Source organism: Odocoileus virginianus, chromosome 8 (genome assembly GCF_023699985.2).
Source record: "Odocoileus virginianus isolate 20LAN1187 ecotype Illinois chromosome 8, Ovbor_1.2, whole genome shotgun sequence".
In the NCBI taxonomy this organism is placed as follows: Eukaryota; Metazoa; Chordata; class Mammalia; order Artiodactyla; family Cervidae; genus Odocoileus; species Odocoileus virginianus.
In genome coordinates, this window is record NC_069681.1 from 19,172,111 (window position 1) to 19,312,459 (window position 140,349).

Below are 140,349 nucleotides of genomic sequence, written 5' to 3' on the forward strand. Positions count from 1 at the left end.
TGCCAGGTGTGCGCGCGTCCGCCAGCCTTCTGGGGCGGCGAGCGTCAAGCCTCCGGGCGCCCCACGGCCTAGGGACCCGGCCTCGCTCCGATCCCCCCGGGGCCGCGCCCCCGCCGCGCGCGCGGAAGGCCGCAGGGAGCGCGGACCCGGAGCCCCGGGGCCCAGGCGACCCCGCCCCCGGGCCGCGTCACGGGGCGCCGCGGGTGAGCAGCTACCATTGGCCGAGCCGCGGAGGGGGGAGAGGCCGCGACCCTTCCCCGCCGGCGGGCGACGAGCCAGGGGGCCGGCAGCCTGGGCCCGGCGCTCAATTTAAACTCTGAAATCCGGGCCGCTGGCGGACTCCGGAAACGAAACGACGTTCGCCCGGCCGGCCGCGCGCCCCGGGCCCCGCCGCATTCCGGAATCGACGCTTCTCCCGCCATTTGCCACCCGCCTCTCGCCGAGCCCGCGCTCCGAGATCTGAGGCCCGCGGCCGCCGGGAGCGGACGAGAGGCATGGCGCGCGGCGCGGACGGCGGGGACGGCGCTCGCGTCTGGCAGCACGTGTTCCTGCTCCCAGGTAACCACGCCGGCTCCGGGGCGGCGGCGGCGGCGGCGCGCGCGCGGCCCGACCTCCCTCCCTGGGCGGCCCGGCCCGAGAGCGCGCTGGGCGGGTTCTCGGCGACGGGGCGCGTCCCCTCTGGCCCGCGGTCCCCCGCGCGCGCACCCTGACTGTTCCCAGTCAGCGCCGAGCCTAGGGGCCGTCGACCCCGGCCCTGCGCGCCTCGCGGCCGCGCGTGGCGACCCGAGTGTGACCCGGAACACGTGGCTTCTCATCTTGGTCACAGTGCCCCCCCTCCCTTTTTTTTTTAAACCTGAGCCGGAAGCGCAGGAGCAGACCGAGTGGATTTTCCCGGTTCGGGTTCTTTGTGGATCGGGTGGCCTGGCGGCGCAGGCTTGGGGAGGGCGGCGCGGGTTCAGGACCTGGGGGCCAGCGGCGAGGCCTGGGGGTGTCTGCTCTTGGGGTGTAATTTGGTATCTTCTAGTCGACAGTTGACTTAGCGTCTGAGCCCTACTGGATCGGAACCTAGAATCCATTAGGTCCGCATTGACCTGAAGGCTCTGCTGCCTTAACACTTTCCCTGCGCTGGGACATGCCTTAATTTGTGAGGCTGCATGGTGGCGGGGGTTAGGACAAGGGTGATTCGAAGAGATTCAGGCAGGTAGCTAAGGGGTGGAGCCAGCCTGTCAGCTTCCCCAGGATGGTGACCACATCCAGGCCTGCAGGGGCTAGGGATGATGGACATCAGTTGCCACCTATGATGGCATGAAGGAGCAGAATAAATGGAGTTTAGGACCAGGGAGTCCTGGCTAGAAAGTTTTGGCCTTTTGATAGAAGGATACATTGATTTGATGGCATAATTGAATATAGGAAAACCCATTGTTCTCTGTATCTAATTTTGAGATGTAGCTCAGCAAATGCAGTGTTTTTGCAGTAAATGATACTCTGAGGTCAGATGTAGTTGCCCAGTAATTTAGATTTTTATGTGTGCTTAGTTGCTCAGTCGTGTCTGACTCTCTGATCCCTTGGACTATAGGCCGCTAGGCTCCTCTGTCCATGGGGTTTTTCAGGCAAGAATACTAGAGTGGTAGTCATTTCCTTCTCCAGGGGATCTTCTGGGATCATCATCTCCAGGGATGAAACCTGACTCTCTTATGTCTCCTACATTGGAGGCTGATTCTTTACCCTCTGAGCCGTCAGGGAAGATTTTTATGATGGATATTGAAAATTATTACAGGATAATCTGTCAAGGATATTTTGTATGTGTTTAACTTTTCTTCTCTTTGTAAAGAAGTATAACATACATATTGTTGTCCCTTTATAAAGAAATATAACATAAATATTGTTGTTACTTAATCACTTAGTCATGGCCGATCCGACTCTTTGTGACCCAATGAGCTGTAGCCAGGCTCCTCTATCCATGGGATTTCCCAGGCGAGAATACTGGAGTGGGTTGCCATTTCTTCCTCCAGGGGATCTTCCGGATCCAGACCCAGATCGTACCTGCCTCTCCTGCACTGGCAGGCAGATTCTTTACTGCTGAGCCACCTGAGAAGCCCATATATGTATAGTAAAGTGTAGAAGTTTTAAGTGTGCAAGTGAATGACCTTTTCATATGTATACACCACTGTCACCGTTCCACACGTCAAGACCTTGAACTTATCCTGTAGCTCCTCTTGCTTGTTCTAGATCGCCTCAGTAACCTCTATGCTGAACTCTGTCACCAGATATTTGTTCTGCCTGTTAGGTCAAGCATGTGATTCTTTATCACTTGCATCTTTCACTCAGCGTTACATCTGGGAGGCTCATCTGTAGTCTGTAGCTGTGGTCAGGTTTGTTGGTTCATTTGTGTTTTCCTTGCTGTGTCTATTTTATTGTATGCATAGTCATATTGTTTTTTTCCACTACTGAGGATGGATATTTGGATTATTTTTTTCTGGTTGTAACTATTACGAGTTACACTTCTAAAAACACTTTAATGAGGCTTTAAGTAGCTGGACGTGGTCATTTCTCTGTGGTGCAAACCCAGGAGTGGAATTGCTGGCCCTGGATATTGTGTGTTTAGCTTTGGTAGACACTGCTCAACAGTTTTCCAAAGTGGTTGTACCGATTTATTCCCCCAGCTGTGTGAGAGTTCCCGTTGCTCCACATCCTCACTGGAGATGTTTGTAGTTTGTGTAAGGCAAATTAATGAAGGGCTACCTGATACATGTTTTACAGTAGAAAATTTCTCTTCTCACTGTTACTATGTTATCTCAATGAGATTTTAATGGTGGGAACTCTAATCATTAAGAGTGCATAAAAATAATTCAGATACACATAATGGCTGAGAATAATTTGAGTTACTTGTTCTATTTAATCAGTATTGAAATTTCATTCTTAAAGTATGTTTGTATCCTCATAGTATTAAACACAAAATCTTTAAGGTAATTAAATATTGATTGCATCCCTGAAATTCGTAGGTTCAATATGTCTTCTTTTGGACCACAAGAAGAATTTCAGTCCAGTTCCTGTTCAAAGCTGGGAACGGTGACCTTCAAACTCATTGGAGGAGGCTGAGCCCCCTGTTAAACTGTTGAACAGTGTAGTCAGGCAGGCTGGCTCTGTAACACTTGGAACTTGAGCTTCTAGTGCCTGTAATTCTTCTAACTGGCCTTTACTGCCACCTGCAGGCTCTGGGAGTTACAGATGCCGGTGGTTTGATAGGTCTGTGCAACTGTACTTCTCAAACTTAGGGGCCTCAGTCACCTGGGGAACTGAGCCCCGGAGAGTCTTTAACTCAGTAGGTCTGGGGACAGAACGCGAATTTCTAACAAGTTACCCAGTGATGCCAATGCTGCTGGTCAGAGGTTCCACTAAGAACCACTGCAGTAGGCCAGCCCTAGGGAGCTGGATTGGGAGATAGAAACAGCCAGCCTCAGGTTTAGCTGTCTTTATCTTTATGGTGGGTCAGAATTTCCACAGTCACGGGAGTATATGTAAGTACAGCATATGAGGCCCATCTTCACAGACTTGTTGTTTTTTCCAGTAGATGGGAAGTCCTCCCCAGTAAGTTATGCGTTTGAGCGGAGGAGAACCATACCCTACCTCTGTTGGTTGTTTGGTCGCTAAGTCATGTTCGACTCTTTGTGACTCCACGGACTGTAGCCTGCCAGGCTCCTCTGTCCATAGGGTTTTCCAGGCAAGAATACTGCAGCATGTTGCCTTTCCCTTCTCCAGGGGATTTTCCTGACCCAGGGATCAAACCCATGGCTCCTACCGCATCTCCTGCATTGCAGGTGGATTCTTTACCGCCGAGTCAGCGGGGAAGCCCATACCCTGCCATCAGGCTGTATTATATCTTAAAGGATACAGTAAAAGACATATTAAAAAGTACTAGTTAGGTCTCTCTGCTGCTAGTTTTCAATTTGTCTGAAAAGTCCAATATCCCAGAAAAACAAGAGCTGAAACTTGGAAGGGATACTTGCGAGGTAGTCAGATGTGGGGCCTTGATTTTTTATAGGCCAGTGGAGACAGAACGGCCTCCCGTTTCAGCAAGGTAAGCATTTCTTGCAGTTTGGGTTGGTCTTCAACATTTCTCCCACACGGCCTGGAACACTGGCTGGTTTGCACTTTTAGTTGCTGTAAGAGACTGTGAACATCTCTAGTTTTTGGAATAAGGTAGAAGTTTCCATCTCTCTTTGCTGCCCTAAAAGTAAATGTTTTAAGTTATATTTTTAATATTTTTCTCTACTCCAAGTTTTGTACACTTGTCGGTCCTAATAAGTTGGAGTGGATGCTAGCAGGAACGGATTCACTGAATGCAGGAGGGAGGACTGGGTGGACTGCTCCTATGGCTGAACTCTGTTATTTAGCCATCCCCAAGGAAACATGAAAGGGTTGGGAAACCCTAACGTTACATGAGGGAAAAAGAAAGGACAGAAATGATCTCAAGGTCCACTTACGCTGAAATCATGCCTTAGTCAACCGCTGCCTGATTGGAGAATCTCCAGGTCAAACTAGGGCTTCCCTGGTAGTTCAGATGGTGAAGAATCTGCCTATAATGCTGGAGACCTGGGTTTGATCTTTGGGCCAGGAAGATCCCCTGGAGAAGGGAATGGCAACCCACTCCAGTATTCTTCCCTGGAAAACCCTGTGGACAGAGGAGCCTAGCAGGCTACAGTCCATGAGGTTATAAAGAGTCGGACATGACTGAGCGACTAACACTTTCACTTTCAGGTCGAACTGGACTTTAGATCACATCTTCAGCTGGAGACAAATTTTGCAATAAAGTTATTTCCCTTTACTTTATGAAAATACACATTTTAAAGTATTTTAGGTATTTGGTATTTCCCCCCCCACAGATCGCATTAGCAGTGCCAGCTTTTGGAGGGTAGAGGAGGGGAGGGTGGAGGACGGAGTGCTGTCTGGGAGATTATTCCAAGACATTCCAAGTACAGAAATGACCCTTACGTGAGAGGCGTCATGTTAATCACACATAGTAATATCAGATTTGTCTCTCCAGAAGAAACACAGAAATAGATTTGTATGACTGCAAGTTTTAGAGCTATATTCTAATTAAAGGATTAAAAAAATTAAATTTAAAAGGAAAAACAAATTTCCTATTTAATAATGGAGAAAATTTATATTAATATTATGTTTTATTGGGACTCATAGCTTTTTTTAAATAGGCCCACAAGAAACACCTCTTGTTTGAAAAGTAGAAGTTTAATGTGGCAAAGAAAGAATTACTACAGACCCAAATGACTTTTCAATGACCCTAAAAAAAATAAAACTTTTTTCCTCTTTTTACCTAAAGGCATATGGTTAGCCTCAGAAGAATGTAAGCAGGTTATTTTGTCCTTTGTCAACACCGTTTGCTTGTATGTATGTCTGTGCTTAGAATTACACCTTGTGGGCTGAGAGCTTCTCTACTTCCAGAAGAGCTTGATCACCTGCATTAAGTTGGCCAGAGACAGGGAGCCTGGCTGGTTCACGTGCTGACTTTTGACAACTCCGAATCATTCAGCTCAGCTTCCTGGAAGATGTGTCATTTACTGAATAGTAAGGCTGACGGCCATGAGGGAGCCTCTGAGTTTTCCAGCAGAGTGTGTTTAACATTTTCCACACAAATCCTCAATCTGGCTTTGTCTTTATGAAACGTTTTTGGAGGGAACCCGGCTGACCTTTCTCAGATGACCGCTCACTGGACACGCTTCCCTTGCTCTCTGAGCACGTTCTGGAGTGAATGGACTCAATCAGTTGCCAGTCAGTATAATCCGGCGGTTTCCAGAGCTTGATCTGGTCCTGCTAGCAATTGTTCCAAAAGGCCTGGGATGTTTGTAAGTCAGGACTCAAGACTCCCACATATTTATCCTCCAGGGTAGAAAAGAATTCATAAAAGGAAAGTAAGACATGCTCATGATTTTTTTTTTTTACTTGAATAGCAGAATAGGGACTGCTTGGTTTCCCCCCATGCACTGAGCGTTAACCATGATGTTTTACGAAACAAACAGCTCATCAATGTTCTTGAAAGCCTGGCTATAATAAAAACACACCTAAAAGTAGACGTATACTATTTATGAGCTCTGTGTCCTTGGAAAAACTGCTCGTTGTAAAGCCTCCATTTCCTGATCTCTGCAGTGGGGAGAGTAGTACTGGTTTCACGGGTTGTTGTCTGTTGGTTTGAATTAAATGTCAGCTCCCTCTTGCACCCCAAGCTTTTAGTCCCCAGACCGGGGATAGAGGAGGCATGCAGTCAGTGAACGTTTGCGGAAAGAACAAATGTCTTTCATTCTGTTTCTCCCCACGACCTTTGTCTTTGCTCATACTGTCCTTTTTCTTCCCTTTCCACTTCCATCCAAATTCTACCCCTTCTTCAAGGCTTGGTTCACCTGTGTTTTCCCTGAAGCTAAGCCATCTGTATGTATCACAGAATGAATTCCAGTGTTCTTTTTTCTATCTATGTCTTGATTTCACTATTTATTCTTACTATCTCTTTACTGGATTCCTCAGTGAAATACTTAGCACTGTTTTGGAGTTACACAGCTTCTGTTTCTTTGAGTGCCCATGATTTGTGCCTGCCTGGACCCCTGCACACTCTTTTTCACTTTCGTTGCTTGGCAAAGAAATGTTTAAAAAATCTTCTCTCTTTAACCCAATGCAAGTGTCACCTCCTCCAGGAAGCCTTCTTGGGCCTCTCCCACTGTTAGTGTGCAACTTAATAGTACTTCTCCCACCACCTATGCATTTCATCATGGTTATGCAGTTCATTATCATTTATATATGAGTACGTGTTGGATGGCCAGTGAGTGCCTGTAGCTGGGGAGGATCCAGGCACTTTCTCCCCAGTGGCCCTGTTAGTTTCTCAGCAATAGGCTCGCCTCTGAAGGCACACGGGCCACCAGACCCTTCCAGTCTTTTTGTTCTGAGGTCCTTTATATGTACTTTTAAAATACCTTTTAAAAGGAAGGGCCTTTCCGTTCTAGGTGTGACTGTTTGCTGAAGTGGAGTGAGCCCTCTGGTGACAGGTTCTGACCTGCTCTGAACCCGTTTTCTACCTCCTGAGCCTGCGAGGATCCGGGCCCCTGAAGGCTCGGATCCAGAGGCGATCCCCCTGTGAGCGCTGAGGTCCCCGCAGCTTTTGACAGGGCTCTCTGCCTTCTCCAGCTGCTCACCTAACCTTGGTTTTGACCATTTAACTCTTCAGTTAACACATTGTTCTCCAGTGTTTTTTTTTTTTCAATAACATTTTTTAAGTTAGGACAGTACATAGCCAGTGTAGAAATTTTAGTAATGTAGAAAAATATACAGAAAAAAGGAATGTGTCCATCATCTAGCCACTCAAAAATAACAATTTTAAGAATATTTTTTCAAACCTTTTTGTGTTGTTGGTGTCATAGAATAAACCCCAGTAGTAGTAATTTTTTTTTCTCATTTTTCTATTCCTGCTTTTATTTCACTGTTTACTCTTATTTGCTAGAACAGTGACCGAAACACTCAGGGACATTGAGGTTACACAGGAGTACTGTGTGGCTCTGTGGACTATACTTCTACATAGAATTAGAGAAAGCTGGTTAGACTGATTTAACACAGAGCTGTGTGTGTGTGTGCCACATCACTTCAGTTGGATCCGACTCTTTGCGACCCCATGGACTGTGGTCCACCAGCCTCCTCTGTCCATGGGATTCTCCAGGAAAGAACACTGGAGTGGGTTGCCATTTCCTTCTCCACAACATCTTCTAGGGGGCCAAAATTTTTTCCTCCTTGTTTTGAGAAAGGTGGAGACTCAGTGACATGAATAACCTGAGAAAGAGAGTCTGTAGGTCCTGCTTTGAGCATTGAAGAGGCTTATGACCAGTTTATTTATACTGTAAGAAAGCAACCAAAGAACTGTCGCTTTGCTGGGTAGGCAATACATATTAGGTATGGATTATCTTTATGAGTGGACAAAGACAGAAAATTCAGTCAGATGCCAGAAAGGTGAAGATAAATTCATAGACCCATAGTGAACGTAAGGCCAGGCTCGGATGTCTTGGAAGCCATTTGAGCTTGAATTTTTGAAGACAAGTGTGGTTTCCTGCAAACGACCGTGGTGTGTTTGCCACAGTAGGATGCTTGTTTGAATGGACCGTGGGTCTACCTTAGTCTGGAAATTACTCTTTGTTTAGTGTGGGACCAACGCATCCTGATGATGTGTTAGAAAACCTGACTACGCTTCTTCAGGACTTCCTTAGCAGGGCCACGTGTGCTTGGCAAGGGCCGGCTGTGTGGGGCAGGGTGGTGGGGTGGTGGAGAGCTCCGAGACCTCGGGAATAGGGTGTCCTAGCACCAGGAGGTCCAGGGTGTCTGCCTCTCTCAGCATTCACTTCATCTTCTTAAACCAACTTCCTCCAGTCCGTATAAAGCAGGCTGCACACACCCTGCACCCAAACCTCAAACCTCCCGGTGTCCGCTGGGAGAAGCTGCCCCCTCCTCTTGGTTGTCTGTCTTCAAGACGACCTCTGAGCGGTTCCCTGTGACTGCTTGTAACCCAGCCTCCACTCCCCATGAGTTCTAACTGAGGAGCTGTGAGCTCCACGAGCAGCACAGGTGGGAGAGGAGGACCACAGAAGGTGCTGAGGATGTTCCCCTTTGTCCAGAAAAAGGAAAAAGTGCAGGGCGGATGGCCCAAGAGCCAGCCCCTGCCTTCACTCAGCAGCGGGACCCAGCTCCAGCCCGGAGCCTCAGCCGCATGTGCCCGGCCTGCCCTGGTCATCGACGGTCTTTGAATGGCGTAGAGATGCGGCAGTGCCCACGTGCTCGGTCGCTTTCATCGTGTCCGACTCTCCTTGCTTTCCCAAGGTTTATATCATTTTTAGGAAACCCATCTCCTCGGCCCGTATCTTCCATCTCTTACACTGTTGTAATACACACTGGTGTATGTTATTGTATTTGACCCTCACAGCAACCATGGGAAGTAGTCCACAGGGGTTTTCCCTATTTTAAAAACTTGAAGAAGTCAAATAATCCGCCCAACACTCAACAGGAGTTAAGGGGCAGAGACCGCCAGCTCTCCCAAGTCCTCCAGGCCCCCCGCCCTCTGCGCACGGCCGCTCTGCCTGCCGCTGATGGGCCTCGCCTCCGCGGGGGCGGTGGGAAGGCCAGGCTGAGTGCCCTCCGTTGTCAGTGTGATGGCCGGGAGCCAGACTCAGCTCCTATCCATGAGCCAGCGCTGTGACTGGACATCACAGTCAGGTCTGTCCTTTCTACCTCTCCAGGATTCTCCTGCGTCCCACATATTTCAAGGCCTCGGCTCTCTCCTCGTGATGCTGACCTCTGTGGCTTTGAGTGGCTCCAAACCTGGAGTTCTGCATCGGTTTCTTGAGTGCACAAGCCTTCCTAGAAATATGGCCACTGATAGGTCAGCCTTAAAAGAAAGGAGGTTTTATCCCCTATGGTCTTGGCACAGGAGGTCTTGGCACTTTTCTTTTTTCTTCAAAACTTCAAAATGAAAAGATATTCTTAGAAGAACCTATTACTGGGAAATTGTTTCCCTAATCCATGCCGCTCCAGCTTTTCTTGGTTTGCCTCCTGTAGTGTTTGAGCAGGCTGAGAGCTTCAAAGCCGGGAAAATGACCCAGATCTCTTTGATAGTAGTGCTGACATCTTGGGAAGGGGAGGCGTATGGTTGTTACTGAAATTAGCATTCCTGGAAGCGGGCAAGTAGCTTGAAAATTGTGCTGATTTGTCTTGCATGCCTTGTACTGGTGTCCTAGCAAAGCCTTCCCGAGGAGATATCTCTGGCTATCAGGCAGAAGGAACCAGCGGCTCTGAGTGTATTCTGATGGCTGGAGTCTAAAGAAAACGAACTGGGACCTATTTTAGAGCGCAGCATTACATGAGCATGAGAGTGGTAATCTTTTTTTTTTCTCCCCCTTCTGGATCTTCTCAAGAAACCTGAATGGCCTTGATATGGTATCTAAAAATAAAACGAGTGGTGCTTTGATGTCTGTTCCTCCCTCTCCGTGTAACAGTGGGAGTGTGTTTCTCAGCACTTATCTGCTATGTGCCAAAAATCAGACAGGGTCAGGAACAAATGCCCATGGCTTCCAAGTCCTGAGAACACTTGGCAAAAAGGGGGCTCTTCTCTTTTCCCCTGTTTCGTGTCTTTGAACAGTATGAAGAAACTTGTCTTAACCAAGGGAGGGATAAGAAAATGCTGCCAGGTTTAAAAACTAGTTGATAAATATCTGCAGATGAAAAATAATGTTCCATTTTGGCCTGTATGATACTTTACAAGTAACCTTTCAGAATTACTGAATGGTTTTATTACAGATTAAATATTTAGAGAGGAACATAGTAATGTAACTGAAAATACCTTGATTTAATACATTGAGTTATTTAATATTTTGTATTTACTGTTATCTACTGAATTTGCCTTCAAATGTCAGTTACCTCTTGTAAATATTGAACTTTGTTTTCTTCCTAATGAACCTGTTTTGTCATGTACTGTTCTTTTCTTACCCTCTAAAATCACTCTCTACACATATTCATTAAAAATTACTGAATGGTTAAATCTGTGCGTTGATTATGAACTGTACACTAATATTTAAAATGTCATAGATGATTGGGGTCAGGGCTGTATACAGCTGTGCATAGGATATTGTAATAGGAAGATCAGTTTCTTTTTTTTGGTCGAACTTCACTTAACTGTTTTTATCACCAGACGTTTCTTGTATCCCACAATAGATTTCTCTCATCCTTCTTTTATATGTTTTTTGATCCTGTCTTTTTCTCTTTCTCCTTTTCCTTAGCTCCCCCTCCTTTCTCTTCCTTTTGCTTCGCCCCTGGCATTGTGGGGTATAGGCTGGCTTGGAGTGAGGGCAGCTGATTTAGCAAGAAGACTCTGAGGAGGATAGGATAGGGATTTGAGGTGTTAGTGTCACAGGAGAGCAGTTATACCAAGATAATTATTGTCCTTCAGAGCTGCCATCTCTTTTCCTGAGTTAAGAAGGATGGGTCTTCAGATTAAGGGTTTCTCTAAAGCATCATAGTTTAAAAATTTTGTTGCCTGATTTAAATATTGGCTCTCTGTATAGCTGAATCGCTCTGTGACCTTGGACAGGTTGCTTAAGTTCTGTCAAATTTTTCATCTAAAAAATTGGAAGTTAAAATGGTACCTACCTCATGGAGGTATTATGGATATGTATATGTGCGTGCTCAGTCGCCTCAGTCGTGTCTAACTCTTTGTGACCCTTTGGATTGTAGTTCTCCAGGCAAGAATACTGGAGTGGGTCGCCATGCCCTCCTCCAGGGGATCTTCCTGACCCAGGGATTGAACCCACATCTCCTGCAGCTCCTGCATTGTGGGCAGATTCTTTACTGCTGAGCCACCAGGAAAGCCCATGTTTATGTGTGTGTGTATATATATATATATATATATAAAGGATGTTGTTTGGCGTGAATTCTGCATACAAATGAGCTATGATTTGTTATTTTACATTCACTGTACACAGTTGTCTCTGTGTCACTGTATGTTTAAAGTTCACATGTCAGGAAAGTAGCAATCAGAGTTCCATTTTTGTTGAGGTGTTTAGATCTGGATGGTAAACAGATGGAAGGTTTGCTGGTAGAGTTAATGGTGACCAGTGAGACATAAAATTGGATCTTTACAGAGAAGGCAGAGACCACTATGTGGAATTGGTTAGACATAAGAAACTCAAGTGGCAGGGCTTGAGATAATGGAGAAGTTTAAGATATTATTGAATCTGAAGTGGCACAAAAGACTCAGTACCTGCTTCTGATTTGTCTGAATTTTTTCTGTTTTTGTGAGAACAGTTTTAGCCAGCATGGCTTATTATGTCATCTATTATGTAAGAGAAAACAGTCAAAAAAAGAAAGAGTAAAGCTTACTCTTTAAAAAATATAATGTGAAGTCTTATTTTACTCAGCATAGTTTTAGAAGGTGTTTCACATGAGTAAATATTCCATATAATTGAAGTTTGGCTCATTAAGTATAAAAAGCTTCTTTTATCATTTCTTACTGAAAAATTTTTCTAAAAATCAAATAACACGTTCAAGTAACATTTATTAAGCACATTGCATGTGCCAGAAACTGCTGGGTATTTAATATATGTTATCCTAATTTTTGCACATAAAATGCTTTGTGTTCTGGTTTCTTAAAAAGAATATGTTTTTGTTGTTTAGTTGCTAAGTTGTGTCCAACTCTTTTGCGACCCTGTGTACTATAGTCCGCCAGGCTGCTCTGTCCGTGGAATTCTCCAGGCAAAAATACTGGAGTGGGTTGCGACTTCCTTCTCTAGGGGATCATCCCTACCCAGGGATTGAACCCGCATCTCCTGTGTCTCCTGCATTTGCAGGCAGATTCTCTACCACTGAGCCAGCAGCGAAGAATATACAGGCATAATTTTATTGTGCTTTCTTTCTGTGTTTTGCAGTTACTGCACTTCTTTTTTTTTTTAATTAACAGTTTGTGGCAGCTCTGCTTTGGGTAAGTCTGTTGGCACCATTTTTCCAGCAGCATTTGTTCAGTTCGTGTCTCTGTGTCACATTTGGTAATTCTTAGAGTATTTCAAATTTTTTCATTATTGTTGTATTTGTTAATGTTGATCAGTGATCTTTGATGTTACTATTGCGAAAAGATTATGACTGAAAGAGCCAACGATAGCTTTTTTAGCAATAAAATATTTTTAAATTATATTTTTAGTCATAATGCTATTATGCACTTAATAGACATAACTTCTATGTGCACTGGGAAACCAAAAAATTTGTGTGACTCACTTAATTGCAATATTCACTTTATTACAGTGGTCTAGAACTGAACCCACAATATCTTTAAGATATGTCTGTACTGGTACTAATTTAGCCTCCTCTTGGAAAGCTAATTGTTAGGCCCTTTGGTCAGTTCTGTGCTTGGCTTCTTGACTTTTATATTTTGACCTGAATATTTCTAGCACACTCTTAATGTTTCCACAGAGTTAAGAGCAAGGAAACTGATTCTTAATTGAGTGCTGATTGCATGTTCTAGGCACTTTCACATTCAGTTAAGCCTAACAAAAACCTATAAAATAATTATTGTGCCCATTTTGTAAATGAAATAAGTGAGGTACAAGAGATTGAATATCTTGCCCAAGGCCGCACTGCTGAGTAAGAAGAGGAGCTGGATCTGTCTGACTTAAGACCTTGTGTTTTCTGTGCTGACATGATTAAAGGAATAGATGTCAATTAAAAATAGTTTATAGAGGAAAACCCTTCTTTACACTCCTACTACTTTTCTGATTCTTTCCGACTATTCTAAAAGCAGATTTTTTTCTTCCTTAATTAATTTAGCTGTCTTTCAGCTGTGCTGAAGGTAAACACAAAAGTTAAAGAAAAAAACGGAGATTTCAAGCTTGATAGGTGAGGGACTAGCCCATGGGATGACCCAGGATTTTCCTAATTTAAATGAAAAATTTTTAACTCTATCTTTGACAGAGCCTTAGTTTATAGTCAAAAGTAACTTTGTGTGCTTAAGGCACACACACAAAATTATCAACTAAGCATTGTAGCAATGTGAGTTGTTTTTTCATATCAAGCCTTCACAACCTGATGGTGGTAGATGCACCCCTCCTTAAAAGCAGTGAAAACATTGGCAGAGCTGGCCAAAATCAGCTATTTCAGAACTCTTGAAATTAGCCAAAGGCTTCCAACAATCTGAGGAGTATTTATTCAAGAAAAACTGCTGAATCTCATTGAGCAGGGTTTGTGGCATTGCAACTTGAACTGCTCCCATCTCTCTTTGCTCAGGTCTGCAGTAACCTTGAAAAGCAGCAGGCTTGCAACCACTGATGGGCAGGGCTTGTTTGGGGCACCTCAAAAACAAACAAACAAAAAAACAAGGCCCATTCCCAAAGCATTGTCCCTATTTGACCTGTTGTCCAGCTCCCTGGAAGAGCCCTGTTTCATTGTTGTCACTTGGCCTGACTGGAGCTCAGAACTTGATCTTCAGGAAAACCCTGGCCTCAGGGCCTTTGTCAAAAACAATCAGTGGCAACTGATACTCAGCTGCTGAGGGGTCAGTAGCAGTTGTGGAAATAAGAACCTGACCAAAAACTTAAAAGGAAGATATGAGAATAAAATCTCCATAAAAGGCTTTGAAAAGCCGTTAGTATAGCCACTTCAACTGTTCTTGCGCATCAGCAGAGACTCTTGAGGGTGGTAAATGTATTAAACATTCCTATTAAAAAGGTGGAGACTAACGAAATGGAGAGGGGAGGAACATGATCCAACTGTGTGCTATCTACAGGTCACACACTTGAGAGTCAAAGACACAAACAGGTTGAAAGTAAATGGATAAAAAAGATATACCATGTAAATGGTAACCAACGGAGAACTGAATGGCTGTACTAATATCAGATGATATAGATTTTAAAGCGTTGTTATTGGACAGAAAGAAGGATGCATTACAGTGATAATTAGGAAACTGTAACAGTTATAAATGTATGACCTAATGACAGAGCCCCAAAATGCATGAACCAAAAACTGACAGAATTGAAGGGTGACATGGAAATTTGAACAGTAATAGTGGGAGATTGCAATCACCCATTTCAATGTGGACAAAACAACTAGGAGGAAGATCATTGAGGAAATAGAAGACTTGGGCAGCTCTATAAACCAGTAAGACCTAAGAGACATCTATAGAATGCTCATTCAACAACATTCTCTGGAACAGACCATATCAGAGAGCATAAAACAGACCTCAATTAATTTCAAAGGACTGAAATTGTACAACATGTGCTCTCTAAAGATAGTGAAGTGACAAAGGCAATTAATAGAAGAAAATTTGGGGAATTCACAAATATGTGGAAATTTTAAGTCTCAGTTCAGTTAGTCGCTCAGTCATGTCCTACTCTTTGTGACCCCATGAATCGCAGCACGCCAGACCTCCCTGTCCATCACCAACTCCCGGAGTTTACCCAAACTCATGTCCATCGAGTCAGTGATGCCATCCAGCCATCTCATCCTCTGTCGTTCCTTTCTCCTCCTGCCCGCAATCCCTCCCACCATCAGGGTCTTTTCCAATGAGTCAACTCTTCGCAACGAGGTGGCCAAAGTATTGGAGTTTCAGCTTCAGCATCAGTCCTTCCAGTGAACACCCAGGACTGATCTCCTTTAGGATGGACTGGTTGGATCTCCTTGCAGTCCAAGGATCTCTCAAGAGACTTCTCCAACACCACTGCTTCTAAATAATCAGTGCATCAAGGGAGAAATTACAAAGGAAACTAGAAAGTACTTGAAATGAAAGAAAATGAAGCACAGTGACATAGGAATGCAAGTAAAGCAGTGTTCAGAGCAAAATACTTAGCTGTACATGCCTATATTAAAAAAGAAGAAAGATCTAAAGTCAGTAACCTAATCTTTCATCCCAAGAAACTAGAAAAAGAAGAAACAAACTGACACCCAAGCAATAGAGGAGAAGAAATAAAGATTAGAGAAAAATAACACAGGGAAAAAAAAAAATCAATGAAAACAAAAGTGGCCCTTTTGAAAAGACCAGCAAAATTTTGCAGATCTTCAGCTAGGCTGACCAAGAAAAAGAAAATTAAAATTATTGTGTATCAGTAAAATCAGGAATGAAAGACAGTGCAACATTACTGATCTTACAGAAATAAAAAAAAAGGAACATAAGGGAATACTGTGAACACCCAACAAAGTAGATAATTTAGATGAAGTAGATAAATTCCTAGAAAAGCATAAACTACAAAAATGGACTCAAGAAGAAATAGACAATTTGAACAGACCTATAGCAGGTAAAGGGCTTCCCAGGCGGCACTAGTGGTAAAGGATCACTGGCCAGTGCAGAAGATGCAAGTGACGTGGGCTCGATCCCTGGGTCGGGAAGATCCTCTGGAATAAGAAATGGCAACCCACTCCACTGTTCTTGCCTGGAGAATCCCACAGACAGAGGAGCCTGGCAGGCTACAGTCCATGGGGTCACCAAGAGTCGGACACGACTGCGCAGCTGAACACACACAGCAGGTAAACGGGCTTCCAGGTGGCGCTAATGGTAGAGAACCCACCCGCCAATGCAGACCTGGCAAAGAGACGTGGACCTAATCCCTGGGTCGGGAAGAGCCGCCGGAGGAGGGCATGGCAGCCCACTCCTGTGTTCTTGCCTGGAGGATCCCACGGACAGAGGAGCCTCGTGGGCTGTGGTCCGTAAGGTCGCCAAAAGTTGGCCATGACTGAAGTGATACTACACACACCCACACAGAGCAGCTAAAGAGATTAGATTAGTAAATTAAAACCACTCCATCGAAAAAACCCCAGTCCCAGAGTGTTTCACTGGTAAAACCTAAACACTGAACAAATTAGCACCAACTCTTTACAAGCTTTTCTCCAAAAAACGTATAGAGACTACTTCTCAATTCACTCTGTGAGGCCAATATTACCCTCATACCAAAACCAGACAAGGACATCATAAGGAAACTACAGACCATCCCTTACGAACATAGATGCAAAAATTCTCAAAAAGTAACAAATCAAATCCAGGAGTGTGTAAAAAGGATTATACATCATGACCAAGTAGGATTTGTCCTAGGAATATAAGGTTGGTTAACATACCAAAATCACTTAATGTAATATACTATTACAGGAAAAAAAAAGGCCCCAAACCACATAATCATCTCAGTAGCCATAGGAAAAATATTCAAGGAAATACTCTTTTCATGATTACACTCAAACAATTAGGAGTAGGAAACTTTCTCGGTCTGTTAAAGGGCATCCATAAAAAATCCCCACAGCTAACATATTTCATATTTTTTATGTATTGAAGTAAAGATATTTTAGATACATTGGGTTAAATATATCACTGAAAATTTATTTTACGTATTTTTAATGTGGCTCCTAGATAATTTTTAATTGCATTTGTGGCTCATGTTTGTGGGATGCATTTTTTTGTGTTTGACAGTGCAGTTCTGGACACGGGGCCTCTCAGACCTGAGTCCTACTCCCTGCCCTGTAGGACTGGATTATGATACCCAGGGCAGAGGATCAAGGGGCTGGGTGAAAAAGCAGCAGATGGGAAGATGAAGGCGTGTCTTAAATGCTGTTTTCTCTGAGCACAGGGGTTTGTTTTGTTCACGGCTCTATCCTCAGTGCCTTGGATAGTCAAATTGGTAATAGAATTGGTTTCAGTAAGAGGATAGTATTTATTACTGAATGGTTATTTATTCAGCATCTAATCTTTGCCCTGCTGCTGCTGCTGCTAAGTGCTTCAGTCGTGTCCGACTCTGTGACCCCATAGACGGCAGCCCACCAGGCTCCCCCGTCCCTGGGATTCTCCAGGCAAGAACACTGGAGTGGGTTGCCATTTCCTTCTCCGATCTTTGCTCTAGGTATCTAAAATCTAGAAAAGAAGAACAGTGCAGTTCAGTGAACACAGACGTGGCATTTGGTAAGCATCCAGCCGTGAGATGAGCATATAGATGCCTTGGAGGACTAAAGGAGGCTGGACAGTGGTGGCTGCTGTTTAACAGAATATTTGTTGCTGCCCGGTGTTTTGATACTACAAGGTAAAACCTTTGCCTAGTAATTTTTTTTTTCATATTTAGGCAGACTATATCTGATGTAAAATTAACTGATTTCCAAATATTGGCACCTAATTCAAATTTTTTTTTAAATGTGTATATCAAACAAAACCTGCCTATACACTGGATTTGGCCTAGAAGCCAACGGAATATCTGACTGGTAAAGTGAATATATATACTTCCTTTGAACTCTTAGGCATCAAAGCAAAAGACTCAACCAGTGCTACACACAGGAAGCCTTCCTTCCCAGACCTCCTTATCTGTGTTATATCCTGTCATAAGATCTCATAGTCCATGTATTTCTTCTCAGCAGTTGTTAGGTTTGCAGTCTACATTTGTGTGATTATTTGATTCAAGATATGTCTCTTCCATAGGACATCGAAACACTCCCCATGGGCAGGACCTGGGTCTGTTTTTACTAACCAGTAATTAACAAATAAATGAATAAATTGAGCAGGAGAGGTGAATTTTGAAATGCATTCTGTATTTTAGTTAAAGAGTATAGCATCTTACTTGTAATTCTGGGTTGAAAGATTATGTCCAATAACAAGTTGGCTTGTTGGCTCTATATGAGAAAAGATGACTTTTTTCCCCATTACATAGACATTTCACTATTATCTACACTAATATATCTTAAAGGATATTTCAGAGAACTCTGGCTTTTGCAGCAGAACACATTAATGTCAGTATTTATTTGTACTTAGTAATTCCAGAGTTCTTATAGTCTGACATGTTAGACTATTGCTAATCCTCTGGATTTACTGCTCTTCCTGGGAAAAATAGAAGCACTGCTTCCCTTGAATGGTTATTAAAAATATCTTTTTTAGATTTGGGATATTTGTAAAGTTTGATTATTTTAGGCTCTGGGAGGGAAAGGTGGAGAACTGGCAGGCATCACTAGAAGCAAAGTTTTCAGTTGAAAAACAGAAAGAAACACGAATCAATAATAATCTGCCAAGTTAAAGTTGAAATATTTACTGTCATACCAAAATAAAATAAAGTCTGTCTTGAAAAAAGAGAGGTCACCTTTTCTCTGCCTTAAGACAGAATGAAGAAACGTGACGCTGGGGAAGTAAGAAACAGCAGGCAGGAGGGGGACGGAGAGAAGATCAGGACCTGCTGTAGTCTCCTGGAAACGTCGTTAGCAGTGCTAACCCTTGTCCTTCACGTTTTTGTAAGCTGCAGAAAGAAAGCCTTAAAAGATTTCCTAACATTGAATCTGTATGGTTGCGTTTACATAGCATTCTCAAAATGACAGCATTTTCGAGATGGAGAACGGATTAGCGGTTGCCCAGGATTAGAGGTAGGGCAAATGGTTCTATCACTTTCTGCTCTGTGTATCTTAAAGCTCTCTGTGTGTGTAACTGTAAACATTTAGGGCATCCTCCTGATCCTTCTATCATTATGAAATGGCCTTCTTTATCCCTGGCCATATCTTTTGTCTGTTATTAACAGAGCCATTGTATCTCTTCTTTAATTAGTTTAGCATGATAACCACACTCATTCTTCCTTTTAATCAACATGTGTCTTTATATATAAAATGTGTTTCTTATAGGGAACATATAATTTTATCTTACTTGTTTATCTAGTCAGACAATTTCTGCCTTTTCAATGGAATGTTCATTCCATTTACCTTGAATGTGATTATCAATGTGGTTAGATTTGAGTCTGTCATTTTGCTATTTGTTTTCATTTGTTTCTTCTGTTCTTTGTACTGCTTTAACTCCCTTTCTGCCTTCTTTTGAATTCAGCGCTTTTTATGATTCTGTTTCATCTCCATTGTTGTCTTTTTAGTGATAGCATTTTTTTGTTTTGTAATTTTTACTGGCGCTTTTGGGTTTACTGTCCACATATTAAATGATTACATCTACCTTCAAGTGATGTAGCACCACCCCACATATTGTACAAGAAACATACAATGGTGTGTTTTCATTTCTCCTTTCCTGGTCTTTATGCTATTATTGTCATTTATTTCATTTATGCATAGATTATAAACCCTGCTGCACTTAATTGTTATTTTTGTTTAGCCAGTGATCTTTAAAGAGATTTAAGTAGTAAAAAAAGTTATTTACCCCTGCAGTCATCATTACCAGTGTTCTTCATTCCTTTGTTTAGATTCATATTTTCCTGGCGTTTCCTAGTCCTTCTTGCAGAACTTCCCTTAGCATTCCTTGTTGTGTGGGTCCGTTGATTATTTTTTCCAGCCTTTGTATGTCTGAAAGAATCTATTGACCACCTCCACTTTTCTAGGATATTTTCTGTGGTTTCATCTTGTGTTCTCTTAGTATTTTAAAGACATGTCTCCATTATTTTCTGCCTTACATTGTTTCCAATAAGAAATTTGCTCATTTTAAACTTTGTGCTTCAGTACATAGTGTCATTGTTTTCTCTCTGCTTTTAAGATGTTTTCTTTATTACTGGTTTTGAACTGTCGATTCTGATGCATAGTTTTATTCATGTTTCTTGTGCTTTGGGTTTATTGAACTTCTTGAATGTTTATGTTTATAGTTTTCATCAAATTCAAAAATATTCTGCCGTACTTTCTCCAGGTTTCTTGTTTCTCCCCTCTTCTCTTTCAGGAGCTCCAATCACACATATATTATTAGGGTGCTTGAACTTGTCCCACAGTTTGCTAATATTTTATTTTTAGTTCTTTTTTTTCCTGTGTTTTCATTTTAGATAGTTTCTATTGCTGTGTCTTCAAGTTCATTAACCTTTTCTTCTGCCATTAATTGCATCTGGTATATTTTTCACCTCAACTTGGGTCTTAAAAAAAATCTTCTATGTCTCTACTTTTTTAGTACATGAGGAATACTGTTTTTAATTCTTTTAACTCTACATTCTAACATCTATATCTAACATCAGTACCCCCTCTCATTAATTGATTTCTTTATTTTTTTTCACATTGTAGGTCATATTTTTTGCTTCTTTGAATGCCTAGTAATATTTGATTAGACACCAGACATTGTGAATTTTACCTTTTTTCCAGATGAATGTATTTGTATTCCTGTAAATAACCAAGAGCTTCATTCTGGGACATAGTGGAGATACTTGAAACAGTTGATTCTCTTAGGTCCTGCTTTTAGAATTCCTTCAGTGGGACTGGCAGCATTTCGTCAAGGGCTGTTGGTCCCTTACCACCGAGGCAAGACCCTTTGGAGCGCTGTACCCAGTGTCTCCTGAACTGGAAGGTTCTCTAGTCTGCCTGGGAACAGGCCCACGGCAGGGCCCCGCGTGGATCTGGGGCGCCGTTCCCTCTGATCTGTCCGGCCGGTTTTTCTCCTGCCCCTGCAGATCCGTGCGTGCCCTGAGCAGTGCTCTGTTGAATGTTCGAGCGGTGTCCCCTTTGCAGGTCACAGGGGTTTTCTCTGCCTGTCGCTCGCTCCTCTCCTGACTTGGGAACTCTGGCCCTGGTGTCCTGAGAGCTCCCCACTCCGTCTCTTCAGCTCAGGAGTCCGCCAGGCTTCAGCCGGGATCTCACATCCTGCACCGTGGCCTGGAAGCTCTCATGGCAGTAAGCTGGGGCGACAGGGCTCCCCTCATTTGTTTCTCATCTCTCAGAGATCACTCTCCTGCATTGCCTCATCCTCAGTGTACTGAAAATAGTTGTTTTGCCTGTTTTTGTCCTTTTCTTTTTTGTTTCTGATTGTTAAATTGGGTTTCTTTTATTCCACTTGATTGCAAGTGAAAGTCTCAAAATTAGGAGTTTTTTGTTGTTGTTGTTGTTTGCATATTTAATGTCACTATTGAGAAAAATGTTGTACTTAGACCATTTATGCGTAAGCCAATTTCTAAACATGTTTGCTGTGTTTAAGTTTATGAAGATCTGAAGTGGAATAAAGAGGGGGCTGTAGAAAGTCAGCGTGATCGCGAGTCCCTCTCCTTCCCACAGCTCTCTGATTTACTCTCTGGCAGGTTATTGCTCCCTTGTTAATCAGGGTCCCTTGGTTCCTTCTAGAGAGAAATTCTTTCAATGGATTTAAAGACACCGCTGAAAATATGTGAGGATGCTCTAAATAAAATTATCATGGTTTTAATCTACGTGATTTAAACTTTGACATTAAAATATTGTAGAGAAAGCAATGAGAGGATTTAGCTCAGCAGATGTTAAAATGTCTTTTAAAGCTACAGTAATTAAGATATTGAACTACTAATGCTAATACAGCCACAGACTCGTGGGTCAAAGTACAGTGTCCACAAACAGACTTATAAATGGCCTTAAACATTTAGCTTAGGTTATTGAGTGGGTGTGGAGGAGGGCATGGCAACCCGCTCCGGTATCCTCGCCTGGAAGAGGAGCCCGGGTGGGCTGCCGTCCATGAGGGTCCCGAAGAGTCGGACACAATGGAAGCGACTGAGCGTGTACGCACTCAGTAGGTGATGTGGAAACAACCGAACAACTCACTGCAAAATTAAAATTGGCTATCTCCTCTTATTTTATAGGGGATGTATTCCAAATAGGTTAAATATAATTTAAAAGTATTAGAAGAAAATAAGGGCAATTCAGCTAGTCTTGAGGAAGAGAAGGACTTTCTAAGTATGACACAAAAGGTATAACCATGAAGGAAAATATTGATGAGATTACACAAAGATTTTTTTTATCTCCTCAGTGGCAAAATAATCATTAGAAACAGGGAGCTTCCTAGTGGCCTGCTGGTTAGGATTGGAGGCGTTTGCTGCTCTGGTCCGGGTCAAATCCCTGGTCAGGAACAGATCCTGCAAGCCGCACCACGCAGCCCCTTCCCCTGCCCCCCCAAAAAGGCACTAAAAACTGAGTTTATATCCTTACTGTATAAAGACTCCTAATAAGATAGTAAAAGAAATATAAATGTCCTACTCAAAAGATGGGCAGAGAACGTGAGTTAGGTAATCGTAATTAGGGGCAAAAAACATAAATGTCTAGGAAATATTTATCTTTTAAATGTTCTATTTCGTAATAGTAACAATAAAGTAATAAAAGCTATCATTTATTATGGGTTTCTGTTTGTCTGAATATGTTAAGAACTTTCAACAGATAAGCTCATTTAATGCCTTGAAAGGCAGGTATGCGTCCATCATCATCCTTTTATAAATGTGGCTCCTGAGACAGGACCTGTGGAGCCGTGCCTGCGGTCAGGTCTGATAGAGCTGTCAGATGGTTGAGCCGAGGTTTCCGCCGGCCATCTGGGTCCTGCTCCTCATCACTTCTCCAAGAAGTAAATTAAAACTACCTTAGACTCCACTGCACTTCACAGAGAAACTGGTAATTTGCACAAGATCACACAGTTTATAAGCAATAGAACTGAGCTGAGATTTTTAGAAAGAAAAATCACATAAAGAGAAGAAGGGAAAAGAGCAAAGTGAGCAACAAAGCAGCTGTCTTCTAATCTTACAACGTGTTTCTTTCCAGAATATTTAAAGGATGCTTCAAAGAAGACGAAAAGCGGGCTTGTGTTTGTAAAACTGGCTAACCCATGTTCAGGCAAGTGCCCCTCTCCTCCCTTCTCCTCTGATAACTTGAACATTTTTAAAACGTTGTGGCTGAAAAGTGTGTACATTTATTTGTCTTCTCATGTTTTTTCTTCCTGTCTAGCCATTAAAGGTAAAACAATATTACATGATGACAAAAGCAAGCTAATGACATAACCAATCTTCTAAGATAATTCACTTGACCTAAACATTTTTTAAAACTTCTTCATAATTTTAATCCATAGAACTGTTTATTCATCAGAAGTGCTGGCAAAACAAAAAAGCATAGAATGTTTGATTTCTCTCTGAAAACAGATGAGTTTTCCTTGGCATTTTAAAGCCAGCTTTTCTTTAAGTAGTTATCCAATATAAGATTCCATTTATACTCATGTTATAAAGTAAAATAAATAACCCGAGTTTAAAAAAGAGGTGGGGGGAGGCTTTTACTGGACATGCCAAGGTTTTGAATACTTTCATTTTTAGCTGTACTTCCCTTATTTTGTTCAGACCAAAAAGTAGTATATATATATTTTCCTGTCACGGGGTGATTTTTTTGGCATTAAAAAGCATTGTATTTTGAGGAAATACACATTTTATCAGGAATAATTTTAACTCTACACTCGGTGTATTTTCCTTTGTCTTATCATTTTTAGGCAAAAGTATTAAAATACACTTAATTATATAGTGATATTGATGACATTATCTTTGTGAAATTGTTTTTCCATCAGTTTATTTTACAAGATTTATAAGGTTAGTCTTAATTTTACAAGGTTTTAAATAGCTATCTGATATTTAGCAGATGAGATCGTCCTCTTGGGGACTGTCATACTGAATAGTGAAAGCAAGAGGCCTCAGCGGGTGGTGCCGTGTTGCTGTTGTTGGAAGGACATGTAAATAGAAGTGGCAAGAGAGGCAGACATCCCAGTTTCCTTTTCCTCAAAACGAAATTGGATGTAATCGGTCAGCTATATTATCTGGAATTCCTTAGTATGCATAAATGTAAGATGAGGTGTGAAGTGTTTTTGCAAGAGAAGTCTTAGATAGCCGGTAAAGCATTTAACAAAGGCAAAATACAAATAAAAGCCAGGCTTCCTGAAAAGTTCTGAATGTCCATGGACAACACTTTACTGACTATGGAAAGATAAAGGCTAACCTTTGCTGAGCACTGACTAATGTGCTGTGCTAGGAGCTTTACGTGTGCATATTCTCTTTTTAATCCTTAAAAAAGCCCTGGGGAGGCCGTTCAGTATTGCTCCCACGTTACAGTTGTGGAAACAGGTACAGAAGGGGTGGGAGCACTTCCCCGAGGGCACACACCCAGATGTAGTTGAGACAGTTTCGAATTCAGGGCCCTGACTGTGCTGTGTTTGGAAGGAAATTCCTGCATTGAAGGGATTCATTCGGATGCATGCAAATGTGTGCAGTCTTCACCCCTTCTAATGGTCCTTTTCTTGGGGAATCTGAGGACAGGGAGATCTGCATCTAGTCGGGCGTGGCCCTCCTCACTCCTCACGGCTGAAAGTGTGGCCCTGGCCTTCCTCCGGGGGGCCTCCCCTCTAGGGTGTGTGGACCCCGTCTCGTCCCTCGGTGTGGGAGGCTGCAACCCCCCCGCAGGCCAACTCAGTTCATCTGGCTGAGCCTTTTGGGTGTGGGTGGCTTAGGAGTGATGGAGGACTCAATGAGAGGCTTTGGAGCAGTTAAGATAAATGATTTGCCCTTTTGTATTTATTGGTCTAAGTTCAGTGAGGATTACAGAGTTGGGAAGCAAGCATTTGTGTATAATAGCTACAAGCTTTCCTTGGAGTAACTTTGTATAGACTGTATATGTATGTTTATGTTCATATTAGGAACAGTCCTCAGAACTATTAGTCTTCTGGGGTGTGTGTGTGTGTGTGTGTGTGTGTGTGTGTGTGTGTGAAACTTACAAATAAAAAGCAGATTTGTCTTAACAGGGGAAGGAGCCATTTACTTGTTCAACATGTGTCTACCACAGCTGTTTGAAATAAAAGTTTTCAAGGAAAAAAACCGTTCTTGGTTTATAAATGAATCAGTTCAATCAGGTAAGTGACTAGTGTATGTATTTCCATTAACTAAACACGTACACTGACTTTGCCGTCCTTCACGCATGGAAGTCTGAGTCAGTCTGCCTGGTTTGGAGTCTAGTCCATAGTTGTTTTTTTTGTTGCTGGCATCAGAGCAGGGTTTAATCAAGGAGAAAGGAAAGATGGTTGGAACAAGTCTAGATCAACAACTTTGTGTCTTAGGTGGCAGGAAATTTTTAGCTATTAATAACAACTCTGATTTTTTTCTCCTAAAACACTGTCACACTCTGAGTCAGAAGTAAGATGAATTTTGTACTATGGAGTACACACTGAGTTGACCGAAACTCTTTGCTCTTCTTTTAGCCACTTTTGAGATTCTTCAAGTTTTTTTAACATCTTATTTCCATCGCAAATGGATACTGGTAGAATAGAATAGAGCAAAGATATTTTGAATGCTTTGTCATATAAATTACCATTGCAACCCGCCCAGCCTCCCTGTCCCCTGAGCTTCCCTTGTGGCTCAGCTGGCAAAGAATCCGCCTGCAGTGCAGGAGACCTGGGTTCAATCCCTGGTTTGGGAAGATCCCTGGAGAAAGGAAAGGCTACCCACTTCAGTATTCTGGCCTGGAGAATTGCATGGACTATACAGTCCATGGGGTCACAAAGAGTTGGACAAGACTGAGTGACTCTCACTTTCACCCTACCGCCCAACACACACATTCAACTCCCAGTTTCTCTCAGTTTTCCTTTGTTTTGGGTCATTGTGGACTCTGAAGGAGACAGGATACCAAATGTAGCCCCGGCAGTTCTGGGGTGCCGGGGTGGGGGGTCCTGGAGTGGTTGAGGCCATCTCAGTTCCCGCTATCTCATTTTTTTTTGTTGCTTGGGCTGGGGGCAGGCAGTGCATCCCGTGGTGGTTGAGGCCATCTCAGTTCCCACTATCTCATTTTTTCTGTTGCTTGGGCTGGGGGCGGGCGGTGCATCCCGGGGTGGTTGAGGCCATCTCAGTTCCCACTATCTCATTTTTTCTGTTGCTTGGGCTGGGGGCGGGCGGTGCATCCCGGGGTGGTTGAGGCCATCTCAGTTCCCACTATCTCATTTTTTCTGTTGCTTGGGTGGGGGGCGGGCAGTGCATCCCGGGATGGTTGAGGCCATCTCAGTTCCCACTATCTCATTTTTTCTGTTGCTTGGGCGGGGGGCGGGCGGTGCATCCCGGGATGGTTGAGGCCATCTCAGTTCCCACTATCTCATTTTTTCTGTTGCTTCGGCGGGGGGCGGGCGGTGCATCCCGGGATGGTTGAGGCCATCTCAGTTCCCACTATCTCATTTTTTCTGTTGCTTGGGCGGGGGGCGGGCGGTGCATCCCGGGATGGTTGAGGCCATCTCAGTTCCCACTATCTCATTTTTTCTGTTGCTTGGGCGGGGGGCAGGCAGTGCATCCCGGGGTGGTTGAGGCCATCTCAGTTCCCACTGTCTCATTTTTTCTGTTGCTTGGGCTGGGGGCAGGCAGTGCATCCCTGGGTGGTTGAGGCCATCTCAGTTCCCACTGTCTCATTTTTTCTGTTGCTTGGGCGGGGGGCAGGCAGTGCATCCCGGGGCGGTTGAGGCCATCTCAGTTCCCACTATCTCATTTTTTCTGTTGCTTCGGCGGGGGGCGGGCGGTGCATCCCGGGATGGTTGAGGCCATCTCAGTTCCCACTATCTCATTTTTTCTGTTGCTTGGGCTGGGGGCAGGCAGTGCATCCCGGGGTGGTTGAGGCCATCTCAGTTCCCACTATCTCATTTTTTCTGTTGCTTGGGCGGGGGGCGGGCGGTGCATCCCGGGGTGGTTGAGGCCATCTCAGTTCCCACTGTCTCATTTTTTCTGTTGCTTGGGCTGGGGGCAGGCAGTGCATCCCGGGGTGGTTGAGGCCATCTCAGTTCCCACTATCTCATTTTTTCTGTTGCTTGGGCTGGGGGCAGGCAGTGCATCCTGGGGTGGTTGAGGCCATCTCAGTTCCCACTATCTCATTTTTTCTGTTGCTTGGGCGGGGGGCAGGCAGTGCATCCCGGGGTGGTTGAGGCCATCTCAGTTCCCACTATCTCATTTTTTCTGTTGCTTGGGCGGGGGGCGGGCGGTGCATCCCGGGATGGTTGAGGCCATCTCAGTTCCCACTATCTCATTTTTTCTGTTGCTTGGGCGGGGGGCGGGCGGTGCATCCCGGGATGGTTGAGGCCATCTCAGTTCCCACTATCTCATTTTTTCTGTTGCTTGGGCGGGGGGCAGGCAGTGCATCCCGGGGTGGTTGAGGCCATCTCAGTTCCCACTGTCTCATTTTTTCTGTTGCTTGGGCTGGGGGCAGGCAGTGCATCCCTGGGTGGTTGAGGCCATCTCAGTTCCCACTGTCTCATTTTTTCTGTTGCTTGGGCGGGGGGCAGGCAGTGCATCCCGGGGCGGTTGAGGCCATCTCAGTTCCCACTATCTCATTTTTTCTGTTGCTTCGGCGGGGGGCGGGCGGTGCATCCCGGGATGGTTGAGGCCATCTCAGTTCCCACTATCTCATTTTTTCTGTTGCTTGGGCTGGGGGCAGGCAGTGCATCCCGGGGTGGTTGAGGCCATCTCAGTTCCCACTATCTCATTTTTTCTGTTGCTTGGGCGGGGGGCGGGCGGTGCATCCCGGGGTGGTTGAGGCCATCTCAGTTCCCACTATCTCATTTTTTCTGTTGCTTGGGCTGGGGGCAGGCAGTGCATCCCGGGGTGGTTGAGGCCATCTCAGTTCCCACTATCTCATTTTTTCTGTTGCTTGGGCTGGGGGCAGGCAGTGCATCCTGGGGTGGTTGAGGCCATCTCAGTTCCCACTGTCTCATTTTTTCTGTTGCTTGGGCGGGGGGCGGGCGGTGCATCCCGGGGTGGTTGAGGCCATCTCAGTTCCCACTGTCTCATTTTTTCTGTTGCTTGGGCGGGGGGCGGGCGGTGCATCCCGGGGTGGTTGAGGCCATCTCAGTCCCCACTATCTCATTTTTTCTGTTGCTTGGGCTGGGGGCAGGCAGTGCATCCCGGGGTGGTTGAGGCCATCTCAGTCCCCACTATCTCAGTTTTTCTGTTGCTTGGGCTGGGGGCAGGCAGTGCATCCCGGGGTGGTTGAGGCCATCTCAGTTCCCACTGTCTCATTTTTTCTGTTGCTTGGGCGGGGGGCAGGCGGTGCATCCCGGGGTGGTTGAGGCCATCTCAGTTCCCACTGTCTCATTTTTTCTGTTGCTTGGGCTGGGGGCGGGCGGTGCATCCCGGGGTGGCTGAGGCCATCTCAGTTTCCCGTGTCCCTCTGTCTTGTGTCTGTTGCTTCCTAAGCCTCTGCTTTCTGGCGAGTGTCTAAGCCGCCGCCTGGAGCTAAGGTTGAAAGGCCTCTTGACCTTTCTTGTAAGGAATCCAGAAGAAGGGTTTATTGCTGGCGGTGAATTTCATATACCTGTGTGCATGAGAACATCTGAAGTGGTTTCAGTTGCCAAAAGGCAATGGTAGACTGTGGTAGGTGCCAAGTATACATTCCTTTTTATTGTTCCCTTTTATTATTTTTCATTTGATAATATATGAGAGTTCCAACTTCTAGTGTAATATAGTTGCCTTTGGGTTTTGCTGCATAGACACAGTAATATCCAGATGAAACTGAAAAATATTCAGAGGCAATAACTGATCAGCTCTTCTGAACTGTCTGAGTTGGTGCCTGCTTTTTTTTTTTTTTAATAGACTTTTTTTTTTTTAGTTTTTGGTTCTCAGTAAAGGTACCTGTTTTTTTTCATAGTCTTCTTTTTAAATGTAACCTTGAAGAAGGAGCTCTTTTTAAGAATGGCCACTAGGATATTGTTTTCAGATTGAGAAACCTGTTTCTAATTTCTGAATATAATAGATGTCTCATATAAACTGGGCTTAGAGCTTCTGATAGATTGTTTTCATAAACTTCCTTCTACTTTAAAAAAAAATCACTAACTAAGGTCATCATATAAAATTATGTCCTTAATTTTTTTTTTAAAACATACTATGAAATGTATTCATGTATATAACTTAGGGTTAGAATTTCTTGGCTGTATAGTTGGGTTGCAGTGTTAGAGAATAAAAATCAGTAGATGTTTCCTGAAACCAAATTGGTAAGTATGGAGATAAATGAACTGTTTATTGCTGTTCTCTGTCACTTCCATGGAAGGGTTCTGGGATGTTTGGAGAGGGTGTGATGGACTAAAGAAAAGTAAGGTCCAGGAGGCCTAGTTGGTTTGATTTGTCTTTTTTCCTTTCAGCCTGGTGAGCATCACTTATCTAACTGCAGAGATCCCAGTTTCCTATGCTCAATCTTGTTAAGATACCTACCCGCCTGCATTTTTTTCTTTGGGGGATGGTCAGGATCTGGGGTGGGTAACAACCTCTGAGCTTTGAGTCATTGATCGTGAGCCCAGAGCACATAGAAGGAGCCATGTACAGAGGGAATAATATCGCTTTCCCATGGCTTCGTCCTCAAAAGCACCAGGAAATTACGTCTTACTGCAGCTTTGTAGATGGACTTACACTGGTTTCCTAATACTTGCCTGGTTCACATTCTGTCTCTCTATCCCCAACCCTGCTATTTTGAGGGGTGGGGGGGCGGTGGAGGAATGGGAGGTGGGGAGAGGAGGGGCTCTGTTAAAAATGATTCCTGAAGAAGAAATGGAAAGTTGAAGGTCCAGTTCAGTGTCTTGGCTCCCCTCTCTACACCAGGGTTTGAAGCTCTTTGGAGTAGAACCTCAAGGACCACATTCTGCCTTTGAGAGATTCTTGGGCCAAAATAGGGGGAGCTTCTGAATTTGGAATTTCACATCTGTTTTTCAGTGGATGGTTTCCACATTAGGATTAAGATGAAATGATTCAGTTGTCTTTCCAGAGCATTGAATTCTCTTTTTAATCTATAGGAGGTCTTCTTCACTTTGCCACACCTATGGACCCTCTGTTTTTGCTTCTCCACTACCTTATAAAGGCCGATAAAGAGGTGAGTTTCCCAGGTTGAGATATTGACAGTGGGGAAATAGAATAGATTGGGTTTTTTTGTTTAACTTCCTCTCTCTCCTTACAATGGTCCAAATGTAGATTCCCCACAGTTGAGATGTAGCTTGGTTGGCGTGGGACGCCTGCATCTTGTGTGCCAGCACAGATTGGAGCACTGGTCGGCAGACCTGAGACCCTGCACCTTGACCTTGGACTGGTTCACCGGAGACTTCTGAGAATCACCTAATCCTCTGTGTTACCTCCCTTCCTTGTTTGACAAAGCCTAACAACGAAAAGCTCATTTGTTTTGAAATACAGTACAGATGTTAAGACCTCAATCTTTAAGAGCAGAAAGTAGATTTATTGTCTTTCATTTTCTTCTTTGTGAGAGACTGAAATAGGTACACTGGAGTGTGTGTCCAGCGAAAAGCTCATTAACTGGGAAGCTATAGCTGAGACTTAAGGAATCCCAGACAGTAAAATTTACCTTTGTAATATAAAGACAGAGTTTATTAATAGTAATAGTTCCAAACAGAGGTTCTGAAATACTTTGGTCCCAGGATAGCTTTACACTTGACAATTATTAAGGATCCCAAAGAGCTTTTTGTTCCTGTGTGTTTTACCTATGAATATTGACTACATTGGGCTTCCCAGGGGGCTCAGATGGTAAAGAATCCGCCTGCAGTGCCTGAGACCCAGGTTCGATCCCTGGGTCAGGAAGACCCCCTGGAGAAGATTAGCAACCCACTACAGTATTCTTGCCTGGAGAATTCCATGGACAGAGGAGACTGGTGGGCTATAGTTCATGGGGTCGCAAAGAGTCAGATACAACTGAGTAACTAACAGTACAGTTTCACTGACTATATCAGAAATTAAAACTGAGAAATTAAAAAATTTCTTATTTATTTATTTTGAAAATAAAAATCATAAGCCCATTTGGAAAATATGTCTCACTGAATTTTCCAGGTCTTCCAGATGTCAACAGAATACATGCATGCATGCACACGCACACACCTTTGTTAATTTAATATTACTGGAGGAACTGAAGAGCCTCTTGATGAAAGTGAAAAAGGAGAGTGAAAAAACTGGCTTAAAACTCAACATTCAGAAAACTAAGATCATGGCAGCTGTTCCCATTGCTTCATGGCAAATAAATGGGGAAATAATGGAAACAGTGACAGACTTTATTTTCTTGGGATCCAAAATCACTGCAGATTGTGACTGCAGCCATGAAGTTAAAAGACATTTGCTCCTTGGAAGAAAAGCTATGACTAACCTAGACAGCGTATTAAAAAGCAGAGACATTACTTTGCCGACAAAGGTCTGTCTAGTCAAAGCTATGATTTTTCCAGTAGTCATGTATGGATGTGAGAGTTGGACTATAAAAAAGCAGAGCACCGAAGAATTGATGCTTTTGAACCGTGGTGTTGGAGAAGACTCTTGAGAGTCCCTTGGATAGCAAGGAGATCCAACCAGTCAATCCTAAATTAAATCAATCCTGAATGTTCATTGGAAGGACTGATGTTGAAGCTGAAGCTCCAATCCTTTGGTCACCTGATGTGAAGAACTGACTCATTGGAAAAGACCCTGATGCTGGAAAGATTGAAGGCAGGAGGAGAAGGGGATGACAGAGGATGAGATGGTTGGATGGCATCACTGACTTGATGGACATGAGTTTGAGTAAACTCCGGGAGTTGGTGATGGACAGGGAAGCCTGGTGTCCTCCAGTCCAGGGGGCCACAAAGAGTCGGGCACGACTGAGAGACTGAACTGAACTGAACTGAGTGATCTCTTTAGAAAATTCTTTGAATGCTGGGAAGCATGTCATAGTGACAGATACAAATTTTCTGCAATTCTAATTTTTGTTTTAAAGTTCAAATTTTTTCATTTGCTACAATACTGTCAGTCTTTCTCTTTAAGTGACAGATTCACTGCATTTATGTTCTGCCAGATATTCAAGTCTGAATAACCATAGTCCATGGTGATGTTTTCAGGTGAAAATCTGAGTAAAGGCCAGCTAGCTCTGCTGACAACTCAGACAGTTACACAGTGCATTTCCTTGAGCCTCAGCGACAGCAGAAGTGCTTTAGCCACACTTCACTTTCATCACACAGAACATTGAACCGACTTACCAGGGTCAAGATTTAAATAAAAGTAATTGTTTTGCTCCTTGGTCCAGGAAATCCTTAAGTAAACTGACATTTTTATAACTGCTTGTCCATGGCAGTGGAGAACACAGTGACTGCTGGACAGTTCGCCGGCACCACCTTGACTGGTGTTAAAAAGCCAGCAGTTGTACCCACCTTTGCACTGGAGTCATCAGTGCAAATGTCAACACAATGAAAATGCAGACAGCATCATAGCATTGTTATGAAAGTAGTTTGAAGTTTGTGGACCCCCTGCAAGGGTACAGGGGACTCCCAGGGGCCACCAACCACAGCTTGAAAACCTTCGAAATAGCATCATCAAGGAATAGTGTTATTTAAACACTTAACCACATCTTATTTTTGCACTCCACATGTTTGCCAATAGTTTAAGAGCTGATGGGTTCTCACTGAGTACTTAGACCCATTTTCCAAAACTCCTGTTTTGGATTTATATCAATTTAATTTGTGATAAATACTGAGTAATAAAACTGACTTAAAATGTGAACTTGTGCTTTCTCCTAATGTACTTTGCTTTCGCTTACTCTCCTCCTCTCCTGAATCTTTACTCTGTTCTTTAGTGTGGTTTAGTGAAGTTTTGTTCCTTAGTTTAATCATGTTTCCCCTTATCTGGAAGCTGCTGTGATAACCAGTATATGAGGGCATGAGAGCAGTGAGGCTTGTAAGCCATGTATATCTGAGGAGCAGAAATGGTTCTAGTCACCACCAGGAAGGCCCTGGAAGTGCTGCGGGAAGAAGATGGCAACTCCCATGGCGTCCACTCCTGGTGTGTCCTAGGGCATACTAGCAGGGAGGAGACACCAGCCAGCCTTGTGCCTGTGCTGATGCACCTTTAAAGGCCTTCCCTCCATCTAGGGGGACTGTTCCCCTGTTTCCCATTAAGAACCTGGCTTGGCTCTGGTGAATTAATCCTCACTCTGGGAGGCTCTGGGGGTGCTGTGACTGGCTCAGGTTGGCAGATGCAGAATGAAGCTCATGGTGGTGGTTGGCTTTCATTCATTGTAAACTATTTTGCTGTCTCTCTCAAATACTTTAAAAGCCCCTTAAAATAGACCATGAGGCACTCAGATATTCCTCCCCTACATTTTAGATGTGATCTTTCTCTATTTAATTAAGAAAAATACTACTGAGCAACCAACACTTTCACTTGGGACTTCCCTTGTGGGTCAGATGGTAAAGAAACTGCCTGCAGTGCAACAGATCCAGGTTCGATCCCTGGGGCAGGAAGATCCACTGGAGAAGGAAATGGCAAGCCACTCCAGTATTCTTGCCTGGAGAATTCTGTGGACAGAGGAGCCCGGTGGGTGGCAGTCATGTGGTCACAATGAGTCAGACACAACTGAGTGACCAGCACTTTCACTTTCATTCACTTTTGAAATGGTTACCTATTTTTTTTAATATACAATTTATTTTAAGATCAGTAAACAACAATTCTCCTGTCTAGCTCTCCCAGCTGTTACTGACTTTATGTTCAAACAAACTTCTTATTTCAGAACCTTTTTGTGTATACATGGTAAAGAAAAGGAGAACGAAACGTTAGTTTATTATGTAATGATTATGTCATGACTGCATAGTTCATTACGTATAAGTAAAACATTGTTTTAAAGTAGTTAAATATTTAACACATCTGTGATCACAGAAAAAAATAGACTAAGCTAGGAATCTAAAGACAGTGAGACTTGGAAAGCCTGTGGATTATTCTTAACTATCTAGGAAAAAGAGAATATTTAAATTGAACCCTTTCTTGCCACTTGTCAATAGATCCCCAGTGCTTTCAAGAGCTTTCTAAAGGGAACTGAGAGTCAGTTCTGGAGCTTGTCCCCATAGAGGGAGTTCTTAGATGGAACAAATGGCTTGGAATTTAGTTTAAAGTTTCAGCTATGAAATTATGTATCTTTTTCTCTTTTATTTATTTATTTTTAATGTATGAGTCTGTTGACTGGAGTGCTTGCCTCCTGACTGACTTACAGTTTTTTCAGGGGAAGTTTCAACCTCTGGATCAAGTTGTGATGGATGACATGTTCCCAGATTGCATCTTGTTACTGAAACTTCCTGAACTTGAGAAGTTACTTCGACACGTGACAGAGGAGAAAGGTATAGCATGTGGCCTTTGAAGTCAGGCTTATGGCAGCTGGGAAAGCTGGCTGGTCTGTCTGAGAACACAGCAGCTGGAGGTCCTATGGAATGTGAAGCTTATTCGTGTGGGTTATAGGAAAAGTTCAGGTTCAGATTCCCTTTCATTTGTCAGTATTCTTCCTCTAACTGCACTGCTTGTTCAGTCTGCAAAATTTGGACCAGTGAAATATGATGGCCTGTCTCCTGCAGGACCAGGGTTCATGAGGCTTGGGCTTTAGTTCAGTTCTTTGAATGAGGCTGTGACTTTGGCTGAGTCCCTCAGCTGCTTTTTGCCTTGGGTTTCCATTTGTAAAACTTGCATAAAATCTGTGCCTTTATTGATTCAGAAAACATTTATTGAGTATCCACTAAGAAGCATGTATTAAGCACTAGATCCAGGCTCTAGGGATAGTCATAAGTAAAATACTGGCCTTTATCTCATTTTGCTTTGACTCTGATGGAGACAAATGACAAGTTAGGGCAACAGCAGTAGAGAGTAAGGGAAGTGAAAACTGGGTTTTGTGGGGATGCACAGTATAAAGGTTGTTGATATATCTGCTTTGAAAATGAAAATACATGGTCAGGTGAAGCAGTTTTTTTAATCGAAAAATTTAAAATACTGGAAAACTCAGAGGAAAAAACTACAAATATTGTTTGTCCCCATCCCCAATAATCAACCACTCTTAATATTTTGATATATTTGCTTTAAATCTCAGGGAAAGAATTTCTTTAGGAACAACTTGGTAATCTGTAGGATCTGATGTCCTACAAGAAAAATTAAAAATGTATTTGCTACATAGTTTTGAGCAAATCATTCAAACTTTTCAGCATCTGTGATGTGCCAGATGAAGGGTTTGAAGGGTTAAGAGTACTTCTCATATTCTGCTATACATTATAATTAGTACCCTGAAAAGTTCTAAGTCATAAAATAAAGCTTTCCTTCTTTTAGCTTTAGAGTGTTGAGATCTCTAAATGACCAGCATATGAACATTATTTAAGTATTGCAATTAAATAGTGTCTACCACAAAGAGATGCTTTAGAAATTAAATGAAATAATACAAGTAAATCAGTGCCCAGAGAGTGCTGGGTGCATGGTAAATGTTAGTATCTTAAGGCTTTTAACTAGAGATTTTTAATTCTTTCCTAATGTTTAAGTACTAGATATACAGTAAGTGGGGCTTCCCAGGTGGTTCAGATGGTAAAGAATCTGTCTGCAATGCAGGACACCTGCGTTCAATCCCTGGGTTGGGCAAATCTGTTAGAGAAGGACATGGCAACCCATTCCAGTATTCTTGCCTGGAGAATTCTGTGTACAGAGGAGCTTGGCAGGCTACTGTCCATGGGATGACAAAGAGTCTGACACAACTGAGCAACTGAGCATGCACGCACACATATAGTAAGTGACCAGTACACACTTGTTTGATGGTCCATTGATTAATATATAGTTAAGTGGTTTAAGTAGGAGAGTGGGGATAATCAAACAATAATAAAAATATCTGAAAATGAAGGTGTTAGTGGCTCAGTTGTGTCTGACTTGCCTGGTAGCTCAAACAGTAAAAAATCTGCCTGCAATGCAGGAAGCCTGGGTTCAGTCCCTGAGTTGGGAAGATCCCCTGGAAGAGAGAATGGCAATCCACTCCAGCATTCTTGTCTGGAGAATTCTGCGGACAGAGGAGCCTGGTGAGCAGCAGTCACGAGTTGCAAAAAGTCAGACATGAACTGAGCAGCTAACACTTAAGCCTGCTAGGTTTACGAGAACCTTCACCCCTTGTCTTTTCCCCACTGGATAAACCCAGCCACAGTTGCTTGTATCCTGAATGGTGATGGTGGTGGCTTTACTGTTCGCTTTATTAGTGAAGGAAACGATGTGTCTCTGCTAGCTTTGGGGCTCAACATGTTTCTTGCCAAAACTCCCATTCAGTGGAGAGTTGACAGGGGAAAGGACTAATAAAGGGTTATGAACTTCGTCTTGAGTGTAATGCTCTGTTTCATATTGCAAGCAAAAGCTGCTCTGCATTGTCAGATATGATTAACAGGAAGAGCCAGGAAAACTTACCTGATTAAAATACCCCAAGCATTGTTGCCAAGTTTCTATCCCCAGGAGGCAAGAGAAAAAAAAGAGACCATATGAGTTTCTCAGTTGTGGAAAACATTCAGAAAGTAGATGTGAAAATGTGCTCCAGGCAGTTTGTTCAACAATACATCAGGGAAATTCAAGTTTGCGAACCAGTTACCCAATTGCTGAACATGTTATTTGACTGTGGACTCCTTTTTATTCCATCTTTATTTTGTAAACCCAGTCTTCCCAGATGTTCAAGACCAGTTTTACAGGCACCAGACACATTAGGGAAAGAAACCTTTCCAGCATAGTACATGTTATCTAACTCACAAACTCTTGCAAGTATTAAGTTTAGGACACAATAGAAAAGAAGCAAAGATAATAAGAAGAGGTGACAAGAATACACAGAACAACTGTACAAAAAACATCATGACCCAGATAACCACGATGGTGTGATCACTCACCTAGAGCCAGACATCCTGGAATGCGAAGTCAAGTGGGCCTTAGGAACCATCACTGTGAATAAAGCTAGTGGAGGTGATAGAATTCCAGTTGAGCTATTTCAAATCCTAAAAGATGTTGCTGTGAAAGTGCTGCACTCAATATGTCAGCAAATTTGGAAAACTCAGCAGTGGCCACAGGACTGGAAAAGGTCAGTTTTCATTACAATCCCAAAGAAAGGCAATGCCAAGAATGTTCAAACTACCACACAATTGCACTCATCTCAAATGCTAGCAAAGTAATGCTCAAAATTCTCCAAGCTAGGCTTCAACAGTACATGAATCGTGAACTTCCAGATGTTCAAGCTTGCTTTAGAAAAGGCAGAGGCACCAGAGATCAAATTGCCAACATCCGTTGGATCATCAAAAAAGCAAGGGAATTCAAGTAAAACATCTACTTCTGCTATATTGACTACACCAAAGCCTTTGACTCTGTGGATCACAATAAACTGGAAAATTCTGAAAGAGATGGGAATACCAGACCACTTGACCTGCCTCCTGAGAAATCTGTATGCAGGTCAGGAAGCAACAGTTAGAACTGGACATGGAACAACAAACTGGTTCCATATTGGGAAAGGAGTACCTCAAGGCTGCATATTGTCACCCTGCTTATTTAACTTATATGCAGAGTAGATCATGCGAAATGCCGGGCTGGATGAAGTACAAGCTGGAATCAAGATTGCTGGGAGAAATATCCATAATCTCAGATAGGCAGAAGACACCACCCTTGTGGCAGAAAGGAAAGTGAAGAGCCTCTTGATGAAGGTGTAAGAAGAGAGTGAAAAAATTGGCTTAAAACTCAACATTCAGAAAACTAAGATCATGGCATCCGGTCCCATCACTTCATGGTAAATAGATGGGGAAACAATGGAAACAGTGGCAGACTTTATTTTTTTGGTCTCCAAAATCACTGCAGATGTTGACTGAAGCCATGAAATTAAAAGACCCTTGCTCCTTGGAAGGCAAGCTATGATCAACCTAGAGAGCATATTAAAAAGCAGAGACATTACTTTGCCAACAAATGTCCATCTAGTCAAAGCTATGGTTTTTCCAGTAGTTATGTATGGATGTGGGAGTTGGACTATAAAGAAATCTGGGCACCGAAGAATTGATGCTTTTGAACTGTGGTGTTGGAGAAGACTCTTGAGAGTCCCTTGGACTGCAAGGATATCCAACCAGTCTATCCTGAAGAGAATCAGTCCTGAATATTCATTGGGAGCACTGGTGCTGAAGCTGAAGCTCCAATACTTTGGTCACCTGATGGGAAGAACTGATTCACTAGAAAAGACACTGATGCTGGGAAGGATAAAAGGCAGGAGGAGAAGGGGGTGACAGAGGATGAGATGGTTGGATGGCATCACTGACTTGATGGACATGAGTTTGAGTAAGCTGCAGGTGTTGGTGATGGACAGGGAGGCCTGGTGTGCTGCAGTCCATAGGGTCCCAAAGAGTCAGACATGACTGAACTGAACTGATAGAACATGTTGTGGTATTTTTCATAATCATGGGTTATCTGTGGCCTTCATGAATATTTTAAGCCACTTTGCTTATCAAAATAGGTAAATTTTAAAATTAAGTGGTAGTTTATGCACTTGGTCCTTGTATAGCATTTTGGGATATTCAAGTTGGATATTTTTTGTGATCATCTTGTCCAGGGAATGTTTAATTCAAAATCAGTTTGCAGTTTAAAAACTACTTAGGAAAAAAACTCTAGGCCCAGCAGGCTTCATTAGTTGAATTCTACGATACTTGAAGGAAAAAATAAGACTCAAAGAAATAATGATACTTAGATTATTTTAGAAATTAAATAAGAAAGACATATTTCCCAACTAATTTTATGAAACCAGAGTAGCAAAAAGAAAACTGTAATTTAATATTCTTTATGATCATAGACTTAAAAATACTTTAAAAATATAGCAAATTAACTATGTAAAAAGGACAGTATGTTATAACCAAGTGAATTTATCATAGGAATGGAATTGGTTGAATGTTAGAAAATCAATCAGTATGATTCACCGTATTTATGCATAACAAAAGAAAAACTGTATGATCATCTCAATAGATGTAGAAAAACCCTTGACAAAATTCAGTCATTATATAAATTCTCAGCATATTAGAGATAGAAGGGAACCTCCTCATGCTTTTAAAGGACATCCATGACAAACCTAAGCTAATATCATACTTCACTGTGAAGGACTGAATGCACTTTTTCTCTAAGATTGGTACAAGATAAGGATGTTGATCTTCTCCACGTCTACTCACCAGTGTAGTATATATCCTAGCAGTTTTGATAAGATAAGAACAAAATTAAAGGTATACAGCTTAGAAAGTAAATAGTGAATTGTCTTTTTACATCAACAATATGGTCACATATATAAAAAGCTCAAAAGAATTTACCAAAAAAAAAAAAAATCACTAGAACTAATAAACAAGTTCTCAGGATATAGGGTCAATATACAAAAATCAATTCTGTTTCTGTATATTAGCAGTGAACAATTGAACAGTGGAATAAAAACATGTGATTTGTAATATTAAAAAATCATGAGGTTGTAGCGATAGAGGTAGCGTAATATATGCAAGACCAGTACCCTGAACATTGTAAAACATTTCAGAGAGAAATTAAAGAATTAAATAAATAGATATACCATGTTCATGAGTTGGAAGACTCAATATTGTTAAGATGTCCATCTCCTCCAAAGTCATCTATAGATTGAATGCAATGCCTCTCAGGCTTTTTTTTTTTTTAATCAATAAGCTGATTCTAGAATTTATAAAACTATGCAGAGAATCTGTAGTAGTCAAAACAATTTTGATAAAGAAGAACAGGTTGGAAAGCTTATACAACCTGATTTCAAGACTTACTGTAAAACTACAACAGATGAGAAAGTATGGCATTGGTACAAAGATAAAGAGATAGTTAAATGGAACCAAATAGAACCGAAGTGGACCAATATTTATGTATCCAATTGTTTTTTCAGTGGTGTCAAGACAATTCAATGGGAGAAAGGATTATCTTTTCAACATATGACCTGGAAAAATTGGATATCCATGTGAAAAACAACATTGACTGTTACTCAGAATTATACAGAAAAATTAACTTGAAATGGATTAATAACTTAAATGCAAAAAATGAAAACTACTGAATTTCTAGGAAAAGCCATAGAAGAAAACCTTTGTGACCTTGAGGATAGGCAGAGATTTCATAGAACACAAAAGCCACTAGCCATTAAAAAAATTATAGATTACACTTTATTAAAATTAATATCTTCTGTTTTCTGAAGAAAAAAAGACAAACCACAGTTGAAATAAAATATTTACATGACATATATCTGAGTGTGTGTATGTGTGTATCCCAAATGTATAAAGAACTCTTAGCACACTAATTAAATGATATCCAGTCTTCCCACATGGTGCTAGTGGTAAAGAACCTGCCTGCCAACGCAGGAGATGTAAGAGACAGGGGTTCGATCCCTGGGTTGGGAAGATCCCCTGGGGGAGGGCATGGCATCCCACTCCAGTATTCTTGCCTGGAGAACCCCATGGATGGAAGAGCCTGGTGGGCTACAGTCCGTAGGGTCACAGTGAACACCAAATCTGTGACTTTGAAGCCAGGTTGAGAAGGAATCCAGTGCTCCTGTTTACCAGCTCAGTGGCTTTGGACAATTTATTTTAACTTCACTCAAACCTAGTTTTTCAAGATGGAGACGAATAGTTTTCACCTGAGATTCGTTCTGAGCATTCAGAGAGAAAACATGTATGAAGAACTTAGCCCAGGCCTGAATATACACTAGATGTGATGTTATTGTCATTAATGAGTTATTTCATTTTTTCGTAAATACTATGAAGTACTAGCTGTGTGCCAGGTGTTGTGTGACAGGTGACTTCCCAAGGTGACATCCCGCGCTGGGGGTGCAGGAGCCCCAGCAGTGCAGCTCCGAGCCTGGTCTCTTCTCCTGAACCACCGTTTCCAGAGGGACGGGGCCTGCAAGGGGCTCAGACCGTGAGCAAGAGGAAGGAAAGCTGTGGCAGGTTGTAGAACATCCTTTTACGAAATTTGGAGGCAACGGCAAGAGACAAGTGAGCGGCAGAGTCAAGGTGGGACTCCTGGATGGGAGCCTCTAGGGAGACTGTCTCCGGCAGCGGGCGGAAGGTCTGAGGCTCGGTCAGCAGCACGCGTGCTCAGAGTGGTGGCCGAGTGCTCTTAGAAGCAGCCCTCCTTTTGTACAGAGAAATACTGCATCAGCTCCAGGGAGGCTGAGTCTAGTCTTACCTGCCTTGGTTCCCCAGCAGGCCGTTTGCAGCCCCTCCTTTTCATTATTCCAGTGACGCGTCCTGAGGACATGGGTGCAGAGGGCCAGCCCCGGCCTGTCCGCCTCCTAGTTAGTGCCCGCAGTGTTGACGACCGCAGGCTGAGATGGGGAGGACACAGCGGGAGCTGGCTCCAGCCAGCCCCTCCTGTGCAGGCCGTCTTACTGAAACTCAGGCAGTTTAACCGTCTGCAGAAAACCACCCCTGAGTAAGCAGTTTCCGTTACCCGCCGTGATTACGGAGGAAAGAGAAAGTGTCATCACAGAGGAAAGAAAAAGGCGGGTTTGCATCTGGCCTTAGGAGTCCCGGGAGGGAGAGAAGAGCTGCCCCTGCTGATCGCACAGAAAGCAAGAAACCCCGTGAATGAGGTGTTACCAAGGAAATAACGGCCTAGTGTCACATACCATATACATGCTGTATGTGACATTAAGCCGTTAGATTACACAAAGCTAGCTGGATTGTGAGAAGAGGAAGTATAATTTATAGGAGATGAAACTTTTATCCCCATAAAGGGCCAAATTGAGCCTATCATAAATCTAAATTCCCCTGAAATAGCTATGGCTATATTGTTAATACATTAAAAGATAAATCTTTTCTTCTTTCTCCACCAGTCCTACCAGAACAGTTCTAAGTAGTTAACACAATTCTTTTCCTGAATGTATGCAATGAACTTCTTAGGCACCTGCATTTAGCTTCAATTTTCTCTCTTGGGATTTCCATTTTTATGTCAGAAAAGAAGTCTTTCTCTGAAAACATTGGGGTGATCTTAAAATTATTCAGAAAAATGAAGATGGCTTGGGGTGTTAATTTGCTGAGTTTTAAAAATGACCTTTTCAGACATTAGATTTACTAGATTTACTATGGTGACCATTTCAGAGTGTGTGTAAATATCAAATCACTATACTTGAAACTAATATGATATTATATGTCAATTATATTCAGTTGAAAAATCACCTTTCCTCCAGATTTATCTGTACAGTTGTTTTCTGTTTTATTGAGAAATAATTGACATATGTCACTGTGTAGGTTTATATTGTACAGAATAATAGTTGAATTTACATATATTTTGAAATGATTATCACAGTAGTTTTAGTTAACATCCACCATCTCATATAAATACAATGAAGAGAAAAAAATTTCTCCTTGTGATGAGAACTATTTGTATAATTTGATAATTTTCTTAAATTCTCACTCATTTAATATTTGGTGAAACCTGAGGTGTCCCAGTTCTGTTTAGGATTTTTTTTTTCCGTGTCTCAAGAATGCTCTCAGGGTTATTAATTGAGTTTTTCAAGAATATAAAATGTTGTTTATTTTTTTGGCTGCACCTTGCAACTTGTGGAATCTTACTTCCCCAACCGGGGATTGAACCAGGGCGCTCACAATGAAAGCACGGAGTCCTCACCACTGGACCTTCAGGGAACTCCTTGAAATTTTTAAACTGTTATCTTGTATATGAAATAGCCTTATGAGTTTATTTTTTGCTTAACCTACTGCACTTTTTTTTTTTATTTAATCCAGAAATAGACAAGAAGAAATATTACAAGTACAGCAAAGAGAAGACATTAAAATGGCTAGAAAAAAAGGTACAGTACCTCGCAGTGCCTTGTGGCAGAAAGAATTTAATGTTCCTTTTTAAAAATGTTTAGAGAGAAGGTAGTAAGCCTGACCCCAAAAACCATCTTGAAAGTCTACCTACAAGAGAGAAGCTATACAAAAATCTCCCAAGTGTGAGAAGAATCTTTGACTTTCCACTTTTCCTAACTCATGTAGCTCTGGACTTAGCTTGATGTGCTTGTTCCTGCATTCCCATTTCCTAGTGATCCTCACCACTGAATAAAGAAGTTCTTGCTAGTTGCCACTATAGACTTGAATCTTCCAAGCCGGGTAATAGCAGGGCCACATGCACTGTCTGTCAGTCCTGCAGGCATCTCAGAAGTTGACATTGCTCACACACGACCTGCAGGGGACCAGGCAGATGGGATTTGGGTTTAGTGTCTAGATGCTGAAGACGGGTCTTACTCCAGGCAAGCCCTGTATCTTGGTGATCCCAAGAATGAAACTTAATATAAGATCTCTTGCAGTGCTTTTCCAATCAATTTAGTGGATCACACCCAGTATTTCTCTTGGAATGGAATGGAATAAAATGGGCTAGGATAGACTAGGATGAATTAAAAGGAAAGTTGGATTGAGAGTTTGGGATTACCAGATGCAAAGAGGTATATATAGAATAGATAAGCAATAAGGTCCCACTGTATAGCGCAGGAAGCTATATTCAATATCCTATGATAAACCATAATGGAAAAGAATTTGCAAAAGAAAAAACTAAAATTGTTCTGTGTAATCAAATATATATCCTTATATTGTTTAAAAAAAAAGCACAAGGTAAGGGCCAGTGTTAAGTATGATACTATAACATATTTATATATGTTTTCGGGTATTTGGTTGCTGAGTATTTCTTACTGTGCATAACGGTGAAGAAACAGAAATGCCACTGGTCTAAGGATATCGCTTACTTTCGCAGTGATAAAGAATCTCACCAGACCAGATCTGTGGATGACAAAGTTTTTGCAAGTTTTGTGGATGTCAGTTCTAGCACTGATTCCTAAGATTCTCTTCTGTCTTGTATATGAAAACACATGTTTGTCACATCATGTTAATGGGCACATTGGGAGCCTGGGAACATGGAAATGAACCTTGCAGTGTTAATCAGGCTCCTTTGTGCGAAGTAGGGGAAAGGTTTAAAAAGTGCATGTGTTTCACTCTTTATTTGCATTACCAGTAGTCTTTGCATTTGTGAGATTCTGTGTAGATGAAGAATGAAAAGTGCTGAGCAGAAACTGGGTGTTTAGTTTTTGTTCTTAGCAAATGATAATGACATGAAATAGCAAAGTGAAGTTTACATTTATTGTGTTTCCTTTCTTAAATTCCTAGAAAGTGAGAAATTTATATTATTTATTCTCCCTAGAAAATCATAAAATATAAGTTTTGTGCCATGTTCTGTCCTAAGGGCTTAACATACATTAACTCATTTAGTCCTCACAGTAGTACTGTGCGATCGGCGCATCTTTATTTCCCTTTCACAGTAGAGGCACGAGAGGTTAAGTAAGCAGTCCGTGGTCACAGAGCAAACCCAAGCAGCCTCCAGAGTCAGTGCTCTCACATGGTGTAGGCCTTAGGAAGTCCAGGTACCGAGCCCATCCTGCAGTGTAGTCACTACCCCTCACCTTTCTCCAAATGTGCAGCCATCTCTCATCTTCTGAAGGTATATCTATCTTGTACTACTTCTTCCTGGACCTGAAATCATGGGTTTAGAAAGTCTGGAAAGTCAGGGTTTCTAAAGTTAGTTGAAAATATACTGATATTCCCCCTTTGGTTATTTCATAGGTTAATCAGACTATGGCAGCATTAAAAACCAATAAGGTAAATGTCAGTGCCCGGGTACAGTCTACTGCATTTTTCTCTGGTGGCCAGGTTTCCAGTGACAAGGAGGGTAAGTGAATCATTTTTTGTTTTGTTTTGTTTGTTTTGCCTGGAGTAAGTCGCCAATGTGTAAATGCCCATCTTAGGATTTAAAAACCTTAATGTCTCAGAAACTTCACATTCTTGCCAATGTGTTCTCTTAGATCTCATGGCAGGTGTGCATTTTATTTCAAAACCAAGAGTACTTCTGCTGTAGATCACTTCTATCACTCATTGATACTTAAGTCATTTAAGTGAACTACTAATGGAGCTCGCCTGGCAGTTAAGCCCACACTCGTAACCTTTTTGTTGTACTGTTCTTGGGGGGCAAGGATTTTCAGAGCTATGTCTGTTTGCATCTTATCCTCCAGAAGTGTAAGTCCTACTGTAGGTCTCAATATTTTGATTTTAGATGAAAATTTATTCACTGGACAATTTATTCTTTAAGATACATTCTTTTGCCTTTCTCATTGTAGTGTCCTCTTGCCTTTATATGTATCATTGAATAACAACAACTATCTGATACAATTTACTTTCTGAAATGGTAGGACAGTAATTATCCTGACTTTAATTCAGTGTTCCCCTGTTCTAAATATACAATTCCAAAACATTGGAGTTTCGTCATTTAAAAAACAGAACAGCCAAGCAGCCTGTTGGTGATTGGCTGTGATTCAGGCAGTCTTTGATGTGCAGATCTCCACCTCACAGTACCTTGCACACACAGATGATGGCTGGCTCCTGCCGTCCTGGGAGTGGTGGACTGCCCTTGACATCTGAATTAACTAGCTGTCAGTGTCTCTGATAGGCTTTAACAGAAGGAGAGAGAGACTGAATCAAATGGCCGGCTGGCCGGATAGATGGATAGATCCATGGATGATGGATGGATGGATAAAACCATAGATTTTCACTAAAGCAGAAGAAGAGGCGTTAGTGGTTATTTAGACAGATGTTCTCATCTTAAAAATGAAAAACTGTGGTCTCCGAGAAGTAGATGACTTACTCAGGGTCACCAATCCTAGCTAGCAGACCAGGTCGTCTACTCTGAGTCTGGTGTTTTTACCAAACCAATATCTAAATCTAAGAGTCTGGGCTTCGCTATATTGCCATTTAATGTTGCAGTCATAAAGTAAGCTTTATACTCCACATTCTTGCCTTTTTTAGACCTTTAGCTTGATATATGCCAAAGGAAGCAAACAGATATGTTGGCTTTCTTATTTGCTGTATGGCTCAGGAAACTCAAACAGGGGCTCTGGATCAACCTGGAGGGGTGGGATGGGGCGGGAGATGGGAGGGCGGGTCAAGAGGGAGGGGATATATGTACACCTAGGGCTGGATCATGTTGAGGTTTGACAGAAAACTGCAAAAGTCTGTAAAGCAATTATCCTTCAATTAAAAAAATTAATAAAAAAAAAAGAAGGGTCCAGCGATAACTTTCAGTTTGCAGTGTTGGCAGTGAAAGTCTCTTACTAAAGACTTTGAGATCAGGTCATCCAGGCAGCAGTCCCTTTCTGACTGTTGGTAATACTGAGGCAGATTGTTATTCTGATGTCAAATGTAGAAAAGGGAAGAAAGATGGAAATGAATATCCTAGCAGCAAGCCTGGGATAGTGCTTTTGGTAGTTTATATCCCCTTGTGATTATCCCATCTATTGAGTTTGGTTATCCCCTAGTATTCTACAAAAAAAAGACTGAATTGAGGAAGAGGGCTTTAAAACAGATTTTCTCTCTTGTAATTGTATTTAATTGATACCAGAGCCTCATTTTAGTATGGAAAATCCTGGTGCTGTAGAAGTCATGATTATACACTCTGCTGAGTTTTGTTTTTTACATTTTTAAGGCGTTTTATTAGTTTGGGATTCCCTGGTGGCTCAGATGGTAAAGCGTCTTCCTGCAATGTGGGAAACCTGGGTTCAATCCCTGGGTCTGGAAGATCCCCTGGAGAAGGAAATGGCAACCCACTCCAGTACTCTTGCCTGGAAAATCCCATGGACAGAAGAGCCTGGTAGGCTATGGTCCATGTAGTTTCAAAGAGACAGACACAACTGAGCAACTTCATCCCATTAGTTTGGGGTTATATGTAACATTCAGCAAGTGCTTAATAGAGACACATTGTATATTATTTCTCTTAAATGAGCAACTCATTACTGTTCAGTAATTAGATTTATTTTATATTGAAACCAACCTAGAAAAGATGACTATTTTATATTGTTACATCTGATGTTTGAACTTTATTTGTATTCAAGGGCCTCAACTAAGAGAAGAACCCTGAATTTTTATCTGTTATTTAGTGGGCATCTATCGTATTATTCTTTATTATCTCATCATATCTTCAGTGTCATCCTATATGATATCTCTTACATCATATCCCCCCCACCACTCCGACAGATAGATATGAGCATCCCCATTTCACACACACACACAAAAAGCTTAAGTGACTCTCCAAAGTTAAATAGTGCCAGAATTTGAACTCCAGTCAATTTGACTGTAAAGCAGCCATAATTATTACTAAATTTTTTCTCCATTCTGTTTCTTTCAGAGGATTATGTTCGTTACGCCCATGGTCTGATATCTGATTACATCCCTAAACAATTAAGTGATGACTTATCTAAGTATTTAAAGTAAGTATGGCCCATCTTTAGTTGTAATTAAGCATAATTGTGCTTGGTTTCCTAGAAATAGGGTTTCATTATGGCTTATATAAGGTTTCCCAGACAACTCAAGTGGTAAAGACTCTGCCTGCTAATGCAGGAGCCACAGGAGACATGGGTTCGATCCCTGGGAAGATCCTCTGGAGGAGGAAATAGCAGCCTACTCCAGTATTGTTGCCTGGAAAATCCCATGGATAGAGGAGCCTGGTGGGCTACAGTCCATGGGATCACAAAGAGTCAGACGCGACTGGGCTCACAAGCAAGTATGGCTTGTCATATCCCTTTTTCTGATAAGAGGTTATTCTTGAGTTGCGTCACAGACTCTATGGTTTGGAGGTGATTTTTAATGGACAGTTTTTTTATTGGAACAAATTAATTTAGTGGATACTGGTTGCAAGAACCCCAGAGTGTTATGATTAGAATTATGAGTTGTTATAATGTTAGAGGATAAATTGTGTTAAAATTTTATCCCTAGCCAGACTTAACTAATTTGGTTCATGGGATGGAAAGAGTAGATGACAGAGTGAAATATTTTTGAAAGTTACATTTAAAGATTGTGTACCATTTTTATTATTTTATTATTATAATCATTAGCTGTTCACTACGTATTTTTATTATGCCCAGCACTTGAAACTCTTAGACTGAAAAAGATGTGTTTCTTTTCTATATTTTAGCAACTATTAAAATTTCAAATATGTGATGATCTAATAGCTTTTCCTGATACTTAGAATAATTTTCTCCTCTGATACATGGAAATAAAATGACTTTTTAATAGCTATAGTTGCATTTTTAGCAAATTGTATTTTTGGTCCTACTTAAAGAACAATTAGTAGAAACTGGTTTCTGTAATATAATATAGTATGTTGAGAGCTTGCTCTGAATTAACAAAGGTACCCTTCTGTTTATTATTTTCCTGAGTTTCTTTGTACCTGCTTGTTAGAGACTTTATATCTTTGTATTCCATTATTTTTTTGGATTCTTTTCTGCTGAAATTTTAAAGTTTCAGTTAAAGACTTGAGAGAAGGATGTGTCAGTTAAACTTTTCTTTAATAGAAAAGTTCCTATGACTTTTTTGTCAACAGAATAATTTTCACTTTTAAATATATGCTAGATTCATCATTCATGGTGAAAAAATACATACCAAAATACATATTTATAGAGACTAAAGGAAAGCAATTCTATTGCAACCAGTGACTTCTAATTTTGTTTTTTAGCTCAGAATTCCAGTACAGAGAATTAAGTACCTAAATGAACATTTTTTCACTTAGAGAAATTTCACTCTTTATATTGAGGTGATCGAACAGTAAGATATATGGAGGTGAAACTATTAGATGAAATAGGACTTACTGTTACTATTAGATGAAATAGGAATTACAACTCAGGACTTACTCAGTCTTAAGTTGGTCCAGTCATTCTGTTTGCTTGTCTATGAAAAACCATGACTCTGATTTTTATTTTTCACGCCTCAGGCTTCCAGAACCTCCAGCTTCAGTGCGAAACCCTCCATCAAAGGTAAGAAACTGTGGCTAAGATATCTTTGGAGCACCTGGAATAATAGTATACTTTTGCCATATGCATTTAGTTTACTCTAGTATATGTTAATGTAGAAGGAAATGACAACCCACTCCAGTACTCTTGCCTGGAAAATCCCATGGATGGAGGAGCCTGGTAGGCTACAGTCCATGGGGTCGCAAAGAGTCGGACACAACTGAGCAACTTCACTTCAGTATATGTTAAAGCATCTTAATCTACCTTATGTGGAGTAAAGATTATACTGCCCTCCATCAGTATTTTTATTTTTGTGAATTTTAGGTGGATCATAAATAAGGTGCTATGAAAATCAGGGATGAGTTGGTTCTAGCTCAATATCTGCATTGACATAGTAGAGAATCATAGTTAAAATTAAGTCTTCTTGCATGAGCTAGATCCTATAATTAACTTTATTAATCATTAGGAAAACTCTATAACTAAAACTCACTTTGCCAAATATAATTGTCACGGGCACAGGAGTGCATAGAGCATGATTTTTTGCAACACAGAATTCTTTGAGCAAGGATGACCACACTTTACTGTCTATACTTGAAATGATCAACACAGTTTGTGTGTAATCTTTGTGAATCAGTGAAAACCCTTTCCTCTGCCAGATGTTCTCAAATTCCACCCACAGTTCCTCCGCACTGTGGACTCTCAGATACAGGGAGTAGAGAAGCCATTCACACACCACGCCCGAGAGCAAAGAGTAGCATCCCTAAGTCCGGCCTGATTGCAGACTAGTAAGTGCTGCTCAGACACAGGGAAATAAACATGCACCAGCTTGTCCGCGAGGCCATCGTTCTCCAGCGGCAAGATAATGAGTATCTTGTGAATGAATGTAACATGGATGCTAAAGAACTTTCCTTCTTCCCTGCCTTCTAGGTGGCCAACAGTCTCAGGATTTTTTTTTTTTTTTCATTTGTATACTGTTTGAAGGTGGTGATGGTTCTAAAAACATTCAATACTTTGACTTTTAGGAAAGGGCATAAAATTTAAAGTGCATCATTGTTAGTTGGGGACCTTTTTTAGCAAATTGTCCAAGGAGGTTCATCTTTTCTTCACTGGAGGAAGCAGGTGGTGTAAGATCTAAAGTTATCTTTAGATCTGGGACAGACCCACAGCAGCACCAGGGGACATAAATATAGCTGTCTTGCTCTAACTAAGGTAACAGGCATATTTGTTTCTTTCTTAATTTTCTCCTTCCAAAAGCAAGGCATATTTCTTTCTCTCAAATATCTGTCTTCCTTAGTAACATAGAGATCTAAACCTGCCCTTGAAGGATTTAGCCTTTGATGTGGTTGCTGGAGGGTAGGGTCTTTTTTTGTTGCACAAAGAATTCACAGATGAGATTCAGAGGTAAAGTTAAGCAGAGGGTTTATTGAGTGACAGTACACTCTCAGGAGGGCGCGTGGGCAGGCTCAGAGGAGGAGCAATGAGGTCCTTTTGGCAAGCTGGTTATGTGGGGTGTGAAGGATTAGGTGGAATAATCATCCAGTGGGGGAGGGTTGAGGGGGTGATTTCCTGGTTTTCATCCCAGCTCCACCTTCCAGAGATGAGGAGGAGTTTCTGTCCTTACGTGGTCTTGCTCGGATCTGTCATGGCACAGGGCCATGGTGGGTGGCGCCCTGGTGCAATGCTAGTTCTGTTGTAATGTGGGCGTATTGAGCAAAAGGTAACATTCAGACCAGAGGTTCTCACATATCTTTGTTTGCTGCTAGTTCCCTTGTCATCGCAAGGCTTATGATCTCCTGTCAGCCCAGAGGTTCCCACTTCTCTGTTTGGCCCTTGGACCCCTGTCATTGTAAGATGTATATCGTCACCTGACCCATGCCTGCTCCTTTGCTCATGTCTGGCTAACGGCCTGCTCTGACATTCTCCTCAAGGGGTCTGCACCCTTCAAATCTTTAAAGGGTCAGAGGGTCCATGATCTGTCTTCTGGAGCTGCCTCAAGCTGAGCAGGGGCCTTGTGCCTGCCTGTAGGGCCCATATCACCTTGCCCTCTGTCAGAGATGAAGTCTCGGGGTCCTTGACAGTGGCAGAGATAGAGAGTGGGGAGTAGACGGAGGCTGCAGCCCTGTCCCACAGATGTTGGTGGTCCCCATTGTCCTGAAAAGAAAAGAAAGTGAAGTCGCTCAGTCATGTCTGACACTTTGTGACCCCATGGACTGTGGCCTCCCAGGTTCCTCCATCCATGGGGTTTTCTAGGCAAGAATACTGGAGTGGGTTGCCATGGGTTGAAATTCCTGGTGTATCATCATCTGTAGGTGACACTGTTGTAACCTGAAGAAACAAACTTAATAAGCAGGTTAAAAGGGATAGGGCCGAAAGTCAGTAAAGGTGTGATTGCGATCAGAGGTCCAAGCAGGGGCAGGAACCATGTTATGTTTGATAACACCCTTCTGACTGCAGGCTAGAAGGGGGTGGCACTGGGGTTACCCTTCCTGAAAGTGTGTAGCTTTGGGGCCTATTCGTATGTGCTTTGGTACCTTCTTCCACCTGGCCAGTGGTGTTGAGGTGGGTGCAGCACAATTTATTGATAACTGCACAGACCCTCCCTGTTCAGCTGGGAGATAGTCCAGGTCCACTCTGTTCTCCATCATTACATCTGCTAGGAAATAAAGGGATCCCCTGTAATCCTGGTCAGAGTAGATAGAATATCTGACAGGTTGCAGAGCATTGCCTCAAGGGAGGCAGAGGCCGCCCCCCGCCATGGGGACACACCAAACCAGCAGCGGCTCCAGGCCTTCCAGCATGTGGCCCGTGTGGACGGTTACACCTGGGTTCCCCTGATTACTTGGTTGGCCGAGTGTGCCACGAGCAAGGCAATATCTATACAAGGAAAGTGGAAGTGAAGTGAAAGTTGCTCAGTCGTGTCTGACTCTTTGCAACCCCATGGACTGTGGAATTCTCCAGGCCAGAATACTGGAGTGGGTAGCCTGTCCCTTCTCCAGGGGATCTTCCCAACCCAGGGATCGAACCCAGGTCTCCCGCATTATGGGCAGGTTCTTTACCAGCTGAGCCCCCAGGGAAGCCCCATACAAGGAAAAGTGACAGCCGCTCCCAGGGAGAGGCAGAGGCGTCAGGGTTGTTCTGAGGAGGGAAGTGGCTTATGTTTCAACCACAGAGGGACCAATATCTGGAGGAAGCGCATGCCTGGCGCACTTCAGAGGAGGTGAGAAACTCCTTAAGTGGTTTGTCCAAGAGGGGTACCCGTGAAGCTTGGAGAGAGAGGCCCACCATTATGAGAGCAGTTACGAGGTGGGAGGCACCACAGGACACAGGTCCCGGGACTCTGAGACTGGCAGGGTTGCCATGTGGCCGCTGCCCCCACATGGGCCAGAGTCGGCAGGACTAGGTGCCCGTAGCCAGTCCTGAGAGGGAACCCCTCCAGGGGCCCCTCATGGTAGTGCTCCTCTCTTTCACAGGAGTCCTCCCCCTCAAGGGTCACTGGAAGCCTCCTCTCCATGCCCGAGGACTCACCCCTGGGTGCATTCTCAGTCACGGGGCAAGTTTTTAAAACAGGAAAAGCTCGTCTCCTTTTGTAATACAGCCGGGCCCCAGAGTAAACTTGAGGACAAGGAAGCCTGGCTGAAAAATGGAAGCCTCAACTATAATACCATCCTACGATTAGGTTTTGCGAAAGGCAGGGATATTAGATAGAGTTTCCTTACGTTCAGGCCCTTATGACCCTAAGAGAGAATCCAGAGCTATGCACGTCCTGTGTTGGGGAAGCTTGTCATTTGGGACCGGTTCAGATTATACAAAAACCGTCTCGGTAGCATCTCTGGAGGAAAATAAGTCTTGGACAGAAGACCCAAGTCCTGATACTCTTTCGCCATCTTCAGCCCCACTGGCTCCATGTAGTCCTCTTTTCTCTTCTGTGCCAGAAGTGCAGCAGAGTGCCCTCACCCCCTCACCCCCACCCCCCGAGAAGCAGTAGGCAGACCTCAGGGGGGTACCGGAGCCCGTGCCTCCTTGCCTTTGTCTGACCTCAGCCAGCGCCACCCTCACTTAGGCTGCTTCTCAGGGGCCCCCTGGCCAGTTCACTGGATTCTGGGGGCTAACTCTTTGTCATGCCTGAGTGCCCTAGCCCATTATTGGGAAGAGACTTTCTGTCAGCCTTGGGGTCAACTTTTGCTCTCCCTGAAAATGGAAACAAGGCCTATTTTTGGCTGAACTATGTGTTATACAAGACTCAAACAGTCCAGCCCATATTTTCCCCAGAAATTGGAAAACTTACAGATTCACAGATCTCTGATCAAAGAATCCCAGGATGAGCAAAATTTGCCACTCTGTTAAAAATCACCATTAAGGAAGCTAGTATCTTCTTGCCATCTATGTGTCAGTTCCCCATAAAACCAGAGGCTCAACAGGGCCTTAAACCCTGATCTCAAAATTCATCAAATGTGGGCATTTGGTATTATGCCAGTCTCCTTGTAATACTCCAGCCCTGCCTGTCCTCACACGAAATGGGGCATATAGAATGGTGTAAGGTCTTCAGCTCATCAGTGGAGTTGTGATTCCTCTCCATCTAATCATCCCAATCTATACTCCATCTTTTCTCAGATCCTGGGGGACACAGCCTGGTTTATAGTCCTTGATTTTAAAGATACCTCCTTCTCTATTCCTTGATTTTAAAGATACCTGCTTCTCTATATCTGTTCAGTCTGATTCCTAGTACCTGTCTCCCTTTGAATGGACCAGTCCAGACACCAATGTGACCCAACAGTATACCTGAACTGTCCTTCCCCAGGGATTCCAGGATAGCTGACACCTACTTGGCAGTGCCCTAGCAAAGAAACTGAAGGCATTTAAATTAGAGATGGGGCCATTATCACAATACATAGGTGGCCTCCTTATTTGCAGTCCCTTGAAGGAAGCCTCAGACCAAACCACTGCACAGGTCCTCAGTTTCCTGGCTCCAGAGGATATCCCCACAGAAGGCCCAGATTTCCTCCCAGAGAGTCACCTTCCTGGGACATGCTCTAAGCCCAGGAGAGCGCGGCTTTAACAGCAGTCCTTCACCTACAACCACCACATTCAAAGAGACCGCTCAGAACCTTTTTAGAAGTGGCTGGGTTTTGAAGGATTTAGGTCCTTGGGTTTTGTCTCACACCATGCAATGCTGGAGACCCCGATTCGATCCTGGGTCAGGAAGATCTGCTGGAGAAGGGATAGGGTACCCACTCCAGGATTCTTGGGCTTCCCTGGGGGCTCAGCTGGTAAAGAATCCGCCTGCAATGTGGGAGACCGAGGTTCAATCCCTGTGTTGGGAAGATCCCCTGGAGAAGGGAAAAACGACCTACTCCAGTATTCTGGCCTGGAGACTTCCATGGACTGTACAGTCCATAGGGTCGCAAAGAGTCAGACGTGACTGAGCAATTTCCACTTTCTTTAGGGGCTTCCCTGGTGGCTCAGATGGTAAAGCGTCTGCCTGCAATGCGGGAGACCTGGGTTCAATCCCTGGGTCAGGAAGATCCTCTGGATAAGGAAATGGCAACCCACTCCAGTACTCTTGCCTGGAAAATTCCATGGACAGAAGGGCCTGGTAGGCTACAGTCCATGGGATCGCAGAGTTGCACACGACTGAGAACTTCACTTAAGCCATTATATGAGGACTTGAAGGGACTAGACACAGAACCTGTAGACTGGATGGTCAGCTTACAGGAGCATTTGATCAGATTAGTTAACCTTAAAAATGCCTTCCAATATACTCTCAGATCAGTCACTCAGTCGTGTCCGACACTGTGACCCCATGGACTTCAGCACGCCAGGCCTCCCTGTCCATCACCAACTCCCGGAGCTTACTCAAACTCATCTCCATTGAGTCAGTAGTGTCATCCAACCATCTCATCCTCTGTCGTCCCCTTCTCCTCCTGCCATCAATCTTTCCCAGCATCAGGGTCTTTTCCAATGAGTCAGTTCTTTGCATCAGGTGACCAAAGTATTAGAGCTTCAGCTTCAGCATCAGTCCTTCCAATGAACATTCAGGACTGCTTTCCTTTAGGATTGACTAGTTGGATCTCCTTGCAATTCAAGGGACTCTCAAGAGTCTTCTCCAGCATCACAGTTCAGAAGCATCAGTTCTGCAGCACTCAGCTTTCTTTATAGTCCAACTTTCACATCCATACATGACTACTGAAAAACCATTGCTTTGACTAGATGGACCTTTGTTGGCAAAGTAATGTCTCTGCTTTTTAATATGCACCAATATACTTTAGGTACAGACAAATGCTGTTTGATTCTATTTACATGAGGTACCTAGAATAGTCGAATTCATAAAGTCAGAAAGTACACTGGTAGATGCCGGCGGGTGGGGTGGGAAAGGGGAATGGTGAGTTGGTGTTTAGTGGAAACCGAGTTTTCCTTTAGAGAGATGAGTCTGGGAGTTGGATAATGGAGATAATGTGAATGTACTTAGTGTCACTGAGCTGTACAGAGATCAAATATGGTTAAAATAGTATGTTCTGTATTATGTGACTTGTACCACACACAAAAAATTTTTTTTAATGTTTTTAATGACCCTGACTAGTGCCCCAGCCCTAGAGATTCCAGATCTAAACAAGCTCTTTACTCTGTTTTCCCCAGAAAAACAGGGATTAGCCCTGGGAATTCTTGCCCCAAAGGTGGGGACCAGTCCCATGGCTGATGGCATATCTCTCCAAGCAGTTGGACCCAGTGGCCTCCAGCTGCCTCATATTTTGTGAGCGGGGCCTCCAGTCAGCCATTGGTGTCCCCTAATTTCTCGCAGATGGGTAGAAGCCTTTACAACTAAGACCGAGGGAGCCCCAGAAGTAATAAAGGCATCACTTACGGAAATAATTCCTCAGTTGAGACTTCCATGGTCTTTACAGAGCAGCCACAGTCCCTTTTTTGTGGCTTGGGTCACCCAACTAGTCTCTCCAGCCCTGGGCATTTGCCCCCACCGCCACACTGCCTGGAGGCCTCAGTCGTCAGGGAAAGTGGAAAAGGTAAATCAAACTTTAAAAAGAACCCTGGCTAACCACTACAATATTGTAAAGTAATTAGCTTCCAACTAATAAAAATAAATGGAAAAAAAAAGAAAAAAAACCCTGGCTAAACTTTGTCAAGAGACACCAGAACCGTGGACAAAGCTTTTACCCACAGCCCTCCTGAGAATCAGGGCAGCATCCAAAACAGGGCTAAGGCTCAGCCCCTTTGAAATGACTGGTGGTAGGTGGGCCCTTTGTTCCTTCAGATATTTCGGTGGACACCAGAACCAGTGAGCTCACTAAGTAACTAAGTAAGTGAGGCCACGCAGTCATATCCGACTCTGCGACCCCATGGACTGCAGCCCACCAGGCTCCGCCGTCCCTGGGATTCTCCAGGCAAGAGTACTGGAGTGGGTTGCCATTTCTTTCTCCAGGGGATCTTCCAACCCAGGGATCAAACACAGGTCTCCCACATTGCAGGCAGAGACTAACCTCTGAGCCACCAGGGAAGCCCATAATTACTAAGTAACTGCTGCTGCTAAGTCACTTCAGTCATGTCCAACTCTATGCGACCCCATAGACGGCAGCCCACCAGGCTCCGCCATCCCTGGGATTCTCTAGGCAAGATCACTGGAGTGGGTTGCCATTTCCTTCTCCATACTAAGTAACTAATCAGGGACAAATCCAACAGGGATTTCATGGGGAGGGGTGTGGTTCCCTACCTTGAGGCAGCACTTTGTAACTTGTCAGATATTCTATCCCTTCTGGCCAGGGTCACAGGGGATCCCTTAATTCCATAGCAGGTGTAGTGATGGGGACAGATAGCCCTGGACTGTCTCCCAGCTGAACAGGGAGGGTCTGTGCAGTTATCAATAAATTGTGCTGCACCTGCCTCAACACCACTGACCAGATGGAAGAAGGCACCCAAAAGACATATGAACAGGCCCAAAGGCTACACACTTTCAGGAAGGGTAATTGCAATGCCAACCCCATGTGACCTGTAGTCAGAGGGGTGTTATAAAATACAACCTGGTTCCTGCCCCTGCTTGGATCTCTGACCACAATAATGGGTTTGCTGATTTTTGGCCCCATCCCTTTTTAACCTGCTTGTTAAGTTCGTTTCTTCAGGTTACAACAGTGTCACCTACAGATGACGATATACCAGGGATTTCAACCCATCCTTCATGACAGTGGGCACCACCAACATCCACGGGACGGGGCTTCAGCCTCCATCTACTCCCTGCTCTCTATCTCTGCCACTGTCAAGGACCCGAGACCTCATCTCTAACAAAGGGCAAGGTGATCTGGGCCTCACAGGCAGGCACAATGCCCCCGCTCAGCTTGAGGCAGCTCCAGAAGACAGATCATGGACCCTCTGACCCTTAAAAATATCTGAAGGGCGCAGATTCCTTGAGAAGGGAAATGTTAGAGCAGACCATTAGCCAGACATGAGCAGAGAAGGAGGCATGGGTCAGGTGACCATAATACATCTTGCAATGACAGGGGTCCTGGAGCAAACACATAAAAGTGGGAACTTCTGGGCTAACAGGAGACCATACATCTTGTGAGAACAAGGGCCCTGAGGCAAAGAAAGAAATGCAGGAACCTCTGATCCGAATGCAACCTTTTTCTCACTATGCCCACATTAAAACAGAATTTAGCATTGCACAGAGCGCTACCCACCATGCACCTGTGCCATGACAGATCCGAGCAAGACTGCATAAGGACAGAAACTCGCCGTCCTTTTGGGAAGGTGGAGCTGGGACAATAACCCAGAAATTACCCCCCAAACCTCTTCCTCCTGGATAAATATTCCACCCAATCCTTCACACCCCATATAACCAGCTTGCCAAAAGGACCTCACTGTGTCCCTTGAGCCTGCCCACACTCCCTCCTGAGAGTGTACTGTCACTCAATACATCTTTGCTTACTTGGCCTCCGAGTCTCATCTCCCAAATTCTTTCTGCAAGAAAACAAGAACCTACCGTCTGGCCACACAAAGACGGCCACAAACAGTTTATAAATGAATCAGTACAGCTGTATTCCAGTAAATCTTCATTTATAAAAACAGACAGATGGCCTGTGGGCAGTACTTTGCTAAGCCCAGATTTCTCCTACATCTCAGCTTCATCTTCTGGATTATTTTAGTGGCTTTCTCAGGTTTCCTGCTCTATTGTGTCTTCCTGGGGCTCTAGCGTGTACATCGCAAACCGCACTGGGATGATGTACAGTAGTTTAACCAAGAGTAGGATAATGTCTATTAACTTTCCCATCTGTGTCCAGGACTTGCTCGATTCTTACAGAAATATAGTTGATCATTTGCAGAAAATAACATTCCAGTGGCCATTAGGTATCTTTGCATCTCTTTTGCCCTAATATGTTTCACATTATTTTATAACTCTTTAAGTTTGCCTATGTTGAGGCCAGCTTCCAAACCTCACCCCCTTCCGTCTTTTGACTTTGCCAGTGTCAGCTCACAGAGCTGGATACAATCAGGGATATGGGGATGCGGCTGAGTTTTCTTTGCAAATTACTTGTAGGAATGATAAGACCAATCTTAGCATTAATTCCTGTATTGTCTACTGTCTGCCCTTCTCTTTCCAAAGCTGTACCCATTTAGTCAGATGCATTGTTACTGTCTTTCTGAACTACTTTTCTATTTCTTCTGAAGCATTCCCCTAAATCTGCAGTGATTCAGTCTTTTAAATAACAAAAATTTAAGTAGATGTTACAGTTAATATGTTTTCCCAGCTCATTCAATAGTATGCTGGTGAAGAATTTCAAGATGTGTCATTTTACCCACTTGTGTTATACATGTGCTGTGGCATCTTTTAGCTCCGACTTTACGGTTCTTTGTTTAATGAAAGCTTGGTGAGAAGACTGAAGCTGGGAACAAACCTGCATTTCCTAGTGTGGGTCCGTGTTGGGTCATGTCAGCGTCTCCACAGAGAGCTTGGAAATCTGTAAAGAGTCCAAGTTGTGATTCCAGTGCAGTCAATTCCCCACGTTAAACATCAAGACTCACCTGCATGCCATGTGCCTTCTATGAAATAAGCATGTCACGATTCCTACTATACCATGAACGTAAAGGCCACAGTCTAGCTCTTGACCTGATTCTCACATTTGTTGATTGCAAACTGCTCATGTGAAACGTGAAAGCAAGAGGTAACAGCTGACTTAGTTGCATTGGGTCCCATGCAAAGAGCACCTGTACAAAAGGTGAGATCTCCCCTCGTCCTCTGCTGGGCGACCTTAAGCCTGTTCACGTAACCTCTGTGCTTCCCTCCACTGCCTGCTTGCTTTGCAAGGTTGTTCTTGTGTGGATAAAATGAGATAAACTGAAAGGACACGAAGATGGTAATAATAAGAACACTGTTCCCATACTCCTAGATGGATATCACACTGGTCCTGCAGGTGAATAAAGGGGGTTCTGGCTGGACCCCTGGCCACCATAAAGGAAATTCTCTTCTTTGATTTATGCGTCTGAATGCTCCCCCTTACACTGTCCTGGAAGTCGCGTTCATCTAGATGCCCCCCGTCCCTGGTACATGTAGTATGTGATCATACTGCTAGACAACCTCAGGACTGGGTCATGGGCTTGCCTGCTCACACCCTCTCACCACCAAAGCTGCTTCTCAGAAGGGACGTCTGGCTTAGAACGTCACTTCCTAGAGAAGTGGCAAAAAGTGAAGGGACTTGTAAAGAATAAGCCCTCCGCAGAGTCTGCAGCTCCATTCGGCTGCCACAGGGTCCAAACGGTTCATGTTTGGTGTTTTTTTTTTTTAATGGAATGATGTGTCAGGGTGACATTTGACAGTTCACTGCTCTAACATTACAGAAAGCAAAGTTATCAGATGAGCCCGTACAGGCAAAAGAAGATTACACTAAGTTTAACTCCAAAGATTTCAAGACTGTGAAGGTACGTGTCCGGGTGTTAGCGGCATACTCCTGAATCCCGTGGCTGATGCTGCTGCATGGGGACTTCAGGAACGATTGCATGCTTGACTGTGATTTTATTGTTTTAACCATTAAGAATTATTAACTTGAGTTTCAGTGACTTTAGAACTATTTCAAAATTGTGAGTGACAGTGAAAGTATCAAGCAAGGAAGACCTTTTTACAGATAAAGAAAGGCAGAGTTATTAGCAAGAGTGTGCCTAAGCTTCGTAGTATAGTATATCCAGAGTGGTAGGATGGAGCAGAGGAAGGGACTTCAAAAGTAATGTTTTGTCAACTCAACTGCCTAGTAGCATCCCAGAAATTATGATAATAACAATTATTAACAACCCCATAATTCAGCAGTCACCTCAGTAAATATTTTCATAACATTCCTTACTAAGCTGTATCCTTCACATCATTATAAATACATATGTAGCTTTCAGAATTGGCATACATATGTATTGGAGTTGTGCCCTTTTCATTTAGCTCTGTATTGTAAAAATATTGATGTCATTAAGCTTTCTTCGAAAAATTAGAAATGGTCTCATGGTATTTAGTCACTGTTATTTTATTTCACCATGTAGAATATAATCTATTTAGTTCCCCTATTTTTGGACACACGTTATTCTGCTTCTTTTGTCTTAATGGAGTGATAAAACATTCTTACTTACAGTCTGCATCTCTATTTCATTAGACACAATTTAAAACTAAGAGCAAAGGCTTAGAAAACATGAGCTCTTTCCATCATTACTGAGACACATACATAGCTAAGAAGCTTTCCAAAAAGGTAGCAGAAATTTATCCCCCCAGCCATTACTGCTGATGAGTGTTCATCTCACAGTCTTGACAGCATTGAGTATTGGTTTTATTCTTGAGAATTTTGCCTGTCTAATTAGGTTACATTTCTTTGGGTAGAAAGGTTGTTTTTCCAAATGCTTATTATCTATCTGCAGTTTTACTGGTTGTCAGTTCATGTCTCTTGCCTGATTTTACATTAGGATAGTGATGTTTTTCTTGTTGATTTGTAAGAGCTCAATCTAAATTAAGGCTATTTACACTTTTCATGACATATAAAATACAAATCATTTTCCAGTTGTTTTAGCCTTTTCATTCAACTTTTGAACTGTTTTTTAAGCTTTTTGGAGGACTAAATATGGAAGTTTTTTTTTTATGATTTTCTCATTATTTTTAATCTTAGGCCTTGCCTGCCCCAAGATAAATTAATTCCACTTAGATTTTAGCAACACTTACTCTCCCTTAGGTTTCATGGTTTCTAGAAATTGTATTCTTTACACGTAATTTATCTAGGCATGGCATATCAGGGAATAATCCAACTTGAGACCTGGCTCAATAGCTGGTTATGTCAGGGCCTTCTGTGAGCAAGGATGTTCTTGAGTTTCTCCGTGAGGAATATTTCCGCCCCACCCTTCTGAGTGCTGCTTCCCAGCGTGTCGCCTTGGGCACAGCACCAGTGAGCTGCGAGGTTGAACCAGGATGTGAGTTAAGTGCAGGGGACAGAGGATCACTTGTCTCAGAGAGACTGTCCCTCTTCCCCATCCAGCCAAAACATAAGTCTAGTAAATGATAAGTGACAGAATGTAAGAAGCAAGTTTCCAGGGATCACATACTGACTGTGCCCTTAAAAGATACTTTGGCAGTGACTTTGTCTCACAGCTCGCCGGGAGACAGACGATTTCTTCTTTGCTGAATCCCGTCACTTATGCGTCTGCTGAACACTAAAGTACCATCAGCTGCTGTTTCCCTTCTGCCAGTACTTTGTTATAGGACATGCATGGCAAAACAAAACCAAACAAAAACAGTGACCAGGATGAGATAGAGTTTTAAAAGACAGAGTTATTTGGAGCCAGCTTTTTGGAAGGTGTTTTTCGTGGTTGGAGGAAAGGGGACAGCCATCCTGCTAGTCCCGGGCGCTGTGCGGCACAGGTTATCCTGTGCATGTGACCGCCCTGTCCTCGGTGTCCCAGAGAGCCTCCGAATGGAGTCAGACGGTAGCAGGCTGTGAATTATTCATCACGTGATGCAAGGCTGTAATTCCTCCCTCTGACAGTTGCTGCCTGTGTCAGTTCCATTGTTTGTTATTGCACTTAATATACCCTCCAGAATTTTCTCCCCGCAAGTAAACCATCAGTTGTAACATTCCACTTCTTAGAAGGCAGCAGTTTTATCTCCTGCCTGTTGACATACTTTGTCTCAAGTATGAATTCTGAGCAGAAATCAGAACTTTTATAAAGAATCACTCATGAGGCATGTTTTTAGCAGCATGCTTACCTCCCTGAATGAACCTTGAGACATGCATGGTCTTGTCTGATTTGCATGTGCGATTTATAAGTGTTACATTTGTAATGATTTTTCTCTCTTATTTTCGTTAACAGAAAAATAGCAAAATGACCGCAGCTCAGAAGGCTTTGGCTAAAGTTGACAAGAGTGGAATGAAAAGTATTGATTCCTTTTTTGGTGCAAAACATGTTAAAAAAAAATAGGAAAGATTTGAACCTTTGAAAGTGAAATTGAGCAAAAATACCTGCCTTCTTCATGTCCCACTTTCATCCTTCCTCCTTGCTACTATGCTTCCAAACCCTTAATTACCACCTTTTGAAAAAAGGTAGGATGAGGGCAGTTTTCAGATTCACTCGAACATTTCTTTGAATTTTGTGTTTCCTAAACAAAATATGGGAAAGTAATTGTGAAACATGGCTTATAGCCTTTGGAGTTTGATTTGACATCATGAAAAGTAATCAAGTGAGTAGAATTAACCTTTAGCATCACAGATTCCTCAATAAACTGACATGTGACAATGTTTGAGTGTGTGCTTGTTATTTTATGCCACTTTGCACATGGTAGCTTTGGCAATATGGTTTTCAGTATACAGACAGAAATCAGATTACACAACTATCAGATTAACTACTAATTTTTAAAAGTCTTTAATTTTTGGTAAGTCTTTTGTTTAATATATTTTTCTGTTTTATTAATATATATTCTTTGTAGAAAACAGATAAAAGTATACAATAGAAATTATAATCTCCTGACTATTACCTGAAGATAATATGATGCATTTTCTTCTATAATAATTTTTAAATGAATTATAGTAGTAATTTTATAACCTTTTTTCTTGATGTCATTTGATGAGCATTTTCCTAGGCTGCTATTCTTCATAAATATACTTTTTATTGACATTAATTTTTAATTATTTGAGTGTTTCATTATTTGATAATCATGGCCCTATTTTTTTAGATGTGGGTTTACTGATTCATAACCAGGTTTTTCAAGTATATACTTGTGGGAATATATTTCACAGAAAGGTTACAGGATCTTGCACTCTAACAAATGATGGTATATATCTTTGAACAGTATCTTTGAAGTTAGTGGGGAAAAAAAGCATATTAGTGTGACTTTAACTTATATTTTCCTGATTAGTAATGTTAATTGAAGAAAAACCCCCACAACCTACAAGTTGAGAGTTATGTTTTATTCGAGGCCCTCCTTACAGTTTACCTTGAATATCCTTGATTAGATTACCTTTTGAGCACCCACAGAAGTAATGCTGTGTCTTTCTTAATGCACTGTGTCAAGTCAAGAGTCACATGACCCAATACTAGAGATGTTAACTTTAATCACTTAATTAAGGTGATGTCCGCCAGGTTCATTCACCATAATGTTATTTTTCTCTTTGCAGTTAATAAATAATTTGTGGGCAAATACTCTGGGACTTAGAAGTACTCTATTCCTCATCCAGCACTCTCCTACATGTTTTAAAATAAACCTACTAACAGTTTTTCCAACTCCATCATTACTTCCGTATTCCATATTTATTCCTTTTACATTTAGTTGGCACTCCATTTATTTATTCATTTATGACTTTATATCAATATGGACTTGCAGGTTATTTTATCCAGTGAGTTAAATTACAATATTCTGTTCCTCATATTTCCCAGAAGGGTCAGCGAGAGTCCCTTCAAGCTGGCCAGTGAATCTTTTTGCTGCGTTTCCCTCATTTTTAAATACTTCCATTATTTCTTTTGCAAGAGGGTATCCCAGGCTCTTGATGTATTTTCCCTATCCAAGCCCTGGAATCAGCCTTTTTCCTAAGGAGTCAGGGTTCCTTTTAGAAAAGAACGGTATTTAGAAACCAAGATCTAGGCAAGAGGTGTGCTCATTGCTACTATTGATCTATGTGTGTTTAATTTTTTTGTAGATTTCCTTTATCATGCTAAAGAAGCTCTCTTTCGTTCACTGAAAACAGAATCATGAACAGGTATTGAATTTTGTCAAATAATTTTTCATCATCTATTGATGATCACACAGTGTTCCTTTAGTAAAGGAATATCTTTCAATAGGGCTACCCAGGTGGAAAAGAACCTGTGTGCCGATGCAGGAGACACAGGAGAATGTGGGTTCCATACCTGGGTCAAGGAAGACCCCCTGGAGGAAGAAATGGCAATCCATTCCAGTATTCTTGCCTGGGAAATCCCAAGAACAGAGGAGCCTGCCCATGGTGAAGAGGAACTAAAGAGCCTCTTGATAATGGTAAAAGAGGAGAGTGAAAAAGCTGGCTTAAAACTCAACATTCAAAAAACTAAGATCCCATTACTTCATGGCAAACAGAAGGGGGGAAAGTGGAAACAGTGACAGACTTTTATTTTCTTGTGCTCCAAAATCACTATGTGTGGTGACTGCAGCCAAGAAATTAAAAGACGCTTGCTCCTTGGAAGAAAAGCTATGACCAACCTAGACAGCCTATTAAAAAGCAGAGACATCACCTTGCCAACAAAGGTCCCCTTAGTCAAAGCTATAGTTTTCCCAGTGGTCATTTATAGATGTGAGAGTTGGATCATGAAGACTTGAGTGCTATAGAATTGATGCTTTCAAATTGTGCTGGAGAAAACTCTTGAGAGTCCCTTGGACAGCAAGGAGATCAAACCAGTCAATCCTAAAGGCAATCAACCCTGGATATTCATTGGATGGACTGACGCTAAAAGCTGAAGTTCCAATACTTTGGCCACCTGATGGGAAGAGCCAACTCATTCGAAAAGACCCTGATACTGGGAAAGATTGAAGGCAGAAGGGGGCCACAGGATGAGATGGTTGGATGGCATCACCAACTCAGTGGACATGTATTTGAGCAAAATCCAGGAGATAGTGAAGGACAGGGAAGTCTCGTGTGCTGCAGTCCAAGGGGTCACAAAGAGTCAGACACGACTGAACAACTGAGCAACATCTTTCAATATGTGAAATATAATGATTGATTTTTGAATGTTGAACTTCACATTCCTGGGATAAACTCTACTTGGTCTTTTCATATTTAGTATTGTGTTTTACTGCCTAATATTTTGTTAAGGGTTTTTGTATCTCTGTTCATGAGGGATATTGATCTAATTTTCCTTATTTGTAATGATTTTGTCTAGTTTTGGTATCAGAGTAACACTGGCTTTATTAAATGAGTTGGGGAATATTATCTCATCACCTGTTTTCTGAAAACGTTGTGAGATTAGTATTGTTTTTATGTTGGACGTAATTCACCAGTAAAGCCATTTGGCCTGTGATTTTTATATTTTCTGAGAAATTTTTTAACTACTAGTTCAGTTTCTATACTAGACGTAGAACTGTTCTGATTTTCTCGTTTTTCATGTGCCAGTTTTAGTTTTTAAAGCAAGGTATCTATTTCATCTAGTGTCAGATTCATTGGCAGAAGTTGCTTTTTATATTTTTATATCTGTGAACCTGTAGTGATAGTCCTTTCATACCTGCTTTGGTTATTTGTGTCTCTGTTTTCTTGATTATTCTCATCACATTGGGAACATTTCTGGCCAGTATTTCTTTAAATACTATTCTGTTCTCCACCTGTCCCCCTTTTTCTCTTCACCCCCTTGGTTTTTGGGACTCCAATCACAGGTATACTAAAACACTTGATATCCCATAGATCCTTTCATTGATTTCTGTTCTTCATGTTCAATTTTACCTTGTCTTTAGTGTTTCATCTTCTATTAACCTCAGTTAGTGAATTTTTATTTCATATATTGGAGTTTCTTCTCTAGATGTTCCATTTTTTTTTAATCTTCCCATTTCTCTCCTCATTGTGTTTTCCTGCAGATAGTTTGTTATAGTTACAATGCATGTGTACTAAGTCACTTCAGTCATGTCCAGCTATTTGTGACCCTGTGGACTATAACTCGCCAGGATCCTCTGTCCATGGAATTCTCTAGGCAAGAATGCTGGAGTGGGTTGCCATGCCCTCCTCCAGGGGATCTTCGCAACCCAGGGATCAAAGCCCTGTCTCTTATATCTCCTACATTGGCAATAGCTGCTTAAATCAATGACATTTCTGTGCTCATTTCTTCTCTTTTGTCTTTATATTTTGAAATAATTCTAGACTTATAGAAAAGTTGCAAAAAAGTAGAGTTTACATATACCCTTTACCCAGCTTCCTCTAACCATCCTGTGTAACCAGTACAGTTAAAACCAGGATCCTTACAGTAATACAGTTCAATTCAGTTCATTTCGGTCAGTTAGTCGTCTCCGACTCTTTGCGACCCCATGAATTGCAGCACGCCAGGCCTCCCTGTCCATCACCAACTCCCGGACTTTATCCAAACTCATGTCCATTGAGTCAGTGATGCCATCCAACCATCTCATCCTCTGTCGTCCCCTTCTCCTCCTGCCTTCAATCTTTCCCGGCATCAGGGTCTTTTCCTATGCATCAACTCTTCACATCAGGTGGCCAAAATATTGGAGCTTCAGCTTCAACATCAGTCCTTCCAATGAACACTCAGGACTGATCTCCTTTAGGATGGACTGCTTGGATCTCCTTGCAGTCCAAGGGATTCTCAAGAGTCTTCTTCAACACCACAGTTCAAAAGCATCAGTTCTTCAACACTCAGCTTTCTTCACAGTCCAACTCTCACATCCATACATGACCACTGGAAAAACCATAGCTTTGATTAGAAGGACCCTTGTTCCAAAGTAATGTCTCTGCTTTTTAATATGCTGTCCAGGTTGGGCATAACTTTCCTTCCAAGGAGTTTTGTTTTAATTTCATGACTGCAATCACCATCTGCAGTGATTTTGGAGCCCCAAGAAATAAAGTCTCTCACTATTTCCACTGTTTCTCCATCTATTTGCCATGAAGTAATGGGACCAGATGCCATGATCTTAGTTTTCTGAATGTTGAGCTTTAAGCCAACATTTTCACTCTCCTGTTTGACTTTCATCAAGAGGCTCTTTAGTTCTTCTTCACTTTCTGCCATAAGGGTGGTGTCATCTGCGTATCTGAGGTTATTGATATTTCTCCTGGCAGTCTTGATTCCGGCTTGTGCTTCATCCAGCCCAGCATTTCACACGATCTACTCTGCATATAAGTTAAATAAGCAGGGTGACAATATACAGCCTTGACACACTCCTTTTTCTACTTGGAACCAGTCTGTTGTTCCATGTCCTGTTCTAACTGTTGCTTTCTGAGCTGCATACAGATTTCTCAAGTGGTAAGTCAGGTGGTCTGATATTCTCATCTCTTGAAGAATTTTCCACAGTTTATTGTGATCCACACAGTCAAAGGCTTTGGTGTAGTCAATGAAGCAGAAATAGATGTTTTTCTGGAACTCTCTTGCTTTTTCAGTGATCCATCGGATGTTGGCAATTTGATCTCTGATTCCTCTGCCTTTTCTAAATCCAGCTTAAACATCTGGAAGTTCACAGTTCACGTGTTGCTGAAGCCTGGCTTGGAGAATTTTGAGCGTTGCTTTACTAGCATGTGAGATGAGTGCAATTGTGCAGTAGTTTGAGCATTCTTTGGCATTGCCTTTCTTTGGGATTGGAATGAAAACTGACCTTTTCCAGTCCTGTGGCCACTGCTGAGTTTTCCAAATTTGCTGACATATTGAGTGCAGCACTTTCACAGCATCACTTTTAGGATTTGAAATAGCTCAACTGGAATTTTATCACCTCCACTAGCTTTGTTCGTAGTGATGCTTCCTAAGGCCCACTAGAATGTGAAATTCCAGGATGTCTGGGTCTAGGTGAGTGATCACACCATCCTGATTATCTGGGTTGTGAAGATCTTTTTTGTACAGTTCTTCTGTATTCTTGCCACCTCTTCTTCTACTTCTGTTAGGTCCCTACCATTTCTATCCTTTATTGAGCCCATCTTTGCATGAAATGTTCCCTTGGTATCTCTAATTTTCTTGAAGAGATCTGTAGTCTTTTCCATAGTATTGTTTTCCTCTATTTCTTTGCACTGATCACTGAGGAAGGCTTTCTTATCTCTCCTTGCTATTCTTTGGAACTCTGTATTCAAATGGGTATATCTTTCCTTTTCTCCTTTGCTTTTTGCTTCTCTTTTCACAGCTATTTGTAAGGCCTCCTCAGACAGCCATTTTGCTTTTTTGCATTTCTTTTTCTTGGGGATGGTCTTGATCCCTGCCTCCTGTACAGTGTCATGAAACTCCGTCCATCATTCATCAGGCACTCTATCAGATCTAGTCCCTTAAATCTATTTGTCACTTCCACTGTATAATCATAAGGGATTTGATTTAGGTCATACCTGAATGGTCTAGTGGTTTTCCCTACTTTCTTCAATTTAAGTCTGAATTTGGCAATAAGGAGTTCATGATCTGAGCCACAGTCAGCTCCTGGTCTTGTTTTTGCTGACTGTATAGAGCTTCTCCATCTTTGACTGCAAAGAAAATAATCAATCTGATTTCGGTGTTGGCCATCTGGTGATGTCCATGTGTAGAGTCTTCTCTTACGTTGTTGGAAGAGGGTGTTTGCTATGGTGAGTACATTCTCTTGGCAAAACTCTATTAGTAATACAGTATTATTAACTAATCTCCTACCTTATTTGAGTTTCACCTATTTTTACACTAATGTTGTTTTGCTATTCCAGAATCCAATCCATCTTTCAACATTGCATTTAGTGAGCATATCCCCTCTTTTTTTTTGTAATGTGTCTCTCAGTCTTTCTTTGTCTTTCAATGACCTTAACACTTTGATAGTACTAGTCTGTTGTTTTCTGACATGCCTCTTAATTTTTGAGATACCTTGAAATTGTCCTGATATCCTATTTCTCATGTGATCATTTGATAACACTGGTAATTAATGATACTAATAACAACAAATACTGTGTAGCTTTTATGTGTTTGATACTGTCCTGAGCACTTTACAAACAATAACATGTAATCCCCACAGCAGCTGTAGTTGTGAGGCAGGGCGCCATAGGGGCCAAAGGGCAAAGGCTGTGGGAGAGGCTGCGTGCACGCCTGGATTTTCAGCCCCGCTGTAGGTAAGCTCCTTACGAGCAGGACCGCGCACTGTTCCCATTTGGGTGTTTCCATAACATTTTATGGAAAAATCCAAACTTTGGGGCCAACCCAATACATGATAGGTGGACAGGTTGAGTGATCTAACCAGTGTCCTCACTAATTGACACTTCACTTTCTTCCCCAAAGGGTCAAAGTCATGATCTTGGTCTGTCTTGGTCTTTTAAAATGTCTAAGCTATTATATGACCTTCTTTTCGGTCCTTGAACATGCCACACTGTTCCCACATCAGTGCCTTTGTGTGACAGTTTATCTTGTATACCCTTCCTCCAGGTCTTCACATGATTGCTTCCATCATGTCATTACTTCTTATCTCAAACATCATTTCTTCAGAGACCCAGTTCCTGACCTTCCTCCCTGCTGCCAACCCTCCTACTTGTCACTCTCCATCCCATCTTCCTCCTCACCCTCCACAGAGCCTTGCCTGACTAGGTCGCAGTTAATGACCAAAGCACCTCATGTGGGGCAGCAGAGAGCAGGCCTTCTATAAAGGCATGACGTATCCGGTTGATCAATTAATCAGTGTGAACTGAACACCTCCAAAAATGACCTACAGTACAACGTTGGGTTCCTTGACATGTTACCGCTGAACTTTGAAATTTAAGTTTGATTCTGATTCATTTTCAGTGGCGCGCTTAAATTTGAAGTCTAAGGACATATTCATAAACTCCTCATGTAGGCTTAATAGAAATGTGTGTGCTTGCTCGGTTGTGTCTACCTCTTTGTGACCCCAAGGACTGTAGCCCCCCAGGCTCCCCTGTCCATGGAATTCTCAGGCAAGAATACTGGAGTGGGTAGCCAGTCCCTGCTCCAGGGTGTAATAGAAATAAATAGGTATAATCTTTATCTCTGGATAAAGGGCTGTGAATTTTCTTCTGTCAGTTGATTAAACTGCTCTTACTGTAATAATTTTATCTGTGTCAGAACAGCCACAATTAGAATACATTGTTTATATCAGTGCTAGTGTTAATAAATTTGCCTTTACCTGACATTTAGAGATTATTCATATAAAGCCCATAACCCAAGTTATTGAAGTTTGAAAATTTATGTGGTCTGTATACTCCTGTCTCAGAAGTTTTTATTTTTTTTCAGCTTTATTGAGGTATAATTGACAAGTTTATATTATATATTTAAAGTGTACAATGTGATATTCTAATACACATGTACATCGTGAAATGATAACCACAACCAAGCTAAGTAACGTATTTATTACATCATACATTTACCTGTGTGATGAGAACCCTAAAGGTCTGTTTTCTCAGCAGATTTCAAGTATATAATACAGTGTTATTAGCTGTAGTCACTATGCTGTGCATTAGATTCCAGGAGCTTTAAATAAACGCTCACATCATGACTTAGCTATAGATTACATGGGAATTTGTGAGATCATCAATTTTGTCTTCCATATTTGAATTTACCTTTGATGTCAGGATGAAGATTCTTACTTGCAGTGTTGACTAGGAGTTGACTAGTAATTGAAAAATGAAATACTAAAGGTGTTACACATGCCAGATGCTCTTTGGGGGAATAATATGAGGAACAAATCAATGTGGGCTTATGTATGCATGCCAGTATACACAAATAGACACACTTATGCACACACCAGACTTATATAAAAGACACATGCACATACACATATATATCCTATACTTCTTTTGAGTGTAAAGAATTTCAAACTAGAGACTTTTTAGACTTTATTACTCAAACATTGAGGTTCCATACCTTCCTCAAGTCCTTTAGCACTTTACTTCTCTTACCTACCTCATTTATCTTTTTTTATGAATGTGCCGAGTTTGGAGAAGGCTTCAAAAAATTTCTGCCAACTGTAAAACCGCTTGTGTACACACACAAGAGCCTCCATCATTTTCATCAACCATATGCATTTCTGAAACTCATCTCAGATTAGCAACATTCTCTCCTTTTTTGTGCCTGATTTATCTTCAGTTTAAATTTTCCTTTTGCTCTGGCTCTCAGGCCCTCTCATCTTCCAGGTTTGTGCTTCTCTGGTTTTGACTCCCAAGGAGATTCCCCTCCATCAGGTTTAACATGGACGTCAAGTGGGACTCTCTTTCGTCGGTTCGGGTCTGTTTTTACTCTGCCGCTGTCCATTCCCAGGATCCAATTTCTCTTTTCGGGGGCCTTAGCTAGACACCAAGGCAATTTGGAAATGAGAAACTAAAATGTACCCATTTACTTACTAAATGCACAGTGTCTATACTGCATGCAAACTTACAACAATAACAGTGAACAGATGGAAGTGAGTGAAGTGAAAAATGACCAGCCATGTTTCAAATTAAGAAGTTTACTTTTAAAAAAGTAAAATAATTGGTCTGAAAAGACCAGTTAATTTAAAGGAACTGGATTTATATTCCTCATCCTGCCTTAACTCTGACCTGTGGACAAGCTCCTAGCAGGCCTGGCCCTCCGTGGTGTCTTCCATGTGAGGTGAGACTAGGTCACTGGGTGGTTTGATGTTCCGCGTTGTGGTCGCCGGCTGCTCCGGAAGCCTCTTCTCCACACTGTGAGGAGGATGCTCTTAGATGAGCATCCCTCTCAGGCTCACCGAGCATCAGGCCCTCCTCTGAGCTCCTTAGCTGGATTATCTCACCTGTTTTGCTGGAAGGAAATACACCAGCATGCTCGTCTGGCTGTTGTGTTCCTGGTATAGATTTGTTTCTTGTCTTCATTTTCCATAGATTACATTACTTTGCAGTGGAAAGAAATAAAGCAAATTCTTGGCAAGTAATAATAAAGATCGACAATGTGTTTTGCCCTTTTTAAGTGCTTTTCACATGCATTTATGTGTTTAAAATCCTTCCAGAAACCATGTGGCACAATTGGTATTATTTCCCCTGTTTTACAGTTGAGAAAGTAAGGTCATCTTATTTGCCCAAGTCGCGTGGCTAATAAATGAGCCAGAAGCTAAACTTAGGACCTCTGGCTCCCAAACTCTCCACACCAAATTAATTCCCTTTCCCCTAACCTCGACTTTTGTTATATCCTGAGAAGTCCCCCCTTCACCAGATTTGAAAGACAACCTCTTCACATAGGTTAAGGTTGACTTTCTTGGTTCTTGCGGCTGGTTGAACTTAACTGGCTGCCTTGTATCACGTTTTTTTGTTTTTTGGTGTTTTGTTCTTTTTCCCCAAACAATCCTTTCTCCAGGACTAACCCAAAATTTGGAGCTCTCCAGATATCACATTATACAGTTGAACCTCTTGGTGAAAAACAAGCAGCTCTGAGTCTAGGAAGGCAGGTGAAAGGCTATTTTCTAGTGTCCTTGGAAGATGTCCCACAGGGTTTGACATCATCTTAATAAGGAAGAAGCAATCAGATTCATACACCTTTTTATACACAGATTTATATACTCCTTGGGGTCATTAGACTGATGAAAAGTACCTTATGTTTAATAGTTTTACAGGTTTTACAGCAATCCTGTATCAGTAGTTAATCTTTACCACAACCTTCTAAGGCAGACCAGAGAGGTGGTGCATCCCTGTTTTATAGATGGTCAAAACGAAGTCACCCAGACTGAGCGGCCACGCCAGACACCGTTCTTCTACCCTCAAGCCCAGCCCTCTCTCTTTTCGGCCTTCCCAAGGTTCTTAGCATTCTGTGCACAGCTTTATGGCTGTTTATCCTTCAGTACCTGAAGTAGGAAATGGCAGCCCACTCCAGTATTCTTGCCTGGAGAATCCCATGGACAGAGGAGCCTGGCGGGCTATAATCTTTGGGGTCACAAAGAGTCGGACATGACTGAGAACAGATCCCTCAGGAGTCTGTTTTAATTGTGACTTTTATCCTAAGGAAGGAAAATCAGATTTAATCCTGCTTCTGTTCATAATGAATTCGGCAGGTCACTCATCTTCAGCAGTGCTGAGCCAGAATGCAAGTAAAGCTTCCACTTAGCCCATGCATTTGCATGTCAAGTCTCTTAATTCAGCTGTCAGCTTTTTAGCAGTTACTGTACTTTGGTTAATAAATGTTTTTGATGGTCTCATACTAATCAAGGCTATTGGAGGCAAGGAGGGGGCGGAGGGAAGCACCAAATTTACAGATAATCGGAGCCTCTTCAAGATGTGAAGAGAACTGTTGCCTTACACATGTGTTTTGATCAGAATGTGTAAAATTAAAGTTAGTCAAGTTCTTAGTTCTTTCAAAAGAAAAAAGGAGCCAAGGAATAGGGCTTAGATTCATTTCTTCTTTTAAGAGCACCCACTTTGTGCCAGTGTTGTCTGGGCACTAGGTGTTGTCTGTCCATGTGGCAGACAAAAATACCTGCCTTCAAGAAGTTCCTGCTCTAAGGAGGTGGACGGAGGGGCCGTCAGATGTTGCTGGGGAGGCTATGGAAGAAGCTGGACAGGGAGGTGGCCAGAGTCCTGGTGAGGTCGGGGGTCAGGAAAGGTCTCACCTCTGCCCCATCCTATCCGCATTATGGCATAGAAACCTGGCTTCCATCAACATCTTTTTTGATAACATAGCTCCACAATAATTATGTTTGACTTTTAGTTCTCAGAAACCAGCTTTCAATAGTCACACTTGTTCTGTGGCATTCTTCAGGGGGATATTAAGGACTATTACTTCTACCAGCAAGTCTGTATTCATTCTTTTATACATTGGATCTGCATGAGGAAAAGAGAAAAAATATTTAAGAATTATCCGTCTTAGAACCTTTTTGCATGTGTTTCTTGCATTTTTTTCCCTAAAATGAGGGTGTCCATTCCCTGACTATGGGCACCCTGAACTCTATTTTGTACTTTGTTCCCTTTGAACACTAGAAGGAAACTGGGTCTAACCCACCTCCTGCCGTCTAACATTGACCCTAGAATGAGGTTGCTAGATGGAAACCCCTTCCTTTGTCTGAAGTCTTCTCTCTTTTTATTTACTGTCTGAGCGGGCCAGGGTAGCCCATTTATAGTGTGTGTGTGTGTGTGTGTGTGTAGGAAATGGCAACCCACTCCCGTATGCGGGCCAGGGTAGCCCATTTATAGTGTGTGTGTGTGTGTGTGTGTGTGTGTGTAGGAAATGGCAACCCACTCCCGTATTCTTGCCTGGAGAATTCCATGAACAGAGGAGCCTGGTGGGCTACAGTCCATGAGGTCGCAAAGGGTCGGACACAGCTGAGCAGCTATCACTCCCTCATATTTCACCTGTTTTTGGCTGTGCTGGGTCTTAGTTGCTGCCCGGCTTTCTCCAGTTGCAGCGAGTGGCGGCTGCTCTTCCTGCGGTGCGCTGGCTTCTCAGTGCAGTGGCGTCTCTTGCGAGGCGCACAGGCTCAGTAGCTGGGGCTCCCGGGCTCTAGAGCACAGGCCCAGTGGTTGGGGCGCACGGGCTTAGTTGCCCCGCAGCGTGTGGGATCTTACCAGGTCAGGGGATGAACCCACCTCTCCTTCATTGGCAGGCAGATTCTTTACCACTGAGCCACCGGGAAGCCCAAGTGCGCAGCTGCTGGTCTCAGCACTAAACCCGCCAGCCTTGCTTTCCTGTTGTGAAGGTGCTGACGGTCCTCGGGGTGGCAGGTGGCTGCGTCTCCTCACCAGGATGCAACGTCTGCTTTCCTTTTCTCCCTAGGTGGCAGCACGAAGACAGAAAAGGGACAAGTGACAGCAGATCACGCAAGGCTCTTCTGCTTCTCCTGTGATTTAAGACACTCCCAAAGGGCTACATACAACTTCTTCTGCACTTTCTGGAAAATCACCAAATGCCAAAAGAAGCGTTTTCAAGGACTAATCAGGAATGCTTTATTTCTATGAGCAATACCACTAGTCCCTTCGAGCAGTGGCAACTCCCTGTGGAGGCAACTGTCATGGAACTAGAAAGCCCCCCGATTGTGAACCTGCCCTGAGGATTTCAGGCCACATCAGCGCTCTGCTGATCTACCTGCCATAAAGCTGTGGATTTTTACAGCCTAGTGCTTCAGATTGCAATACATCTGGAGGAGACGGTTCATTGTGAGTTTCAGGTCATTTCTTATGCCGACCCCATTGACCTGCACTGCTTTCCTGGGGTTAAGAGAGCACTTTTAGGTCAGCATGTGGTGACTGTAAGTACTAGGTTCCACACCAGAAGCTTTGACAAACCAAGTTTCTAGACTTATTTAGGAAAAGGAAAAAAGGATTTTCCTGGCAGTCCAGGGGTTAGAACTTGGGAGTTTTCATTGCTGTTCCCTGGGCTCAATCACTGGTCAGGAAACTAGGATCCTGCAAGCCCCTCAGTGTGGTTAAAAAAAAAAAAAGTCTGACCTTTCTTTACTCCTTATCAATTTTGGCAGCTTCTAGTTCATAACAATACCTGAACATGTGCATTTTATGATCTGCTGGGGTTGTAAACTTTGCTTCATTTTTAAAAGACTTGTCCAATATGTGCGTTATTATTATTATTTACAATGAGGGCATAAGATATGGGGGAAAGTTAAAGTAGATGCCAAAAAGTAATTTGGCGGAGAATTCTGTGCATAGTGAGTATGGTTAGGGGGCGGTGGGAGGTTTTGTGCAAACAGGTCAGGGAGTTCATGAACCTGGTGAGCTTGCTCTGCAAGAGGTGGAAGCCATGTGGGTGATCTTCGTGCCTCAGGCAGGACCCCAAACCTCTTCTTCAGGAAATAATTTTGCTTCTGATTGTCTTCCTCCATCAGGTAAGTAGGTTCTGGAAAGTACGCTGTAATTTTTTATATACGTCTTTCACACAGGGACCTTCAACACTCCCAGGCTTCTGGTGCTGATGCTTGTTGTATTTGTAGGGAATCCTCGCCTCCAGGGGCTTCCCTCGTAGCTCAGTCGGTAAGGAGTTTGCCTGCAATGTAGGAGGCCCAGGTTCGATTCCTGGGTCAGGAAGATCCCCTGGAGAAGGAAATGGCAACCCACTCCAATATTCTTGCCTGGGGAATCCCATGGACAGAGGAGCCTGGCAGGCTACAGTCTATGGGGTTGCAAGCCTCGGACATGGATGAGCGACTAAGCACCCAACACAGACTCGTCTCTAAAAACCCAGTTCTAGAAGTCCGTTGTGGAATTCAGGATGTGTGTACCACAGGCTTCCAAGAGGGGGCGCTCCATAGAACCCATCTATTTGATAAGCCAGACCACGTGGATAAGTCAAGCGCCTAACATACAGTTTAACACACTGTTGTGGAGTTAAAACCCAGCTTTTCTGCCCTCCTTGCACAATCCGGAACTCTGTTCTTGGAGGTCAGTGGCCATATATTTTGGCCCCAAGTTTCCTCCTGTAGCAGACGGTAACCAAAAGACTCGACTCTCCGGTGGGAACGGAAGTCCCCCGTCCCGCCTCCCCCACACCCACACCGTGCCTCACTTCCGGTCTCTCAGCTACTCCTCGCTTGCGGCGAAGCACCCGCTCCTCCCGGGACCTCAAGGCCTTGCCTGCCGGACCTCCAGCTCTGTGGTGTGTGCGAAGCACCTGCTTTCCTTCCGGGGCTCGGAACTTGGGAACGTGCTGGCCAGGGGGTGCCCACGTGCCCAGCCCCCCGTAAAGACCCGAGCCCAAAGTCTCCGGTGGGCTCCCAAGTGGTCACCGCGCGCCTGTGGCCGCACTTGGCTGTGGGGTGCGCTCTCAGGGGAGAGAGTGACCCCGCTCCGAGGGGGTCAGGCCCGAGGAAGCCTGCACCCGATTCCTCCCACTCCGCCTGTTCTTTTCGCTTGCGACTGGGCTCGGTGTCCTCCTCACGCCACTGCAGTACATCTCGGCTGTGAGGACAACTGCGCAGCTCCTCTGAGTCCCACAGCAAATATGCCAATGTCAGAGTGCTCTTGCTCAACACACCATGGTAACCCAGACCCTGTACAGTACCTGACACCTGATCAATGATGTACGGGCTTTCCCCGTGGCGCAGACAGTGAAGAGTCTGCCCGCAGTGCCGGAGACCCAGGTTCAACCCCTGAGTGGGGAAGAGCCCCTGGAGAAGGAAATGGCAACCCACTGCAGTATTCTTGCCTGGAGAATCCCATGGACAGAGCAGACTGGCGGGCTCCCGGGGGGAAGGCTAAGTCCATGGGGTCTCAGAGAGTCGGACACGACTGAGCAACTAAATACTTTAACTTTTTCAAATGATTTACTATTTTTTGAAACAGAAATGACCTTAGAAGCCAAGGGCTAAGTCTATCCCAAGGAAATTCTCAAAAGAACTAAGAAATATAGGTTATCAACTACATTCTAATGACCCAAATAAAGAATGTACATACTAATGAAAAAGAATAAAAAATGGTTCAGGAAATTTAGCAGCATCAAAATCTCTCAGAATGTCTTTCTCATGAAGATGAATATTCTTTATTTGTGATGGGGGTGGAGGAGCCCTGAGCCCGGACCTGCGTCCCCCGCCCCCCAGGCAGTTTCCAGCTTCCCTGTCCCTTCCCTCACTCACCACGTCTGTACATTGTTAGCCAACTGGATCAGGCAGAGTGAAACTCGGTATTGGGCGCAGTACAACTCTGGAATCATCTGGAAGCTTTAAAAAAGACTGATGCTGGGCCACAGCCCTAGAGATTTGGGTATAATTAGTGGGCAGCCCCTCCTTATACCTCCACTCCCCTTCCTTTCCTCCCTGCCCCCATCTCCACCTTGACAATCGTATTTCCCAAGGTCCAGGCTCACACTCAGGGCCAACTGATTCTTATTTTTGGAAGATTTCTTATAATTTCTGTTTTGTGGTCTTCTAGCTCACAGCCAACAGACAGGCACAGTGATCAGAGGGAGAACTAAGTCCTTTTCTCTCAATAGCACCCGGGGGGAGCCGCTAGGGCAAGCAGGCAAACTCAAAACTAAAAATCAGAGCCACTTCAGAGTGGGTCACAACTAAGAATATCTTGACAGTGCAGAACAAAGTCATTCCTGAGAATGTTGTTTCTAACAGTTCATGGCTGTCTCCTCTCACCCATGCATGGTTCACTGACCTATGAAGTTAATTTTATTTTGAATTTTTGATAAGAGCTCATTGTCTATGATGAGGATGTACATGTCATTTACTGTCTCAGGAAAGTGCTGTCGTCCAGTGAGTGTAAACCCATCCCTTGCTAGTCCTCCACTCTTCACTGTGAAAGACAGCCAACCCTGAGATGCATCAGTGCTAATCGGCAAAGTTGTGACTTCTCTCTTCTTTGTAACATCCAGCAGGGCTGCCTAGGGAACCCAGTGGGGAATAAACTGGGTGAGGAAGGTTGTCCGGGTCTTGAAAGTCAGCTGAAGAGTTTGGCTTGTCAGTGGATGGAAATGTAGGTTCTTGAACAGAAGAGAGGAGCTATGAAAAGATGGAGGGCTCCATGGAGAAGCTGGACCTGGGCGGGAATGATTGGATTTAGGCAGGCATGGTGTAAGGCCAGGCTCATAGGAGCAGAGAGAATGAACAGTGAATGCACCTACTGTGTGGACTTCCAGTAGGTGGCGCTATTGGTAAAGAACCTGCCTGCCAATGCAGGAAACCTGAGACAGGTTCGATCCCTGGGTTAGGAAGATCCCCTGAAAAACGAATGGCAACCCACTCCGGTATTCTTGCCTAGAGAGTCCCCATGGACGGAGGAGCCTGGCGGGCTACAATCCATAGGGTTACACAGAGTTGGACATGACTGAAGCGACTTAGCACACACACACACACACACATACCCCTACTGTGGACCCACCTGCCCTTTGCTCAGAAGGAAAAGTAGAAATCCCTTCAGAATATGATTTCACTTTTCTTCTGCTGGATTCTGTGGCCTAAAGGTGGAAATGCCAAGGTAGGTTGTGGTCGTAACCTCTGCCCTGGAAAAGTTCCCAAAGTCTACGGAGGAGGCCTGGGAGGACATGGCCTGTCCAGGGGCCCTGGGGTCTGGCAGCCCAGGTGGGCCAGAAGCAAAGTCAGGAGACCTCATTTACTCAAGTGCTAAGAAAGGCTTACCTTTCAAAGCCCTCCAGTTGCTTTTACATTTTAACAAGGAGGGCAGAGGTGACAAATCATTGAACAGGCACTAATCATTTTGTGGCTCATTTATCTCCCCAGTGAATACTTTTCAACACAAGCATTTACATTTCCAGAGAATAAAGACTTGTAAAAAGACTGTTGGAGTTTATGGCTGCAGGAAACTGGCTCCTAGTTTGCTCTGCTGACAAGTTTATAAGGCCAAGGAAGTTCATAAGGTAAAATGAATTTCTAAGTAAATGTGTTTTTAGGAAATGAATTTTTTACCTTTAAAAAAAATACCAAAGTTATTTGCATTGATTTCATCAGTGAACAAATGAAAAGTGGTCACAATGCAGTGTCTTATTTCTTTTAACAAGTACAAAAGCACCAGTGGGTTTTTGTCTTCTTTTTAAGAAATGATCTGGGTAAAATATACCTTGGGTCTTCAAAGGTATCTATTTGGTCTCTTTTTTAAACAGATGATTTGTCTAAATAATTTGGTAAAGTGTTTGTATATGAATACCCTGTTTCTTATCTTTTTAACTTTTTATTTGGTGTTGGGACATAGCCGATTAACAGCACTGTGATAGTTTCAGGTGGACAGCGAAGGGACTCAGCCATACACGTACATGTGTCCATTCTTCCCCAAACTGCCCTCCATTCAGGCTGCCACATAACACCAAGCAGAGTTTCATGTGCTACACAGTAGGTCCTTGTTGGTTATCCATTTCAAATACAGCAGTGTGTACATGTCCCTCCCAAACTCCCTAACTGTCCCTTCCCTCCATCCTTCCCCTCTGGCAACCATAAGTTGGTTCTCTAAGCCTATGAGTCTGTATCTATTTTGTAAATAAGTTCATTTCTACCACTTCTTTTTAGAGTCCTCATATTAAGGGATGTCATACGATATTTCTCCTCCTCTGCCTGACTTCACTAGATTACCCTGTTTAGAGCACAGTTTCCAGAGCACCAGCCTGAACAAGCAGAACCCATTCACCTTAACACAGTCTGGATCTGTTCATCAGGGAACCAAGAGCAGAGGGAATCCTCTTATTTTGGTTGCATTTGGGATTAGAAGCTAAGTCAATACATATTAAAAGTATGAAAAGGCGTGGTTTTTAAATAACTGCCATGGAGTTGGGAAGGAAGGTAAGAAGCAAGGGTCCTGGAGGCTGGGAATGTTCCCACAGCCCATGCATGTCTATACAGGACAAGTTTACATACCTGTGAGAGTAGCTCTGGGAAGAACATTTGGCCCCCAAACCAGGAAAGCCAGGACTTCAATCCTGCCTCTGCCATTCTGAATAAGTTCTCTAACCCCTTGAGCCCCTCTTATCATGCCTCTAAAATGGAGCTGGAAAGACTATGTACTCCCAGGAACATATGTAAAACTCCTAGCCCAGAGCCAGGTCCTAGTAAGTTCTCTCCACAAGTTAAGTTCTCTGCTTTCCACTTCAGCGCCCCAAACTGCTCCCCCATCCAAGTAGCCTGCAGCCTAGATTCCATCACTCAAGATTCGTGTCTTGCTATTAAACCTTAGGTTGTCCATCCTGTCTGAAGGCTTTAGAGAGCCCTTCCCCTCATTGGAAAAATGAGGTCCAAAGAGATGCGATAGCTTGCTCAAAGGATAAGTTAAGAAAATACCCTGAATATTTTAACTCTGAAACCGTGTACTCGTCAGTTAATCCATTTCACCTGTAACCCACTTCACGCATCAAGGTGGTTTTAATTGTTGCTACAAGACCTGCATGTCCTCCAAGAAGTGTGGAGCCTAAACAAGGTTTGCCCGAGAGTTGTCTCCCAGAAACTTGGCATCACCTGTGTCTAGTTGGAGCCAAGCCAGCTGGGACCACCAGCCCTCCAAAGGGTACATGCGAGTGTCCTCTAGGTGACCCTTTTGACGTCAGAGGGCCAAGAACCCCACGCTCAGATCAGTCCAAGTGCCTACATTTTTGAACTTGTGGAATGTGTAGCTTAGTTGCAGTTACCCACCTTTTCCCAATCACCTTGTGGCGAGCTCCCCACACCCCAGACCGCCCAGCTTCTTTATTCTTTATCCCATAAGCCTCTGCGCCCTGAGCCTCTGACAGTCAAATTGGAGACCTCTTTGCTCGGCTGCCTCTCTGCTACAGGCCTCGGCATCTCGGCGTTTTGGTTTTCTGGGTGACAGGGAAATGAACCTGGCTCAGCAACAAATCTACCTAAGGCTTCAAGCTGTGTATATACTCTGGACAAATGAATCCTCTATCCTTTTCTTTTTCTTTAAAAGATGTTGTGAATTAGCTGCTTCAAACCTTTAGGTTTTTCATGCCAGAGTTTGCAAGATTAAGGTCTATGTAGTTTTCTGGCTTAAGAGGAAGGTGGGTTGTCTTTCTTCTTTGAAGTTGTAAAAAAGCAAAAGGAAAACAAGAAATGGAGATTAAGTTTCCATTTTCGGGAAAAAGGAGGAGGGAGTTAAAAACAAAGCAGGTGGATGGGCTAGAAAAAGCGGGGAGCAGTTAGGAGGGAGAGGAGAGGCCAGTGCCTGATTGCAGGTATCAGAAGTCGTCAGCTAAAACGGCTTTGTAAAAAGGTAAGGAACAGAATCCAAGCCTCCTGTCTACAGCAGAGGGACAACGTGAAGCAGGGCAGCAAAAACTCTCCGAGACTGTTTAGTTGTGTAAAGTGTAGAGGTGATGGGGTTTTAAAAACCACACATTTGCAGGGAACGCCCTGCTTACATGCAGCAGGGGAAAAGACGGATGCTTTTTGACATAGGGAACAGACTTGTGGGCACAGCAGGTGAAGGAGAGTGGAACAAACAGTAGCATTGCCGTATATACACTGCCATGTGAGAGACGGCAGTGAGAAGCTGCTCTATAGAACAGGGAGTGCAGCCTGGTGCTGTGACCGAGGGCTGGGGGGAGGGAGGTGGAGGAAAATTGGGGTGTGGGGGCATTGGAAGGGAAGGGGGATGTGAGTGGGAGGTTCAAGAGGGAGGGAATATACGTGAACTTATAGCTGGTTCATGTTGTTGTAAACCCACATAACATTGCAAAGCAATTATCCTCCAACTTGAAATACATTCTTTTTTTTTAAAGAAACCAGAAAAGATACTTTTTGAAAAACTCCATAGCTGCTTATCTTCACTGGCTGGGGAGAAGACATTAGTATCTATAGCCAGCATAAGACCTTGATTCATAATGACAATTCCTACTAGGCTAGGATGTGGTCTGCAAATTTCTGGTCCAAGAAAAACTCACCTGCCTCAAAGGTGAGACATCAAAAAGAACAAACCCAGCTTATTTCAAAGAAATAAAACCAGGAAAGATCAGGAAAAGTAAATGGCAGATAAAATATTGCCAGAGAGCAGATGAAGAAACAGTAAAATATTTTACTACAAATGTAAAATTTGTAATGAAGCAGTTACAACTACAAAGGCTGGGCACAAAACAGAGACACGAATCTACTGGCAGTGATAACAAGAAGAGACAGTGTGTGAACTGGCCGGGTCCAGGGTAGAAATGGGAGGAAAAGAAAGAAACAAGGGTGAATTGGAAGGAAAAAGAGACAAAAATAAAAGTAAGGAACTTAGGGAATCAAAATGAGAAAAACCAAGCAAAATGAAATGGATATGAGTATAGAAAAGATTTATTAAACAGGACACAAAAGGTGGGTATAATAGTGATATAAACACCTGGTAATGTGTACAATTGAAAAAAAATACTTACGCAAAAATATGATCAAAACATTACCAAATGTGAGAATTCCCTGGCGGTCCAATGCTTAAGCCCCTGCATTAGGAGCAAGGAATCTTAAGTTCAACCTCTGTTTGGGGAACTAGGATCCCACATGCCTTGGGTGCCCTGCCTGCCAAACGATAAAAAAAAAAATTTTTTTAAGTTACCAAATAGACTCCAGCAACTCAAAAGAATTAACTCAGTGTGACAAAGTGGGGCTTTTTTCAGTGCAAAGGTAGTTCTGTTACCAAAAGTGGGGTCGGGCTGCTCGCCACTCAAAAGCTAAAGAGGCAAGTTTGGTGGAAAGGAAAGTTTGCTTTATTTTGGAGGCTGGTGACTAGCCTCCTGGTCTGGCCAAAGGCCGACTCCCCCACTCCCCACCCCACCCTGACAACCAGCGGGCAAGAGCTTTTATAGACAGAACAAAGGTGGGGGGCTCCATGCAGAAGCAACAGTCAGCTCTGACAGTCATCTTGAAATTGGTCATCAGTGGTCTGACCAGCATCACCTTGATTGTTTTAAGTACAGTTAGTCCTCAGTTGCAGGGTTGGTTTGTTCCCATTCCCTTGAGGCCAGTTCTTAGAATTGTGAAGCTTGCGTCTTGGCTCCAGCCTGGTCATCCGTGTCGTTAACTTCTTCCACCTGGTGGGGGTTTCAGTCTCCACCGAGACAGCTCACAGGATGTGGCTCAGAATATTCTCTCTAGCCCTTCAGAAGGAAGGTCCTTGACTTCTCTTACTGACTAAACTATTATTCTTTTGTCCTGTTTGGCCGCTTCTCCTTATTTCTGCATTTTCTTCTCTGATTAAACTTTATTCTTTGGCTAAAGTTTTTCCACAGACAAAAGGCAGGCTGAGGACATAGCGGAGGTAGCGGGAGGACCACAGGGCCCTGCTCTGTCTCAGTTCAGTATTAGGACGTCTAGTTATATGAATTCACCATATTAATGATCAAAGAAAAATATGTACTAATCTCTTTAGATGCCTAAAAGTAAAATTCAATGTCCATTATTGATGTAAATTCAGCAATTAGGAACAGATGTGTTCTTCCCTAACACAAACCAAATTGAAAGTCTGCGTGTTTAAAGGAGAAATGCCAATAGCATTCCTATTAAAGTCAGGAATAAGATGTAAATGTTATAAACAGCAAAGAGAGAAATCAGACATATAAAAATTTAAAAGTAATCATAATTTTTATACTTGGATAACACAAAGGGATCATCTGAAGAAAATTCTAAAAAGATTTCAGTAGGGTGGCTTAATAGAAAATCAATATACAATTTTCAAAAGCTTTCATGCATTTAAACAACTTGTTAGAAGATGTAACCCAAGGAAAGACTTTTTTATACTTTAACTTTTTTTGGTACTTACTGTAACAGAATAAACCTAAGAAATGTTCCATTGTGTGCTGTCATGTCCAACTCTGTGACCCCATGGACTGTAGCCCACCAGGCTCCTCTGTCCATGGAATTTTCCAGGCAAGAATACTGGCATAGATTGCCAAAACATTCCAGATCTATATGAAACAAGCTTTTTAAATTGATCCTGAAAGATATAAAAGCAGACTTAAACAAATGCAGAGGTACACCATATTCTTGAATAAAAGGAGTGAATTTCATAAAGATGTAAAATCTCCCTAAATTAAATGTCCCTGTGTATAATAGTACCAAGATAATTTTGTAACTAGTAACTACATGTATGCATAAGAACAAATTCCAAGTGGATCAAAGATTAAATACTAAAAGTAACAAATTTGGAAGACAAAATTCTTTATTGCAAAAATCAACATAAGCAAAGTTCAAAGACAAGTGGGAAAAAATACATGCCTCATATCACACAGAAGTGATTTTCTAGAAACTGAGATGTAAAAGAATAAGCTGATAGAAAAATGGGCAAGGAAATGGACACTAAACGAATAGAAATAAAGCAGATTGCAAATGCATTTTCTGACTCAGTTTCAGTTCTGGGAAATTATATACTTGCAACAACATAAAAAGATATACAGGCAACATGATTAACCATTACATCTTTGGTTGAAATAAAAGACTGGCAACAACCTGAATGTTCATCTATGAGGGGTTAATTAAATAAATCACATGTACCTGCATATTAGTGTGTCCAGTTTATCAACTGCTATATGACAAAGGACCTCAAAATATAGAAGTTAGGACAACAATGTCTTCTTTCAGGGTTCCGTGGGTTGATGGGGCTCAGCTGAGAATTCTCACTTAGGAATTCTCATGGAGAACAGCTGGTAGTTGAGCTGGAATCATGAGGTCTGCAGTTTCCCCTGCCCTGTCTGGGGTGTGAGCCAGCATGGCTGAAATGCCTGGGGACCAGCCGAGCATCTCTGTTCAAGGTCCCTCCACATGGCGAGCTTGGGCTGCCTCACAGCATGCAGGTTTCAGAGGCATCAGATTTCTCCCCGGGGACTCCTGACTCAAGTGATGGGAGGCAAGAACAAACAGCTTCTTCACTCCTGACCTACAAACAGCCTCACTTGCACTGTATTCTGTTGGCCAAAGAAGTCACTGAGGCGACCACATATTCAAGAATTCACCTCTCAATGAGAGGAAGAATTGGGGGCCATCTTTAATGTGCCATGATGAAATCATGCATGCATGCTAAGTCACTTCAGTCGTGTCCGACTCTTTGTGACCACAGGACTGTAGCCCTCGGGCTCCTTTGTCCACGGAATTCTGCAGCAAGAACACGAGTGGGTAGCCATGCCCTCCTCCAGGGGATCTTCCAGACCCAGGGATCAAACCCGCATCTTCTGCATCTCCTGTATTGCAAATGGATTCTTTACTCACTGAGCCACCTAAGAAAGCATATGCAGTTATAAATCGTCTATATACCAACATGGAAAAACTCTGGGTTTTGTTGTTGAGTGAAAAAGCTAAGTGGAGAACAGTGTAAATAGTATCTTTCCAGTAACACAGGAAGTGGTGGGGAATGCAAATGCCTCTGTGTGTTTACTTCTGTTTTCTTAAAATAGAAACAAAGCAATAATGAGAACAATAAATGCACAGGTGAGGAGATAGAAGAGAGGCCTCATACGCCCTCTATACTATTTCGAATTTTGAAGTGAATTGGCAAATAAAATACCTGGATCTTAAATCCAAAGCTGCTCAACCTTGCTCCTTAGAGTGCTGGAGCTACATCAGAAAGTAACATCGGGTCCTACTTGTTTTATATTCCTAGATGTTTTCAAAGAATCTTCTCTTTTAGTTACGTCCACAATAATTAAAATCAACTCAGAAAATGGTCCGTCAGTTATGGCTAGTTACAGCTGGTAATATTGCCTACAAACTGTCATACTTGCACTGGCCTGAGGTTATGGCCATTGTCCTTCATCGTCAACCCCAAACTACCCTTTAAAGTGCAATTTAAAATGTTAAAATTGTCAAAGTGGAAGATAGCCAGCAGTGTGCTGGCTTATGAAAGCCATTTGTTAAATATTCACGGTTTCACAAGCCATTTGTTAAAAACAATTGGTAGCTTAACATCAACATGATGGCTGATTCCAGTATATAAAGAAATGAGTTTCGGGTTGCATTGAGTGTTATGAATGAAAAACACAGGGACGTGTATCAGAGAAGGAACTGGAGGGCATGCTCACTCATACCTGGCAATCAGGCAATGTGGCACATGAACAGAATACAGTCCTCATCAGTGAGACAAGATTTCCACTTTTTACCTGTTTTTTAAGAAACCATACAGACATGGGCTGAACAATGATTTTTTTTTTAAGTTAACTTTTATGGCATAGTTAATGTGCATGGCACTGTGTGCTTTGCTAGCATTATCTTGCTGATGATCATAACTTTTTGATGTAGGCAGCGTGATGGTTGCCATTCTTCAGAGAGCAAACTGAGTGTCCAGAGGCGGGAGGTGACAATGAGCAGCAGGACCAGAATCCAAATCTGGTGGCTTGGCTCCATTCTCCCTCACTTCAATATCTCACTTGAAAGCCCATTACATTATAATTTGGAAAACTCAAACACATAAAGGAGAAAAATAAAGTCACCCATAATTCTTGTTCCTAATGATGACCACTATTAACATTTGATCTAAATCAAGAGGCTTCCAACCATTTCTCCACCCTGGTCCATCTGAGAACTGTGACACTTCCATGAGTAACTGTGGCTCGGTCTAAATAGATTTTCTCCAGGTTATGAAGACTGAAATCTGAAAAATCCCACATGTGGTTTTTATATGGTCTGCCCCATCTCATTTTATTTCTTTCAATAAAGAGCATGGTTTTTCAAAGTTCACATTGCCCATGATCATGTGTGAAGAAGTTTGATATGTTTTTATTAGGATGGTTAATGGAAAGTTTTCCTGCACTGTTGCAGGCAAGTACTGATTTATCAGTACTTTCATTGGCCAACAATTTGCTTTACCTCTCCTAAGATGCTAAGGTGGGGACTTCCTGGTGGTCTGGTGGCTAAGACTCCATGCTCCCAAAGCAGGGAGCCTGGGTTCAATCCCTGGTCAGGGAACTAGATCCCACATGCTGCAGTCAAGACCCAGCGCGGTCAAAAAGATGCTATAATAGAGTATGCACATACATACAGAGTCACAATACATACGTTACCTGAGAATTTGGTTAATATATAAATATACACACAGATTTTTTGAAAGAGCTGAGTCAAAACCAATTCTGATTTTGCCAGTCACAATCACTTTGAAATAGTCACAATCACAAGATTATAATATTTTCAAATGTGTTAAAGAGAAGGAAAGGTAAAACCAATTCCTTTTTAATCAGAGGATTTTAAATTGTTTTCTGTCATAAGTTGATAGCCACAAATTTTGAATGGTTTTCTAAATGTGTTTTGATATTTGGGAAGCTAAACTGACTAATGATTTTATGTGTGTGTGTAAATTTCTGGTGCTCATTAATCACAGGCAAATTCATAGACTGTTCAGGTTCAATTAATTATCCCTGGAAATTTGGGCATCTTGACCTTTCAAAATGGCGCTTGTTGAACCTGAGAAAGTGTTAGAGGCTGCTCTGTAAACTGATAGTTCTTTTGCTCAAATGCTTAATTAAAAAAAAAAAACTTCTTGACATCTGAAGAACTTATAATGACAGTTTTCTTTGTGGAAAGATATACTAATAATTAACCACAGACATTAACCAGTTGAATCACATTAGTTATGATGATATATTTTGAGGCAAACTCTCGATTTATTTCTTGATTTAAAATTTTTTAAGTTTCTGATTTTTAATTGGTTTTCCCATTCTCTTTGCTCTGATTTTTTTCCTTTTAGTTTGTTAGTGCTCATCAGGCCTTCCTGTGATGGGGGTGGTTCAGTCTGGCCGGTTCCACCCACAAGATGATATTCTCCTTGCTTTATTGAGCTCCTGAGAGATCCATTTCTTGAATGATTTGTGACTTTGGTCTCCTTTTTGCTTGTCAGTAGTGTTTTCAACCCTTTTAAATTCAGGCCTTGAATTGAAGAAGATACTTTAATGATGTTTTTCATTCTTGCAATGCAAGTTTATAAGAGTATTTCTTAACAAATGTGTTCAATAGAGATGAAGAAAGTCAAACTAGCTTTTCTGTAAGCAGAAATTTTTTCCTGACAAAGCTAATGCTCTAAATGATTTCGGATCTCCTTAAAAGTTTTTCTACCCTTGAATAAGATAAAACAAGTCATGATTGGACTGGTGTTTATTAGTCGCTGGCAAACTAGTGGGCGTTTCTGGACATGCCCTTCTTTGTTTGATTGATATATTCTATCTTGGGACCTCATTAGCATTTGTTGATCTGAGAAAGCATTAGAGATTCCCACATAAACCTATTTTATTTATTTTATCCTATGCTTAGTTTATAAAATGCCTTTTACAGAAGATAAAATGTCTTTCCTTTTTCTCAGTTCCAGTTGGCATCAGCCTAGCCTAGTCTAAGGCCATGACGTAGTGGGGGAACTCACAGGCTGTGAAGTCCAGAGCCCCAGACCAAAGCCTGCTCTGAGTTTTTTCCTCCAGGACACTGAAGAACAATGGCCAGGATTTGGGGACACCTGACTTTTTGGTAATATGGTTCATTCCAATCCAGTTTGGGACACGTTGAGCAGTAAATCTCACAGCATGTTTCAGGCTCCAAACTAACCATTTGTTTAAACAGCTGGATATTTTAGGGGGAAAATTCAACTTCAATTTTTTTTTTTAGGTCTCTCCTGTGTGTGTGTGTGTGTGTGTGTGTGTGTGTCTTAGTCACTCTGTCGTGTCCGACTCTTTGCAACCCCATGGACTATAGTCCGCCAGGCTTATCTGTCCCTAGGATTCTCCGAGAAAGAATACTGGAGTGAGTCACCCCAACTCTATGCATGTGACTTAGGTGCTTTCTAAGGGTGCACGAGCTATTGTGTGTCTGATGTGTTAGGAAGGTACAAACCACTGGCCAAGAGCTAAGACCAGAGTCGGGCAGGGCCAGACCTGAAGCCCAGTTCTTAACTCTGTACCCATTTCCCCACCTGTAAAATGTGGGTAATCGTGGGCCAACCTCACACACACAGGATCGTACTGGTGCCCAGCAAGTAACAATTACTGGCCCAGTAGCCGCCACGATGATATTACCACCATAGTGTCCTGCATAAGTGCCTGTGTTTAACGCTGACCATTGACCGGAAGCTGACACCAGGTAGACACCAGGCCATGGCCAGCCCCTCTTCTCCTTAAGCCCACTACAGCCCTCTGTGCGGGGGAAGCCAAACAAGAGAAAATACTGCGAGGCTTTGCACTTGGAAGCTGGAAAACAGATGTGCAGAGCAGCACCTCTGTTTCAATTGCACATGTGACGGGTGGGCTGATGGCGCCTTTACAAGGATGAGTTAAGTGGTTCGCTGACATATCATTATCACGTTTTGAAGCTAAACCACCATGGGATCCATGAACTCTCATCACACAGTTAATTATTCCTGGATTTCTCTGCGCTCTTGAAACATATTCTGCTTATTTAACCATCCCCTGGGAGCGCAGGCTGCCTTTGTCCCCATGACACAGCCAGTGGTGTAAAACCCCTGCATCTGTCAGATTTCTGTGTGTGCAGCGTAATTGCCTGATTTCCATTTGAAAGTACAGCCCTGACGTTACCACCGCATAGATCCACCAATGATCACAATGATGTCCCGACACCTACAAGGGGACAGGGGTGTGAGGGTGGGGGCCTGATGCCATAACAAATGTGCACCAGATGAATGCTCGCCTTCAGATGGACCAGGTCTGAGTTTACAGCTGCAGATGAAGTGTGCCTTGGGAACAACAACAAGAAAAGAAAAGACTAAAGAAAAAGAAACCAGCAGATTAGCATCAGCGTGAGTCTGGTGGAGCCAGATGGCTCTCTGTGGAAACGGATCTTTCCCGCCTTCTTCCAGTAACCCTGACCAGCAGACAGCGAGCGTGTTAAGAGGAGAGAAAAATGATCTCACGCCTCAGCCAGGCACACGATTCGCCTTCTTTCTCTCACACACAACTCAAGCTGAAGGAAAGTTGGAAAAGAAGAAGGGATGAAAAAAGAAGAGGGTGGGGGTGGAGTGGGGGAGGTGGTTGGGTTGCATTAAAGAATAAGCTGGTCAGAGCCCAGAGGAGGGTGAGGTGCAAGCTCCCTGGCCAGGCCGGGGCATCGGAAAGGCAGGCTCAGATGTCCATGGGAGGGGTCAGCCATGCCGAAGGAGGACCAGGAGGCGGGAGAGACCCCTGGCACGTTGTTAGCCCCTCTGCACACGTCCACCAACTTGTCCACAGGGGCGTGGTGTGTAAGAGGCTGGAGGTGGGTTAAGAAGCAGTGGGATTAAGCTGCATGCTCCCTTGGAAGGACAGTGGATGGTGTTTTCAAATTTTTGCAAAGTCACTTCAGTCATATCTGACTCTGCAACTCTCTGGACTGTAGCCCACTAGCCAGGCTCCTCTGTCCAGGGCAAGAAGATTGGTGTGGGTTGCCATGCCCTCATATCCACCTCTCTCTGAGGGCTGGAGGCCAGGCTTTGTAATAGTCCTTGACCAGCCAGATGAGGTCGAGAGCTGGACCAGAGGTCTGGGATTCCAGTCCATGGCATCCTGGGAAAGGGGCTGGAAAACCAGACAGAGTTACTGGGGGAAAGGAACCTTTCACAGGTTGTGGGTGTGGGAGGGGGTGCCTCCAGAGTCACTCCACCTCCCCGGCTGAGTGGAGCATTTGCTACTCAGACCTTGGACTGCTGGCCACGAGGCGGGCCACCAGATATTGGTGCCCGCACACAGCCCTGGCAGAGGCCAGCGGGTGCAGGCGTGCTGCCAGCTAATCTAATGTGCCCTCTGAGCAAGTGTGCACACACCCCCAGCCTGGTACCAAGGGCTCCAACCCCGAAAAGGTGCCCCCCCCTGGGCAGCCTGGCGAGGTTTCCTGGGCACCCGAAGTTTGTCTCCACCAGTGTTCACTCCAAAGAATAAATAGTGGGCTCCAGGAGAAGGCCAAATGCAGCCTGTAGTCATTCGGTCACAGCTGGAGAAGATTACCTTGATCATAATAAACATGGAACAAAATCCTCCCCATTTTCAAGCAGGGCCGGGACACCTGCTTCGCCATTTCTGGCAGCCTTCGGTGAGGCTGAGCATTAGCTGGCATAGTCTGTCTGGGCCAAGCAGGCAAAGTGAGCTGCCAGCTGGGAACCGGGGCCACAGGCTCCAGCCTTTCTCCTTCCAAAGCAAAACAAAAAACCACTACTCAACCAAGCAGCCGTTTTTCCCTTCATCTCTCGGGCAGTGCTACCACCTAACCACGTTCCGAGTTCTAGGCGGGCTTCTCTCCCTCACAACTGGGCTGAAGGATTTTGAAAAGAAAGCCCAGGGGGAAAGTCACGGGCATCACAAGGTGGACCAGCTCTCCTTGGCCCCACTTGGGCCGGAAGACCACTTAACAGGAGCATTAAAAAAATAACATTTACCAGAGGGATAACTAAATGTCAGTAACTTTGTGGGTATGTCATGGAATCCTCATGACACCCCTACAATGCAGGTCCTCTGATTCCTCCCATTTTACAGATGGAAACTTCAGGCACAGAGATGTTAAGCAACTTTCCCCCAACACACGCAGCTGCCAAATGGTAGAGCAAGGATTCAAACTGGGCTCTGCCTGGCTCCAGGGTCCATATCCCGGCTGTTCTGGCTTTTTGACCTTATAATAACACTGGGATGTGTTCCACTCAATCTATCAGCCAGTGCCAGCACTGTGGGCTACTGAGTCTCCTGGAGATGACTTCCTCATCTGTCAATCAGGAACTGGAAACCCTGGCTTATTATGGGATTGTTGCCAAGACCAGAAGTAACGAGTCACGTATGTGCAAGGCCAGTGCCTAGCATTTGGTCGAAGATCTATACATGTTAATAGTTACTAATCTTGTAAATATCAAGGGCAGCTTTGTGCTCTTGCATTTCAATGTGAGCTTGGTGTAGCAGCTGTCCCTAACCCCATTTTACAGATGGTGAAATTGAGGTATCAAGACATCCAGCAGCAGAGTCTGGACAAGAATCCACATCTCTCAAGGCTGCATTCAGTCTAATCCTGACTCGCTGTGGACTACGGGCCGCACCCCATATTTCTAGAAATAAGACACCGCTGTCATCTAGAAGGACAGCAGAGCAAGGAATTCAGCTCTTGTTGCCTTCTCTTCCCCTCCTGCTCCTGGGATTGGCAGCCACAGAAATCAAGTCTGCCCTCCCAGAAGACAGTTAATGCCTGTGGGGACAAGTAAGGTTCTGGCAAGAATGAATCGCAAAATTCTGGGTGCTCGTCATGTGGGTTAAAAAATACTTGTCTTTTCACCAGAATCAAGTGCAGATGCAGAGACCCCTGGACCACTTCTCAGCTCCCGCACCCCAGGCCTCCGAGAGCGTGTCCAGCACTCACCACCACCCAGGTGTCCCCACGCCGGCAGCTAGAAGCAGTAGAGGAAGCTGAGTCTGAAGACGGACAAGGGACCTGGTGGGCCGGCCGCCGTCTGCCTTATTTCCCCATATCTATCCTGACTCTGCCCTTCCGGTGATTTTCACATTTTCTCCTCCCTTTTACTTTCAGAAAAACCTCTGGGGAAGGCAGCTTTTATTCTGTGGCTTCATGTAATTCCCAGGGCTGGGAATGAAAGTGATTTCCTTTCACAACCCTTGGCTGAGTTGCAGGGTGATTTATCAACAGCAGGGGCCAGGGCTCCTTCCTCATCCTCCCCGCTCCCGCCATCACTTAGAACAAGACCGTGCCCATGACCACCTCCGAGGCCAGGGCGTCCTCTCAAGTCGACTCCAAGGCCAGGACTCGGTGGAACCACTGTGATGAAAGCCGGGAGAACAAACACAGCCTGAAGTCTCCAAGTGTCGGGGTTGGCTTTGAACCGAGACTGTGAAAGCACATTTTTCCAAACTTGTCGGGATCATGTTTCATTTCTAGACCTTTATTCTCTGAGGGACAATGAGAAAGAGACGCAGCTTAAGAAGTCTTGGGCTGAGAAATGAAGTTCCTTTTCTTTGTCGCCATTAAACCAAGCAGGGGAAAAATGAAGCCGAGGGGTTCGTGTTTCGCTGTCACAACAAAGCGCAGAGGCCAGACGGCAGCGGCCCATCAGGAAGGCCACGTGTCTCTGTCTGAGCTGAAGGCCGAGGTCTGTCTGCTGCCTCCCTGGGTTCCCATCCCTCCGCTGGACTCCCTTTGGGTGTTGACCAGTCAGAAGCCGAAACGAGACAGAGCAGTGAGCTGAACAGTTGGCCCCGGACTGATCCCCGGTCAGGGGGGTTCTGTCTGCACCCAGCCCTGGGGTACAGTGTGGGCACCCTGGGGTTACCATACCACCTCCTGGGGCCAAGAACACCTTCCCAGTGAGGCCAGAAATGTCCATTCAGACCTCGGCCTTGTTGCTCAATTTTTTGTCTAACACTGTATCACTTTGTTGGCCACTTATCAAATCCTGACTCGTGCATAGCTCTCATAAGAGCCCCAAGCCTCCAGACCTGCTGCACCATGACTGTCTACCTGAGGCCTGAGCATCACCATGCACGGGGTTCAGAGCCATGGCTGCCACTGCTCATCACTACCCTCTCCCGGCCTCATTCGTCCTCATCTGAAAAGTAGGGAAATGCTGAAGCTGAAGCTCCAATACTTTGGCCACCTGATGCAAAGAGCTGACTCACTGGAAAAGACCCTGATGCTGGGAAAGATTGAGGGCAGGAAGAGAAGGGGACGACAGAGGATGAGATGGTTGGATGGCATCACCAACTCAATGGACATGAGTTTGAGCAAACTGTGGGAGATAATGAAGGACAGGGAAGCCTGGTGTGCTGCAGTCCATGGGGTCGCAAAGAGTCAGACACAACTGAGCAACTGAACAACAGCAATTATACCCTCCTCCCAGAGTTGTCGTGTTAATTCAATCAGATGCCTTCTATAAAGTGAGTGCACCATGCCCCACACAGAGCACAAACTCAGGGATGCCAATTCTTACTTGGAAGTGTGGGAAGGAGCCCATGGAGGAGGTACTGGAAAAGAACCTGGGACTGTGAGCCTCAGCAAGGAGCGGGAGGGAGCGGGATTCAGAAGGAATGGAGACCAGGAGGCTGGGTGGAGACACATCTCCTGCTCGCCCTGCAGTTTCATTTGGAAACATCCGCATTGAAGATTTTAAAGTCATCCATCATTTCCATTTTTCTCTCTCTCTCTTTTTACACTCATCATTGTTCCAGAGACATTCAAGTTCAGAGGGGCCCCTGTATTTGATTTGAGGCTATAATAGTCTAGAAATCAGGAAATGCAGGCGGGGCTTCTGTCTCCAGCCTTTTATCCTCAGATGAATGAATGACTTCCTTCACCACTGGGGCTGTCAGTGTCTCCCTTCCTCCCCAGTCTGGATCGGTGATTACCTCTGATTTTAGATTCTAAAAGCCATGGGCAGTTTTCAGCACAAAGCAATCAGACAGCAAGTTCCATTTGCTAATGGACCAGTCATTAATGAATATAAGTGATGACACACACGTGGAAAAATGTCCCCAGGCTCGCTCAGGCTTAGGATAAGATGAGAATTTGGCAGATCTAGAACCATGTCACTGGGGCAACTCTGAGTGATGACTCATATGGAGTATTTAACTCCTGCAGAAGCCGGGACCTGATAAGGTCCATAAACCCCTCAAACTCGGCATTTGTATAAGATATGGCTTGAGACCAGAGCTGGCTAAGTGATGATGTCATAAACTACAGGTTCATTTGAGCATTGTGGTACAGCCCACTCCACACTCCCCTCCCCGCCCCCCAACACACACACATGCAAAAAGACTGACTCCTGCTCCGCAGTATTTTATGGTCTTTGGAAATAAATTATTCCAATATGGGTGGGATTTTTGCTTTGTTTTTGCTAATTCTCTGCTAGTTTTATTATTCCACATAGCCTTTATCCCTTTCACTTTGAATTACAGAGTTGATTGCTGTATTGTTTTTCTTTGACATGTAAGCCCAAGTATGATTTTAATAGGAGTTGAATTTTTCAAAAAAGGAAACATTCAGGATAAATGTTAAGGACAGTGTGTTTGAAAAAGCTGAGTTCAGTTTTGTTTGGGCATCATCGCAAATAAAGGAAAAAAGGAACTGATTACAGACAGAAATTGTAGTGTCTTTTTTTTTTTTTTTCCTACTAAGGAAAGGGTAGCACGGCCTCCAGATTGCCCATCAGCAACAGGAAAGGCTGAACCCTCCCCATATAGCTCCCCCTGTGCCTCAGCTTCTCGGGATGTAATGGGATCCTAGACCATACATTGTCTCCCACTCCACCCAGGGAAATGTTATGAGAACCTGCGAGAGTAAATCTCCAGGAAACAGTACTGTGATCACAGAAGGTATTTGTCCTGTGTCTTTGTAACTATACTCAAAGTAGGGGTTACCCTGATAAAAGCTGAACAAGAAGGAGTTGGAGTTGTTTGTTTTTAAAAAGGAGGGGCGGGGTGAATACAGCAAAGAAAACTCTTTCCCTGTTAGCAGTCAGGCTGTGTTTCCCAGGTGCTCCAGCACTGAGATGGCACCAAGATTCCTTTTGTAACCAAGATGAATAATAATCTATTTTATGACTTAACCTCTCACAGAAAATCTTGGAAGTAAACTCAATGCTAGGAAATAACATTTACAGACCTCTTAGTCTCCACTTGATGCAACACCTTCCTTCTAATTTCTCTTGTCAAAAAAAAAAAGTACCACTTAGCTTTTCACTTCTGATTTCCTTTTCTTGTATCCATAGCACAGTTTTCTCTCATCGTACTTGGACGTGTCTCATTTTCTCACTTGTGTCTTAACTGTGGTCCTCCTCCTCCTTTTCCATTTCTACTGCCATTTGCCTGCCATGCCTATGAAACCTGTTTTCCCCTCTTCATTTCTCTCCTGGAGGAAAAGTTCCTTGATCATTAGTGAGATGAAAACAACAAACTAGGACTGTGTTGGAGAAAGAGCTGAGACTGCCTATTGCAAGCTGAACAGGCCCAATTCGAATGATGCTGCCTGACAATTTCCAATGAGAATTGGTCAGCACAGCATTGCATCTCTTGGCATCTCTACGCATATGTATTTGACATTTTACCCCAATCCCACAGTCTGGATGGTGGAAGAATTTCCTTGTTTACTTGAGATAAATTCTCACCCATCATCCTTTGTTCCCACGAGACCATTGCTCAGGGTCCTCGAGGACTGCCTGTTGCCACAGCTGAATGCTCATTATTGTGCACAGCTAGGAAATGCAGCATCCTGATTAATTTCGTGTTCTGACTAATTGAGAATTACAGTGTGCATTTTCTAATCTAAATACCAAACCTAAATGAACTAGGTGAGTCCTTGTGTTAGGGGAAGCACACTGACTGAAACCACCCACCCTGGCCAGGCACCACAGTAACCATTTGCATGAATTGTTTTACGACAGGAGGTCCTGATAAGGAACGGGGAACTAATAAGCCTCCACCAACCAGAAGAGTTCGGGAAAGGTCAAAAGGAGAAACCACCTGTCCAACCAACTCCCAGAATCCTTCTCTCTGGCATCCATGTTGGCCGAACAAGGCGTGCACCCCCAGGAAGGACTCTGAGTGAGAATGATTGGCTAAAGACAACCTGGAAACTAATCCCATCACCATAAAACCTGAGACTGCAAGCCATGTGACAGAGCAGTTCTCCTGGGTTCCCTTACCCTCCTGCTCTCCACCCAGGTGCCCTTTCCCCAATAAAGTCTCTTGCTTTGTCAGCAAATGTGTCTCCTCGGACAATTCATTTCCGAGTGTTAGACAAGAGCCCAGTTTGGGGCCCTGGAAGGGGTCCCTCTTCCTGCAGCAACTGGAAAACTCAGAGGCAACTTCAGGACTCACAGAATATCAAGGTCACCTCAGAAGTGCTGCAGATCGGCAGAAGAACAAGATAATTGGGGTTTCCATTGGATATAAAGTAAATGTAGCTTTTGGTGTGTAGCATCAGGGAGCAAAAATAAGTGCACCATTTTGAGCACATTATTTATATATATATATAAAATTCAAAATATTTTGAAATGTTTAAGTGTTCAAAGGAAAGAAATTCATGGCCTGCCAATTTACAAAACAATCTCTGTGTGATAATCCCAGGACTGTAAGAAAAAGTATATATGTACACACATATACACATACCCTCATGCACTCAAGTCTGGGAAAACAGCCACCAAAATTTTAACAATAGTCTCTCTGGGTGATGGAATTAGAGAGGCTTTTGTTTTCTTTTGTTTTAGCTGCACTTTCTAGTTATAAAAGATAATAGTTGAAATATTCCTTCTATAATGTAAATGAATAAACAAATAACCTTAGTTGACCAAACCAACATGGCCTGATAAATAAAGGCAACACAGAAACCCATTTCAATGTAGATTAAGAATGGATTAAATGAAAAGAGTGGTAGCAGAAGAAAGCTTCCTGTTCAGAAAACGACCATCACATGAGCCATGTTGTTAAACGTGGACTTGGCTGGGGAGGGCGGTGCGGAAGTGATAGCAAGGTGGAGTTTGGGGGACTGCCGCTGTCTTGGGGAGTATACACGGGTCATCGCCTGGTTGTTACAGGCAGGGCTCTAAGGTCATAAAGGATATGATTATCTTGGGGTCACAAGAAGGGATTCTTACATTTGCAATGAAAACAATTCCTTGTCTGCATTTCTGCATCTGTTTCTAACTTCCTAGACAGAATCAGATATGGGAAACCACATCTTGGTTTCAGTACCGATTCTCCCCCACTGAGGGGAGGGGGCTTGGCCTTGAGCCTGAAGTTAGATGCCAGCGGGTCTCCCCAGGACCCTGTCCTGGTCCTTCCCAGCACAGGGATGCTTGCTGGCCTTCCTGTCCCACCGGTTCCTCCCACCCTGGCTTTTACCCTCTAGGGTCTCCACCTGTGGGGGGCATGTCATCTCCTCCCCCTTGGTTCCATCAGGGTTAATGTTCCAAGAGACTGACCTGCTCTGAGGAAAAGGCAAGCTGACCACACCATAGTGTTCATAGATGTGAACAGAAAAAGGAGCCATGGGTTCTGGGAATATTTGTGGAGGGAGACACCGTCGGTGAGGGAATTTTATCCCGTTCGTAAAAAGGGCTTGATGGAGCTTCCACGTTTAGAGCAGGCATTACCATTCTAGGATCGCCCACCCCATTGCTTCCTACGTCTGTCCATGAGCAAAAGAGAGCGTGGCCTGGAGGGACGACATCCCCAGCTTCCGGAAGCCCCTGCATTCTCCAGGGGTCAGAGCAGAGGCCCCGTCCTTGCTCTGCCCTTGCCTGCCCTCACCTATGTTGTCGTCGTTGTGACAGTCACTCAGTCGTGTCTGACTCTTTGTAACCCCATGGGCTGTAGCCCGCTGGGCTCCTCTGTCCATGGAGTTCTCCAGGCAAGAATATTGGAGTGGGTCACCATTCCCTTCTCCGGGGATCTTTCTACCCCAGGGATCCAACCTGGGTCTCTTGCATTGCAGGTAGATTCTTTGCCATCTGAGCGACCAGGGAAGCCCTCACCTCCCCAGGAGGCCCTCAGGTCCTCAGTGTGACTCAGCCCTCCTGTACTTGCTGTTGGCCCTGTAACACCTCGCGCTGGGCGGTGGTCCTGACTTCCATGGGGCTCTGCTCTGAGCTAAAGCTCCCTGTGTATGGCAGACCAGTCCTCTTTTTTTGACCCCTGTAGTACTTCTTACAGTTTTGTGCCAAGACTCACCTATTTGTTAAGTGAAAGGATTCTCAACAATAGAGTCCCTAAGTGATGAAGAATTGGCATCCTTGACCTTTTTATTTTTTAGCACTTTACAGCTTTCAGATGATACACAGCATCTCACATGTTCCTCAAAGCAACCTCAACCTCTTAAAGCAAGCATTCTATCACACCTGCTCTCCAGATGAGAAAAATGAAGCAAAAAGGGTGGCCCAAAGCCACCCAGCTAGTTACTGGGAGCAGACCTGGGAATTCTGATTAGGGGCTAATGCTCTTGCCACTATGACAGTGGCTCTGGAGCCCGGCAGCTCATCCGACTGCCCTGGGGAGATAGAGAAACCAGGGTGGGACACACCCTGCTCTGGACCTGCGGAGACACTCGGCGTGAGGCCCTGCCACCTACATTGTCAACCACATGTGACTCTGACGCACCCCACCCCCACAGCCTCCCCCCACCCCCAGCTCTGACGCTGCACCCCGTCTGTGACACCAAAGCTGACACCCAGCGACTTTACAGGCTAGCCCTGACCTGGGAGCCAGTTCATTTACACCTCCCAGGATCTTCCTTCTTTAGAGCATTGCTGGGTTAACAGCTCAACTTCCAGAAAGCCTGAGGTTAAAAATTACCATGCCTGTTCATCAGTCCCCAGCAGAAGGGGTCAGAAGGTGACAGCCATGCTTATGAAGGCCTCAGAAAAGCTGCTGAAAAGCTTTGGAGCCAAGAATAAGGGCCCAGGTTCATCAGCATGGCTACAAACCAGTTGGACCTCCGCTCGTGGGACAGGTCTGGGAAAGACCCTTGTGTTCTCAAGACTTTGCAAAGCCAGGGGCAAGGACCCTGGCAATTAAGTGGCCACAAACCCATCCAAGAACTTACCCACGCAGGGTGGGGGATTTGCATATGGTGGAAAGTTCTTCCCGTTGGGAAGGAGTATGTTAAATGTGAGGGCAGACTCCCCAGAAGGCAGACTGCTAAGAGCTCAGTCAGGAGAGAGACCTTCAGCACTCAAGTCTCCAGGACAATCAGGAATTGGTGTAAGAAGTCCTCGGAGCTGACTTAACCTGCCCTGAACCCAGCGAGTGGACACCCTCAGCCCATGATTTATGGGGGAGCCTGGGCTCCCTGCCTGAGCGCCGTATGCAGGTCAGCCTGGAACCCATTATAATAATCGCCGGGAGAATCAGCTTGGAGACAAGTTGAAGCAAGCTGAAATTTGAAAAACACATTAACAGGGGTCTGAAGGGATGCCAGAAGAGCCTGCCAGCAGGGGCAGCTGGAAGGCCAATTTTTCAGTCAATACTGAAAGGTGGTTGCTTAAATCTCTGAGTCAAATACACAAGATTTTCTCTCCGGCTCAATACTCCCGTTTAATTGCTCTGGGGAGTCTCTCCACTGACGCATCTAACACCCAAATACTGAGCGGGAGGGAGAAAAAAAGCGTGTCATTGACGTGCAAATGAGGAAATGAGGTCCTGGGTGCAGCCTGGGTCCTGCTGAAGCATCTCCTGCACTGACTGCCCCGCACCCCCCAACCCCAGGGGGTCGCCAAGGCCCCCATCCGTAGAGATGGCTGGGGGTGGGCGGGCGTCACCTCTCAGCTACTCTGCAGGGGGCAGCTCCTCACCCCTGCAGCTTCGGGGGGCTGACCAGGTCCCGAGAGGGTCTTCAGGAGCCAGGGTTTTCACAGGGGAGAGAGGGGCAGGGGGCTCGGAGCCCAGAGCGAGGGAAATGTGAGCCACCAGAGAGCGGTCCCACATTTGACACGCAGGTGACAACCTGGTGAGGCTGACCGCAGATGTGATTGGTGAGGAGAGCCTCGACTGTGGGGGGTCCTGAGTTTGGGGAACAGAGGGGTCTCTGAGGGAGCGAGGCCCAACAGCCTGACCTTCAGAGGGAGTCCTGACAGATGGGTGGCTCTTGACAGGAGCCCTTCCCCGTGATGACGCCCACAGAGGAGACTGGGGCTGGAACTGGGGGTGGGGGCAGCCCTTGCCCACCTCAGAGCTAAGCAGGATGTTATCAGGTATAGTGGGAACCCAGGAGAACTGGGACCTCCACCAGGATGAAAAGGAAAAGGCAGGCCCTGGGGGCAAGTGAAGCAAGACCCTTGAATTTTTTTTGTCTCCTGCCAACCCTCCGAGATGACTATGCTTTTGAACTGTGGTGCTAAAGAAGACTTTTGAGAATTCCTTGAACAGCAAAGAGATCAAACCAGTCCATCCTAAAGGAAATCAACCTGAATATTCATTGGAAGGACTGATGCTGAAGCTCCAAAACTTTGGCCGCCTGATGGGAAGAGCCGATTCACTGGAAAAGACCCTGATGCTGGGAAAGATTGAAGGCAGGAGAAGGGGATGACAGAGGATGAGAGGGGCGGATGCCATCACCGACTCTATGGACATGAATTTGAGCAAGCTCAAATAGTGAAGGGCAGGGGAACCTCGCATGCTGCAGGGGTTGCAAAAAATTGGCTTAGCGACTGATCAACACCAACCACAATCAGAGACAAGGAAGAAGCCTGGTGAACCTGAACTCAGAGTGCCTGCAGAAGCTGTTCAAAGTACTTTCCATGGAATTCAGTAGGTCTGGGTTTAGGTGGCTTGGGAGGCCCACAGCCCCGAAGGCTTGGTCTTCATTTCTCCGAGCCTCTGGCTCACATGGCACCGTTTCCCATTCACCCACAGCATGGGCGCCAGTCCTTGTCCACACCTCCACTAGTCACACCCAACAATCAGAAATCCATTCACATGGGGCCCAGAGGATCTGACAGAAACATGCCTGTCCTGAAGCCAAGAAGTCCAAGTGTAGCTGCCTACAGTTGGGGGCCTTGACTGTGTCTGTTCCTCCAGGAGGGCGCCCATGGTCTGCACCAGACAGACAGCCTGAGGGGCAAGTCCAGCTTCACCTACTCACTGGTTGTGGAACCTTCGATAAATCAGATAACCATTCTGAAATTCAAGCTTCCCACCTCTTAGGGGATTAGCCATGTGACAGACATATCATGTGACTTGTGTGGAGGGCACCATGTCCGGAGAAACCTCGTTTTGTGGGTTCATGGGGACTAATAAGTTTTTCTGAGTATTACAGCTTCTTTTGGAGGAGGGCAGCGAGGGCCCTTTCAGAAGGAGAGGGCCCCTACTCGGGACACTTGGGATGGGGAGGTGGTTGGGGTGGGGAGCATGGAGAAAACCTTACTCAAGACGCAGAGAACCACCATCCAAACCATCCCACCCAGGGGCCCCTCTCCGGCCCTCTCCCCTCCCCCGGGAGCCAGGCCTCTGGCCCAGTGCAGTCGGGGGGTCTGCAGCCATCTGGGGTACTCACCACGGGCCGTGTCACCCTTGGGCAGCTGCCAGCTGTCCTCGTACCTCATGACAGCCAGAGTCTTGCCGTCCCGATTTCCCTGATCACTTGCTTCTGCCAAAAAGGTATGAGGGGAAAGGCTGTGAGTACAGGTCAAGATGGGGCCTTTCTTTGAGCCCCTGGGGACCCCCCCTACACACAAACACAGGACACAGAGGGTGCCCAGACCCCTCCTCCACTGCACACTGGAGATGCCTCTAGTCCAACCCTATCTGGCCATGTAGGGGGAACTCCCTCAGCCCCTGGAGGTCCAGGGGCCACATTCTTGAGTCCCCCCCAGACACTGAGGAGCAGTGTCAGCATGGGGTCTTTCCTGAGGAATCCCAGTCTTCCTGTTTCTTGCCATTCCTGGGACCAGGTGAGTCACAGATTTTATCTTTCTTCCCAGTTTTGGAAGCCAGCAGACAATGGGGAAGGTGGAACCTTCCAGTGTGTGAAGAGAAAGCCTGTCTGGAGCCTCCCTGGAGGCTGAGGAGCAGAGGGAGGCTCTGAAATCCTCCCCCAGCTGCAGGAGAGGCTGAGGGGGGACGCCCCTTTCTTAGACAGGGAAGAGCCTTGAAAATGAATGCATGAGGGACCCTTTAGGCTGGGTGCGTCAGCCCAACTTGAGAAACACCTTAACATCCAGGATGTAAGAGAGGATTCAGGCACACAGGTCATATACCCGTCAGGGGCTATGACTGAGTAGAAGGTCATAGCCTGGTGGTGGGCAGGACGGTACCCAGGCTGGCCCTCAAATACGTTTGTTGCTGTTCAGTTGCTAAGTCATGTGACTCTTTGTGACCCCATAGACTGTAGCCCGCCAGGCTCCTCTGTCCATGGGATTCACCAGGCAAGAACACTGGAGTGGACTGCCATTTCCTTCTTCAGGGGATCCTTCTGACCCAGGGATCAAACCTGCATCTCCTGCAGGAGAGTTCTTCACCACTGACCACCAGGGAGCCCACTAAACAGAGCCGAAGTTAGTGGAAAAAACACCCAATAGGAGTATTGATGAGGCTTCTCTTTCTTGCTTACCCTCGGAATCAAGCAGAGCCTGAGGTTTCCCCATGATCTCATCCTCTGAGGCCTTCAGGTTTCGGATCAGAAAGTATGTGGTCATCTTCCCTTTCCCTTTCACTTCGATTTCACCCCGCTCAGTTATTTCAAACCCTTGATTCTTCAGGGCTCTGCACAGAGGAGAGAAAAAAATAAAAATGCCCCAGGTCACAAAGCTGTGACTGGAGATTGGGCTGCATTGGGCAGGGTGATGTGCGAGGAGCAGCCTGAGACCCAAGAAGAAGTGAACCAGGAGGGGCCTGTGCAAAGGGACAGGGCTGCTGGGTGACTAGGAAACTGCACGTGTTTATACATTTACTGGCCGCAGAGAGATGCTGAGACATACCACAGACCAGTGCAGACTGACATCGCGTCCATTTCACGGTCAGCTGCCTCGGCCAGGGCTCATCACTCATCAGTCTTCCCGTGTCCTTGGATCTGGCTGGTTTCATGGAGATTTCAGACCTTCACCAGGCTCCTCACATCCCCTCATTAGGCACCTGAGCTCCTCGCCCACATGCTGCTGAAGGTGCATCCTACTGCGTGACTTGCTGTTTAGTTGCTCAGTCGGGTCTGACTCTTTGCAACTCTATGGCCTGTAGCCCACCAGGCTCCTCTGTCCATGGGATTCTCCAGGCAAGAATATAGGAGTGGGTTGCCATGCCCTCCTCCAGGGGATCTTCCCAACCCAGGGATCAAACCTGTGTCTCCTGCATTGCAGGCAGATTCTTTACCACCGAGCCACCAGCAAAGCCCACTTTGTGACCTGATCCATCCACAAACTGGAACCTTTAGAGCTGAGACCCTGCACCTTCTCATCCCATTGACATTGACCTGCCCTTTCCCCCAACTTCAGAGGTTGAAGTATCTTGTTGAAGAGCACCCACCCAAGATTCATTCCCACCTCCTCAAGGCCCAGCCCCGGGACCACCTCTTCTTTGATCTTCAGCTCCCTCTCCATTTGCCTCCTCCCCTAAGCCTAACAAGCTTGCTAAGGTCTCTTCTACCCTAAATAGAAGTAAAAATCTTCTTACTTGTTCATCTTCTGCTTTAATGCCATACAAATGCTCGTTTCTTTTATCCTTCAACCCACAATCCAGCGTCTATTCATTCCCCTGCCCCCCATTGACCACAGTTACTTCTGATAATGTTCCCAAACCTCTGACCATTTTTTACTCCTTGCCATGGAATCCATCAGAGAGCCACCAGGGAAACCCAAGTATAGTTGATATTTTTGTTCCATTCTTCCTCCATAAGAAGAGCCAGAAGGGTGCTTCTCTTTCTGAATTCTCTGCTTCTCCTGCCTTTTCCATGACTCCTTCCTCCATCTGCCAGTGAAATGTTAGTTCTTCCCACTGTCCTTCCTCACATGGCATCCCTCTGCAGGTGATCTCACCAACTCTCATGGTTTAATTACCACCTCTGTGTTATTACTCCAAGTCTGGTTCCCCAACCAACAGCCCGATTCCAAATCTCACCCAGCGAGTTAATGCCACCTCTCTCTAGATGCTTCCTAGTTCCTTTTATTCAATGCTTCCAAACCTGAGCTCATCGTCTGCCTCCTGGACTGGAATCCCTCTCCCTTGTCGCATCTCAGATGATGAGATTCAGGCCCTAGTTGCCCAGGATGGAGACCTGGGAGACAGTCAAGGCTCCTCCCTCTTTCTCACCCCCCATTTCTAGCAATTACCAAATTTAATTGATTTTATCCTCGGATTCCTACCAACGCATGTTCTGGGTCAAACCAAACTCCTAACAATTCCTGTCTTTCCCATCTCCTGATGCTCAAATCTGCCCTCACATGGCCGTGAGTGGGTCAGGGTCAAGCAGGACCCTGACCTTGCCTTCGTGTCCAAGCTCACACTCCTTGGGGGTTCACACTCTTCACCTTCAGTGTGAGCCCTGCCCCCCAGGGAGGCACACACAGCTCTCCCCACTTTTTGCCTCACAGCTTCCACCCCAGCAAAGCTAAATCATTTATAGCTCTCTGTCCTTACTCTACATCTGTGTTTGTACTGCTGGATATTCACTCCAATATCCCAGTTCAGGCTAAACTCTGCTCTGGAACTCCTTGTGGAAGACCCAGCTTGGGAAACTCCCTTCTCCACAACACACACAATAATTCCCACATGGGAATGGGAATTATTCTCATTGGGAATGCATGGGGATGGACGGTTAAAGCTGACCCCCTGGGTTCTATCCAGGCCATTTCCTTCCTAGCCAACTTGTCACCTGAAGCGAGTAAATTACCTCTTTGTGCCTGATTTTTCTTTCTCATCTGTAGATGAGAACAATAATAGTAGATCTTCATCGGGTTGTTGCAACAGTAAATGGACTAACATCTGTTGACGAGGGCTTCCCTTTAGTTCAACCGGTAAAGAATTTGTCTGCCGTGCAGGAGCCCTGGCTTCGATCCCTGGGTCGGGAAGATCCCCTGAAGAAGGAAATGGCAACCCACTCCAGTATCCTTGCCTGGAAAATATCATGGATACAGGAGCCTCATGGGCTGCAGTCCATGGGGTCATAAAGAGTCAGGCATGACTGAGCGACTAACACTTACTTACTTACTTATGTTGACGAACTTAGAGAATGTGGCCTCTAACAAGTTCTCAGCAAACTGTAAGTATCGTTTCATGTATATCGTGACCACTGCACTTCTCACACTTTAAAAAAAATAGTTATCTGTGAATATTTCTTTCTTCCTGCACTATACCAGGGGTCAGCAAACTTTTTTTCTTCATAAGAGACCAGATAGGAAATATTTTCAGCTTTAGGGACCACAGTCTCTGTCACAACGACTCAGCGCTGCTGTGATAGCTTGAACGCAGCCATGGATAAGATGCACATAAAGATCCCAGCTGGGTTTCAATAAAACTTTATTTACAAAAACAAGCAATGGCTGAGATAACAGCCCATGACTATAACTTGTCAGTTCCTGAACTGGACCACATGTTCTTTGAGAGGAAAAATTATCTCATGGCAGAGGCTCAACAATATTAATTGTCTGCCACAAGGTCCTCTGTAAGCGTGGCTGGAAGTATACTGCCCTCATCTGATGGCTGAGGGGCACTCTGTATCTTCTGGGAGAAGAAGGGGCAAAGAGAGGCATGAATAAGTGGTCACCTGTAGGTCGTGGGGCTGAGATGCACTTTGCTGGGAAGCCCATGACTTTCCATCCAAGAGGCTGTGTTCACAGTGTCTCCAAACAAGCAGTACTGCGGCATCTTGTCCCCCACAACACCTGCCAAGACTGGTCCCGTGTGGATCCCCACTCTGATCTGCACAGAGAGAGTCTGACTGAAAAGGGACCATCAAATACTCTTATTTTTACTCTAAGTTGAGGCATAATTTACATAAAATAAAAAAAGACTTTAAGGTATTTAGCTCCACCAGTCTGGCAAATACCCCTGAGCCACCAATCAAAATCAAACACAGACTGTCTTCATCACCTTGCAAAATTATCTCGTCCCCTTTCCAGTTAAGTTCCATCTCTCCCTGCAGAGGTCACCACTTTCTTATTTCCTCTCCCCAGGAAGAATTTTCCTGTTCTCCAACTTCACATACATGGCGTCATGTACCATGTTCTGTTTTGTATCAGACTTCATTTCTCAAAATCCATGTTTCTGAGATTCACCCATATTACATGTATCAGCAGTTCATTCTTTTCTAAATACTATTCTGTTGTGAGAATTACATCACAATGTATTAGTCCAGTCTTCTCTTCATGAACATTTAGGTTATTTCCCATTTGGAGCTGTTATGAACATTCTCATACAGATCTTTTTGTGGACATATATTTTTCATTTTTCTTAGGAAAATATCTAGAAATGTAACTCTTGAATCACAAGGTAGATGTATACATGGAGGACAAATATTTTTCCCATTCTGTGACTTTACATATACATTTTTCCTCAATAAGCAGACATTTAAAATTTTGATGAATATATTAGTCTGCTAGGGCCAACAAAATGCCATGACTGAATGATTTAAACAACAGAAATTTACTTTCTTACAGCTCAGAAGTCTGGAAATCCAAGATCAAGGTGTCGGCAAGTTTGATCCTGAGGTCCCTCTCCTTGGCTTGCAGATGACTGCCTTTTTGCTGTGTTCTCACACTGTCTCTTCCCTGTGTATACACATCCTTGGTATCTCTTCCTGTCTCCAAATTTCTCTTCTTATTAAGGACACCAGTCAGACTGGAGTAGAACTCACCCTAACAGCCTGATTTTGACTTGTTCACCTCTTTAAAGGCCTGTCTGCCAATACAGTCCAATTCAGTCACCTTCATGAGGTAGCAGGGATTAAAGCATCAGCAAATGAGTTCCATATGTACCTTGGAGCAATGTGTCATGGGTTCTCTTTCCCTAACAGTACCCTTCCATGGGCCATCAACTTGTGTTTGGGGAAGGCCCCATATACTTCTGGAGCTGGAGATCTCTCTCGGGTCTCCTCCCCTATCCATAGCCTTTGAATGAACCTATGCATTTGTGAAGATCTGTGGGGAAAATGTTGGTAAATGGGTCGAGACTCTGTGGCTAGAACTTATCAAAGTCAAGCTCTTTGGGATTCTAACCCGTCATTCCAGCTCCAAGATGGCCATGAAAATGTCACTCAACTTTAGGCAGGTTTCATCTTGCCTCCTTTGGTGGCTTATTTCTGCTGCTGTCTCCTAGGGAAGAACCATCATGGGTGTCCTCTTGAAAGGTCTTGCCACTTTCTGGAATTTGGCTCTTCTCTATTTCTTTGCTATGTGATTAAAAAAAACTACTCCAGTGGTTCAGCAGTAAAGAATCTGCCCTCAATGCAGGAAACACAAGAGACTTGGGTTCATTCCCTGGGTCGGGAAGATCCCCTGGAGGAGGGCATGGCGGCCCACTCCAGTATTCTTGTCTGGAGAATCCCATGAACAGAAGAGCCTGGTGGGCCATAGTCCGTGAGGACCAAAGAGTCGGACACAACTGAGCATGAATGTGGAAACAGAATTCTCTTGCAGCTATCTACATCCCAATCAGGTTTACTTGTCTTTTCATCTTTCCATGCCAGATTTTCTTTTCCTTAAAATAAGATTTTAAACTCTTTTCTCTGAATCCTTTAAAGCACCTTACTTTCATGCAAGAGTGACCTCAGCAAATGTGGATTATAGGCTTTACAAGTGACAGAATGAAAGATCTCAATGAGTATTAATTTTAAAACTGTAGAAGTAGCACAATTCTCTTAAGGGAGAGGGTATCTCCAGCCCTTTCCTCTACTTCCTTAAATAAACTCACATGATACGCAGTTTCTGGTGGATATTTAATGAGGCTCATATGTCACTATTCTTTTTTTCTTTTTACTATTTATTTATTTGGCTGTGCCAGGTCTTAGCTGCACATACGGGATCTTTAGTTGCTGCATGTGAGATCTAGTTCCCTAACCAGGGATTGAACCCGGGCCCCCTGCATTGGGAGCACGAAGTCTTAGCCACTGGACCACCAGGGAAGTCCCTATTCCCTATTTCTATCCTTAGAATTGATAACATCTTTTCCTCTTTTCTTCCCCCCTTGGTAAGTCCACTATGCAAGTTTCCAGGAATTCATTGTTCATTTTCAATCATATTGGTGTAGCACTATTACAATCTCTGTTGCCATGCCTCTTTCACAAACAGACAGACACTCTATTTACACAGCAGTGTATTTTCCATATTCTTCAGTGGCTTTCATTGGGGGTTTGTAGGTGGCACTAATGGTAAAGAACCTGCCTGCCAGTGCAGGAGACATAAGAGATGCGGGTTCACCCCCTGGGTCAGGAAGATCCCCTGGAGGAGGGCATGGCAACCCACTCCAGTGTTCTTGCCTGGAGAATCCCATGGACAAAGGAGCCTGGTGGGCTACAGTCCATAGAGTCGCACAGAGTTGGACAAGACCAAAAGGATTTAGGATGCACAAATGTGCACATGGCTCTCATTAGAATTCTTTAACCAAAACACTTATCTCATTTCTGACCTTGTCTCTTCTCTCTCATTACCTCCCTTCCTGATTTTTTATTTATGACATTGTGGGTTTTATACAACAGCTGTCTCTGTGTGTTTGCAATGGGTCGGTATCATGGACATGACGTGACCAGCTTTTGCTCTGAAGACTGCCACAGACACCACTGGCAGTACCTGCAGTACTTCTCAGCTTCTAAATCGTTAAGGTGATGGTGAATGTGGCACATTTCAGAATCCCCCATACAGGGGCGATCACTAGGGAAAATCCTACTCCATCTTATAGTTGGCTTTGTTTTTAGCTGGCTGTTTAGTTGATTGCACAGATCTGATTGACAGCAGCTGCGAAGGGACCTTGATTTTTAGAGGACAGAGACTCTGCTCCAAACCACCTCGGGACCACTGGGATCAGCCAAGCAGACAGAAGACGGCATTTACTTTTCATCATCAAAAGCGTCCAACTTTTATAGTGTGAACAAACTTCTATACTTGGAAAAGCAGCTTCCTGTGTTCCTGTGAGAAAGGCGAGCAGATGTCTCACTCGTGGCCACGTGCTGGAGGGAAAGCTATTGTGAATATCTTACGGCACCATGGTGTCTGGCCTGCTGGCTGGAGGCAGTTTCACACCTCAGCCTCAGTTCCGAACCCGTCAGACGGCATGTCGGATACACAACTTCCCTAAGTGAAGAGAAGTTGGCTGTTTAGTCAACCTGAACCACTTGTTGAAAATGTTCTAGCAAAAAGGCAGGAATTGGAAACGAGCTGGCTTCCTAAGGATGGAGCTCCACAAAGCCAGGGTGAGGGGCAAAGGAAGCCTGTGTTAACCCCATCATAACCGTGAACTCTGAAGCCTCTTCTCAAATTTGAGAGAAGCTGAGGCAATAACCTGGAGAAGGGAATGGCAACCCACTCCAGTATTCTTACCTGGAGAATCCCGGGACAGAGGAGCCTGGTGGGCTGCCGTGTATGGGGTTGCACAGAGTTGGACACGACTGAAGCGACTTAGCAGCAGCAGTAGAGGTAATAACACCCTAATATCTCTGTTACTTTAATGTATGCAAGAGAAGAGACGAGCTGGGAGAAATGACCCATTTTAATTATTATCACCATGGCTAATTCATTTCAATGTATAACAAAAACTACTGTAATGATGTAAAGTAATTAGCCTCCAACTAATAAAAAAAAAAATAATTACTATCACATACTGAGGAGCCATCTGAGCAGACTAATAGACTTCTACTATACTGTTGAGGTAACTGGTATTAAGCAAAGAACTCGGTTGCTCTCTACCTGGATGGGTTCTCCGGTAACAGGATTCATCACTTCTTTTGCAGAAATCCTCATCCCCAAGGCAAAGTTTGCTACCCTCTGAGCATGGCTTCCAACAGGCACTGGTACACCCCCCACCACCATATAAGCATCTCCTATTGTTTCTACCTATAAGGGGGGAGGATTCTCTTAATGCACTAAATATAACACTACTTTTTTTTTTTTTTTTTTTTTTTGTCATTCTCTGGTAAAGAACCTGCCTGCCAATGCAGGAAAACCAGGTTTGAGCCCTAGGTTGGCTAGGTTGGGAAGACCACCCCCTTGCCCCCAGAGAAGGAAATGGCAACCCACTCCAGTATTCTTGCCTGAAAAATCCCAAGGACAGAGGAGTCTGGTGGGCTACAGTCCATGGGGTCACAAAGAGTCGGACATAACTGAGCAACTAATACACACATATTGACAGAAGGACCATATTAAAAGCTGGTGGTTATTTTCTATGGATGTGAGGAGCATGAAGGAGGGTGAGGTAAAAAAAAAAAAAAAAAGACTCAGGAGATGCCATGAGAGAGCCAAATGTTCTTTCTGCTTTTGGCAGAGGCAAGTCCCAGAGAGGACAAAGCTGTCTATTAGATCCACATATAATGCTATGTATTAGATACACATTTAGGTTAGACTTGCTGCTGAAATGAAGGCATAGTATTCTCTGGGAAAACAGTATGCCTCTTGAAGGCAAGCTTAGCATTGGGCAGTATAGAAGGAGTTTTGAAAAATTTAAATTTTTCGCTCTTTCTCCCATCCCCTCTGGCATCCACACCAAACGCCAGACCAGAGAGGGGAGAGGAAAAATGAAGACCCAACAGCAGGTATGCGCCCTGCCCCGGCACACACGGACACACACAGCCTTACCTTGTAGACCTCATGGACGCTGGTTAACCTGTCAAACTTGGAGTACATCGAATTCAGCATGTTCACTATCTGAATAGGTTCGCAGGCAGCACAGATGTTCATAAACGTCACCACGTCGCTGAAGAGAATCGTGCAGGTTTTAAATTCTCCTGCAACATAAACCAGGTGTCAGGGACAGCCAAGGATGTAGAATAACAAGTCTATTAATTCTGGATTCGAGTAGCCTTTAGGAACCAAATTTGACCGTGGCTCAGGGAGAAGGAGCCAGGTCCGCATCACTATTTACCATCCACCCACCAGACATCTGTTGCATGTCTGTTATGAGCTGGTCATCGTGCTGGTAGAATCGTATGATACGAAGCAGACAGGGCTCATTGCCCATAAGGATGCCTAGTCTATGGAAGGAGACAGAGTGCAAACAAATGCTTAACAAGACGTGCAGACCACCGGGGGATGTCAGGATGGTCTGGGTGGGCACTGGCTTACCTCCATGAAGGGGAGATTATTACCAGAGGTACACCCGCTCAGAACTCAGCAGGCACCCCTTCACCATGTACCCCGTGTCCCAGGGACAACACCCTGCAGTGTTTACCCTCAGCGTGACTTACCTTGACTATGAGTTTGGAATAAACATGGCCTTCTTCCCTCTAGAAAAAGCTTGCTCTCCCAGAACGGTCCTTAGGGGCACCCCTTTATTATTTAGCATGACTGTATCGGCTTCCCTAGTGGCTCAGATGGTGAAGAATCCGCCTGCAATGTGGGAGACCTGGATGCTGGGGACCTGGGTTGGGAAGATCCCCCGGGGAAAGGAAGGGCTGCCTACTCCAGCATTCTTGCCTGGAGAATTCCACGGGCAGAGAAGCCTGGCGGGCTACAGTCCATGGAGTTACAGAGAGTCAGACACGACTGAGCCACTGACATTTCACTACCACGTCATTTCCAGTTGTGGCGAAGAACCCTATATGGTCACTGTATCATTATTCTCAAGGTAGAAAGAAGAAAGCTAGGCTATGGAGCTCAAGTAATGAGCCCAAGACCACAGTTGCTAACAAGGATGGAGACAGACTTCAAACCCTGACCCGCCTGGTGTCAGAGCGGGCGCCCCCGGGGCCCCCTCACCTGCGGCGACCTTCCTGCCCTCCTTCAGCTGGTCGGCCCCGTGCTCAGGCAGCATGGCGCACAGCAAGGCCTCCGTCTTCTTCTTTTCCGCGGCTCAGTGCGTAGAGAGGGCCCGCAGCTCCTCCTTCTTCCTCTCCAGCTGGTTGGACAGCTCCATCTCCGCCAGGCGCTGCTGGCTGAGGAGGATGAGGTCCCTGGTGGGGTCGTGGGGGGCGATGTCGGAGAGGTGCATCCGGCCCTCCTCCAGCTCCTGCAGGCTGCGGAGCCTGGGGGAGCACAGGTACATCATGCAGCGCAGAGGCTCCATCCAGATCATCTGGCCTTCCCTTCCGGGAGAGGGAAGGGACAAGGCGGCATGTCACACGGCGCCCCGACCGCCGCCCCCACGGCCCGCCCTGCCCGCCGGCTCAGGCGCGCTCCTCCCCGTCCGCCGACGGTCCTGAGTCCCATCCTTTCTTTCTCTCTCCACGTCCCCACTCCCGCTCTGTCCACGGCAGCGCGCTCCACGGTTGCTTTTCTTACCTTGAAGGGTCTCCTGTCCATGACCTCCAAACGACCTTTCCTCTCTCACACCCTTTTCCTCGCTCAGCCCTTCGCCCATTGAAGGGCGTGGAGCGAATCCTGCTTCCTGGAATCGCACTTCTGGGGACTTTTCTGACCCCGCTTTCACTTAGATTTCGCCTACCTCTTTCCATCTCTCCTTTAGGACTGCCACTCATCCCTCAGATGCCGGCATCAGTGCACCTCAGCTGCACTCCCACACTGCATTTATGGAAAAACCTTGTTTCCTGGACTCAAGATACCTATTACTTTTAACAATCGATGTCTATTCTCTTACAAAAGCAGTAGACATTCACTTCAGAAAATGGAAGAAAACTATAAAAATCACCCACAGTCACATCACAGATAATTACTGGTAATATTTGGGGGTATATCTTTTTACTACCAAAAAATGGGATTATCAGCCATCTTCTGTGTATAATCTCAATTTTTCACTTAAATTCTATAATAGGTATTCTTTCATAGCATTAAATATGGATAGGCATTATTGTTTGGGAGTACATGGATTATACTGTACTTTATTTAAGCAATAAGCTAACATTGAGTATATTATGTCTATTTCATCATTCCATATACAATGAACAACCCTGAAGCACATCATTGTGCATAATTGTGGCTATTTTGTTAAAGGATATATTCTTAGACAAAAATATGCTCATTTCAAGATTTTTAATACATATTGCCAAATTGCCCTCTAAATTGTGACAGTTTATAACTCTGGGAGTTGGTGATGGACAGGGAGGCCTGGTATGCTGTGGTCCATGAGGTTGCAAAGAGTCGGACATGACTGAGCAACTGAACTGAACAGTCCTTATTACAATGATTTTTTTTTACTATTGTCTATTAGGTGTTTATACATGGATGTCTGCAACTGGGCTCACCTTTAGTCCCATCTACAAATCTTCTCTATTTTCTTAACTCTTTTATCACAGACATTTTTAGTTCCTACCATGACTTGGGCACACTGCTGTAGGTATGGAAGAGGATACAGCAGTGACCCAAACTGACAAAGTTGCTCAAGTTGTCAATACCATCTTTCCTTAATCACACATTGATGACCAGTTACCTAAGCAAGAAAGCTAATAATTACCCAAATATTCTCTTTTTTAACCTCTACATCCACTCACCAATTTCTGCCTTAACTCCCTCATGAATCTGTGCCCCCGTCACCACCCCAGAATGCTTGGCTGCATTCAGCATTCTGAGCTTCCCACCTGCTCTCCAGGGCAGCATCCCCTGGCCTCCCATGCTCCATCTTCTCAACAGTCTGGTCCATCCTTCATGTGCCTCCAGAATGACCATTCTAAACCTCAAATCTGATCATGGTAGACACGTAAAAAATGTCTCTAACTACAGGATAAAGCTCAAGTCCTCATCTTACCGGCCTCTTCTCCCATCATTCCACTCTAAAATTCAATCAGGTTTCCCAGAACATGTCAGTTTCCTCTCAGATGTCCCCACCACGCTGCCTGTGTTTATGCCTATAATACCTACTAGTCCAATAGAAAGCTCAAAGTATGTGAGCCTTGTGGCATGTTAAAAAAATTAATTCAAAATGGGTCAAAGACCAAATGTAAGAACTAAACCAATAAAACACTTAGAAGAAATCATAAGAAAAACTTCATGACGTTGGATTTGTCAATGATTTCTCTGATGTGACACCAAAACCATAGGCAACAAAAGGAAAAATAGGTAAATTGGAGAATATCAAAATTAAAAGCTTGTGTGCAAACAATACAATCGACAGAGTGAAAAGAAAACCAGCAGGGTGGGAGAAAATATTTGCAAATCATAAGGGGTTAATATCCAGAATATATGAAGAACTCTTACAACACAACAATAAAATCCAAACAACTTGATTGAAAAATGGGCAAATAATTTGAATAGACATTTCTCCAAAGAATATATAGAAATGGCACTCAACCTCACTAATTGTTAGGGAAATGCAAACTAAAACCATGGTGAGATACCATTTCATAACCATTAGGATACTATTAAAAAAAAAAAACAATAACAGAAAAGAACAAGTATCCTTGAGAAAGTAGACAGATTGGAACCCTTGTGAACTACTGATGGAAATATAAAATGGTGCAGCAGCTATAGAAGACAGTATGGCAGTTTCTCAATAAATTAAAAATAGAATTGCCATATGATCCAGAAATTCCACTTTTGGATATATACTAAAAGGAACTGAAAGTAGGGACTCGATGAAACATCCGTACACCCATGTTCCCAGGAGCATTATTCATTATTCAAAAAGTGGAAGCAACGCAATGATCCACTGACAGATGAGTGAATAAGTAAAGTATAGTCTACACATGTGGGAATAACATAATAATTCAGCCTTAAGGAGGAAGGGAATTCTGACATGTGACAACAGGGATGAACCTTGAGGACATTATGCTAAGTGAAAAACGACAGTCACAAAAGGACAAATACTATATGATTCCACTTATATTAGGTACCTTAATTAATCAGATTCATAGAGACAGAAAGCAGAGTAGTGGTTGTCAGGATGTGGGGTTGGGGAAAACAATGAGTTGGTGTTTCTCGAGCATAGAGTTTCAGTTTTGCAAGATGATTAACTTCTGGAGATGGATGGTGGTGTTTGCACCACTTTGTGAATGCACTTACCACTACTGAACTGTACACTCAAAAAGGGTTAAAATGGTAAACTTCACATTCTGTAAATTTTACTATAATTGAAACAAAGCCAAAACAAAAATGTGTGCCCTAGTAACAGTAGGGCAGACAATCACGTTACCATTTAAAGGACAGACCATCACTTGAGTACATATAGTACCACCTGCATTCTGAAAATTCTGGTAACAGAGGCCAGAACTTTATAATTACATATAAATATAATCAGAGTTCCTTTATGCCTAAACTAGACATGGTTTGAAGAAATAAAATATATTGCTACCAGATGAAGCCAAATGGAAAAAACATATGCTGCTGTCAAAGTAGTCCCCCACTTTTTAGCCCACTATTTTGAGGAAATTAGAAAACTGCTTCTTCCCTTTCTGTCTGGTCTCCCAGGGCAGAGAGCAACTAGGAGGAGCAAGTTACTACCTCGGAGTTTGAGCGCAGGCTGACTTCTCCAGGCTGCAGGCAACATCTCCCTGCGCGCCTTCAGGACAAATTGACTGCTGATAAATTTGCAGATGCTGAAAATGTTGAAGGTGACTTGGGGATGGACGATGGAGAAGTACTCATCTAATCGAATCTTCTGGGTTTGGAGACCCGGGACATACTTCTGAATGCTCACTCCAGCTTGTTTGACCTGCAGCTATCCGCAGGGGACACACGTGAGACTGCAGAGGAGGCAGCAACCTGAACAGTAAACATTCCCCTAGAACCAGCACACCCCACCATGCTTTGTGACTCGCTAGGGGTGAAGGGAATGGAGTAAACACCATGGTAGTAATGAAACATTTAAAAGGCAAACCTGCAGCTGACCTCTGAAAAAGAAAAGAACAGCATAGGAGTGCCTGAAAGCACATTCATTTCTTGACTCACAAGAAAGAGGTTAAAGCTGGCCATGGGGATAATAGTTCCTTCCTAGCTTTAGTCCTCTCTTCTGTCTTTTTCTCTGTCTCTTTGGAATTAACTAATAAAGGAACGAGAAAATTCTGTAGCTTGGACCTGACACCCAGATCAGGATGAAGAAAGGAATTCATGATGGAGATGCGGTCACCTTTCACTGACCTCTCCAGGGAACACACAGAAGGAAAAAACAAAATAAGTGTATGTCCTTTACATACAAAGTCCAATGCCAACCCAGGTTATCCAGGAACACTTAACTTCACTCTGTCAGGCTATAGAAATCAACCTAACCATATGGAATAAGAGTCATTAAATTGTCTATTTCTATGCCCAAAACCTAAAATGAAAGGGAGTGTTTAAGTAGACCACAATTTTAAATGTTAATAGTAGCAGTAATAATTAATACTAATATCCTCATGGCATTGGGGGAAAGTCACAGTACATAGCTTTATAATGTATAGTTGTTTCACACAGGGGTGTTTGATTTTCTCAGATCATAAATTCTTTGCAGCCAGAGATGACCCTCACGTGATGTTTACTCAAACATCACAGAATCTGTATCCAGCAGCTACTGGTAGGGGATCATGTGACATATATATGCATTCACATAAATATCAGAGGAAGTCAGAATGGCTGAAGGCATTTTTTGACTGGCAATTTTTGGACCAGATTTATTTTGCCCTTTAAATGAGTTTATAATTCAATTTTATCAATCGATTTTATCCAAGGAAACTGACCACGCTTAAACGGTCACTGTCCACCACCCCTCCCACAGAACAGTGGATACAGGCCTCTCCCCTCCTTCAAGATGCAGAAAGACAAGCCTGGTGGAACTCAGCCATCCATGGTGGCTGCAAAGATGGGGAGTGGTCGCATTTAGAATCCCACCCTGCCACTGCTGCTGTGGGCTTTTGTCTCTTACTGGAGTGCCTTCAGTGTCCCTTCTATTTTCTCTAATGGCAAATTTGCTCATGCACCCACTGGTTCAAACCCACTGGAACTGCTCCCTTCTGCATCCATCAAGAAGATGCTGCCTTCTGGTTTCTGGAAGATGCCACAATGAAAAGGAAGGTAGCAGTCTTGCCAGGCTAAATCCTAGCCTTCCAAACCCTGGGTACTCCTTGGGGACTTGAAAGTCACCACCAGCTGTCGAAGACTATGAGACTTACTCCCCTCCCCAGCCTATCCCCAGTTCAAGAGAGACAAGTCCCCCTTACTGATTCATCAAATACCACATGGAAGGGAAAAGCAGTGCAGAAGGTCTTCGCTTCTATCCACAGCCGCTCGGGATAAATTGGCTCAAAGGTGTCCCTGAGATGCCCTGGATGGAGAAAAAGAATCCCATTCACTCACAGACAACACTCGGGCCACCAACCCCAGAGACTATCTCAAACGTTTTCCCGGCAAAGCGCAGTCCTGCCCCTCAGCATCTCAAGCTCCCTCAGCATCTCCAGATGGCCACGGCAATTCTGCTTCCAAATTAAAACAAACAGAAAACTTGCTACCAGGTTGAGAAGCGCCCCCCTGCCCCCTGCCAAGTTTCTGCCCGCCACTCAAGGGTTCCTGGGCCAATTGAGTGTGTCTCGCCATGAAAACAGGGCCGGCATTGAATCGCTGACAGCCAGACAATGAGCTTGCGGAGCGCAGCGCGCGCGCCCGGCCGGCATCAGGGACATTTGCCATGGAGCTCTGCAGACTGACAGTTTTGGGTGGCACATGAAAATTTCATCCAACAGCCCTATTTGGCAGGGCGTGGAGATTCGAAATGGAGCCTTTTTGATATGAAAATCTCTTAGACAAAGGATGTCAATTGCATGTTTGACTCGCTTGTGGAGGCTTGAAGGACTCAAAATACAGTCCTTTGAGCGAGGTTGATCTTCTCCCAGACACATGTCATCACGACTCATGGTTTATGACCGGGGGTCTCCAGCCCCCTGTTCTGACTCAGGTCTTAGGTGCTGATCATGAGACCAGACATCAGCGAGGGCGCGCCTTCGAGAACCTGATACCTTCGCTTCACAGGTGGAAGATGGAGCACTTAGGCTCCCCAGGGATGTGGCCAGAACTCTGTGATCCTGGCTCCCGACACAGTGTCCTTCACATTCCTGGACATCATGGTTTTTATCTACAGACTTCCTGGCCAGAAATGCCTTGCAGTCCCGAAACCCTGAGGAGCTGTGACAAACTCCTGTTATTGATAATACATCAGCATTCATCTGCCTCCTCTTCTATACAGTCACCAACAGGGGCTCAGTCCTGTCTCCCCTCCAGCAGCTTCCCCCGTTTGCCAGGGAGACTGTGCCCCCATGTCACCCCCAGCACCAGTGAAAGGGGCAAAGGAAGGCAAGTTAGAGCTAGTGTTTTGAAGCTATGAACGCATGCCCACCAAATCCAAGCTCTGCAGAGATCACTGACCATCCTCAGGATTCATGCCAGGTGGGTCTCCCACCGGCTTGTACCCTATCCCTAAGCGGTTAACCTTCTGTATCTGTTTCCCATTGCTTCTCAGGAAATGGTGTTTTGTTTTGTTTTTTTCTGAGTTGATTTAAAATATTGTGTTAGTTTCTGCTATCACAAGGTAGGGTGAAAGTCACTCAGTCATGTCCAACTCTTTGCGACCCTGTGGACTGTAGCCCACCAGGCTCCTCTGTCCAAGGAATTCTCCAGGCAGGAATACTGGGGTAGGTTGCCATTTCCTTCTCGAGGGGATCTTCCAGACCCAGGGATTAAACAGGTCTCCTGCACTGCAGGCAGATCCTTTCCCATCTGAGCCACCCTGCTCTACACCGTAGTAAATCCGTTATGTGCATACATATATCCCCTATCCCTGAGATTATTTCCTCTGAAATGCTTTCAATTGATTTAATAAACCAGATGAATCCATGGTTGGAAAAGAAATCAGTGGCATCCTGATGATAGAGGTCTTGGCCCATTTGTGTGCAGGAAACAATTACCGTGGTCTCAGAGCTGAGGTCAGGAGAAGAGCCCACTCACCGTTTTCAAACATGACTATGTCCCTCACAACTTCCCAGCGGGACTTTTTCACGGCATGAGTAGAGACACTCAAGTATTTCTCTTTCATCCTAAGGAAAGCTGCCTCCGGGGTCTGCAGATAGAAGGGAGAGAAGCGTACACTGCTGGTCATGTGACTGGTCATGTGACAGGAGGTGCACGCACCCCTTTGGCTAGGATGGGGCCAGAGGAACAATGGAGCCATGCAAGGTCAACTTTAGCAAGATTTCATAAGCCCCAGGGCTATTATCCAATTAATCCTCATGCTGTTTCTCCACCAAAGGCAGCAAGAACTTTTTATAAAATCTCAAGGGGGGTGGTGTTGGTGACAGGAAAATCACCTGGTGACTTCTCTTCCTGTGGGTAAAGATTCTGCAGTGAGCAAAGCAAGGTTTGAACACTCTGAAATGCAAACATTGTGTGCTCCAGGAATCACAGAGTTCTCTGGATATTCCTATGAGCTCTGTGAACACAGAGAGCCATGCACCTGATAGATATGGTACCTCAACTGATAATGGTCACTCCACAAGCTGCAATCAAGGCAGCCAATCGCAGTCTTCTGAGTTCACTCCAGCCCTCAGCCTGGCCGCAGCTCCAGAAATGGGCACTTAGAACTTGAAAGGTCAATTTGCATCATGGGAATTGCAAAATAAGCCACGAGCTCCAAATTTCAGGGCCTTTACGTTGATATTTTTTTAACAGGCAAAAATGTTCCAGGCTAAGGTCCATTCCCAAAGACCCTCCCAATTTTTATTCAAATGACCTTAGCCTAGTGGTTCTAACCAACTGTAACTTTGTTCTCCACTCCTACCCTGAGGACAGTTGGCAGGGCCCAGAGACATTTTTGATTGCCACAACCTGGGATGGGGGGGGAGAGCTGGGTGCCACTATCATCTAGCAAGCAGACCAAGGATACTGCTAAACTCTCACAGGACCGCCCATCATAATGAAGAATTATCTGGTCCAAAATGTCAGCAGGGCTGACACTGAAACTCCCTGCCCTAACTCCACTTTTAGAAGGTCCAGTTGATTCTGTTCTTCGCATCAGTTGTTCTGAGACTGGTCGCTCCACAGAGAAACTGTGCTTTCTGAAAACACAGCACACCCGGTACCTCTTGGTCTCTCTGGCTGTCCTGACCGTCTTGTGACCCCTTTGGCTTTGCCCTTCTCATCTGTCCATGTGACTTCTGCACAATCAAAAACACAACGTGCTCCTTCTTCCCCGTCCTCTCCTCCTCCTGATTCACGTCAAGGATGTCCACGGTCACGTCAGTGTCGAAGAAGTCCTTGGCCACAGCTTCAATGATCCCTGCAGCAGAAGGGCAGGTGAGGGATGGCAGAAGGCAAAATCTTAAAGCAAATCAAGTTATACAACTTTTGATAAATATTCCCGAGTCCACCAAGCCCAGGCCCTGTGTCAAAGCAGGCAGCACATGACAGATTAATACACTAAAAATAATAACTTAAAGGTGGAGATTTCTATAACTAGGCACTAAATGTATCCCCACCACTCTTATTTCTAGTTTGGCATCTATTCATTGGTTTGTTTTTTCCAGGAAGGCATGCAACTCATTAAACAAACTCAAGAGAAAATATAAGAAAAAGTCAACTATAAAAGTATTAACTATCATCTTTTTAAAAGTGTTCCTCTGGGACTCTATTCCAGGGTTTTAATATAAAACATCAGAAAAGCATGCATGAAGATGTTCATTTCAGCACCGTTTGCAATAGCAAAAGAGTAGGAGCCACTGAAAATTCAACAACAGGTGACTAGCTAATTATGATGTAGAATATGATTCAGCCATTGAAGATGTGGCTTTAAAGGCTCTGTGAGGGGCTTCCCTGGAGGTCCCAGTGGTTAAGACTTTCCCTTCCAATGCAGGGGGTGTGGGTTTGATCACTGGTCTGGGAGCTAAGATGCCTCTCATGGCCAAAAGACCAAAACATAAAACAGAAGCAATATTGTAACAAATTCAATAAAGACTTTAAAAATGATCCAGAGCAACAACAACAACAAGGACAAAATCTTGAAAAAACATTAAAGACTGTGAAAATCTGAAAGGATGCCTTTTCTATAATACTGAATACAACAAAAGGATACAAAATAATATGCAGAGTTATCACAATCATGTGAAAACTCACATGATGAAAATGCCAAAATGAAAATCAGTCATTTGTTTGGTACTTAGAAACTTATTTTAAGGCTCAACTTTGGGAGTTATGGTCAAGATAGCAAATAGTCAGGCTACAAAAGAGATGGGACTTGAACTTCCTACCCACAGCCGACTTTCACTCATCCTGGGGATTCTGTGGGGAAAGACATCCTTACTCCATAGACCTCACAGCTCGGGGTCTGGTTAAGCCATCCCCATACCTGGTACAATGTGGCACAGACCGCTTCTATCAGAATAGTAATGGAGAAGCATCTTCCCCTCTGCCCCTCTCTCCACACGAAAGGATGGTGCGTTCATCTCCTGTTTAAAAGACACAGCACATTTTTCCTGGTGGATACAGGTTGTCTAAATTATGCTCTTGAGACTTTGTGAAGCAACAGTACTTACTCATCACGTCACATAGAACTGTATCCCCAAACCCCTTCCAATCACATCCAGTGGAGAGTCCTTGAACAGTCAGGGAGGAACTTTCTACACCTCTATGATAGGCTAGGGTCTTCAACTCTTGTCTAGCAGGAAGAAGTTTCATAAGCAAAGACCTCCAGCCCCATACCCCTAAGAACAAGGGTATAGAGTCTCTCCAGGGGAATGAGACAGGCTGGAACCCCTTGCTGTAGTTGCTGCAATGCTTGCACCTATACACACCCCTCCTCAAGGAACAAAATACAAAGAAAGTGTATGGAACTAAAAATAACCACGTGCATGCAAGCGGTTGGTGCAAATTCTGGACGAAAGATACAAAGAGACCAAAAATCCCCTACTGCTACTTCTGAAGAGCCAGGAGCAAAAACTGGGTGTCAGGAGCAAAAGCAGAGTCCTGAGTGTGCCCCTGCACTCAACACCACCAGAGGGGTGGGCAAAACGCCTAAGCCAGCCCCCCAGCTTGACCCCTGGACACGCCCCTACCCTCACCTCATATGAGGAATAAGCCTTCCTCCCTTTAGGGAGCAGGCAAGCAAGGGAACCTGTTATTTGTTCTTGCTCTCCGCTGCTTCAGTGTTAAGTTCAGTGGTGTCTGACTCTGTGAGATCCTATGGACTGTAGCCCGCCAGGCTCCTCTGTCCGTGGGATTCTCCAGGCAAGAATACTTGAGTGAATTGCCATGCCTTCCTCCCCTGCTGCAGTAGGGGCTCCGATAAAGCCTTGCCCCCTCCCCCGAAAAAAACCCCACGATTTTTCAGCCCCTAATCACCTAACCAACTCTATATGCAAGTATTGTTGCTGTTGTTTAATCACTAAGTCATGCACAATCCTCTGTCTGTGGGATTCTCCAGGCCAGAATACTGGAGTGGGTTGCCTTTTCCTTCTCCAGGGGATCTTCCCGACCCAGAGTTTAAACCCATGCCTCCTGCATTGGCAGAAGGATTCTTTACCAGTGAGGGACCAGGGAAGCCAAGTGCAAAGAGGAGGAAATTGAGGCTCAGGGAGGTTAAGGCCAGATTCACTGTAGAACATTCTTGACCCCCAAATGAGTCTTTCCACCATGCCACGCTGCTTCTATGCATACTCCAAGGGGTGCTTGGTCTGTGACCAAGTGACCATGAGCATCTTCAGTCTGAATGATCAGGAGCTTGAAGGGACTGGCAAGTGGAGAAAAGCTCATCTCTTGCTCTGGAAATGTAAGGCCATCTGTGCTGCAGTGTTGCACATCTAAAAATCAAGGCTGCATCCGAAGAGACCATCTTGCTCTGGGAATAAATGTTGACATCCAAGTATGTACCATCTCACGATAGATGGTGCCAGGATGTCAGGATAATCCCTAGGGATGTGTGAAAAATTGTGGGTGTGTTTTTTGGGGGGGATGTCTAGGGGAATCCCTGAGAGAAGCTCTTTTCTTGCTCGCTTGGGTAGTAAGCATCTCAGCACCTGGGTTCACAGCTTTTGGCCTGAGTGAGGGAAGAGATTAAGGAAGTGGGTTCCTTCTGAGATTTTTGTTCTCTTCCATAGTGGTGGTGGTAGTGGGGGGTGGGGGTGAGAGAGTCAGAAGGAGGTAAAGAGCAGGTGTTAGTTAAAGTGAGGGTTTATCTATCTTTCCAAAAGCATATACATAGAGTATGGATAGGCATGCTCTGAATATGGATGGGCTTGAGTAATCTGAAGAAGATTTGAGGCAGCACAATGTAAAAATACGATAAAACAGAAAAAAAATTACTTTAAAAATTATATCCAAATCCTACCTAGTGAAAAATAACAATAATAATAGAATGCAAAAGGACTGAAATGAAACACAAGCTTTTGCTACCATTTCTACCCTCACTTTGCACCCAAGCCTCAGCTACTTCCTAGACACAGTTCTTGAAGCTGGTGTTTTAATCCTTCCGGTCATGTCTCCAACTCTCTAAATATTAAGATTGTGCTTTTATATTTTACTTGAAATGTGGTTTTATAAGAGTGGAGAATCAGGGCAATGGGAAAATACTGAGAAGCCAACCAGAACATTGTTTTTGAGACAGACACACCTGGGGTTGGGTTCTGACTCAGCCCCTACAACCTGGGCGATTTGGGACAGTTTCCTTCTGGACCTCAGTTTTATCATCTGTATAATGGGAAAAGCAAGAATGCCTAATCTTAGGGGTAAGAGGATAATTCAGTGTTTATACACTGCTTAGCCCAACATGTCTCGTAATTGGCACTCAAATGAAAGTCAGCTAAAAAATAACAAGATTAATGGCACAGTTAAAACCAGAAATACAAGCCTAAAGATTCTACCAAATTACTAGAGATAGACATAAAGAAAAAGTCAGCTTTATCTTATTGTATTTTTGCCTAACGAGATAATCTATAATCTTTTGCCTGGAAATCTGCCAGATATCATTGCATACATTTTATTTCAGCTCATATAACATTTATATATTTTATTTATCTCATTATGTGCAAAATGTCCTCACTGATGCCAGAGAAGTTCTATCTAATCTATTGCTTCTCTCATTATTGTTTAGCCGCTAAGTCATGTCTGACTCTTTTGCATCCCCATGGAATAGCCCACCAGGCTCCTCTGTCCATGGGATTTCTCAGACAGAATGTTGGAATGGCCGTTTCCTTCTCCAGAGGATCTTCTCGACCCGGGGATCAAACCCTCATCTCCTGCACTGCAGGCGGATTCTGTACCACTGAGCCACCGGGGAACTCCCTCAAGAGTGGTCTGAGCATTCAGTATAGAAATGGTGAAGAAAAAGCTTAGCACTGTAAAGGGCCCTAAAAACAAACATCAACTCCTTTTATATAAAATAATAAGCTATTATTATGACATGTGCAAATGCCACTTTGCCTCTTTAGTACAGCATTTTCTTTTCTAAAAAAAGGAAAAATGAGCCTGGCCATTTAAATCTCCACCGATGCCTACAAACAAGAAAACCAAGACCTGAGCTCCAGCGGGGCAGATCCCAGTAGGGAAATCAGTTTAGCACCTCAGGCAGTCACGCCGCGGGTTAGTCAGAGTTGGGTGGTATCCGATTCCGGCTCTTGGCCCTGTCAAGACATTGCGTCTAATACATGAATAGATGAATCTGGCTGCACAAGTTATTTATCAGCTCCTTCCAGGCCAGGAAACCTGAGGAGAGGTTTTGCAAATCCCCTGAAACCTGACTGGTTCCCAGTCTTTGTTCCCGTTGTGATCAATCTTTAAATCTTCTGGACTTAATGTCAAATCCCCAGCAGCTACCATCAACAGGGGCTGTCCCCCAGCACAAAGTATACCTTTCCAGCTTGCCCTTCTTTGATCATTGCGGCCAATTTATAAAAGCAGCCATCAAGTTTTCATTTTCCATTCATCCCCCAAGAAAACTCAGCCCACTGATGCCATGTACCAAGAATTCCACAAGGCCCTGGCAACTGCAGCCTCTTACGGGAGCTGGCGAGATGACCCAGGACTGCTAGAAGCACCTGCTTCCCCTCAGGGCCACTGAGCTCTGACCTAGATGGGCTTACCTGATAGGAGTGTGCCAGGTAGCTGTGGAGAGCATCTAGGTTTTCAATAAACCCTGTGAGGTTTCCTCCCAGGGTCCGTAACATCTGGTCATAGCCAGACATTTTGCAGAATTTAAAGAAGTATTCCCCAAAGAGTTTCAGAATGGCTTCCATGGAGACCCCTGTGGAACGCAAAATACAAGTCCCAGCCAGATGAAATACTAAATTCCACTCGTGTTTTTTCCAAAGGTGATGAGCCCCTGGGAAGAGACCTTCTGAAAAGTGCATGGACACATGTGGAATTGTTCCTTCCTCTTTCCTCCTTCCACCCCTCCTTTCCTGCTATTAATAAATCTAGCCTGTCCAAGGTGAGAAAAAAACAGCTGTGCTGTGGGCCCCCTAGGCTGGAGCTCTGAGCAGGTGCATCCTGTCACCTGCTGGGAAAACACAACCCCAGAGGCCTCCCCATCCCCAAGACCTCTGTCAGGAGGTCTAGGCTGTTTGCAAAACAAGCAAAGTTGGGTCTTAAAGTGGCAGTGTGCTCGGGGCTGGTGCACTGGGATGACCCAGAGGGAGGGGATGGGAAGGGAAGTGGGAGGGGTGCTCAGGATGGGGAACACATGTACACATGTGGCGGATTCATGTCAATGTATGGCAAATCCACTACAATATTATAATTAGCCTCTAATTAAAATTAATAAATTTATATTTTTAAAAAGTAAAAAACAAAAAGTTTTTTAAAAAAGTGGCAGTGGCAACCTTGTGCAGAAACACTGTCTGCTTGACTCTTAGGTTCTATAAAGGTGCAAAAATCCATGAAGTTGCTGTTCCAGACACTGGTTATTTTATTTCTGGCCATCCCACTCTGTTCTAGGAAAGGACCTCTGACTGTTCCTTGAGCAAGCATCTTGGCTTTGGGTGTGGTCTTTCCCATCCTTGCCGGGCTTGGAGCTTCCTCTAGGATTGGTAGTTGAGAATGCTTGTCTAGCAGAAGACAAAGGTCACTTTTCAAAACCAACCCCTGGGTTGTGTAGTTAGACAGTTTCCCCTCAGTGAATTTAGGATTCCCCTCAGTTTTGTAAGTCACAGGACATTAAGAATATGTAGGAAATGACAAGACAATGCAAGAAAGAATTAAACACAAGTCGTAGATGCCCTAGCATATTTTTTGACAGCGTATGCTGCTGCTGAGTCGCGTCAGTCGTGTCCGACTCTATGTGACCCCATAGACGGCAGCCCACCAGGCTCCTTCATCCCTGGGATTCTCCAGGCAAGAACACTGGAGTGGGTTACCATTTCCTTCTCCAATGAATGGAAGTGAAAAGTGAAAGTGAAGTCGCTCAGTCGTGTCCAACTCTTAGCGACCCCATGGACTGCAGCCTACCAGGCTCCTCCTTCCATGGGATTTTCCAGGCAAGAGTACTGGAGTGGGATGCCATTGCCTCCATTGACAGCATATAGGAGAGTCTAAAACATGCTTAGTATTATGTCTTTTGTATAGAAAACAAGGGGCAAGAAGGAAAAACACATCTATCTGCTTATTTGTGCAAAGATAAACACCAGAAACTACTGAGATTGGTTACTTACAGCAGTGGTCCCCAAACTTTTTGGCACCAGGGACAAGTTTTGTAGAAGACAATGTTTCTACGGACCCCCCCAGGAAGGGTGGGATGATTTCAGGTTTATTTAAGCTTATTTGAAAAGATCCTAATGCTGGGAAAGATTGAAGGCGGGAGGAGAAGGGGACGACAGAGGATGAGATGATTGGATGGCATCACTGACTCAATGGACATGGGTTTGGGTGAACTCTGGGAGTCGGTGATGGACAGGGAGGCCTGGCGTGCTGCGGTTCATGGGGTTGTAAAGAGTCGGACACGACTGAGTGACTGAACAAGCACATTTGTTGTGCACTTTGTTTCTATTATTATTACATCAGCTCCAGCTCAGATCGTCTGAGATTAGAGCCCGGAGGCTGGGGATCCCTGACCTGCAGGGCGCTAGGAATGGGTGGAAATAGAACAATCGTGGAGTGTCTGTGCACAGGGAGGGGCACTTCTCTGAGCACAATTTTTGCACAGTTCTGGTTTGGGGCATCATGTTCATGATTCTTACACTTGAAGAAATAAATAAGGATAGGGAAAATTCTAAGATGGAATACAAACAGAAACAAATGAACGAAATAGTATTTCAACAGAATAGTTCTGAAGAACCTGATACCCCAGGGGGCAACCAAATAGCACAGGCAGCAAAAAAATAGTGAACTCTGAAAATAAGATTTCGACTCTGTCCTTTAGGCTAAAGACAAAACGAACTTTAAATAATATTTGACCATAGTGAGTAGGCTTCCTTCCCACAGCGATGTGAGTTAGCAAATCTGAAATGACTTTCTGAACGCCCAAGGATTAAACCTGTAAGTAAATATGTGGGAAATGAGGGGAACCAGGTTTCTCTTTGTATAAGAAAGAATAAGAGTAGAAGGAAGCCTGTTTTCTTAGGAAATCTACCTAAGAAGACCACAGAACCCATCCCAGCTTCAGACAGATATAGATAGATAGATAGATAGATAGATAGATAGAAGGGAGGGAAGGAGGGAGGGAGGGAGGAGAGAAAAGAGAGAAAGGAAGATGGGTGGATGGTGTGTGTATTCAGGGTTCCTTGAAGAAATGGCAGATTTCAGAGCTGGGGCAGGAAAATGATGAATTTATAACATCTTGTCATGCCAGAAAGTAAAGAAGTGATCAGAGAATGATGGGGACATGATCAAAGGACGTAAAGACCAACCTGGAGGGGCTTTCACTGGCTAAATCTTGGAGAATTTGAGCATTAGAATAACAAAAATATAAGAGTATAGCCTATTAAAAAAATAAGAGTAAAGAGTTCATACTGGTATAGATAGGGAAAATTCTTCCTTATAGTAGAAATTCAACTAATTAATTAAAAGGAATGTTATGACTAGAAAAAAAATCACCATTTGACCACATTATAATTATTGATTCAAATAAGAATCACCAGTGAATACTAAAATTAGGGAAAGGAGAGTTTGAGAAGCAACACCATATAGACATAGTCTGAAAGTATCTCTCACAAGATACTAATTTCAAAGGAGGAAAAATAATAACTTTACAGTGGAGAAACCTGGCAAATTACATGTTAACCAACCAATCAAATTAGCACCACTAATAGGACAAATAGGCAAAAGACGTCTCCTGTGATGAACTGGGAAGGACAAAACATGACCCTCTGCTTTTCCTGCCAAGAAAGTATAGCCTGAACTGAATCACGAGAAGACAGCAGATAATCCTGAATTGAGGGACATGCTACAACAAAGCTGACCAGGGGACTAAAAAAAAAACAAACTCATAAAAACAGAAGTAATATTGTAACAAAATGAAAAATGACTTTTAAAAAATGGGTCTACATTAAAAAAATTTTTTTTTTAAATAGCTGACTAGAACTTTCTAAGGATGTCAACATTACAAGACACAAAGACAGACTCAGGGACTGTTCCGAACTACAGAAAGTCAAAGACATGTGACAGCCAGCCTGACCCAGGGTTTTCTTCTGTCCTACAGGACATCACTGGGAAAGCTGGGAAAATCTCAATCAACTCTGTAGCTTTGATAATAGCACCAGAGCAACATTCATTTCCTGAACTGAACTGGTTACATAAGAGCACTTTTGGAATAAAGAGACATCATTTTCTTAACATACCACCGATCCAGGAAAAAAATATAGAGAGAAGGATAGAGCCAACGCGGTAAAATGTTAACATTTCAGGAATATGGATGAAGAGCGTACGGCAGTTCTCTGTACTATTCTTACAATCCTTCTGTGAGTTTGAAATCACGTCAAAGTAAAAAGGTTTCACTTGATTGTCCTGAAAAAACCTTAGGAAATCTAACATCAGAAGACCACAGTTCACCACCACCAGCTGAGGTACAACTGGCTCCCGGGTCTCTGAAACATTCTGAATTTTGCTAGGTAGAATCAGGGCATTATGATTATGCCTTATATATCTTTTTATCTTTTTAGAGATTCATACTGAAATATTTACGGGTACAATTATGGGAAACCTGAGATTCGCTTGAAGATTTTCCAGCAGAAACAAAACCAGAAATAAAGGTGGAGGAACCACAGAGAAGAAACGAGATTGGCAAAATATGAATACAGGTTGAAGCTGGGTGAAGGGGATGTGGGCTTCAGTGTGCGAGTCTCTTGATTTGTGTGTGGGGGTGTGAAAAATTCTATTAAAAAGTGGGTTTTTAAAAAATGAAAAAAAAAGTGGGGTTTTTTTTTTAATAGAAGCGTTCTTTGATGGCAGGAAAATAACAGTCACTGAGTGTCTCTGCTTGGCTTCCCAGGAGAGAGAGCTGTAGGGCCTTCTGGGAAGCTTTTCAGTTGGAATGATGTATAAGCTCAAACCTTCTGACTTAACAAGCTTGGCTCTCCAGCATCACCAAGAAATGTTTACTGCTTGCTGGGCGACAGCTCAAGGGACTGGAAAGAGCAGAGGTAGGATGCGCAGGGTGGGTGGTGGAGGGGGACACCTGCTAAGGCCCAGTGGGGGCCCAGAGCCACTGCCACCCGCACTGGGCCTTCTCTGGGCAAAGGGCCCCCACAACCTCTGCCTGCCTCCCGTCACCCAGAAACAGGTGACAAGAGCTGCTCTTCACGGGGACCCACCCAAGGCACCCATAAAAGCACGTGCTCTTCTGTAAGTCAGAGAAGTGACTGCCACGCATTTTCGAGATTTTTCCTTTGAAAATGGGTCTTTTCCCTGCAAAGCTTGTGTATCCAAAGGAATAAGCTTCAGATACCTGGAAAGAACAATTCTTCTAGAGCACTCTTCTTCTCAATCATATTACTTCCACCAAGCATGAGATAACGGACGGGAAAATCTTCTCTGAGGAGGTAGAGGCCTTTAAGAAAGGGATGGGGGACTGCCCTGGCAGTCCCGGTGGTTGAGACTCCAATGGGTGGGGCACAGGTTCGATCCCTGGTGGGGGAACTAAGATCTCACATGCCACAGCCAAAGGACAGAAGGCAAAAAAAGAAAAAAAAGGAACAGCTCTCCATGTTGGTACCGTAGGTTACAAGGAGAAAAAGTAAAAGTGTTAGTCACTCAACCATGTCCAACTCTTTGCGACCCCATGGACTATAGCCCACCAGGCCCCTCTGTCCATGGGATTCTCCAGGCAAGAATACTCAAGTGGGTTGCCATGCCCTCCTCAAGGGTATCTTCCCGACCCAGGGACTGGGCCCAGGTCTCCCACATTCAGGCAGATTCTTTACTGTCATAGCTACCAGGAAAGCCCCACAAAGAGAAAACAGATTTTAATTGGGGTGGGGGGGGGTTGGTTCCTGGTACAGCAAGATGTTTATCAGATAGTGGAAAAAAAAAGACTGGGAAATGGATGCAGGCAGCTCAGGTGGGAGACTCTACAGCCAAGGTGCCGCTTTACTCACGCCTGGTATGAGCTGCCGGCTTCCTGGTGAGCTTTGGAGCAGAGCAGTCTGCCCAGCAAGGGGTCCACCAGTTGGGCTCGGGAGGGAGAGGCTTGCTTTGCTGAGTGGAAGGTACTTTGCTCACACTGTCAAACTTCATCTTTAGGATAACCACCCCATGTAGCTGCTGTAGGTACCAGCAATGTTTACCGATGAGGGATTTGCCCCAGGTTACCCTATTAGGGGATGATGCAGCCAGGGAGCGCACCCAGGACTGACCAGTCCAGAGATCTTGCCAAGAACATCCCTGGCAGTCCAGAGGTTAAGACTCTGCGCTCTCAATACAGGAGCCCGGGTTCCATCCCAGGTCAGAGAACTAGATCCCACATGTCACAGTTGAGACCCAGCACAGCCAAATAAAATAAAAACAAATACTGTTAAAAAAAAAAAAAAAAGCAAGAGATCTCATGCCCACCCAGTCCACTGCTCCTCCCGCCCACGGGCTGCAGTGCTGGCCTGGGCGTCAGGACACCCATTTTTGGTTGGTCCCACCTCAGAGAGTCACAGTAAAGATCAAATGATAACGCTTGATTTCAGGACCTTGTAAAATGGTATGTTGTTCCTCTTCTTTTTAAAGAGCTAGGTGCAGAGAAGGCTTGCTGGCACTTGCTGATGGCTAACTGTTGAAATGCGTTTTACTGCTGGTTTCTTAGCGGGTGAAGTCTAGACGGGCACAGCTGTGCCAAATGGCTGTGGTGTGTTGTTTTGAATTTTGTCACTTCAGATCACTAATAACCCACTTACACACTAAGTAGGCACTTATTCATACACAGAACAATTCTTATGCAAGGCTCAACCTGCCATCTGGTGCCTTCCTGAATTATGCTAATTAGAAAGCACAGAGCTATGCAGTGGCAGAGTGGCCTGGAAAAGTCCCAACAATTGCTTAAAGGTAGAGAAATGGCATTCTGGAGCCCGTTTGGAAGGCAAAGTACTAACTAGTACTTTGTAATGGAGCATGCGCTTATCCTTTGTCTAAGGGAAGAGTTTGTCTCGATTTACCAGTGTCTTTTGTTAAACGATGAAATGACCTTCCTGCAGACTTCTCTCCTCCATCAGGGCCTTGCTCTCTCTGATTTATAGAAGATAGACAGACAGACAGACAGCACATTCACCCAGACCTATCTGATTCCAAAGGCTTTTCTAAAGACCTAGTACCCACCCAGTAGGTGGGTACTATTTATATATATCTATGGTGGGTGCATGCGTGCACATTCAGTCATGTCTGACTCCTTGCAACCCCATGGGCTCCTCTGTCAATGGAATTCTCCTGGCGAGAATACTGGAGGGGGTTGTCATTTCCTCCTCCAGGGGATCTAACCCATGTCTCTTGCATCTTCTGCACTGCCAGGCAGATTCTTTACCAGCTGAGCCACCGGAAGCCCCAGTATCTGAATCTATATTGGTACCTCTATAGCTATACCGACATTGTACAGGAGACAGGAATCAAGACCATCCCCAAGAAAAAGAAATGCAAAAAAGCAAAATGGATGTCTGACGAGGCCTTACAAATTGCTGTGAAAAGAAGAGAAGCAAAAAGCAAAGAAGAAAAGGAAAGATTTAAATGCAGAGTTCCAAAGAATAGCAAGGAGAGATAAGAAAGCCTTCCTCGGCAATCAATGCAAAGAAATAGAGGAAAACAATAGAATGGGAAAGACTAGAGATCTCTTCAAGAAAATTAGAGATACCAAGGGAACATTTCGTGCAAAGATGGGCTCAATAAAGGACAGAGATGGTAGGGACCTAACAGAAGCAGAAGATATGAAGAGGTGGCAAGAATACAGAGAAGAACTGTACAAAAAAGATCTTCATGACCCAGATAATCATGATGGTGTGATAGTGATGTGATGTGATAATCATGATAGTGTGATCACTCACACTAACCTAGAGCCAGACATCCTGGAATGTAAAGTCAAGTGGGCCTTAGAAAGTATCACTATGAACAAAGCTAGTGGAGGTGATGGAATTCCAGTTGAGCTATTTCAAATCTTAAAAGATGATGCTGTGAAAGTGCTGCACTCAATATGCCAGCAAATTTGGAAAACTCAGCAGTGGCCACAGGAGTGGAAAAGGTCAGTTTTCATTCCAATCCCAAAGAAAGGCAATGCCAAAGAATGCTCAAACTACCGCACAATTGCACTCATCTCACACGCTAGTAAAATAATGCTCAAAATTCTCCAAGCCAGGCTTCAGCAATACATGAACCGTGAACTTCCAGATGTTCAAGCTTGTTTTAGAAAAGGCAGAGGAACCAGAGATCAAATTGCCAACATCCGTTGGATCATCGAAAAAGCAAGAAAGTTCCAGAAAAACATTTATTTCTGCTTTATTGACTACACCAAAGCCTTTGACTATGTAGATCACAATAAACAGTGGAAAATTCTGAAAGAGATGGGAATACCAGACCACCTGATTTGCCTCATGAAAAACCTGTATGCAGGTCAGGAAGCAACAGTTAGAACTGGACATGGAACAACAAACTGGTTCCAAATAGGAAAAGGAGTGTGTCAAGGCTGTATATTGTCACCATGCTTATTTAAATTATATGCAGGGTACATCATGAGAAACGCTGGACTGGAAGAAGCACAAGCTGGAATCAAGATTGCCGGGAGAAATACCAATAACCTCAGATACGCAGATGACACCACCCTTATGCCAGAAAGTGAAGAAGAACTAAAGAGCCTCTTGATGAAAGTGAAGGAGGAGTGTGAAAAAGCTGGCTTAAAGCTCAACATTCAGAAAACTAAGATCATGGCATCTGGTCCCATCACTTCGTGGCAAATAGATGGGGAAACAGTGGGAAGAGTGGCTATTTTTTTGAGCTCCAAAATCACTGCAGATGGTGATTGCAGCCATGAAATTAAAAGATGTTTACTCCTTGGAAGGAAAGTTATGACCAACCTAGACAGCATATTACAAAGCAGAGACATTACTTTGTCAACAAAGGTCCGTCTAGTCAAGGCTATGGTTTTGCCAGTAGTCATGTATGGATGTGAGAGTTGGACTCTAAAGAAAGCTGAGTGCTGAAGAATTGATGCTTTTGAACTGTGGTATTGGAGAAGACTCTTGAGAGTCCCTTGGACTGCAAGGAGATCCAACTAGTCCATCCTAAAGGAAATCAGTCCTAGGTGTTCATTGGAAGGACTGATGTTGAAGTTGAAACTCCAATACTTTGGCCACCAGATGCAAAAAGCTGACTCATTTGTAAAGACCCTGATGCTGGGAAAGATTGAAGGCAGGAGAAGGGGATGACAGAGGATGAGATGGTTGGATGGCATCACCAACTCAGTGGACATGGGTTTGAGTAGACTCCAGGAGTTGGTGGTGGACAGGGAGGCCTGGTGTGCTGCGGTTCATGAGGTCACAAAGAGTCAGACACAACTGAATGACTGAACTGAGAACTGGAACAGATATATCTATATCTATACCTATAGATCAATAAATAGATGTGAAGAGAGAGAAGCCACACAGTCCATGCTTCCCAGGGTCATCCTGATTCCAAGTCTCATACATGTGTTTACCCAATTTTGAATCCCAACTTTTTATTTGAAAAATGCACTCACCATACCTATACACCCTTTCAGGGATAGGCCAACAGATGTTACTGAGATAAAGAAGAGGAAAATACCCTCCAGTTTTCAAAGCTAGACAGACAGAAATCACAATGGCTAGACTTTGGCCTTTGGTAGGAAGGCAACATGAGCCAGCCTACATTTTGGTCTTATACACTTGTTGCTGCCTCTAAACATGTTGGTTGGTTTGGAAGGGTGAGTGCACTGGAGCAGGCATGTGATGGGATCTCTCTGCTAAAAGAACTGCTACACCACAATGGCATCCACAATCACACATAGTCACCAAAACAGCCTGGGAGTGACAGTAGACGTATGTAGTATTTCTTTCTGGACATACAAACACTAATTAGAATTCCTGTACTGGTCTGCTAGGACTGCCTAAGCAATGTACTGTAGCCTGGTGTGTGGTCTAAAACAGACATTCATTTTTCTCAGTTCTGGAGGTTAGAAGTTCAAAGTCAAGGTGCCAGTATGGCAGGTCCTAGTGAGAGCTCTCCTCCTGGCTTCTCCCTCTCTCCCTACATTATGTGTGTGTGCGGTGGGGGAAGACAGAGACAGTCAGACAGACAAGAGACAGAGAGAAATCAAGCTCTTCAGTGTCTCTTCCCATCAGGGCATTAATCCCATCATAAGGATCCCACTCTCATAACCTCATCTCAATTATCTCCCCAAAGGCCCCCTCTCCAAGTCCATCACGTGAGGGTTTGGATTTCAACACAGGAACTTGAGAGTGGACACAATTCAGTCCACAGTAGATCTCAATTTAAAAGAGATTTTCAAAATCTTGAAAAATACCCGTTTCTTACAGCTCCACTCTCCAGATCATGAGATGACCAAACTTTCCCTGGAAAGGGCAAAGAGTCGATAGTTTCTGTTTTGCAGGTCATGTGGTCTGTGGGGTAGTGCATGTTTGAATCAGAGGGGATCTGCCTGTGTGCTTTGATATTTAACATTGCAAGTGAAAGTGAAAGTCACTCAGTCGTGTCCAATTCTTTGCAATCCCATGGGCTATACAGTCCATGGAATTCTCCAGGCCAGAATACTGGAGTGGGTAGCCTTTCCCTCCTCTAGGGGATCTTCCCAACCCAGGGATCAAACCCAGGTCTCCCACATTGCAGGTGGATTCCTTACCAGCTGAGCCACAAGGCAAGCCCAAGAATACTGGAGTGGGCAGCCTATCCTTTCTACATCTTCTGTAACATCGTAAGCACATATGTAAAAGACCTAAGAGGCCACGTTTAAGGAGATGACCACCCCCCCAGCCCCGCCCCAGATCTCTTGGGCAGGTATGCTAAATAAGAAGACTGAGAGGCGGCACCCGGGGCGGGCGTGCAGCTGCTCAGGAGTGGATTTGAATCTGGCAGCCGATCTCCGGGCTCCCAGCCCAGGGGGCGGCCCAGCACCCTGTAAAGAGCCCTCGCCCTGGGGTCAGATTCCCGCAGGAAATCCTCACCCCACCTGCTTCTCGACAGCCCAAGCCCCACACAAACCCCCACCCCACCCCTGGCATCGGCTGCGTGATGACAGAGGGTTCTGGGAGCCCACCACCCACAACAAGCAGGACAGGGTAGGAGTTGGGTGTGAACCAGGAGGTACTGGGCCACCTTTTCTCTAGGAAGTCTCCCTGTGAGCCGCTTTAGACAGGGGAGTGGGTGGGGGTCGCTCAACTGTGACCAGCAGGGGCCCGCAGGAGCCCGTCCTCTGTCACAGGGTCACTGCCCGGGGAGGTGGGGCACTGGCTTGGGAAGCTGTCTGGAGATGATGCTCCCTGGAGCCCACATTCAAGGAGCCCAAGGATCAACTGCACATTTTACTCCCTGCACCTTATTTTCAGCCTCAGAAACAACTTTATCAAGTTCTATCACGGGGTGCAGTTGACAAGTGACTGGGAGCTAACAGACATCTGGCTGGACCAGTTGGTACCCAGAATTCCTCCTCCCTCCCATCACCATCGTCCCCCCAGTTCTCACTGGCACCCCTGGCCCCTGCTTGGCTCAGACAAATGGCCTGATGAACTAAAGGCAGCAGGTGATCACCCTTGTCTATCACTAACTGCTCATCACACACGTCAGCTCCCTAAACCTGAACGGGTCCCCTCCAGGCTCAGCAGACACTCCTGGCTTCTCCCAGATGTGATGCCCAGAAGGGTTTTCTGCATACAGGAGTTGACTGGGGACAGGAGAAGAGATGCAGATGTCAATCACATTGCTATGTGAAAATCCAAGCAAAAGCCTTCTTTTCTACTGGGTCCAGGTGTGTGAGATTAGGGCTGGCGCATTTGTTTGTGTGTGTGTGTGTGTGTGTGTTTTTTTTCAATCAGAGAATTCTTCTGAGATTTAAAGGAAGGGGAAATAAACACAGCACCTCACCTGACACAGGCATGTTACACGTTCCTGCCGCATTCTAGAGGAGCCCCTTGTCCCTGTGGGTTGAGTGGGGCCCTGGTGTGTGCCTGAACATACCTGCTGGGCTGGTTATGCTGCTGTTCAGTTCAGTCACTCAGCCATGTCCGACTCTTTTCTACCCCATGGACTGCAGCACGCCAGGCCTCCTTGTCTATCACTAACTCCTGGAGCTTACTCAAACTCATGTCCATTGAGTCGGTGATGCCATCCAACCATCTCATCCTCTGTTGTCCCCTTCTTCTCCAGCCATCAATCTTTCCTAGCATCAGGGTCTTTTCAAATGAGTCAGTTTGTCCCATCAGGTGGCCAAAATATTTGAAGTTTCAGCTTTAGCATCAGTCCTTCCTGGCATTAATCTATAACCATCTCAGAAAGAGGTCCCCAGGATGGTAGATGCATTGGCTGGGCCCTCAAGGATATCGTGAAACCAGCTAGAAACCACCTTCCTGCCTCCTGACCCTCTGGGGGTTGCACGGGAACAGGCCTGAAGGCCCTGAGCTCCTGCCTCACCCACATTTCCAACACATCTGCCCCAGGGTCTTAGGTGCCAGGCGACAATCCTGATGCCGTGTCCACCTGCAATAACTCCTAAATGCCATCCCAGCATGACCCAAAGCTATGCTGCCTGTGAGGAATGGGTAAGGGAAATTTAACTTGGACTGAAAGAAGGGTGTTACCAAAGAGGCTGGAAGTTCTGGAGGGATTCCTTGCCTCCCTGCTGGCAAGTCCCCTAGAGCTCGGGGCCAGAGAGGCCACCTGCCCCTCCTTTCTCTCCAGGCCTTGGCTCACTGTATGCTCCAAGTGGGGGAGAAGGAAGGAGAAAGGAAAGGAGGGTGGACTGGGTTGAACAGTGTCCCCATCAAAATCTAGGTCCACCAGAAACGGACCCAATAAGAAAGCCCTATTTGGACTTACCAAGAACCTTGCAGGCCTCTTGAATGAGCTTAATGGTGATGACATCATCATACACCGTGTAAGTCATGAAGGCGTCTTGCACATCTGCAGAAGCTCTGAAAGATAAATCACAGTGCCATGGAAACCAGCAGCTGGAGTTCTGCCCCAGGAATACATCCATTGACCTGGCAAGATACTGCAAGAACATTCCTGATTGTAAGGAATGGGAAGCGTTGGTGTGTTTGTGTCTCAGCTCTCCAGTGACACTTTCCCTGGGCCCTGGTCCGAGCCTAGAGCTCCCTTCTCAAGTAGAAGGTAGCTCCCTTCACAGTAGATGATGTGTTTCCCCAACTTCTGTCAAGAACATTGGTCTTGCCCTCTAGCCTGGGCTGCTAGATCATTACTTATTGTGAATTATTTTTGTGTGCTCACGCTCAGTCACTTCAGTCATGTCCACCTCTTTGCAATCCCATGGACTGTAGCCCACAAGGGTCCTCTGTCCATGGAATTCTCCAGGCAAGAATACTGGAGTGGGTTGCTATGCTCTCTGCCAGGGGATGTTCCCAACTGAGGGATTGAACACTTGTCTCCTGCATCTCCTGCATTGCAGGTGGGTTCTTTACCACTGAGCCACTGAGGAAGTCCAAGCACCTGCAAACGGCATTGTCTTGGCACGTATTAGGAACCTAATACATGGTAGTGAACTTGGAACTCAGTGGTCATGGTCTTCTGAAACAGGCAGAGCAGCTGCTTCAGAATCTCATGGTTTTGCAACGTACTTGGCTGGGTTGTAGGAGTTACTGCTGGACTGCGGTTTTGTAACATCTGACCAGATCTGGTGAAGAGAGACTGAACCTGGGAGTCAGAAAGCCGGTATTCTTTGCTTGGCTCTTGTGTGGATTGCTAAGGTGTAGTTGGCAATTCGGTTAACGTAGGGGGAATGAGGCAGGTCAGGGAATGCTTCTCTGAGAAAGGGAGGTTTCATCAAAACTGAGGAATGGGTAGGCAAAGAGGAGCACTCTGGACAGAGAGTTTATGCTTTGAGGCAGCAGAGAGCATCTCTGAAGAGCAGAGATGAGTACAGAACATGTGAATCTATCCCAGAACACATCACAGAATCTTGGAATTGGGAGAGGTGAGAAATTTTCTGATTGTCAAATTTCCCACCCTACACAACTCAGTTTCCTCTTAACAAGAAGCTCACTGCGCTGCAAGCGAAACATGGTATTCAGAGACTGCTCTCTCTGATAGAAGGTTCTTTCTCTCTGATAGAAGGTTGAGCTGAGACCTACGTCTGAGCCTCATTTTGTTGAGCATCTGCTTTTGGATAGAGATTATTTCTAATCACCCCTTGTCCTATTGAGAAAACTGATGCTCAGAGAGGTCAGCATCTCGCTGTCATCAGCCAGTTGAGAAATGAAGGATCTGGGCTCTGAAGCCCAGAGAGCTCCTGCATTTTCCTGCCCCCTGCATATGCCTTCTGCATAGTTCTGCCCTTTGGGGAAAGGCAGACTGGGCTAGTCCCACCTCCAGATACCAAGCCTTCTGTATTTGAAGATTCTTTCTCACTCCTAAATCTTCCAGTTTTTCCTGGGTTGAACCCTCCTTTATCTTTCTAGAACTCACCTTCCTCACTGCAAGATGGCATAACGATCCTTGTCCCACATTTCTGGCGGGAGTATGTGAAAGTGAAAGTCACTTAGTCGTGTGCGACTCTTTGCAACCCCAGGGACTATACAGTCCATGGAATTCTCCAGGCCAGAATACTGGAGTGGGTAGCCTTTCCTTTCTCCAGGGGATCTTCCCAACCCAGGGATTGAACCCAGGTCTCCTGCATGGCAGGTGGATTCTTTACCACCTGAGCCGTGAGGGAAGCCCCACAGGAGTATGGATGAGGATAAAATAGGATGAGTCCTGTAGACTGAGCTCACAGTGTCAAAGGTGGATGTGGTTTGTGCATCTGTTGCACGTTTGTGGAATGCCAGACACGCCCAGACTGAGAGGATTATTCGGAGATTGTCAGCCTTGTTTATTGATCCCAGAATCTTGCATCTAACCCCTCCCCAGAGTCAGTGCACACTGGCATACAGAGTCATTCGAACAACTTTAGTGAAACAATATGTCCCCAAGAATTTAAAAAGTAATGAACTAATCGATATCTTGCCAATGAGATGACAAAGCCTCTGGTAAGAAGAAGAAAAGGAGAGAGAAATGGCCATTG

The 140,349-nt window shown here is 44.3% G+C and overlaps 2 protein-coding genes and 1 long non-coding RNA gene across 7 annotated transcripts; 1 reads left to right on the forward strand and 2 right to left on the reverse strand.

Moving 5' to 3' along the window:
• The first annotated feature begins 475 nt into the window (after positions 1-475).
• RNASEH2B (ribonuclease H2 subunit B) lies at positions 476-75,423 on the forward strand. Of its 5 annotated transcripts, none has more exons than XM_070471275.1 (11): positions 476-558; positions 22,978-23,049; positions 24,989-25,096; positions 29,993-30,069; positions 34,210-34,324; positions 42,734-42,798; positions 44,600-44,705; positions 47,211-47,292; positions 48,792-48,834; positions 59,647-59,727; positions 62,140-62,564. In XM_070471275.1, exons 1-11 carry the CDS (start codon positions 495-497, stop codon positions 62,245-62,247), a joined length of 921 nt encoding a protein of 306 aa, XP_070327376.1. In that variant the 5' UTR covers positions 476-494; the 3' UTR covers positions 62,248-62,564. The 5 variants fall into 5 exon arrangements, with proteins under 5 accessions (XP_070327376.1, XP_070327377.1, XP_070327379.1 ...); XM_070471277.1 differs by lacking the exon at positions 476-558 and adding an exon at positions 9,817-9,913; XM_020899629.2 differs by lacking the exon at positions 476-558 and adding an exon at positions 18,830-18,891.
• Positions 75,424-100,780: 25,357 nt separating this feature from the next.
• On the reverse strand, positions 100,781-126,053 carry LOC110140930 (guanylate cyclase soluble subunit beta-2-like). The gene is given in 10 exon segments (XM_070471809.1): positions 100,781-100,863; positions 102,218-102,310; positions 103,274-103,425; positions 106,418-106,572; positions 110,550-110,696; positions 111,435-111,583; positions 112,554-112,889; positions 120,688-120,981; positions 122,047-122,146; positions 125,774-126,053. Coding segments are annotated over 10 exon segments (1,776 nt in total). The 5' UTR covers positions 126,041-126,053.
• LOC139036293 (uncharacterized) lies at positions 113,420-120,677 on the reverse strand. The gene is made up of 3 exons (XR_011489010.1): positions 119,655-120,677; positions 117,878-117,981; positions 113,420-116,403 (listed from the first exon to the last, which is right to left on the reverse strand). It is a non-coding gene; the product is annotated as an uncharacterized lncRNA (long non-coding RNA).
• Positions 126,054-140,349: the final 14,296 nt, after the last annotated feature.

Excerpts from the sequence above, each read along its gene's own strand:
- RNASEH2B (XM_070471275.1), top strand. The coding sequence starts at position 495 with ATGGCGCGCGGCGCGGACGGCGGGGACGGCGCTCGCGTCTGGCAGCAC. Across the intron at positions 23,050-24,988 it reads ACTGGCTAACCCATGTTCAG|GGGAAGGAGCCATTTACTTG; the intron begins GCAAGTGCCCCT and ends TTGTCTTAACAG. Across the intron at positions 59,728-62,139 it reads AAGATTTCAAGACTGTGAAG|AAAAATAGCAAAATGACCGC; the intron begins GTACGTGTCCGG and ends TTTCGTTAACAG.